This window comes from Castor canadensis, chromosome X, assembly GCF_047511655.1.
Source record: "Castor canadensis chromosome X, mCasCan1.hap1v2, whole genome shotgun sequence".
Taxonomy (NCBI): domain Eukaryota; kingdom Metazoa; phylum Chordata; class Mammalia; order Rodentia; family Castoridae; genus Castor; species Castor canadensis.
The window spans coordinates 102,899,802-103,038,055 of NC_133405.1; the positions used below are offsets into that span (position 1 = coordinate 102,899,802).

The 138,254-nt window shown below is 41.6% G+C and overlaps 1 protein-coding gene and 1 non-coding gene across 2 annotated transcripts; both read left to right on the forward strand.

Annotated features, from left to right (window-relative positions):
• Positions 1-6,715: 6,715 nt before the first annotated feature.
• On the forward strand, positions 6,716-119,830 carry Maob (monoamine oxidase B). The gene is made up of 15 exons (XM_074062794.1): positions 6,716-6,968; positions 51,111-51,205; positions 52,974-53,111; positions 84,356-84,460; positions 85,540-85,631; positions 91,490-91,631; positions 97,195-97,344; positions 98,365-98,524; positions 103,891-103,987; positions 105,837-105,890; positions 108,427-108,484; positions 112,450-112,547; positions 116,994-117,105; positions 117,674-117,736; positions 118,854-119,830. Exons 1-15 carry the CDS (start codon positions 6,923-6,925, stop codon positions 119,004-119,006), a joined length of 1,563 nt encoding a protein of 520 aa, XP_073918895.1. The 5' UTR covers positions 6,716-6,922; the 3' UTR covers positions 119,007-119,830.
• On the forward strand, positions 28,032-28,104 carry Trnaa-agc (transfer RNA alanine (anticodon AGC)). The gene has a single exon. It is a non-coding gene; the product is annotated as a tRNA-Ala (tRNA).
• Positions 119,831-138,254: the final 18,424 nt, after the last annotated feature.

The window sequence follows — 138,254 nt, forward strand, 5'->3', positions numbered from 1 at the left end:
ATATACACAAAGGGATACTGTTCAGCCATGATGATGAAATCCTGTCATTTGAAATGACATGGATGAGACTGGGAGGCATTATGTTACATGAAAAAAGTCAGATAAAGAAAAATTAAGCACTGCATGATCTCATTTATATATGGAATCTAAAAAAGTCGAATTCACAGAAGCTGGGAGTAGAATGACAGTTGTCAGAGGATCTAAATCTTAGCATCTAAGGCACCGTACAGTGTCTGTAGTTCTTTATACTGCATTGTTTCCTGGAAATTTGATAAGAATTGATCTGTGTTCTCAGTGTGCATGTACACTCACTCACTCACACACACTCACTCACTCAAATGGAACTATGTGCTGATTAATGTGTTGCTTTATTTGTGATAATCACATCACAATATTTATGCGTATCAAATCATCTCACTGAATTCCTTGACTATATACATTTGTCAATTTGCCTGCATTAAGATGGAAGAATTAAAATAAAAATGAAAATATATTTTACTTCTGATAAGAACAGCACCTTGTGTCCCTTTTATTTCTGCTTTTCTTTTTCAGTCTTTCTGGATATTTTATGATAAAACTGTCTTTATTTTCAGACTTTTTGCGGAAAACCCAGATAAATCAGTAGAAAAACTTACAAGATTTTAATAAAGTAACAGATTATAAAATATAAATACACCAAAATTAAAATCTTCCTCCAATTCTAATGCTAAAAGATAAACAGTATTATAGTCACAGATATAATGAAATAAAATGCCTCATTCACAGTAGAAAAAAAGTAGATAGTGAGACTATCCGGATAAAAGTTAACAAGGTATCCCCCAAACCATATCTCTGGAGTGTGCATCAGACCCCAAGTTAAAGGTTTAGTCATAAGATTGCTCTCATTCCAGGGGCCAACTGCAAGTCCTGGGCCACCTGTACTTCTGTTTTTTGTTTTGTTTTCTTTTCTTCTTCTTCTTCTTCTTCATTTTTTTTTTTTTTGGTAGTACAGGGCTTTAGACTCAGGGTGTCACCCTTGCTAGGTAAGTTACTCTACCACTTGAACCACACCTCCAGCCTTTATTTTTTATTTTTGCTTCTTTAGTTTATTTTTCAGATAGTCTCACTTTTGCCCAGCAGTGGCCTCAGACTGTAATCCTCCCACCTATGCCTCCTATGTAGCTGAAATGACAGGTATGCACCACCACGCACAGCTTATTTGTTGTAATGAAGTCTCGCTAACTTTTTTCCAGAGCTGACCTCAGACCACAATCCTCCTACCTATACCTCCTTAGAAACTGGGATTATAGACCTGTGCCACCTCATCCAACTCCACTGGTACTTCTGATCAACCAGCTATAAATTTTGAGTTCCCACAATCTCCTCCTCAGGTTCAATAGTTTGCTGGAATGACTCATACAACTCAGGAAGTCACTTTGTACACACACATTTCCACTTGGTTATAAAGAATATGGATAAGGCTGGCAGAGTGGTGTAAGTGGCAGAGCACCTGCCTAGCAAGTGTGAGGCCCTGAGTTCAAACCCCAGTGCCACACACACACACACACACACACAGAAGAATATGGATGAACTGCCAGATGAAGGGGTACATACGGCAAAATCTGGAAGGGTCCTGAGTGCAGGACTTTCTGTTCTTATGCAGTTGGGGTACCACTCTCACAGCACATGGATGTGTTCACCAACTCCAAAATCCTCTAACCCCGTTGTGTAGGGCTCTTTTCTGGCAGTTTCCCTATGTAGACTTGGTTGTCTAATGTTGATTAATTCAGTCTTCAGTCCTTTTCCCCTCTCTGGAGGTTGGGGGATGGGGCTGAAATTTCTAAGCTTCTAATCAGGCTTGGTCTTGCTGGTAACCAGCCTTCCCATGCAGGAACATGTCTTCCAGGAAAGAGCTATTTTTCTTCTCTGATTGCCAAGGTCACCAGACTTGATTGCAATCATTATGTGGCTACATAAACACAACAAAGGATTGATCACACATTAGTGAATGCACACTGTGAAGTTAGAATTATATAAAGCAGAAATTCATTGGAAATAACTATAATTAGCATATAGCAATCAACAATTAGCATACAGTAGGGCTTTACTACTAATTTTCCATTTTCTTTTTATGCAAAGAATTGATGAAAGCCCTTATCCCGATGTTTTTGGGCAATATCTGTTCTTATTTTCTCTTCTCCTCGAGCTGAGCATATTTGCTTTTGTTTTTGTTTTTGCAGGAACCCAAGGCCTTGTATGTGCTACTCAGTGGGCTCTACCACTGAGCTATAATCCCAGTCCTGAATGAGTTGCTATTTGCCCTTCCTCTGGGTGTCCCTTACAGTTCTTACAGTCCACATCATCTGTTCTGATAGGTCTGTCATTATGTAAGTCCTCATTTATGATTTGTAGAAATAAGTTTAGTATTGACATCAGTCATTGTTAAAAAAAGATTGAATATAGATCAATCGGCACTTATAACACAAATAAACTCTTGTTTTACTCAACATTTATGATGTCTAGGATGTCCTCTGTCTTTCTGAAGCCTTGTAGCTCAGTGTCTTTGCCTGACTCCATACATCATGGGACCCACCCTTCGGCGTTGGGTCCCTGTGTTCCCTGTCCTGCCAGTGCTATGATGATGAGGTCATAGAGAAAAGAGCTATACTTGTTTCAATAGGCCAGTTTAATGCATCCACAAAGCTTTTGGGCTGCTAAGGCAGTCACGAACACCCATCTGCCATCTGGCTTGTTCCCTGCTAACTGCCCTTTGATGCAGTTCCTGATAAGTCATCTGGCCCTGGCGTGAGTCTTTCCTTTGGCATCTGAAGCCAGCCTGTGGACTCTTGAGTTGGATCTAGATTCTGTAGCCCAACTTCCTGTAAACGACCTTGCGTTGAGTTGAAGGGTACCCTGTTGCCTTCTTATTGCCCCTGAGAAGATTTGAACACTCTCAGATTAGGATCCAAGTTGATGATGGTGTACTTCACCAGGCAGAACCAGGGGTCTTATAACATTTTCAATTGAACATTATTAAAGAGCTATCTTGGCTGAACACTCGACCCTTTCATCATTTTATCCCTCAATGTATGTTTAAAAAAAGATTTACAGAGTAGTTGGGGAAAATAAACTGGTAGATTCTAAAGAATCTAATTTTAAAACAAATTTTCTGTTCCCTGTCAAGCTTTCAGCGTTCAGCAAAAAGGCAAAATGCACAACTGAGATAATATCTGGTGAACTTTTTATTGAAACCTCCTGTAGCATCAAGAGACTCAATGAAATATCCATTAATGAAAAGCTGGCCAGCAAGAAAGAAGTAATAAGGATGTTTTATCTCTTTGGCAGTCTTCTAATGAAAAAAAGTGAAAGCAAAGCATGTTCATTTTAATTGATGAAAGAAACATGGATTTTGTGAATCTGAAAAGACAAGTAAGCCCTGCTACGGGCAACCAGCACTCCTCTGCACATCTTGGTTGGAGGTGTCGAGCATCACTTGGATGGAATCTAAATTAGGCTCCTGGTAGTTATCCGTTCTTATATTTAGTTTTCCTAGGATTAGCATCATTTTTATTTATAATGGCATATTTCTAATGGGCAGAATGCCTGACACAGAGTTGGTGTTCAATAAATTATCCTTGAATGGATAAATAAAAGATAATGCATTATCCCTTCCTGCAGGGATTTATTATCTAGCTGGGAACAGAAGATAGAAATACAAAAACCAATGAAGCTTCCTGTCATTTTATTCATTGTTAACCACTCACTGTTATCTTATTATTCACTATTCACTTTGTGGTGTTTGTAAGCAGTCTTAAAAGATTGTCAAAGATGGTCTGTTTGTTTTTTTTTTTTCTGCTGATGGCCATTTCTTCCAATGAGGCTGGAGCCTTGGGCTGACCTCTCAATTTAGCATGTGCTGTTCACTGCTTGGAATGCCCATCTTCCCATCTTCCTCAGTAGTTAATGACCCCTAGCCATCCCAGTAGAAATGCCATTTCCTCCTGGAGGTCCTCAATGATTGCCTGGGCTAGATTAGCTGGCCCTGCTATATGTTTCTGAGCAACACTTGAAATTATACTTGTGACCACTCTGCCTCAATGTCTTTCCAGATGGAGTGTGAGCCCCAGAAGGGCAGGGGAAGCCTGCGTCTTGCTCTTCTCTTTCCCAGGGCTCAACATAGCAAGTATTCAATAAATGATGGCATACTAAACGGACACTATATTTGTCTACTTTCTGTTGTTATCACAAAATACTCGGGTCTGGGTAATTTATAAGGGAAAGAGGTGCCAGGTTCACTTTATAACAATCCGCTCTTGCTATATAACTAACACTTTAGGAAACTACATTAATCCCTTCAATGAGGATGGAACACCCATGACCTAAGGTCTTCAAGGTCAAACCATATCTCAATGCCAGCACTTTGAGGAATTAAGCTTCAGCATGCATTTTGGTGGGGACAAGCCATAGCAGACACCTTTCATCAGGAGGACCTTGAGATTGGTAAGGGGTTCTGGAACATGGAGCAGAGTCTAAAACCCATGGGGCGGCAGAAGTCTAGAGTAGTGCTCAAAGAGTGTGGTCCATGGGCCAGCAGCACCGATGTCACCTGGACCTTTTTAGAAAAGTGATTCCTTAGGCTTCACCCCAGACCCGAGGTATGCATGCTCAAATTTAAGAAGCACTCCTTTTCACTTGGTCACGTGATACAGAGGGAGCAGACAGACCTCAGGATTTAGCCTACCCAGGAGACCTAGGGCCCTGAATAGGTCTGCATGACTGACTGCCTGTATGTATGTGGGGAACCAGAAGTGGCTTCAGAGACCCATTCTAGGCTCCTGTTTTCTCTACCATAAAGACCTGAGTTCTAATTCAACCCATTTTTTATCTCATGGAGCACAAGGTAACTGGTTACCTCTATCAGGGGAAAATGCCACCAGTCTGTGAGTTTTCTCTAGATACCAGGGAATTCTGGCCCCTCTCTTGGCCTTGTTGTTGGGTGGACATAGGGAAGGAATAGTCACTCTGCGTGGGACCAAAACTTTATATGCCCAGGCCCCTGGTTGACTCTGCACCACTGCAACAAAGAAAAAGAGATTTCAAGCTTGTCCTACAAGCACCCTTTCCTGTCCCCGCTCCATCTGACACTTACAGGCTAGGTGAGGGGACAGAGTATCCACAGCTAAGGAGCCCACAGCTTCACAGTATTGTGGACAGAGGTGGACCTGGCAGGGCATGGAAAGAAGAGGTCAGCACAGGCATCTGCAGTGGGGTCATGGGATGGGGCTCAGGGTTCAAGCACAAGGTCTGGAAGTTTCTAGAATCTAAGTCACAGCACGATCAAGATTTCTTGATCACAGAAGTGTCCAACCCCTCTCCTAGTATGATGACAGCAGCAGCTCAGGGCACCTGGATAGCAGGTGGTTCAGGGAACAGGGTGGGACCAGGTGGTTTGCTTTAGGTTCTTACTAATTCAGTAATTCACAGGAGGCAGCCCCTTCTGGACTTGCAGCTCCCCCTATCCTGAACAGAAGCATTCACCCAGTCCTCCTTCTTTTTGCTCCTCTCCTCTCCTCTCTTCTCCTCTCCTCTCCTCTCCTTCCTTCCCCTCTCCTCTCCTTCCTTCCCCTCTCCTCTCCTCTCCTCTCTCTCACTGGGGTTTGAACTCAGGACCTTGCACTTGCTAGGCAAACTCTATCACTTGAGCCAAGTTCCCAGCCTCCCAATTATTTCTTGAAAAGCCACCCTATGTTGCTTCCTCTCACTTTTAGTTCTCACAGGTGGCTTTCCTATTATCCTGAGGAAACATGCCCCTGTTTGACCTGGAGCCACCTTTCCTTAAGCATCTCTAACCCTGTTGAATCAGCTTATGTTGGGAAAAGCCAGAGTGCCCACACCCACATCCCAGGGTCACATAAATAACTTGGCATACTGCTTTAGAGTGGGGGTGGGGGGGTGTCTTAACCCCTCCTGCCCCTCCAAGGCCTCTCCAGTGCCAGCCTCCTGGGTGCCAACCTCAACAGCTTCCAGAGTCCACACACTGAGTTGTCTAATGTGCAGGATTTTGTTTTGTTTTGGTTTTGTGCTAGGGATGGAACCCAGGGCCTTGCTCATGCTAAGCAAGCACTCTCCCACTTGTGCTACAGCCCCACAGTTGGCTATTTCCATAGCTTGCAAAGGTGGGGAAATGTGCCTTTAGGTGCTGTGTTTGAGGCCTGCCTCAGTTGACTACACAGAGGAATGGGGAAAGAAGCCCATGTTTGGGAGGAGGAGGAGTGGGCTGGGAATGCCACCCGAGTTCTGCAAAGATAATACTGTGTGGTGGATCAAAGTGAGTCTCAGAAACCTCCTGGCTTTTATGATTACGATTATTTTAAGTGGGCGCATATTAGTTATGCATGCTTATGGGATACTTTGTAAGTTTTGACGCATGACTTTCTTTTTTCTTTCAGGCTTTTTACTAGCTACTTTGTTTTCCTTATCTGTAAAATGGATTATTGTAAACTAGAATATTAATCCTGCGAAAAGTGCTTAGCACCGTGCCTGGCACGTAGAAAACACGCAATAATTGTTATTGTTTGCTCCTCGGAGCTGGAGGAAGACGCCTGGATCTGCCTCTAAGCTCCATAGCAGAGCAGCCAGGCTGATTGGAAAATAGCCTGCAGAAGGCCGTGGGGCGGTGGCCCGGGGGAGGGACTCTGAGGTCCCAGGTCACCTCTCCGCCTGGGCGCCCTCCCCCTGCAGGCCGGGGCGGCAGAGCTGGGCCGAGCTCCACCCGACTTGCGTGTCAGCGGGCGGGGCTGCGCGTCCTGGAGCCCGAGGCCCGCAATATAGCGGCTTAACCCAGGCGTTGGGGACTCGGGGCAGTGAGCAGCGTGCGGGCGCGGGCAGAGGCCCAGAGACCAGAGCAGCCAGCACCGGGGCGGCCTGGAGCGGGACCAGCACCATGAGCTGCAAATGCGATGTGGTCGTGGTGGGGGGCGGCATCTCAGGTCAGTGGCGGCTGCGCGATCTCAGACAGGTGGTTTGAGGGGGCGGGGAGGCCTGCAGGGCGACCTCGGGGCGGAGGCTGGACCTGGAGTCCCCAGACGCTCCGTGCACCCACGGGGATCTAGCGGGCCCCCAGCGCCGCACGCCCAAGCTCCCTGGGGGAAGGATTTGGCGCGCCCGTGGGCTGAAGTCCTGGACTGGAAGCCTGTTGAAGATTTGGGGCCAGACTTTGAACTTCATCCCCCGAAGGCTGCCAGACCTGAGCTTGCTGGAATTTTCGAAGCAAGGGGAAAGGGAGCGAGGAGGCAGGAGAAACATGTTGGGGGGTGTGCTGCAAAGGTCAGCAGTCATCTGTTCCAGTTTGACCTAGACACTCCCCCTGGCTTGGAGCAGGCGGTGCACCACGATTTATTGTAATCTTGGCATTGGGAAACGGCCTTGAACAGGAGGAAAAGATTGGACCCCGGCCGATCGATTGCCAAATACCTCCAGACTCCTCTGATTCTCCATGGGTCCCTGACAGTCATGGGTTCTACCTGGGCCTGCACCGCCTTCCTGGCAAATGCTTCTTTTAGTCTACCTCCCCGGTCCCCCTCCCCCAACCCTAAGAGCAGGGTGGCCACGCTTTAGGCTCTCTGGCCCAGCCCATATTTGGTAAGGATGGGGACAGAGACTGCTCCTTCAGCCACAGGGGCGCCCATAGATACAGCAGGGGCCAGAAACACAGAGGCCAGAAGGAGGGATGGGGTCAGTGGGACCCTCTGAGGAGGGTCAGTCAGTGGGAATAACCGATGCTTCCAGCACAACCAGGGTTCCAGACCCCATGGGTACTTTGGCCCAACTCCCAGTGCCTCTTGATCTTTGGGCAGTAGGGAAAGACACACCTCCAGAATCTGGAGACATGTCACCCGTGACTTGCCCTTCTCCTTATCTCAAATCATCTTTGGGAGCAGGGGCCAGCCTTGCTCCCTGTGAGGTGGGCAGGGCAGAGGTGACCTACTCTCCTGGGCCTGAAGAGGAACCCCAGGCATCAGCTTTTGGGCCCTGCCCCTGGTCCTGAGCTACTGTCTTGCCCCAGCCCTCCTCACCTTTCCTCACCTGTATCTAGCCACCCCGGTGAGCTCACCCATGACAGGCCATCTGCCAGGTGCTGCAGGTACACAGATGCAAAAGCCCAGCATGCCAGGGCTGGTGATTCTGTGCACCCAGGTTTCTTGGAGGGTTTTTGACATTTTCTCTCCCAAAGGAGCTTGGTCTTAAAGGCATACCTACCAAGGTGTTTTCAAAAGTTTTACCAAGTGCCTCTTCATGGTGTCTTACCAGCACCCCATGTTGCGGAAACTGAAGATTCTCTTTCCAGGCCCCTAACATCCCTCTCTTACCTCATGGACTCAGACTTCCTACTTCTCCCATATTATTTTGCCCTTTCGGATTTACACTCCAAACCTTCAGTAATGCTTTGTTTTGCTTGTTTGTTTCAGTGCTGGGGATGGAACCCACAGCAGCACATATGCTAGACAAGTACTCTACTACTGAGCTTCACCCCAGCCCTTACACTCCAAACCTTCAAACTCACTCAAATTCTTTATGATGGATTCGCACAGGAGGGTCAGATAAAGGCCTAGCAATTTTTCTAAGCAGCAGTAATCCTCAGTATTCACCCCCAAACTCTGATAAAAAAAGAGACCCATGAGTAGACCTGTCTTTTCTCAGGAGCTTTATGGAATAGACATTGTTCTAAGAACCAAAAAGGCAGCGTTTCAAGGCCCACCCTTACTCAATTATTTTATCTGCTACATGGGGTAGCATTACTTAGTCATAGCTAGATTACAGGGGCAGTGTGAGGGGCAAGAGAAACTGCGTGCACTAGCCTTGCAAAATCGAAAATGTGGCACAATGGGACTGGGGTGCTTGCCTAGTATGTGTGTTGGGTTCCATTCCCAACACTGCAAAGGAAAAAGAAAAAGCAAATGTGTGTAAATGCTATTTAGGCTGGGGATATAACTCAGTGGTAGAGTGCTGGGTTTGATCCCTAACAGTGCAAAAAAAAAATACAATAAAATATGGCACAAGGCCCCATAAAAGTTTTACTCGTTTATCTGAAGGCATAAGGGGAGGCTGCGATAGGGAGTTAAAAATGCATCACATCAAAATGGAAGACTTAGCCAGGTGTGGTGACACACACCTATAATCCCAGCACTCTGGAGGCTGAGGCAGGAGAAAAACAATCAACACCTGCCCCCAACAAACAAAACCACACCAAAAAGGAAGACTTATCACCCCAAGAAGGGAGTTGAAATACCCAAACAAGGACAAGGAGAAATGATTGTTGGTGTTCTCTTGTGTTCTGTTGTGCAGTAGAGTAACCATGGATACCAAAAATGCACTGTACAGTTCAAAAAAGCTAGGAAGACGTAGGAGAGCTAGAAGGAAGGATTTTGAATGGTTTTGCCACAAAGAAATGATGAGTGTTTGAGCAAATAGAAATGCTTAACTGATTTGGATATTGCACAGTGCACACCTGCGTCAGAACATCACATGGCACCCATCAATTTGTATAATTTTGATTTTGGGGGTTTTTTTGGCAATGCTGGAGATGGAACACAGGTTTTCACGGTAGGCAACTGCTCTACCACTTGCCATATCCCATTTTTATGTGTCAATTTAAAATAATTTTTAAAAAGACAATAAAAGGTAAAAGAAGTTGGTGGGTCCTGCAAGAAGGAGTCCATTAATTGATTCATTACACATTCATTTAGTGAACATTTTTCACATCCTGGCCCAAGGGGACATCAATGATGAAGAATCAGGGCCATTGCCTGAGGCAGGAGGGTCTGAACTTTGAGGCCAGCTTGGGCTACATAGCAAGACCCTGTCTCAACTTCTCTCCCCCCTAAAAAATAGTCAATGTGATGAGCTATGGGGAGCCTTACTTGCCACCCCCAAAAGGCTTAGCTCCTGTGGTCAATGAACAACAAACAGTATTGACAATTTTTCACTTATAAAGAAATGTACATGAAATGACTGGGAATATGGAGATGGTATTGGCAAAAAAGAAGGAAGGGAGGAGAAAGGGCAGGTTTTGGGAAAAGACAGGACATCTGGGAGTTGAAAATTCTGGGAAGACACCCAGGAAGAGAAATCTATCAGTTGGAAATACAGGAAAGAAATTGGTGTCACAGATGTGCATGACTCAGAAGTTTTAGTTGAAGCTACTGTGGCAGAAGAAATGGCCAAAGCCAAGAGGTGCAGAGTGTAGAATTTTAGAATCAATGAGTAATTGATTTAATGGCTTATGTTTAAAAGTCTCTGAATCCCACTCTGGTTTTTAAACTTTGTTAATGATTAAACTTGGGACGTTCTGGTAATTCTCTGATAATTTTTAAAGCCGTCAGCAAATTTTAATCACTCCCTTTGGGATAAACAGATACACTGGGAGGACAGCTGGTTAATCTATAACGTTCCTTTTGATGCTTAAAAAATTCCAAGGCAATTGTACAATGCTCTTTACAAATGTGTATGTTATATCAATGAATCCCTACTGAGCTCTCTTCTGTGCAAGGGGCAGAAATTTGGCAGAGGAAAACATCTCCCAAGTGGAGCTGGCCAGCAGCGTGTTGCCTCTGTCGCAAGCCTCAGTGTTTGGTTGGTGAAAACATGGGAATTATCTTTTGCTACTCTGGAGTGGACCTTGCTCAATCACCAAAATAGAAGCTAAAGAAGGGCAACTCAAAGCAGAAATGAGAAAGGTTTTGCTAGGCTGGGGAGAGGAGATTTGGCCATCCAAGAGTGGCAGGCTCTTGTTTGAGATCCTTGGAAGAGCCTGAACCAGCCTTCGAAATTGCAACCAGTGCCTGGCAGGCAATCTGTGTGGCCAGGAGAGTGAGCCCAGGTGCCTACTGGTGGGACTGGTCTGGGCAGGGAGGGTCAGAGGCAGGGAATCCTGAGTTGAGGGAGGGATGCTGTGGGCAGATGTGGTCCAGGTGCTAATGGCCAGACTTCCTCCTCCCGCTTGGTGAAGCAAAATGGAGAAATTCTCTGGGCTCCTTTAACTCACTTGAATGTTATTAAAGAAAAAATGATTGTATATGATATGTTTGGAAATTTGTATATCCCAGCCAAGGAGAGAACAGAGGTAAATCAGCAAATAGGTTTTAGTGTCAAACAGACTTACTGTGAACCCCTTTTCCTACAATTACCCACCAGGTAACCCGAGAAGTTACAGAATCTGTTCTTCACTTGCCTCAACTCTCTATCTTTTTTTAAGCTAGAAGTGAAACTTAATAATTAATAAAAATGTACAAAATTATTCAAATTAGAAATGCTTAGAATGTATACCATGAAATCAGTACTTCTCAGTGAGCAGGAAAAGTTAAAATGAAAAGTAAGAGAAAAGAGCCATTAAAGAACACATTGAATCTCTTGTCCTCTCCTCCCCCCACTTCGCTCCCCTCCCCATTCCTCTCTCTTCCTTCCTTCTTATCTCCATCCCACCCCCTCCCTCTCTCTCCTTTCTTTCTTTTTTCCTTTCTTTGTGGTACTGGGGTTTAAACTCAGGGTTTCATGCTTGCTGGTCAGATTATCTATCTTACTCAAACCACACCTGTACCCCTTTTCACTTTAGTTATTTTTTGAATAGGGTCTCTCATTTTTTGCCCAGGGAGGCCTAGGCTGCAATCCTCCTATTTACACCTCATGTGTAGCTGGGATGACAGGTGTGAACCACCACACCTAGCTTTTTGTTGTTGTTGAGATGGGGTGGGTCTCAGTAAGTTTTTGCTGGACTGGCTTTGAACTGTGATCTTCCTGACATCTGTCTTCTGAGTAGCTGGAATTATAGAGGTGAGCCATCTTGTTTTAAAATATAATTTTGTGGTGCCGGGAATGGAGCCCAGGACTTTACATGTGCTAGGCAAGTGCTCTACCACTGAACTATAGCCCCAACCCTTAATGCATCTTTACAATGGGACTCAGAATGCCTACCTGGCCAGCCTGTTTTGAGGGTTAGAAAGAAGGCATGTGAAGGACGATAAACGGTGATCACTATGGCTTTGACTTGGATTTGCTTTACTCTACCTTTTGGAAAATAAATCCTTATTTGTTTTCTAGGGATTTTCTTTTTTTAAAAAACAATTTTAGCATGTAATTATTACCAGATAGGTTTCTCTTCACTGTGCTATAAAAATTATTAACAGTCTGTACAGTGATGATAAGGATTTTGAAAACAACTTCATTTCTATATGAAATTATCATTTTAGAGCTGGGATTGTGGTTCAAGTAGTAGAGTACCTGCCTAGCAAAACCAAAGCTCTAAGTTCAAACCCCAGTACCACAAACATTATTATTTTAATTGTAGAAATGTATGGGGTACCCTGTAACAATTTGATACATGCATGCAGTGTGTAATGATCAAATCAGGGTAGTTAATATTTCCATCTCCTTAAAATTTTGATTAACATGTAAAATTAGCATATTTATAGGGTACAGAGTACTATTCCAATACATGTAGACAATATGTACTGATTAAGTCACGGAAATGTACATTTCCACCTCATTATCATTACTTTGTGTTTGCAGCCTTCAAGTTTCTCTCTTCTAATTACTCATAAAATATATAGTAGGTTATAAATCAACTTTCATAGCCAAGTGTGGTGTTACACATCTGTAATCTCAGTATGTGGGAAGTGGAGGTAAGAGGATCACAAGTTCAAGGCCTACTTGGACTATATAGAGAGACCCTGTCTAAAAAACAAAGGCTGGGGATATAGCTCAGTGGTAGACCATTGCCTAATATGCAAGACCCAGAGTCTATCCCCAATAATGCAAAAATAAATGAATAAAACAACTTTCATTAGTGAAAAAAAACTGCACCCAACTTATCTGACATCTTTATTATTTTTATTTTTAATTGATATAGAAGAATGACACCTGTTTAAGGAGGGTGCAGGTGGCTCACGCCTGTAATCCTAGCTACTCGGGAGGCAGAGATCAAGAGGATCATGGTTGGAAACCAACCTCTGCAAATAGTTCGTGAGACTCTATCTTGAAAATACCCATCACAAAACAGGGCTGGTGGAGTGGGTCAAGTAGTGGAGTGCCTGCCTAGCATGTGTGAGGCCCTGAGTCCAAACCCCAGTACCACCACCAAAAAAAAAAAAGTTACCTTTTTAAGGAGTACAGTGTAATAATTTGATACACATATGCAATATATAATCAAATCAGAGTAATTAACATTTCCCTTTTCTTAAAACACATATTTTTTGGAGGCGTTGAACACCTCTCATTGTTTTTTGTAAAATACACAATAAATTATTGTAATCTATAGCCACCATAGTGCATGGTAGAACATTACAGCTCACTCCTCCTGCCTGACTGAATTTCATACCCATTATCTGACCTCCTTCTGTCCATCTGCCACTTCCCTCCCCAGTCTCTAGTGAGGGGATCAGGATCACCCCAGGCCCTGGGGCTCATTAGTCCCCTCACTAAGAGACATTTTGGAAGCCCTAGATCTATACTTCAGTGTCAACCTTGCCTGGTTGTCATTCCAGTTCCAACCTTGTCATTTCAGCCACCTGGTTCCTGTCATAATTATAATGGAAAATGAACACATTAATAGCAAGTGGTATTATTTGCTTAATAATATTATTTGCTGGTAATAAATAATGGGAAAGACTAGCCTGCTGAGCATCCTGTTAGGAGCTTGACTTTAGGTGGCAGCTCTGCGAGGGTTCAGAAGGATGATACCTTGTTCTTCTGCTTGACTCTCATACCTAGGGCACATTGGTGGGAGAGGCTGGTATGTTGGGCTACGTGGGCAGAGCAAGGTGCCACTAGAGCCACAGTTTCTCCATCCTTGTGTATTCTCAGCAGTCACCAGGGCGGGCTTAAGGTATGAGTGGGCCATGACAGAGACCATAATTCCCTTCTCCACTGACTGAGTGCTGAGGACCAGGCTCCCTCCCCTACAAGGGCAGTGGCAGAGCATAAGGGTTAAGCACAGAGTTCCACCACTAACTAGCCTTGCCACCTTAGGCAAAATGGTTAACGTGCTTCTGCCTTCATTTTCTCATCTGGAAAATAGGGAGGTTTATAGTTTATAATGATATCTATTTCATAAAGTGGTTGGGAAGATTAAAAGAGAAAATATGTGCTAAGTGATTGAAGTCAGGCTTGGCATCTGCAAAGCACACAATAGACGTTGGCTACTTTTGCTAATCAGGCTGGCAAAATGGCCACTTACCCCCTAGTGGGTTGAGGAAGTGGTTTGTGGCAGTGCTTACACACACACTCCATGTGTGCAGGCACCACACACATGCACACACGCGCACATGCACGCACATACACGCACTCACAAACCCAGGGAGTGTTATCCTATGAGATGCTGCTTTCAAGCTCTCTTTCTTGGCTTGTATATGATTTACTAACACAGATGATATAAAGAAATCAGCAGCTGAATTTAAAGAAAAAGCTTAAGCCCTAGTTATTTTAAGATATATCTAAAAGATAAATCTGTCAGCTACTATAAACACAGAACACATTGCTAAAGGAAGACTTGGAACTGATTCAGTGCCCGGCAGATGTTAACGTTAGGACTGCCCCACCGTTACCCATTTAGCCCTCGCTCCCTGTTGGATTTTGCCTACTCCCTGTGGAACTGTCGTTAGAGAAGTGAGTTCCAGTCTTTGAACCTTCCTTTGCGACAACAACTTTGAATTTGCGCTGGAATCATGTCAGCCTCTCATGTCTGCAATGACACATTGAGAAGATATTATTTATGCAACTACTCTGAACGCCATCAAAGTTTGTTTAAAAATACCAAAGGAGCCAAATTTTTCTAATGATTCTTGCATTTTTGACAGTAAATACTCAAGTGACTTCTGGGTCAAATTTATCCCATGAACTTAAAGAGGTAATTTAGTTTCTAACTTGTTTCTCTAGAACGTTTCCACGTTCCATTGACACAGTGAAGTCCATTGATGTTTCCTTGTTAACAGTATTTATTCAGGGCTGGGTGTGGTGGTTCAAACTTGTAATCCCAGCAACTCAGGAGGTGGATATCAAGAGGAACACAGTTCGATGCCACTCTGGGCAAAAAGTTAGGGAGATCCCATCTCCCTGCACATACCTGTGGTCTCGGCTATGTGGGAGGTATAGGCAGGATGATTGTGGTCTAGGTCGGCCTGGGAAAAAACACAAGACCCTATCTGAAAAATAGCTGAAGTAAAAACAGGCTGGGGGCATGGCTTCAGTGGTAGAGCACCTGCCTAGCAAGCACAAGGCCCTGAGTTCAAAGCCCAGTGCTACTAAAAAGATAGTATTTTTGCAGTCATCAAGAATGACAAATAGTGTACTGTCAACAAATTCCAGTCTGTTAATACATTTCTTTATTCCTGTCAAGAGTCAAACAATAAATGCACATATATTTGACTGATATACATTGAATTAGAACTCCAGTTTTAACAATATATAAGATGAGTGAATACTAAATTACTATAGGTGACGACAGTGTAATGGCAGATGTCAGTTAGCACCCAGGACAAATGGAATATATACAGTTGCATGTGCCCTTGTACAAGAGCTACCACCAACCTCACCTTCACCTTTGTATTTGCTCGCACTGTACTTACAGTCTTGGCAGTGCTCCATACTTATTACTACATCTCATTTACCATACTTAAATAATCTGTTTGACGATCTGTGAACTTTCATCTGATCATAGGCCACTCAAAACCAGGAACTCCATATGATTTATCTCCCTGTGTCTGCTGTTAGCAAAGTACCCATTCCACCCCAGCCCCAAGAAATTGAATTAAACTGATAGAAAGAATCTCTTGACGAGGATCACAGGTCACTTTGGCTCTGGACTGGGAAAGGCAAGCCCCACAGTTGGCAAGAATGGAACTAATCTTGCACCAGCTGGAGGAAGATCATTCAACCTAAGGACTTTGGGGACCTTGCACTTGAGGTCAGATTCTACCTGTTCCCTTAAATGTGTAACTTGGGCAAGTTACCTATTTCTTCAACCTCAAAATCCTTTCTTGTAAAAGGGGGGTGGTCCTGAGGCTAATATCACTGAGGGGATTCAAAACGTGCAAGATCGAATATCCTTCTGGGTCCAAAATATGAGCCAAAATGAGAAACCCTGTTCGGGTGTATTGTGTGTCTGAAGAACCACTGTGTTTAATCTCCCAGTAAAATGCTTTGGGATTTGTGCTGGTTAGACATGCAACATAACCATTTTATAAGGGCTTCAAGTTTGTTACGCTTAACTTATTACCAGGGTGGCTGTGTAAAAGTTGTTTCCTTAAGGGAGGAGCAGGCAGGTAGAAAATTCCTTCCTGATTTTGAACATCCAAGTAACAAACTTCTTCGAGGTTAGTTTTTCTTTTTCTTTAATATAATCATTGGTGTCAGAGGATGAAAGTATCTTTCATCCTCTGCAAGGAAAGGTGGACATGAGAGGCCAAGGGCTAATTCTAGGCCTCACAGCACTTATTTTGAATAAATTTACTGTCCTAGGGGATGAACCCTCAGCCTTAGGAGGAAATGCAATCCAAGCAAATGGTGCAGGGCAGGAGGTAAAAGTCACTAATACTTCCACGTACTGTTTCTACATCCTACTTTTATGCTCACAAACAAGATCCATCTTCAGCCCCACCAGCTCAGTAGAGATATCATAGAAGGCCAAGTCCCCATTAGCCATGCTTCCAAAGTCAGTATGCATCTGTTTACTTAAGCTAAGTCTAGAAAAAGAGTAAGACCAGTCTCTTATCCTCGGGAGAACTAAAATGCAGCTGGAGACACAAGTTAGCATGTACAAGTAATAAGGAGCTGTGAAAAATAGTACATAATTGAGTTCTGAATCAAAGGGGAAGTTAGAAGAAATCACTGAAGATCCTTGGAGTTGAAGAAGTTCTGATCAAGGGTGGAATTTAATAGGTCTCAAAGAACAATCTAAGGTTGTGTGGTTAGAGGAAAAAAGAAAAATGGGCTGGGGGTATAGCTCAGTGGTACAGTGCTTGCCTAGCATGCCTGAGGCCCTGGGTTCCAGCTCAAGCATTGCAAAAATAGCAATAATAAAAAGTAAATTTATGGGCTGAGATTATGGCTCAGTGGTAGAACACTTGCCTTGTTAATGTGTGAGGCCTTGGGTTTGATTCCCCAGCACCATAAAAACAAACAAACCAAATAAAAAGTAAATTTATGCTATAAAGGTAGGGTGGATGGAGCCAGGTGTGGTGGCACAAGCCTGTAATCCCAGCTACTTGGGAAATGGATATGTGGAGGATCATGGTTCCAGGTGAGCCTGGGCAAAAAAGTTCACAAGACCCCATCACCTGGAGTGCACCTGTCATTCCTGGCTACTCAGGGAAGCACAAATAGAAGAATTGCAGTCCAGGCCGGCCCAGACATAAAGCGAGACCCTAGCACAAAAATAACCAAAGCAAAAAGAACTGGCAGTGTGGTTCAAGTGGTAGAGCGCCTGCCTAGGAAGCTCAAGACCCTGAGTTCAAACTCCAGTACCACCAGAAAGGGAAGTTGGGTGGTCATGAGCCTAAAGGCCAAAGAGGCCAAGTAATGGATAGAATTTCAAAATTCCCTCCAAAAGTTTAAATGAGGAGAGACCACTCACATAAGTGAAAGATGAAATCGCTTTCCATTTTGTGATTTATAGCATAAGGAATTGTTTTAGAGAAGTGGGAATACTTTTTAATAACAAGAATTTCAGAAATAATACACATTTGCTATGAAAATCTGCAAATCACAGAAAATAGCATAAAGAAAATGAAAATCATCCATAGTTGAACCCCACAAAAAAACTAACCCCTCTTATATTACCATCTACAATTTCTTTATGCAAACCACTTACTATATTTGCCAGTCATTAGTGTCCCTTTAAAAATAAAGACTATATTATGAATGTTTAGCCATGTCTTAATACTTTTCTCTCATACACTCTTTTTTGTTTGTTTCTTTGTTTTGAGACAGTGTCTCACTGTGTAGCCTAGGCTGACCTTGAACTTGAGATCCTCCTGCCTTAGCTTCCCAAGCACTGGGATCTCCTAGGATCTTGATAACTTCGAAGTATCACTTCATATGATTGTATCATAGCTTTTAAAACCAGTCTCCTGTTGCTGAACATTTTGTTGTTTTTAAATTTCTGATCACTTCCTCAGCCTTTTGACTGAGAAGCGATCATGAACCTTGATTAGTGTGCATAATTCTGATTATTTCTTTAGGGAATTCCTAGAAATAGACATTGGGAATTCTTTCAAAATTGTCACCCCAAGGATGTTTTACCAATTTACCTTATGGTGGAATTTTAATAATGGGCTTCTTAGTCATTTCAAAAGGAAAACAACATTTTCCCTGCCTCTGGCACAGTGCAAAGAAAACCACGATTCTTCACCAGTTCATAGCTATGACTTATTGAAGTTGTAGGTATTAGAAATTATAAGTATCTTCAGTTTTGCAAAATCTCACTGCAAAATTTTCCCTCTACAACCTGCAGGCAACCTGGATTTTGCAGTTACTGCCTTTTACCTACCATTATTTACTGGAACATATATTTTTATAGCACTTTTTAATTTATTAGGTGCCATTTATTCTGTGCTTCTAGAGGTTTGCTATCATTAATTGGATAACTGTTGTGTTTCAATGCAAAAAAGAAAATAGCGTTGTAACCAGCCATTTTCTATGACAAATTATTTTTACCCATCTTGATAAGACATAAAATACACTCTTTGTCCACAGCCTATTGTAACAGCTGATCAAACAGCTGTTTTATGTTCTACATTTTAATTTCCTCTCTAGTTTGCATTCAATTCCTGGGATAGATTTTAGTTTATTTAGGAGAGCTTTAAGATACAGTTGACTGGTTTGAGAATAACCCTTTTATGCTATGCCAGCTAGTCAAAATCAAACAACCCTTGTTAAGTAAGCACTGATGATTAGCACACATAAAAATGTCCACTAAAGAGAGTTGTCCTCATTTCATTGAGCATGTTTTCCATCTTGTTTCTGCAAGGGGAGAAAAATAAGTTTATGCATTTTTTGGTTGATTGACTGGTTGATTCATTCTTTCAATAAACTATTATTAGCTGGATGTGGTGATTCATGATTGTAATCCCCACGTTCTGGATGCCGGGACAGGAGGATCGTGGGTTGGAGGCAAGCCTGGGCTACACAGTGAGACCCTGTCGAAACACTCCCCAACCCCCTACATAATAATACATAAATAAATGAACTCTTATTGAGTACACTATTTACCAAACACTGGATTTGGTGTGAGGTCATACAGATAGGTAATAATGTGCCCACCTTTGAGGGGTACATCCAGCGGAGGGAGGCACACATGTACTGGTGAACACCCTGAGGGGTGGTGGGTACTGAGAACGACACTTTTATCTGGTTTAGAAGAGACAGCGGAGAAGATAACAGCTTCACTTCAAGGGCCTCAGAGGCCATGGAGGATAATTTGGCAACAGGATTTACTGAAGAGATTACCAGCCAATTCAAATATTATTCCTTCAAATATAACTTTTAAAAAACCTGGTGTAGTGGCTCAGGCCTGTAATCCCAGCACTCAGGAGACTGAGGCCTTTTGAGTTTGAGGCTAGCCTGGGCTACATAGTGAGACTGTCTCAAAAAATAAAATAAAAATATAGCTTTAAGTAATTGAAGTTTAAATTAATGCTGTAAGATACATAGGGTGTTGAAATTTCAGGCTTTGCTTCCTGTTGGTCTGAAATTGACAGTGTACTGCATGGCGGACGTAGTAGGTGGCTGGAGCCTGCTGAGGGTATGGGCTTCTGCTGGTTCGCAGCTGAGACCTTCTCTGGAAATTACCCTTGCCTGAAGGGAACCGACTTACCAGAGCGTATGCCTCTTCCTGTAGCCATCTTGCAACCAGTGTGCAGCCATGAAGGCCTGGCCTTGCCTCACTCCAGGATGACCCTGAAGCGTCATCTCAGCTTTGGAGCTCCCTGCAGGATGGCCTGATTTCTCTGTTGTGATTGAGTCACTGTTGAACAGGAGCACCCTCTACTCCTGTTTCCCCTGCTTCATCACACATGTTTAACCTTGGGAAAGCTTTTACAGGCAGATCTCTCTCTGAGGCTGCTTGCCAGAGATACAATCTAGAGAGACAATGACTGCAGAGTGTTTTTGCTGTGCCTGTCACAAAATGTTCTTATCATGAAACTTTAGACAATTGAAGGCAGAAGCCACTGAAGGGTGAGGCCTTTTACATCAAGGACACAAGGAGCCAATAGGGCCCAGGAGGGTGCTTAGCCTCATTAGTTTTGGATAGCCTCTCTTTGATGCTCTTAGAATCCCCAAAACAAGCGTGGAAGGTGGAGGCTGATCACTACCTTGGCCCAAATGTGCTCCAGGGAATCCATTCTTCTCTCACCATTCTGTGGGCTGATTTAGAATAAAGATTCAAGGCCTTTGATCTGTTGATCTGGAACCATTACAAGTAAGGATTTTTTCCTTTATTGGAGAAACTTTTGGTAGTGTAGCCGAGGGAGAAATAATGAAACAGGTAACCCTAATCTGTGAAGACTGGATGAAGAAGCTCAGAGGTCTCTCTTAGACCACCATTTTGGATCCAGCTTAGAATCTTCGTTCCTGGAAAAATAGCACTGTTGGTACATCTCCCTATTTCTTCCCCTGAGCCTGCCTCCATTTTATGCAGTTTCCTATAGGTTTTCTGACAGGGAGTTGAAGATACTGGAAGTGACTATAAAAATTGCTATAGAATCCCAGATGGACAAAGGAGAAAGTAAGGTTGTGAGGATGCTAGCTGATTGGCATGTTCCAATACAGTGGCTAATAGATTGGGAGGTCTTTGCCTGGTTGAGGGATATTTATATTTGGAGGACTTGAGCAAATGAGCTACAAGGATAGATGATTATGGTTGTGAGAGAATGTACCGTTAAGATTTTGACAGGTAGCCTTTTGAGTATACTTCTTGAAAATGACCATGGCAGTCTTTTTCTGTGCTAGTGCTAGGGATGGAACTGAGGGCCTTGCGAATGATAAACACCTGTTCTGCCACTGTGCTACACCCTCAGCTCACATCCATAACATTTTGGATCATCAGGCCTTGAGATAATAATCCTCTGAGTGATTCAACCAAATGACTTAAGAGCTAGAAAAAAAACAATGTCTTAAAAAAAAACTAAATGAGCTGTTGGTTTTATAGTTGGGCAAAGGAGATAACTATCGAGGTCTAAGTTTGGAGACAATGGATAGGCCTCTCTGGTAGCTTGAGAAAATCAGGAATCATACACCTTGGGGCTGGGATATTCTAAATACTGGTGTGTATTAAAATTGTACCCCTTAATTAGTGACTTGTGTAAGTGATGGACAGCAGGATGGGGAGGGGCACCAAAACAAGGTACTTAGAGTCCAGCGGTGTGAAGTAGCTGGGAGAGACGAACTTTACCTACTGGCTCATTTTCTGGAACATGATTAGGAAAATATATAGAAGAAGGTAGGGACTGTATAATTCAGCATTATTTAAAGTCCATTGGGAACACATGGAACTAGTCCATAGCAAACTGAAAGAGAGATTGAGAGAGAGAGAGAGAGAGAGAGAGAGAGAGAGAGAGAGAGATGGAGGGGGTTGTCCTAGCCTTCCCATGCCCCACCAAACCAAACTTCATGGAGCTAAACTGTTAGTATTACACTGTCTATCACTTTGAGGATTCTGGTGAAGATTGAAAATGAAAAGACACATTATTTATGGATGTGTGTATAGAAGGAAATTATGGGATAGTTTTTAATCCAGTTATTCAGTCTGTTGTATTTACTATCTACCTGAATCTTGGCTGGCAGCATTTTCTATTCCTATCTTTCACTAGCCTTCCATTTAGAAAACATGAGCTGCATGCCTTCTGTGGGCTAGTTGCTGGGGATGAACAATCAGAAAACAGTTCTAGTTTAACATGTGTGCATGCACACATGAAGCGATGTGACATTACATTTCCTGTGCTTGTTTATCCTTGGCTCAATCAAAATAATGTCCTTTTCAAATAAAAGCCTCTTGGTACCATGAAAGAGCTTGCCTTTGGATAAAGTCAGAATAGGAGCTAAGATCTGCTTGGTTCAGGTTTTCAAGTACTCTGTCTTCGGCTAGCTTCTTAAAAATTTTACTCATGGGTGATGTGATATTTCTAGCTTTGGGAGAAGTAAGTAGACTGTCACACATGCCTTTTATGTTAATCAGAAATATGGCTGCACACAGGAACGGGCAATATCTGAGGGGAAATCACTTGGTCCTAGTTAATAAAAGGCAGACTGTCCAAAAGGCACTGCCTGTGTTCTGCTGCTCTTCCCTCATTTTTTCCTCTCTGATTTCATGGAGAATGTGTCCCAGGGGGAAATGAGTTGTCTGCAGATAAATCAGTCTGCCAGTCCACAATATTAAGCTTTAGGTGGACTGGTTTGAGATGACAGGAAGGTAGAGCAGGCATTTTGTGTGTAGAAGAAAAGTCATTGGGGGATGTGCTTTATTTTAGTTCTGGATTTCAGTTTGTGGACTATGAGAAGATTATAAAAGTGAGAAAGCGATTTTTCCTCCTATTGATCTCTTTTAAAGGTATATTTCACTGGACGACTGTCTTTCCAATCTGACTTCCTTCCCCAAATATCAATTCCCCTGAAAAGACTTTGTAGGTTTAAAGATTGTTCAAGAACAAATTAAAAACCTATCTTTAAAATTGAAATGCATTAATGAAGTTTAAATTTCCAGTGAATATAGATGTGTGTTAAGATGTTTAAATACTTTTTCTTAGAAAACAGAGATTTGAAGAAAAAAAGCATTAGCACTTAGAATTTAAACCAGTCTTCACATTAATGCATTCTATACAGAATTTTTAGCAGAGTTTTCACAGTGGACAGAGACCTCAGTGAGACTGAAAAGTGATGTCTGCAGGTAACTTTATAAAAGAGAGCTTGTTCCATCTTTCTGCTAATATAATTGCAGCTATGTGTGAAGAATAAACAATGCATGTGCAAACAACAATATCCATATATATATATATATATATATATATTTCATAGTCTTTGTAATCATCTCAGAAAGAGGTGGAATGTGGAAACAAGATTGGGAACTTCTATCTATCTCACACTGTTGTCTACCTGAATATTGTTTTCTCTATGCCATCTGAGGCTTGTGTACAGTGCAGTATGGGAGTGTTTGAACCCTAGAAGCTGGTATTTAACTAAGACTTTTTTTTTGTCAAAATCATTCCCATTGTTCAAGAAAAGATTTTCCAGCAGCTCATGCTGTGTACTCGTTGGCACTGGAAACATCACGGCTCCTTGTCGCTCCCATGATACCAATTTCCTGCTTCCCTCTGAAATCTCTAGCTGCTCCCTCCCTCAATCTCCTTTGCCCACTCCTACTTGCTTAGCTTACAGTGTTTCCTGTTTTGGAAATGGAACCACCCTCAGGCCAGTTTGCAAGCCAAGAGCGTTGACATTGTAGCACACATTGTAGGGGTCCTGCAGCTCCCCTAGGTTCTCATTCCCATACACGTGAACTTAAGCCTTGTGTCTGCTGCAGGTCTTTCCTTATGACTTTCTCTACCCACTGGAGGTCCTCTTAGCCATACCTGTGGCAGCCAGCAGCGGGGGTGGGCCTAATGCCCCCAGGGGCAGCCATCAGCCTACGACTGACATGATTTAATGGTGTCCTTACCTCTTACATAAAATAACTGAGGTGTGTGCCAGTCTCTGAGATGTCCCCACAGTTGCCCACAGTGGCAATCTGCTCAACACTGCTTCCTTTATTGGCTGTCTTCCTTCGTCTCGACTCTCCAGCTCTACCATGGCTTCTTGAGATCACCTCCCAAATAAACTAGTTGTATCCAAATCCTTATCTCAGGGTCTGCTTTGGAAGCAACTCAAACCAAGACCTAATTATTCTAGAAACATTCTTCTTGTCTTCTCTTATTATTTCTAAAGTTCAAATTTCAAAATATACCTCAAACCTGTCCACCTCCCTGTCCCTGTGCCTTTTTTGGATCTGGGGATCCTCACGTGGACCGCTGTGAATCCCAGAATCTGCTCATTTATGCCCCGTCACCTTTCTCCAGTCTGTCTATTTTTTATTTTTTGACCTACTGGGGTTTGAACTCAGGGCCTCACACCTGCTAGGCAGGCACTCTACCACTTGAGCCACTCCACCAGCCCCGATCCATTTTTCATTGTGATAAAATAAATGTAGCATAAAACTTACAATTTTAGCCATTTCTAAAAGCACGATTCAGAGGCTTAAGTGTATTCACATTGATGTTCACCATCACCACCATCAATCTCCAGAACTTTTTCATCTTCCCAGCTAACCTTGGACTCTGACCCTATTTCTCCCCTACAGCCACCATGCTACTTTCTGCCTCTATAATTTTGACTGTACTAGGTCTATATATGAGTGGAATTGTACAGTATTTGTCTTTTGTGTCTGGCTTACTTCACTTAACATAATGTCTTCAAGGTTCCAATCCATTCTTTCATTAAAATAAACAATGGGCTTTTAATGGTAAAACACAAGTAATTACTGTACTGACCTTTGCACACCCCCTCACCCAGGTAAGCCATGTTATCCTAAGTGATTAAGCCTGGGATGGAGCCTTCCACACTTCTCCTAGAAGGATAATTTTTCTGAAGTATAAATCTTTTGAGGTTATGTCTCTGCTTCAAACTCTTACCCCAGAATGAAATCAGAAATTATGATTGTGGCCCAGATATACTGCCTCAGAATCCTTGTCTCCTCTTGATTTCTTCCTTTGGTTCTGCAGCCACACTGGTCACTTTCAAGTTCTCTGGCTTTGGTACTTGGTTTTCTCCCACATGGAATCTCTTCCTAGCTCTCTTCCCTATCAACTCTGACTCAGGTGACTTTTGATCATCCTTCTGAATTTATTTTAAGACTCACTTTTTTGAGTTTCCTTATCTGACAAACGCAGGCAAACTACATTGTACCCCTCAATTCTACCTTCCTATGGCATCTTGTTCCCCATCTTTTCTGCCCTCCCCTACTATAATATCCAGGAGAGCAGACACTATGTCTGCCTTCTTCACCATCTGCACAGTACCCGTAGGTTCATGATAAGTGTTGATTGGTTCACTGAATTTTTTTTTTTCTGGTGGAGCTGAGTATTGAACCCAAGGCCTTACATATGCTAGTCAAGCACTCTATCACTGAGCTACATCCCCAGTCCTTTTGAATCTCTTTTTTAGAAAAGCTGTTGAGTAATAGGAGTGTGGGAGGGCGGGGGGAATAGAGAAAGAGAGAATAATAGAGGGGTTATTCTGATTAAAGTATGATATATTCGTGTGTGAAATACCATAACGAAATCACTCTGAAAAATGAATATACACTTTAAAAAAAGGACAGGAATGTAAAACAGGTTCTGTTTGGTGGTGGGTACTAGTGCGAAGAGAGAGGGTGAAGATGGCTGATGCACTTTATATGTTTGTATGAGACTAGAGCAATGAAATTGGTTATAATTGTTTTAAGAAGTGGGGGGAGGAATGAAAGAGAATGATGGAAGGGAGGAAACTAACCAAAGTACATTGTAAGCACATATGGAAATGACACAACAAATCCTCCTGTACAACTAGACTATGCTAATAAAAATGCTAAAAAAAGGAAAGAGAAACAAATTTAGAACTTTGAGTTTTGAATTGCATTTAGAACATTCTGGGTTATTACTCTTTTCTGAGTTACTTTAATGTAGTTCGAAAAGTGTCTTTTAGTCACAGTTGTTTTGAAACTACCTAATTGGCCAGGAAGATTGTATTTATAATGAAGGGACGGCCCTCATTTTCCCTGAATCTTTTTGTCCCATTTTTTTTATGTCCATGTTCTCAACAGTAATTTGATGGCAGCTATGGCTCTAATCCACCACAATACAGGCCACAGTCTCTTATCTGCATTTCTCAAACTCCCAGAGCTTTGAAAATTGCAAGTATTTTCTGGAGTTTCCAGTAAAATTTGACTAGAACTGATGTACCTAGTTTATGACTAGGCATATTTTACTGCAGACATAAGAATGCAAGCCGTTCTTATGTGGTTGTCTCAGTTCTCACTAAGGCTGTTATATAATGTGCACAAATGTGCCGTACTGTGTCTCTCAAATCTGCAAAAATTCACAGTTGTGAAATGCATTTGGTCCCAAGGGTTGTGGATCAGGGGAGTCATTTAAAATATATACTAGGACAGCTGGTGGAGGTGTTTCACTTCTAATCTTAGCTATTTGGGAGGCTGAGATAGGGAAGATCACAGTTCCAGGTCAGCCCCAGGGGAGACCCCATCTCAACCAGTAGCTGGGCGTGGTGGCTCACACTTGTCATCCCAGGCTGCTGCAGGAGGCTGAGATTGGGAGAATTGTAGTGCCAGGCCAGCCTGAGTAAAAAAGTTCTTGAGACCCCATCTCAGTGGAAAAAAGATCTGTATGGTAGTACATATCTGTCATGCCAGCAAGAAGCATAAAACAGAAGGATCGTGGTCCAGGCCAGCCTGGGCAAAAAGAGAGAACCAATCTCCTTAATAACAAAACCAAAAAGGGCTAGAGGCATGGCTTAGGTGTTAGAGCTCATGCTTAGCAAGCATGAAGCCTTGAGTTCAAACCCCAGTACTGCCAAAAATATTAATAATAAAATATAAACTAGGAGGTAGAACCATTACAACAATGGCAACACAGAAAATTTCCATCACTTCAGAATGCCCCTCATGCCTTTTTAGGACTGCCTTCCTGATTGAAAGACACACACACACACACACACACACACAGTAGGAGGATGACATATCTTAGAAAATATAAAAACCTCAGACAAAACAATCAGGTAACATTATGTCCATCATAAGGTTTTGCTGGTTGGTTGGTTTTTGCTAACATATAAGGTTCATTGTTTTCAGAAAGAATCTGAGTATTCCCACCAAACTTCAGCAAAAATTAAATATGTGAGAGTTCCAACAAAGTTTCCTGATTTTATGCTTTTTTTTTTTTTTGGTGGGACTGGGGTTTGAAACCAGGGCTTCACGTGTACAAAGCAGACACTCTATGATTTTGTGCTTTTGACTTTTTGATAGTGGCATGTCTGTGGCATACACGTTTCTTTCCCTCTGAGTAAGATCATCATTCAAACTAAACCCCAGAGAACACAAAGGGCTCCCTACTCACTAACAGGGCTAATTCTGGAACCTTCAATGGGCTTCCAGTCCCTATTCTCCTCTCCTAATCCGTTGATGGTGTTTCCATGGAGACACTCCATTTGTCCATTCCCCATGCTGCACTGGGAGCTGCTCCTTCTCCACTAGTAGGGCTGAGCCCCCAGAGAGAGGCAGTGGCTCCAAAGACCCCTGCTCCATAGGTCACCACATTTCTACAGTCTGGTCTATATACTCAGTCTTTTGAAAGTCCATTGCAGTTTGTATAATGATTTGGGGAAATTCAGTGTTAGTTTTCAACACAAGTCAACCAAATCGAATTCCAAATCTGTCCCCATGTGTTGACTAAACAGAGAACATGAAATATTCCTTTTCCAAATCTGTCCCCATGTGTTGACTAAACAGAGAACATGAAATATTCCTTTAATGACTTGACCACTTATCATTTCAGGTCTTTGTAATAGGGCAAGGTAGGAATTTAATGTTTGAGGAGAATGAGAAACAGGTATCTTGGTTTGGGTTCTCCTACAAGCAGATCCTGAGACAAAGATTTGAGTGCAAGTCATTTATTTGGGAGGTGGGGCCCAGCTGGCACTAGTAGGGCCACTAGAGCAGAAGAGAGGTGAGCAGGCAAGGAAGCAAATGAATCAAGGGTGAATCCAGGCTTGAATAAAGCCTGGAGCTCAGTCCTGTGGGGGAACTGATGAAGACATTGTAGGATCCTCCTCAGTACCCCCACTGAGGTGTGTGCAGGGAAAGGGAGGCTGTGGGATTTAATAGGCTCAGAGGAGTCTGTGGTCAGGTAAAATGCCCTTGCTCACTGAGTCTCAGGAGTTCCAGGAAGCAATGGTTGCCTATAAAACCGAATGAGAGGGCTGGTGGTGTAACTCAAGTGGTAGAGTGCCTACCTAGCAAGCAGGAGGCCCTGAGTTCAAACCCCAGTGCCACCAAAGGAAAAAGAAATGTGAACGAGGAAAGAATATGGATGGGAGATCAACAATGCCTGCTACATCTTTCATTAACATTTCCAAAGGACCGGGTGTGGTATTGCATGCCTGTAATCCTAGCACTTGAGAGGCCAAGCCAAGAAGATGATGAGTTCAAGGCCAACCTGAGCTACATAGAGACTCTGTCTCAAAAACCCCCAAACCAAAACAGAATAAGACAAAAAACCCAAACCAAAACAAAACTACCTTCAAATAACTTGAAGAAGTAATGATATCAATAATAATTTTATTGAGTTCTAAATTTTTATCTTTTTAAGACTTTTAAAATAATAGCTTTATGGAGATATCATTCACATCCAACCCACTCATTTAAAGTGTCCAATTAATTTGTTTTTAATATATTCACAAGACTGTGTGATTATCACTCTAATGTAATTTTTAACATTTTTGTCCCTGCCCCCCCACAAAAGAAGCCCTGTGCTCATTAGGAATCATTCCTTGAACCCCACCCCTGGCAGCCACTAATTTACTTCCTGTCTCTATAGATTTGCCTATGCCGGACATTGCATATAAATGGAATCACCACTGTGTGGTCTTCTATCCCTGGCTTCCTTTTTAAGGCCAAATAATATTCCATTGTATAGATAAACCATATTTGTCTATTTATTAGTTGATAGACATTAGGTGTTTCCACTTTGGGGCTATAATGAATACTGCTACCATAAACATTTGTAGACAAGTTTTTATGTGTACTTGTTTTCATTTCCCTTGGGTGTCTATACCTGGGGTGGGGAATTGCTAGGTCATATGGTAACTTTATGTTTAAGTTTTGTTTTGTTGTTGTAGTTCAGGCTGGCCTTGAACTCTTGATCCTCCTGCTTTAGCCTCCTGGGTACTGGGATTACTCTGTTTAAGCTTTTGAATAACATATTCTTAAGATTAAAATATATGGTCTGCAATGTTTTACTGGAAATATCAGAAAAGTCATTTTTCTGTTTTGTCTTCTGGAAAGAGGGTAGAGGTCCCTGTCTTACTGAGCTGTCTGCTTTTCTCCTGTTTGCTTTTTCTAGATGGTTGGGGCTAGAAGAGATTCATTGGAGAAAACTCTTAACCAGCTTTGCTTCTTCAGGCAAGATACTGCCCTAAGACTGACCCAGTTATGACCTTACTTAGGTGTCCAAAGGCTAAGTAGAGACATGGCACCCATAAACCATGCAGAACCACACCACTTCCATCCTTTAAGAGCTGACTCAGCCATCTTGAGTGTTGGCCTAATAATCAAACCTAAGCCTCTTCTTTGTAGCTAAGCCCAAATTCCAAATAAGACCTCATATTGGCAGGGAGAAACCAATTCATCACAGCGCTGTTTGTCCATCTATTGTTTGAAGTGATCGTTTTGCCGAATTATGCCCTGACTATAGACATACCTAGGAAGCAGTGTGAAACAAGATGTTTCCAGAATGACATGGAAACTGAGTGGAAATTCAGACAAACTTCAGTTTTCCATTCATAAATGACACTGGGGAGACCAATGAGGGGAAAACACAGTAATAACTAAAGATGATTATTCTTAACAACGGGTATGTGATAAGTGATATTGTATAGATGTAACAGATAATATATGCATGTGGCTAATGTGTATATATATTTATGTTTACAAAATAAACAAAACACCCCAACATTCTCGTGAAAACCCAGATTAAAGAAAACCTGCATGTATATTTAAATGGACGCACGTATGTACAATGTGTATATTTACATGAATATATATTTTTAGATATTATGTTTAACATATAATAAGTATTTTCCTTAGTCACAGCTGTCATGTGAATGCTGTGGCATTTTTGTTACACCCTGAGCCTGGAGTTACAGATGAGGACGCCAAGTTCAATCCCTTAATTGGTGAACAATAATTACATTGTATTCATCAGTTTAAAAAGCACAATATAAACAGTGTTACTGAATTCCAAAGTTTACAGTAATCTAATAAAGATGTATTGGTGGTGTTAAAGAAAAAGTAATTATGGGAAACAGCCCCCTTGCCTTGAAAAAATAATGGGCACCCTTCTCTCCATTCCCGCTCTGATCATTAGGTTGTAATTGAAGTAAATTTCATAAAATATCAAGAAGTCGAATGTGTTTTTATTTAATTTTATATACAGTTGACCTTTGGGAAAGCATTTCTATCAATCTACTCGCATCCATTTTTTTCTGAAATAGGAAGGTGATATAAAGGAAGATAGAATTTGATTTATAGAGAAAATTTGTAATTATGTGACTCTAACTGCTTAAATTTAGGTCTCTAAAAACATAAATATATGAAGAAAAGTTGATTATTTAGATGGATAATACAGGAAATAGTGCAGTAAATGAAATTGTTCACGCGAATCATGATTAGAGAGGGTTTGGGGGACTAATTCTGGATAATTTGTGTTTGTGTGTGTGTGTGTGTGTGCGCGTGTGTCGTGGTGCTGGGGATGGAACCCAGGGCCCAGTGTATGCTCAGTAAGCTCACTAAGTTCTCTACTAGTAAGCTTACACCTCCAGCCACTGGATGAATTATTTTTACAAGTTCATTTTAAACTCCAACCATTCAAAGACAGCCACCATTAACATTTGGTTATATTTTCTTCCAACCTCGATTAATAAATTTGTTTGTCTCTGTGTGTGTGTGTGAACATGTTACATGTTTGTATTTGTAGTTTTATTATGGACACAATTTTATATCTTTTCACCTGATAGTATAGTACAAACATTTTCCATATTATTACAGTATTTATGAACATAATTTAAGTGACATCCAAGAAGACATAGCACAGCTTACTTAACTAGTGGCGGACTATAGGATGTTATGTGTTATGCATGTGTGTTTTTATTATAAATGACTGCACTAAAGATATTTAGTAATAATTACTTTTTCTGTATTTGGCATTATTTCCTTAAAGTTGAATCATAAAGTCCTAATTTCCAATTTAAAAATTTGAGGACAAACACTGCCAAATTGTGTTTTCCAAGAGTTTTCCTAATTCCTCCTCCAGGAAGCTTTGTGTCATCACACTGCTGGGAGGTTTCTTATCATCTGTTTTCTCAGTCTTTCTCAAATTGAGAGCTAAAGTGATACTCTCAAACAGAGAGGTGGATCTGGTAGTTTTTCCTTTTAGTTATTAGCAAAGTCAAATATTTTTCTAGTGTCTATGAATAATTCAATTATATTTTCTGAGAGAATTATTCTTTATTTTTTCTTGACTTGCAGTTTGAATACAGGATAGAATCTATTCTTCATTTTGAATAAACCAGTATTGATTTATGTTTGTTTCTGAACAGATAGGCAACTAATACTAAAAACACTTTAGCCAAGCAGTTGAATTGCTCTGTCTGCCCTTGAGAGCCCGTATGTCTTTCCAGAAAATGTACTGTTTTCTGTGAGCCTCCTAACCACTGTGTGTTCAGATTTCACATCCAGGTGTGTGGCCACAGCTACAGGTGATTCCTGATACTGCAATTAAAATGGCCTAATCCAATAAGTAGGCTTCCTTGAACATGTTTACTATGTAGTATTATTCTGTGTAAAATTTGTTTTGTGATTCTACTACTTTCACAAACCTTCAGGGGAACTCAGTGGTTTTGAACCTCAACTTTAGGACTTGGATGTGGTTCAGCGATACAGCAGTTCTCTAGCATTCTCGTGGCACTGGGTTCCATCCCAGCACTGCAAAAACAATGACAACAACAACAAAAACAGGACAAAATAAAACCTCACATTTACTAAGATGACTCCCAAAGCTCTATATATTTTCAAACAAGCCAACAAACGTGAAAATCAACAAATATTTATTGGCTTTGAATTTAAGTCAGTTAAGAGAGGCAAAGGAACTGGGAAAGTACAGGCTGCAGATGGACATGGTAAGACACAGCTGGGAACATGCATAGGGATCCCACAAAGACACAACACAGAGTAGAGGAGCTCCAGAAACAAAGGCTCATGGAGTCAAACACAGACCCAGAGGAACAAAGAGGCAAAACATAACATCACAGCATAACTTTCTGGATTTAGAATTTTGCCACTCAAGACCTTCAAAATGTTGTATTTTTGCAGCTGTGGGTGTGAGTGGTAGCATTGCCATTTTCCATTGGCAAAAGACTTGCTCCTTTGTCTAGAAGGGTTTCTTGGATCTGGATTACACCTCCCTTCAGTGGGGTGGAATTGGCCTCTCCCATGAGAGGTGGCTTCACCTTTCAACTTGGAGTGCTGACTGATATGACAGCTTGGGGCTAGGTGCAAAGCTTGGGAGTACAGAATTTGTTTAAAGTATCTAAACACACACGTGCAAACACATATACAGGCTTGTACAGATCTGACATTTCAGATGAAATATAATATCAAAACACACTTAGTATATAAGAAATTTCTGTATGTAGCTAGAACACCATAGACCAAGTATCTTTATTTTCACCAATCTAACACTACACACATAGACTTTTCACATGCCTCAGAGGAATTAATAACTCATAAAAACTCTAAAATTTTGAGTGCTCAAAAGACTTTCAGCAGAGGGAGTGTTTTAATTTTTCTGACAAGTGTCCCAAATGATATTATGGATTAAAGGGAACTCTTCAGACTTTAGACAGTAGGCAAACAAGTTGCAGAATTGATGTGCTGTTGATATTTGAGGGCCTGCTTTGAGTCCTTGTCTAGGTAGAAGACTACATTTCTGCATTGGTACTTTAAATTTTTTCCTTGAAATTTTTTTTGTATTAAATCTGTAATTAGGAAGACATTGGAGAAGAAAATTTGGGATTGAAAAACTTGAAAGATACCTGTGATGCTACATTTAATGTCACCTTGACATAAATTGGTTTTGTGGTATGTTAGATTTTGAGTCAAAATGCATCCTGATGGGCCCACCAGAGTAAGTTCTGTGCAAAATGAGCTGCTCTTCATCTTCTCAATGAATCAACAAGATACTTACTTGCCTACAAAGTACTGCTGGTGGTGAGTAACCCACGAAAAATACAATAGAGTGGGGTGATGGAGCAGAGTCCTCCTTAGAGGTGAGATGTGAGCTGAAATCTGTAGTGGCAAACACATAATTTCAGGGGGAGAGTGTTACAGCAGGTTGGAATAATTATTCCAAAGCCCTAAAATGGGAGCAAACTTTGCATGCTCAAGCAACAGAGAGAAAATCAATGTGACTGGTGTGGAATGGAAAGAAAAGTGGGCAAGAGTAAGGTCACAGGGGGTCCTGTACATTAAGTAATGGACTGGGATCTTCCATTTGCAATGTGAATCATTGGAAGATTTAAAATAGGGAAGTGACCTGAGTTGGACTTTGTTTTAAAAGATACTTTATGCAGTGTAAATTGAAATCGTAGAGAGGCAAAAGTGAAAGAAGTTGTGAGACTATTGAAATGGCCCCCCAAAAGCAATGATTTCATCTTGGACCAAGGCGGTAATAGTAGAGGCACTAAGAAATGGTTGTATTCAAGTAGAATTGACTCCATTGTATATCTGTTGGAGGGCATAGTGGTCAGGAAAATAAATAACTGGATTTTGGCCTGAACAACTGGGCGAACTGTGGTACCATACTGAGATGGGAAAACCCAGAAAGGAATTGTTTTGGGAAGAGGGGACTCAAGAGCTGTGTTTGGGACATGTTAAGTGTGAGATAATTATTACATAGCTGAAAGCACAAATAAGTTGGCAGTTTATAAATCAAATGTGAAGCTTTAAGGCCATGACTTTGTATTAAATCACCTGGGAATTTAAGAAAAAGAACAAAAATGTCCAAGAACTGAGTCCTGGGGCTCAGAGGTTGGTAAGAAGAGATGGGTCCAGCCAAATAGTTCGAGAAGGTGTAAATTAGAGAGGAAGAAGCCTGAGAAAGTGAGTGACTCAGAAACAAAGTGAAGATCGTAGGTCAAGAAGGAGGGTGTGATGAAAAGCTGCCATCAGAGAACAAGGAATTTAAGGACAAAGATTAATCCAAGACTGGATTTGGCAACATGAAAATCATGATGTCCTTGACAGCGCTGATTCAGTGGAATGGAGGAGCACATGTAGATTATTCTTTGGAGAAGTGCTGCAAAGGAAAGCAAAAGGAAGGGGTTGTATCTGAAAGGAGATGTTGGGCCACAGTGAGCTTTTCTTGGAGATGGGAGAACAGGTCAGAGGCTGATGGTCATGATCCAGGAGAGGATAAATTGACATGATTAGAGGATCAAAACCCAGAGGAGAATAGGATCCAAAGAGAATGAGGGAGGATTGGCTTCCTTAAAGAAAGGTCACTTCGCTTAAGTCACACAAGGGAAAGCAGCACATACAGGCACAGGTGTACAAGTGGGCTTATTGTGGAAAGATAAATGAATAGTTCTTTCATCTTCTTCACAAAAGGCAAGGCTGGTATCGTTAGTCTATTTTGTGTTGCCACAACAAAATACCTGAGTCCGCATATTTTGTAAAGTAAAGAAATTTATTTGGCTCAAGATTCTGGTGGTTGGTACCAGCATCCTAGTAAGGCCCCCCACCTGGCTGTAACACAACATGGCAAAAAAATAGAAAAGGAATATGCAGAAGGGGATCACATGACAAGAGAGGAAGCAAGAGACTAAGAAAGAGCCAGACTTGCTCTTTGTAGCAACTTGCCCTTACAGACATGAATCAACTCCTGCCAAACCCAACTTATTCCCTGAGGATAGTATTTATCCCTTCATGGGGGGCAGAGCCCATGAAGGTGGTCCCACCTCAACATCACCACACTGGGGACCAAGCTTCCTACACATGACCCTTTGGGGACATACCATATACAAACCATAGATAGCACACAGTCATCAGCAGGAATGGGGCAGACTGGAGTCTTGTAAAAAGTTTAAACAGAACATATATGAAACAGCCATTTTGGACAGTAGGAAATTACACACCAGGGTTCAAAAATATTATTCATTTAATTGCAGGAAGTTATCTGTCAAATACAGTGGTCTTAATTTCAGAAAAATGATGTTACATTATTCTTTCTAATGAAAATTAAGCCAAAGATACTGTCTAGATTGCTCTATGTCCATGATTAAAATGTTATCAACACAGAAAAATGGCCTTACCTCTTGCCTGATATGGTTGATGGACGTTCATCCAATCTGTGATATGAGTTATTAATTTGTTTTACGATAGATTAGAAAGAGGGTGGGTTAAGAGTTAGTTATGTGTGTGTTGCAGAAATATTAAAACCTAGGAGATTATACCAATATTGTAAGACTTGGTCTTTAGATAAATCATCTATATTGAATCAAAGGATGATGACAGATGTGGTATAAAAAGCCCTAAATTGGCAATAAGCATTTGTAGGGAGATGAAAGTGGAGAAGAAGAAGAATCATTAATTCCCAAACACAGTCTGTTCATCACCATATGATAATAACAGATCCATATTTGTAAATATTTTTGCATACATAGTCTTTGCATTAACCTTTCCTAGAAGGTATAGTCCCCCCCTCAACCTTTTCCTACAGTCATTGATCAAACCTGGGCCTTGTACATGCTAGGCAAGTGCTCTACCACTGAGCTACATCCTCGGCTCTTGGTTTTTTGAGACAGGGTCTTGCTATGTAGCTCGGCTTGTGGTGGGGGGGTGTGTCTTGAATTGACTTTGTAGCCCAGATTGGCCTCAAACTGAACTCGTGATGCTCCTGCCTCTATCTACCAAGAGCTAGGATTATAAATGTACCCTGCCTCACCAGCCTATAGTCCCTGTTTATAAACTGGAATTAGAGCAAGCAAAGAAATTACTTGTCCAAGATTTCACAGTGCCTGAGACAGGGTGGATTTGGAACCTAATTGTTCTCACTTCAAAGACAAATATTTTCTAAGGTATTGGACTCATTTACTCATTAGACAGATATTTATTGGGCATTTCCCATGCAATAGGTAGATTTAAAGAGGGGAATAAATTTGATCACCTAGTCAATGGCAGACTCAGAATCTGAAAGATGTCTAATTTTTTGTTGATTTTTGAGACAGGGTCTCACTGTGTATCCCAAGTTGGCCTCATCTCACTATGTAGCCCAGCCTGATCTCAAACTCACAATCCTCCTGCCTTAGTCGGACATGCTCCATCACACCTGGCTGAGATGTCAAATCTTAAAATACAGTAAACTTTCCTTTCTGAAGTTGCATAAAGTCAATTCAACTTAATTAATTATAGCAATTGAATTGGCAAGGATCTGGGCTAACCACTCAGCATTATATCTAGAGAGTCTTAACTAAAAGCACCTAGATTTGTTTTTAATTTGGGGTGACTGAGCAGATATCCTAATGAAGGCGGAACATGACTCTCAGCTACAGACACTCTGGCAATGGTTTGCCCCGATAGTTATAGCTATTTCGTTTTTCTTTGAATGTTTGCAGTAGTGTTAATTTTTGTGTGCCAGCTCCTCTGCTGATATTGACTCTGACAACTGAGTTTAGGACCGCTCACTGAGATCTAGAATTATCCTTTTAAAAAAGCATACTGTTCTCTAAAAAGGGCCAAACCTAATAAAAGCATAAGTAATTTCATCTGAGTTCCATTTGAGGCCTTGTCTTCACAAACATTGCCAGCTTATTTTGGCTTTCTGTTAAGTCTTTTATCAAATCACCACTGGGTTTTGGCCAGACATGGAAAGATTTCAACCTATCCCCAGTCTGTTGGTGTGAAATAACAGGAAAAGCCTCTTTCCAAAAATAATTTGACTGAAAAGTTTCAAATTGTGGAGCTCCCAAAAAGATTTTTGTGGATTTATCTGCCTTGGCTTGCCTTCTCCTGGGCCCTGGTGGTCTCCTCCTTCTTATTATGGGTGAACCAATAAGAGGTAAAGTATTCATTGCTGTGGAAACTCCAAACTGGGACTCCTGATATACTCTGGGAGCTGGTTAAGCCAAGCTGTCTAGAGGAGGTGACACCTGAGCTGTATTTTAGGGGTAAAGTGGAATTAGGTGAAATCTCAGCAGAACAGAACCTTGGAAACACTTGGAACAATGCGGGGCCTGGAAAGAACCAAGGAAGAGATTGTTCAATATTGCCAGAGTGTAGAGTGGGGAGTAAGAGAAAGAGGTAAGAGCCAAGTCATGCATTATGGGTGCGATGGGTTAAGGGACCAGGAAGACTCAAGGATGAAACCCAGGATTTAGACTTGAGCTTCTGGGCAGATACTGGGTCCAAGTAATAAGCCAAGAGGTGAGGGTGAATGGGGGGGGAAACCCAAGAAAATGGGTAGGATTTAGTCATTCACTGGTTTCAGGGTGGTCAATGAGCCTTACCTTGGAAGTATGTGGAAAACAAGAAATTTCCTCAGTCGTTTACAAAGAGCTCTACTTGGGAACAGGCAGAGCCCCATCTTTGAAGCCATGCAGGGAGCTGACTTGAATCAGTAAGGGGTCAAGAAAATACTGTCTCCTACTGAAACCACATCTCCAATAATGAGATAAGGCCCAGATGGCAGCTTAGAGCAAAAATCCAAAACCAGTGGTGGCCTGTAGGTCAGGTCTCTTACAAATTGGGTCTGGCTCTCCAGTGTCTTCAAATTTGATCTTGGTGCTTTTGTTCAGGACACACTCTTTAGCTCTCCACAGCCCATGTTTGTGGCTTTTATTTTACTCCTGCCAACTTCACACCTTTCCTGCTCTGCCCAGCTCCTCCAGGCTTGAGAATTTCAAACCCTGACTTTGAATGAAAAATAAAGGAGAGATCTTGCCAGAGCTTCAATATCTATGACCCTGGGACAAGCCCAGGCAACGCCATTTCCATGGGCTGACACTTAGGAGGTGGTGTACAGAGCAGCTGAAATGGGGAAGGAAATTCTTTGCAGCCAGATCTACAGGTATCTTCCTTTCTCAGAGAGGCAGGGGCCAGGGTGAGACATACTGCATCCCTTCTAGAAAGTGCTTGGAAATGGTCCAAGAATGGTAATGTTAGGGCTGGGAATGTGGCTCAAGTGGTAGAGTGTTTGCATAGCATGGGCAAGGCCCTGGATTCAATCTCCGGTACAACAAAAAGAAAAAAAAAGTAAACTTGGGGAAAAAAAAAGTAAACTCCATCCACTGCTTTCTGTTTTAAAAGAGAAAAAAATTTGAAGTTTTAGTAAAATGGAACACGTAAGTGAAAATAGTTACAGGCATAATGCAAAAATTGCTATTGGGCAGGTGTGTTGCTCACAGTTTCAGCATGCGCATGCGTGCGTGTGTTTTCTGCATGCCCGTGCGCACACATGCACACACTAATATGCTAGACAATGAACATGGGTCTGTGACCCTATGTGGATCAAGGTCTACACACTGTTAGGGTGGGACTATATAATCGTAACAAGAGTCTTTCAACTTAGATTTTAAAAAGAAGAGCCTGCTTTCATGTGATTGTTGAGGCAGCGTTTTAATGTAAGCACTGATTTGTAGCTCTACTTCCTTTGACTGAAAGTGGTTGTTAAAGCCTTGAAGGACATCTTGTCTCATGATTCTTAATGGCCTATTCCCAGTCAAGTTCACACTTTTGACAGGTTTCCAACCCCAAAGACCCAGAGCCCCAGAGCTGGGATGATAGAGCTTGTTGGGTCAAAGTGTGTCCCAGCTTTTCTGTACCACTGAGAAAAGAGACAAGTCCCTGAAGCCAGAGCATTTCTTGATGAGTTGGATAGTTACACAAATGTCATTGGCAATCCTTTAATTTCAGAGTAGTTTATTTTTTAAATTAGCATATATTAATTGTATGAAAGGGTTTCATTGCTATATTTCCATACATTTATATAATGTGTTTTGATCAGATTTACTCCTGTATTCCTCTTTTATCCCCTTCCCCCTTTTAGACAATTTTAGTAGGTTTCATCATTCTATTTTCATGCATATCTATAAAGTACTTTGATCATATTCATCTCCCCTTCATCTTCTCCTCTTGTTCTTCCCTTCCTCCCTCCCTCCTACCACAGAATACAGTTTAATGAGAGACTTAAATATCAGATATTCTAAAAATACTATGGAATTTGTATCAAATACAGAATTTGTATAATCTTGGTCACAGCTAATTTCTTTTTCTTCTTCTTTTCTTTTTGGTGGTACTGGGAATTGAACTCAGGGCCTCATGCTTGTGGCAAGCACTCTACCACTTGAGCCACTCCCCCAGTCCTTTTTCTTTTACTTTGTTTTTCAGATAGTCTCTCACCTTTGCTCAGGCTGGCCTTGAACTGCCATCCTCCTACCTCTGCCTCCCCAGTAGCTGGGATTGTAGACAGGTGCTACCAAACCAACTCTATGGCTAATTTCTGAATGCACATCTCAGAAAGCTTTAGTCTTAAATTCTAGATTGTTCACATACCCTCATTATTATTTATTGCTCTGCATTGAATGGTAAAAGATGCCCCCTTATTCTGCTGCTTACACTTCCAAAGTTGCAGCTCTGATCCTGAAGCTTTGTTACTAGAGTCACTCAGCTGCTTATGTAACATCTGCTTAGGCCGATGCCCAGTGTCCCAAGTCCAATAGGTCACCTGAAACAGTACTGTTAGGAACTCCCCCTCTGCTTCCTCTGCCCTCTACAGACACCCCAGCACTCCTGATAATCTAAGAAATGCCAGCGTAGCCTCACTAACTAGTACTCTCATCACCCAAAAGAGTCAGTTGACAGTGAAGTTAGCTTAATTTGGAAAGTAAGATTTCCCATGTGTTTTAGTTTTTTAGGGCTACTATAACAAAGTAACACAAATGGGGTGGCTTAATCCAACAGAAATGTTTTGTCTCACAGTTCTGGAGGTCAAAAGTTTAAAATCAAGGGTTTTAAACTTGGCAGGGTTGGCTTCTTCTGAAAGTTGTGAGGAGAATTTGTTTCTTGTCCCTCTCTTAACTTCTGGTGGTTTGTTGACAATATTTGGCAAACCTTAGCTTGTACAGGTATCACTCTAATGTCTGCCTCATCTTCACATGGCGTTCTACCTGTGTGCATGTGTCTGTGTTCAAGTTTCCCCTTCTTTATCAGGATACCAGTCAGATTAGATTATGGTCTATCCCAATGACCTCAATTTAACTTGATAATTTCTGTAAAGACTGCCTCCAAACAAGGTCACTTTGGAGGTGCTGGAGGATTTGGGCTTCAGCGTGTGAATGGGGGTGGGGGAACACAACTCAACCCACTGTTTACTCATCCAGTTGGCCCTCAGCTAACTCATGGCTCCTCAGAGGTGACAGCCCATGTTCTTTTCCTCCAGGTTCCAGTAGAAGGCACTGCCCCAGGTCTTCCAGAGTCCTGGGTACTCTCCCCTCTTTGGCTGGCCTTGGCCTGGACAATTTTGCTGTATCCATGGCCTGGAAGAAGGAGGGAACCTTTCTATTCCTTTCCTTATGGGATACTGTGTTTTTCCTTCTCATTGCATCATTTCTCACTTCTCTATAGCTCAGTTATGCCAAGTATGCTTCTGGCTTTCCCAGGAAACTCCCTTTCCAAATATAGACATGTGTCACTTAACAATGGGAACATATTCTAGAAAGTGTGCTGTTAGGCAATTTAGTCATTGTGTTATAGAACTCAAGTCCTGAAGCTTGCCGTACACACAGAAGTCCAATGCCCAAGAGACAAGTGTTGGGGATAAAGAAAGTAAACTTTACTGAGGGTGCAAGCAACCTGGAAGGAGGCAAATCACCACCTTCTGCTTTGTGAGGAAGTGGGGAATGTTTATATGAGGATTAGGTTAGCTATATGCCAGGAACTTGAGCTAGCCAGTCTGGCCCCGACTAAAGGTAGTGAACTCCTTGTGATGGCTTTTTTGCTGTTGTTGTTCTTTAGGGAGGGACATTCCTGTTTCAGGTCAGTTTTGTGGTCTTGGAACCAGCTTAGCAAAACAAGCAAAAACACAGACAGGGAAAGTGAAGGCTATAATCTAAGAATGATGAAGGGAACAGGAATAGAGCAAGATGGAGTCAGTGATGGCAACTGCCCATTACCAATGCGTGAACACCATAGTGTTCTTAACACAGACTAAGCCAACTACAGTGTCACCAGGCAATGTAATCTTAGGGGACTGTCATCATACATGTGGTCTACTGTTGACGAAGTGATATTATGCACAGTGTGACTGTACCTTGTACTCACCCTCTTCCCTGCCCTTGTGTTGCCTCTCCTGTGAGGCTTTGTTATTTCCTAGAGGCAAGCTATGGGTTCTAAATCATACTTCTTGATAATACACAACCTAAGGGCAATGGTGGCGTTAACAATGTTTGAATTGTTGGGAGGAAAGGAAGAGGATGTTTTTCCTAATGTTGGGGATGGAACCCAGGGCTAATAAAAATGTCAAAAAAATTTTAAACCCTCTTCCTGGAAGCTGGGCACTGGTGGCTCACATCTGTAATCCTAGCTACTTGGGAGGCTGAGATTGGGAGGATTAAGCTTTGAAACCAGCCTGGGCAAATAGTTCACAAGACCCCATCTCTGAAAATGAACTGGAGGCATGGCTCACACAGTAGAGTGCCTGCTTTGCAAGTACAAAGCCCTGAGTTCAAACCCCAGTCCCACCAAAAAACAAATAAATAAATAAAGCCAAAACCAAAACCAACAACAAAAGAAAAACCTCTTTCCCAGGCTGGAGGCTATAGTTCAGTGGTAGACTGCTTACCAAGCATGCATCCCCACTTTGTTAGAGTAATTTCATTGTTCTATTTTCATACACATATACAAAGTACATCCACCAAATTCGCCCTCCTTCACCCTTTCCATTTACCTTCCTTCTTCTCACTGATACTCACCCCCACACAGGACCCATTCTTCATGTTTTAAGTGTATATTGATTTTTCAAGGGGGTTTCACCTTGGTATTTCACACATGAATATATCATACTTTAATCAGGTTAATCCCCTCAATTTTATTTATTTATATTATCGTATTATTGTTGTGCTGGGAGTACATTGGGACATTTATAAAAGTTCTTACAATAGATCATAGTGGAATTCTCCCCCTCCATCATTCTCCTTTATCCCCTCTCTCCCCCCATTCCTGGACTAGTTTCAACAGGTGTCATTTTTTCGTTTCATACATGAATACATAATATTTCCACTATTTTCACCTTCCTTCACCCTTTCCTTGTATCCTCCCCCCTCCCACTGGTACCAACCCCCAGACACAGTCTTTTTTACCTTCCTGTTCCTTGTTTTTGAAAAAAGACATTTTTGTTTGTATAAGATAGCTATACGGGGGGGTTTCATTATGACATGTATATATATATATATATAATATATATATATATAATAACCTAAATTGGTTCATCTCCTCTATTTTTCTCCTTTCTACCTTAGTCCCCTTCTTATGATGATTTCAACAGGTTTAAAAATTCTATGTTCATTTTTGCACAGAAAGTACATCAACCATATCACCTTCTTAACTTCCTTTTTTTAATCCCCCTCTCTTGTTAGTGACCCCTCCTCTTAGTGTAACCTGTTTTTCATAATATTGCTTGTATTTGTATTGGGCCTATATTCCACATATGAGAGAAAATATATGCCCTTTGGCTTTCTGAACCTGGTTAACTTCACTTAAGATGATATTTTCCAGTTCTATCATTTACCTGCAAGTGACAAAAGTCTCATTCTCAGGAAGAGGGTTTAGAGAGGAAGGTTATTCTCCAACAAACCCACCACTAGTCTTAGCCACATTTCCCAGATTAAAGGATTTAGGTGTGCTTCCCAAAATGTGTAAGGAGAAATTTCTGCCCCTGAGAAAAATCACTTTTATTCCCTGCCCCCCAATAAGTTATAAAGGCTAAGAAAGTATATAAATCGTACGTATAGTATCTCCTGATGGAGTTCTGTAGCCCATTAATTTAAATCTCTGACAAGTCTAGGTGAATAGAAAGTAGTCTAACTTTCCCCCAGAATTTCCTTGCTATGAAATTTTTCGAAGAATTGCACAGTGAACACCACATCCTACTGTTAATGTTTTGCAAAGCCTACGTTTGATCCCTTCCTTCTAGAATTCCTAATCTATCACCTCATGTTTGGTGAAGAGATGTTTTAATGGAGAAGTCGACCTCTGGTCAGTTGAAACAACCAACTCTTTCAGAGTGAGGTGTGGGGAGAGGGTAAGTGTTAGCTACCATAGGCTACTCTGTAGTTTCATATTCTGTCTTAAAGGTGCTCATAATTCTAAAAATTGTACTGTGATCTATAGGAAGGCTAAAGTGGCTGTGAGATATTTCATCCTCACATCATTGCCAAGGAAACAATCTTCCATACTTAAAAGTCATTTTGGAGACTGGGGATATGGCTCAGTGATAGAGCACTTGCCTAACATGCATGAGTCCCTGGGTTCCATCCTCAGGATAACAATAAAAGAAGGAGAAGGAGATGAAGAAGAAAGAGATGAAAGAGAAAAAGAAAAAAAGAACAGGTTTTTTTTTTTTTTTTTTTTTTTGGGACACAGGTAGCCCAAGCTGGCCTCAAATTCACAATTTCCTGCCTCTGTCTCCCAAATACTGGGATTATAAACATATACCACTATGCCCTGTCTAAAAATACCCCAGTTTTTTAAAAAAACATTTTAATGAGGTTCATCATGACATTTTCACAGATGTTTATAACCTATTTTGATCATATTGACCCTCATTACCCTCTCTTGCCCCCCCCTCCCCTCCCGCTGGTCCCTTTCCTTTTCTCAAATAGTTCCCTCCTTCTACTTTCATATCTTTAAAAAAATCTAGCTTCCATACATGAGAGAAAACATGAAATCCTTGTCTTTCTATATCTGCCGTATATGACGATCTTGTTTCATCTGTTTTCCTGCAAATGATATTTCATTCTTTTTTTCTTAGATAACTAAAACTACATTTTCTTTATTCATTCATCTTGTTGAAGGACACCGGGTACTGTGAAAAATGCTGCAGAGCCCATGGGTCCGCAGGTGTCTCCACTGTATGCTGACTTCCAATCCTTCAGTATATACCTAGGAGCAGAAAAAGGCAGTTTTCTTAAAAAGAATGTGTTTCTTTAATCACACATTTCATCTAATTCCCAAGAGGATCTGAGGCAGGAGAATGAAGTTATAGAACAGTTTTAAAGATGAAAAATACAGCACACATGGTTGAGAAAAACAAAGCTGTAATTTCTACGTTTGCTTTGTTTGTGGGAGACCATGTTGAGGTAAAGTGAAAACAAATTTTGTCTACCATGGTTATGATACACATAAGATATTTGACTCCTTTCAAACAACAAAAGGCAAAGACAAAAGCTCGGGCATGAAGCAAGACTCATTATGATTGCTGACATTTTAGAAAAATGCAGTCATTTGCATATAAGGCATGATGAAGAAACAGTTTTTATGGTTTTAGACATATTCTGCAAGGCCTCGGAAGGCAATCTCAGTCTAGTATCTCAAAGCAGCTCCATCTGGAGAAGGGTTTCCATGGCAACATACCAAAGCGCAATGTTTTTTATCTTTTTCAGGAACATAAATCATCCCACAGCCTGAGGCTACGGTAAAGGTCTCCTTTATTTTACAAGCTATTGCCATTTGGTTTTCTGTTATATATTTTGTCTTAGAGAAAACAGAGCAAAGACTATCATGATTGCACGAAGGTTTAGAGTCAATCTTTTTTGTGGGGGGAGACACAAAACGTGAATAATGAAATTCAAGACTCTGTTTCTGAGTGATCAGAATGATGGCACACATCAGTTTGTGTGGTCTATGTCATGTGTGGTTTCAATTTTTCCCCAAATTGTGATGCATGTGTGAGTCAGTAGGAACTTAAGCAAGTTTTGCCAAACTCTACTCTCCTTTTTTTTTTGAGGCACGGTCTTGCTGTGTAGCCCAAGCTGGTCTCAAACTCGTGATCCTCCTGCCTCAACCTCCCAAGTGCTGAGATTTACAGGTGCACACCTGACTCAAAGCTCTTCTTAACTTGTTGGAGTCTGCTAGAGATTCATTCAGATCTCCCACTAAGGGTAGCATCCCAGGGCTTTGACATTGACAGGCTCCAGGTGATTTTTAACAAGATTATTAACTTCCGAGAAAGTTAATAAAGAAAAATTATTCTGGTTTGAATTACAATTCTGCCTGCTTCAAGAACTCATTTTAACAACATAAGCCTTTGTATGTTATAGGAAGTGATGTGGCAATGGAAAACACACAGACATAGAAACAGAGCTAGGTTTCAGATGGAGCTCTGCCACCACTCCTATGTAACTGAGCAAGCCTTGGAATCTCTGAGCCTCCATGTCGCAGTCTGAGAAATGAGTGTGCTTAGATAGATACTGTTGTAGCCATTAATTTGTTTATCAAAAAGTAATCAGTATCATCTTTGCTGAAGGGAATTAAGTACAACCATCTAAGTGCCAACTGTGTCCTCACATGGAGGAGGGAAGAATAGATAATTAACATCTTACCACTCAGGAGATAGGTGTTCTGAGTTTCAGGGGTACCCAGCTGATGCAGTGAAGGGGGGGTTGCAATCCAGCCCCACCCTGACTACCAAGTCTTTGGTTCCCCCTATGGGCTGCATTCACCTCAAGACAAGATGACTTTGGAAGTTCACCTGCCAGGAACATATGCTTTTTGGTCATTTACACAAAGGTGCTAGCAGTGACCCTGATGCTTACAAGGTGCTTGATGTTAAAGGGAAGGTTTCTGGTGTTTCGCTGTCTTTTGTTTGTTTTGACAGCTCTGGGGCTTGAAATCAGGGCCTCATGCTTGAGCCACACACCTAGCCCTTTGTTTCTGATTTTTTTTGTTGTTGTTGCTATTGTTTTTGTTTGCTTTAGTTTGTTTATCAGATAGCATCTCCTGTCTTTTGCCCTGGTCAGCCTTGGACCATGATCCTCCTACCTCCACCTCCAGAGTGCCTGGGATTATGGGTGTACACCACCACACTAGGCCCCTGGTGAGTGTTTCACTGTTCATCGGTGAAATTGGCTGGGCACCTGTGACTCATACTTGTAATTCTAGCTACTTGGGAGGCCAAGATCAGAAGGATCATGGTTCAAGGCCAGACTAGGCAAATAGTTCTCGAGATTCCATCTTCAAAATAACCAGAGCAAAGTGGACTGGAAGTGTGGCTCAAGTGAAAGAGTGCCTGATTTACAAGCATGAAGCCCTGAGTTCAAACTCCAGTCCCTCCCCCCACATTCTGTGAAATTGTTAATGGGTTTCACACAGAGATGGTATGCTTTTCATCGGGACTCAGATTGCCTGGATTTGACACTGGCTCTGCCTCTTGTTAGCTGTGTGACCTTGGGCGCATTGCTTGGCCTCTCCATGTTTTGCTTTCTACATCTGCTCTTCTTGTAGAATTGTTGGGAGGATAAACAAGTTCTTATATGTAAAATAGTTAAAAGAGAAGCTGGCACACAGGTGATGCTCAAAATGTTAGCTGTTTCAGTGCTGGCTTAACCTAATGAGGGTCTCTTTGCTTTTCTATGCTAAAAAGTTCAGCAATTAACATCTGAAATCTATCTACAAATACCACTTTTCTTCAGTGAATTATACTTTTAGTTGAGGATATTTTTCTTCTTACTCAAGACCTTTTTTGTGTGTATTTGTGTTAAATAACTTTGGAAACATCAAAGAATTCCAGTTCTTTGATCAGAAGTTCACATGGTCGTTTCTAGAATTTCCTCAGAAAACCATTGCTTTGTCAGAAACAACACAGGTGATGACGACTGTTTACATACTGTTGGCTTTTATAGGTCCTGAGGGAATGCCTCTATCTTTTACCAGGGTTACAAGATTAGAGATGCATTTGAGGTACTGTGAGTTTCATTGTCAATTTTGGTTACAAGGATTCGCCTCCCCCCCTCCCCCCGTTTTGGTAACTTTAAATTGGGAAAACAGAATCCTTACGTAGTATTGAAATACTGATGTTTCGTAATGTTTTCAAGACAGTTACCTTTACGTTTTAAAGTGTTTACATTTTTTGTTAAATATCACATTTTGATAGGAAGGGCAAGAAAGAGATTAAACAAAGAATGAGGCAGGTCACGATTCTGATTTTACCCTCTTCTCTGTATCCTATGGGGCCCCTTCTATGTCTAACTGACCACTTTCTATGATGCTGCATGCCACTGATTTCTAGGTCTTTAAAATAGTTTGGGTGTCTAATAATTTTTAGTGTTATCACTTTGATGAAGCCTTTTCTAAATAAACTACTAATGAAAGGAGATGAACTATTTTGTTGCTTATTTTTGTCTTTTGAGATGGTCTCACTATGTAGCCCAGGCTGACTTGGAGCTCACCATCCTCCTGCCTCAGCCTCACCAGCACTGGGATTACCACGCCTGATGAGATGCAGTATTTTTATAATTTCATGGCATTAGATATTAGTCAACTATTATTTGTGTGCTGTGCTGTGATTATTCATGCAAGCACCTTTCAGGGGTATGTAAGGACTGCTTGTGGAAGTGCTGAATAATTCTTTGTTTGTGAAATGTGAATCGATCCTTAATATTAAAAATCGAGTTTCATTAGCTCTTTGCAAGTACAAAATGACTGTAAGCTTGTCCCTAAATTTGCAAAAGTCAAATATTTGTTTAAGAGAAACATTGCTTTTAAAAGATTCTTATATTTGGATACAGAGCTGAATGTTGCAAGGATAATATATGGAGCGATTATATTTTTAATTTTACTTTTCGGCCCAAGGGCTTTGGCTAAGCGTTCAGGTTTGGGGTTGAACTCTGACTCTGCCATTACTAATTTTCTAACCTACAGCAAGTCTCTGACTGTTTTTAAGCCACCATTCTCTTTAAAATGAGATAAAAATACTTTTCAGTCCTGGTGAGGATCAGGCAGCATTTGGAAAGCATTGTGCACACCCCCAAGTAAGTGCTCCATGCTTTACTGTGGTGCCTGTCACTCTCGTGGCTATTGTCACTAAAACAAACAAAAAACCCACCTGCTATTGCATTATGTTGGTAAGCCACTGTGTATTTAAATGGTGCCTCTCACATTGCCTAGTGTTTTTTAGGGCAAATGTTTCTATTACTCGATGAAGTTTTTTTACAATAGGATTTATTAGACTTCTCAGAGGCTGTATCACCTCTCATATGTTTGTTTCTGTGACATAATTGTGTAAATCGCTCCCAAAACCCAACATTGAAAGAGGCTCTTTGGCAACAAGCCTTCTGTAAGCCGGGAGGCTCTAGAGCATTAATTGTTTGCTTACTCTTTGAGCAGTCAAACTCTTAACCCCATGGCTGACAGATCTCTGGACAGCAACCTCTTCTTAGCCCTCTTTATCATCTCCTGACCAAACTCCAATTGCTCGCTTTCTTAGGAACCCCAAATTCCTTCTTCCAAAAATGCAGTGACTTCCCTAAGCTGTCAATATCTGGACCAATTATTTTCAAATCAATTTTTTAAAAGCACCCCCTCCCCAGCCATGAACACTGATGAGATAAATTGCGAGGTATTTCCAACAACATACCTTCATGTTGCACTGTTTAAAGATATTTTTGGAATATTCTTCTTATAATTTTTTAAAGCATGTGGGCAGACAGAAGTCTATTTGGTGGGTTCATAAGTCCCTGTCTTGTTTTAATAATGATTTGGGCTTGCCATCAGATACTATTGGGCAACTGCATTCACCCTTTGCGGCACCAATATGGACTGTCTATGAGGGATGTTGCATTTACTTCTCCATCCTTTTGTTCAAGCCTCAGCTTGCTCCTGGGGTTTATCTGAACTTGCTGATAACAGCTGTTACTATGGTTGCATGTTATTTCATTTGTTGAACTGATGCCTGATAAGAGAGATGTCATTGAATTGTCTGCAATTCTGAATTTAAATAGAAGAGATTTATTCTCCCCCGCCCCCCCCCCAACGGAGGTAAAATTAGGAAACTGAAGTTAAAAATGCAAGCCCTGTATTCCTAAATCTGGGTTGTGCCATGCTTGTGTGGGCAATGCTGTGGACACTGTGTGTGGGTGTGGACCTTGGGACCATTATTCTGCCACCATCCAGAAGCCTTGGAGCTGCCTCTGGGGACCGGGATGGGAAGATGCATTAATTCAAATAATGAAATGTCACATCCACCTCTCTGATAAATGGGTTTCCTCTTTTAAGATCACCGCCAGATGGTGACCGAAGCCTTGGCTCATTATGGTTTTTCATGGGGGCCTCATATTTCATGTTCCACAGATTCATATTAACCCGCAAGATTCAAGTGCATCTTCAAGTCACAAGTAAAGGAAAACTATTTGTTGAAATGTAATTTCTCCCTGTAGCAAATGTTAGGAGATGCAGTCAATGAGAATGGGGCTGGTAGGGTGTCTCAAATGGTAGAATGGCTGCCTAGCAAGAGGGAGGTCCTGAGTTCAATTTCCAATACCACCAGAAAAACAGATGAGGACAACCATGAGGCCCCAAGGAAGACTCTGCAGTGTAATATTGCAAACACACATGGCTGGTGACTGTGGACACTTATTTGTGCTTTAGTTTCTTCAGTCATAAAGTGAGACTATCAATGGTAACTTATCTCATTTGATTTTTGTAAGAGTTCATTGAATTAATATATATACATTTTTGTTGGTGATGGTGTTTTGCAGTGCTGGAGATGGAACCCATGCGAGGCAAGTGCTTTATGTCTGAGCTATAGCCCCCCCTCCCATCCCAAATTAATATAGGAAAACACAGAGTGACTTAAATGTAGTGAACAAGATGTGTTAGCTATTTTTATAGGAGTCTTTTATTTTTGCATAAGTGGGGTCTAAAAGTCACAGAATTCCTATTTTTGAAAGACAACATAGATACTGTTTTATTTATCCATGAAGCAAACAGATTCTTGGCATTTTTGTGATTTTGTTTGGTCCCATAAAGCAAATTACCTTACAGTAATTGGAACTAAGCAAATTCAATTTATCTTAAGAGCCCCAGAGTTGTATTCTCAGAGGCAACTCTTGCTAAATCCTGTAAGAGTGGTTTTATTTTATATTTTGCAGTGCTGAGGATGAAATCTAGAGCCTCACATATGCTGGGCAAGTGTCCCACCATTGAACTACACTGCCAACCCAAGAGTAGTTTTAACGATGCAGAATTTTAAGAGCCCTAAGACCAAATACTACATCTAGGATATGTTAGTAACAAAGACTACACACACACAGTAGATGATAAGCCCTTTACTTTGTGAAACTTACTTGACTCTAAAATGAGTACAGTTTCTTGAATGTAAATTTACCTCAATAAAGCTGTTATTTATTGTTGTTGTTTGGTTGGTTTTTGAGATAGGGTCTCACTGTGTAGCTCAGGCTGGACTGAAACTTACTATGTAGCCCAGACTGGTCTCAAACTGGAGATCCTTCTGCCTCAGCCTCCTCGGTGCTGAGATTACAGGCCTGTACCACTACCCTTGGCCTTGGTTGTGAGTTTTTTTGTTAATAAAGCTAAATTCATTGTGGTGCGAATGTTATAGGTATTCAGTAAGTATTTTATGCTAATGAATAATTAAATGAGTAGAATCATTTCATTCTTCAGCAGTGGGGCACATCAGGGAATTAGGAGGCATAAGAGGTCAATTTTTATGTCCTGGGTTTTAAAACTTTATGGCCACTTCCAAAAGTCCAATGTTAACAGTAAATCCCTGGTCCCCACACATGCTTTGAAGGCCCCAAGTTTAGTGGTTTTTCAGAGTAACCCTGGGGGGCAGGAATGAAGTCAGTGGCTAGCCTCGGACCTGTGTCAGCAGCACCACATACACTTCTCTTGATTGTGGCCTTGTGTTTTCACTTATGTTGTCAGACCTATAATTTTGTTGTTAAAATAGACATTTTGATATAGTGGCTGAGGATGTTTTTAAGACTTGAGGAATTGGCCCCAAACTGAAATCCCCTTTGTTCTTTCTAGAAATATCAGTTGGTTTCCCAGACTTGGACTCTGGGCTTCTGCTGAGACACCTTACCCACCTGTCAGATGAGTGGAGCACTGGGCCATGTGTGAGCTAACAAGAACGTTCTCATTGGCCATTAGCGTGAGGGAGTGTCTGCAGTGCCTGTCACGCATTTGATTCTGATGGCTTGTTATATGTCCCCAGGTATGGCAGCAGCTAAACTTCTGCATGACTCTGGCCTGAATGTGGTGGTTCTAGAAGCCCGGGACCGCGTGGGAGGCCGGACTTACACCCTTAGGGTAAGACACTGAGTTTGGGGAGGGAAAAAGTGGGACTGATGCTGAGTTTTGTTTTCCCTAAAAGTCTTTAATTTCATTAGACTCCTCAGAGAGGATGAAAATTACTCTGAAATTAAAATCGTAAATTAAATCTAAAATTAAATATTAAATATAAAAATCGGAAATCTTTCCTCTATTTCTCTCTTTCTGGAATATTTTTTATTTTTGGTGCTGAAGATGGAGCTCAGGGCTTTGCACGTGCTAAGCACCTGCTCTGCTAGTCAGCTATGTCCCTAGCCACAGCCTTTCATGTAATTTGCCTCCCTTTCAACTCTTTCTCTCTCTCTTTTTTGTCTTCTCACTTCATCTTTATTTGGTACCATAGAGTTAGGACCATGGAGAAGGAAATGGGCAGTGTGTGTGTGAGTGTGTGAAGTAGGAAGAAAAATATCACAAGTCTATGTATTTTCCACCTTTGACTTTGAGATTTCTCTAGCACCAACCCAATCATTTCAACCACAGAAGCTAAGCTTTGTTTCTGGGGGTGGTGTGGAGTCTTGATTTCATTTATTTATTTTTAATTTATAGTTGACAAATCATAATTATGTTACATTTATGGAGTACAATGTAATATGTATATAATGTGGGATGATTAAACCAAGCTAATGAACTTGGCTGTCACCTCTCTGGACATTTTTTGAGATAGCACACTTGAAGTTTAGTTAATTCTTTTGAAATGTACAGCACACTATTATTGATCTAGTCACCCTGCTGTGCAATAGACCTCTAGACTTATTCCTCCTGTGTAGCTGAAACTTTGTATACTTTGACTAACAACTCTCCATCCCCTCAAATCCCTGCTCTCCTCACCCCTTCAGCCTCTGGTAACCATCATTCTACTGTCTACTTTTATGAGTTCCACATTTTTTAGATTCCACAAATAAGTCAGATCAGAGAGTATTTGTCTTTCTGTGTCTGTGTCTGATGTATTTCACTTAGCATGATATCCTCCAGGTACATCCATTGTCCCAAATGACAGAATGTCCTTCTTTTTAATGGGTGGATTGTATTCCACTGTGTATATATTCCACATTTTCTTTGTCCACACAAAATTGGGTTCTTTTTAAGGAAGTTGACTGGGGAGCAAGACAATAAGGAAGCAAATAAACAAAAACAAAAGAGGAAAGCCATTTCTGTGTCCCTACTAATAGGCACATGGTTCTGCCTGGGCATGGTCAGAGATCAGGAACTTTTCTACTCATTTCTTGTTCAAAGGTTGCCTCTTTTGAACCATATAGAAAATAAACATAGAAGCAATTTCAAAGGTTCAATTTATGACCAAACAGCCCCTAGTGCTAGCATTCAAATGTCTCAACAAAGTACATAAGAGGTGGTCTTTTCCTGTCATGCTTTTCTCTAGAATTGGGTCCTTCAAAAGTACTAAGGTCCCTGGAGTATTAAGTAAGGAGATTTATCAACAATTCCCAGTTTGTAAATTCAAGGCACTAAAAAACAAACGATTTTTGTGGTATATTGTGAATAATGGAGTTTGGAAGTCTCTTACCTATTCACTGTTCAATTTTACCTTAAGTTAAAGACTGATTTAATAACATGAAGTCATGTGATTAAGAACACACAGTAGAGTTGAGAAAAGAATCCACGTTTCCATGGATACACCTCAAAATGTATCTATAATATGTGAAATGTCAATTTGCTTATTTGGGGATTTAAAAATTTTAGGAATGATTTCAGAAATAATTATTTTTCTTTTTTCCCCCTGGGTCAACAGAACCAAAAGGTTAAATATGTGGACCTTGGAGGATCTTATGTTGGGCCAACCCAGAATCGTATCTTAAGATTGGCCAAGGAGCTGGGATTGGAGACGTACAAAGTGAATGAGGTTGAGCGTCTGATCCACCACGTAAAGGTAAGCGTTGGCCAGACACTGAAGGGTTCCAGCCACTCAGAGAATTTATTCATTATCGTCAAAGGAGAATTAGATGTTACTTCCAGACCTACACAGGAAGGTTATCGATGAAGTGGTATTGTTCATTTAGTAAAATGTTTAGCCAATTCAAAACAGAAAAACATCTGTCATTTATTTATTAAACATCTCTATTTAAACACCAGTGGCACCTTCATGTTCTATAAAAATCTGTGTACAGTTTTATAAATGCTGCCCTAGACTTTATATTGTAAAAACTATGTGTAATATGACTTGTGGAATATTTTAAAATGTTATCATCATATCGTCTTTGTGAGTTAGTTATTCTTCTCTGTACATTGAGGTAAACGTGGCTCAAGTCTCAAATCTCATCTTTTGAAGATTTGGTTTCTGAGAATGTACTGAGGCTCTCATTCCCATTTCACTTGTGACACAGGGTTCCTGCCTCCATGACACATATGTTCATTCATAGTTCAAGGCTTGTGACTCTTTTTTTCCCTTTTCTCTCTGCCAATCTGGGTTCAAACTTCTTTCATCTTGATTTTCCTCAGACCTCCCAAGGTTTGTGCAACAGAAGGCTTTTGAACTGCAGAAACACTAGCAGCTTGGAACTGAATGTTGGACATCCTAATGACCCCTTAGACCAAAGCAGTCTGGTCATATTTCTCCGTGACTTCCAGTCTTCCATCATGTTGCTGGTCCTCACATCTCTTGCATCTCCCTGTTCCTCAGTTTCCTTAGAATCCTCACTTTGGTCTAAAAAGTCACTGATGTTCTCTGACAATTGGAGAGTCACCTATTCCAGACTTCACCAGAGTCCCACAGAAAAACTGGCAGATGTGTTTGTGTGTGTGTGTGTGTGTGTGTGTGTGTGTGTGTGTGTGTGTTGTGTGTGGTTTGTTTGTTTGTTTGTTTATTTGAGCTTTCTCTCTCTGTAACCCAGGCTGGCCTGGAACTCCCTATGCAATCCAGACTGGCCTTGAACTTGTGATTCTCCTGCCTTAGCCTCCCAAGTGCTGAGATTGCAGGTGTGCACCACCATGCCCAGCTCTGGGAGAGGTTTTGAAAATGTATTTCTCTCTTTCCTCTCTTTTCCTCACTTTCCCCCATAGGTGGAAGTAAGCAGTATAGAGACATCTTCCTCACAGGTTGATGTCCCCTTAGAAGCAGGAGAGGAGCTGGGAGTATAGCTGAGTGGTAGAGTGAGTGCTTAGTGTATAAGGCTCTGAGTTCAGACCTCATCACCACCAAACAATAAAACAAAAAAGAGAAAAACTAGCAAAAGTCAGTTTGATTTACATTACAATTTTAATACCCTTCCATTTGTGAGTGATACATACTATCAAGAAGCACAAATAAGTGACTACACAATTATGAATCAGTTACTAAAACAGGAATTAAGCAGCTACTTAATTTGATATAATGTAGGTAAAAGGTTTCCCACAGTTATAAATAAATGTTTTGGCTGACCTTCAGATTTTGTTTTATGAGCCTTTTCTTGCTTCTAGACAAAAAAAGAAACACATGAATTTGAAGCGAGAATACAACATGGTGAGTGTAATTTGTTGAACAATCAGTAGTTCTTAGTAAATATCCTTTGTTGGGTTCTTTGCTTTTTTAAAATGTAGGGCATGTTGACTGATTTTTCAAATGTCCTCCTTCTTCTACCCATTGCTGAAATTGACTTCTGAGTGCCAGGATTTCTTGGATTTCCCCAAACAAAGGAGGTGACCACAGCTTATACTTGCTTTCCTGTCTTTGATGTGTAGTGATTTTTTTTGTCAGTTCAGAGCTATGTCTAGGAGACTATTTTGTTCTGTTACTCTTAGTGCTGCCATTAAATCCCTTGTTTGAGAGACATTACTCACAGTTAGCAATTGTGGAAATGCTGCTCCACAGTGGTGGTAGAGTGTGCGCTGTCTTGGACTATTTCCAATAATTGATGAGCAGTTGGAAAATATAAGTATTTAAGCAGGGTATATTCCAACTGTGCTCTTTCAAAATTTAAAATGAATGTTAGTTACTGCTTTTGAATTTTTACAAAAGTAAAGCATGTCTATTGTAAAAAATATAATTACAGAGTATGGGTAAAGGAAAATAGTTAAGACAAAACCCTTTATAATCTTATCTTGAGAAAAATCACTGTCAATTATTGTCTTGGTTCCTGGATTTTCATATTCCAGGGTTGATATTGTCTGACCTCTGCTGGAGGAAGTAAGAAATATCGGTGTATTTCAAAATACCACTGCATGGATTCATATGTATATATGTTTGATGTGCTAACTTACTCTCTAGTTACTTCTTACTAATGAGAGAAATTGAAACATACTGACTCTCTGAAACAAAGATTTTTGCAATGTTGACAAAGGTGCCATTTTGACCACCCTGTGGTTCTATCTATAAAGAGCTGCATGATAATAAAAAATGATAAATACCTTCTAGCTAAGAAGTCCTCCCCAAACTGAGTACTTTGGCCACATGTTGTTTTTCTTATTTTAACCTATAAAAAGCATCTCAGGTGGCTATGTGTATTTCTGGAGTTATTTACAAGAACTGGCATTCTATCTCCTAGTATATGTCACAGTACACAGTTCAGAAATGTCTCCTCTGTCAGGGATGGTGATGCCTTGAGCATTTGAACATTGCCCTCTATTACATATTTTAATAACTACTGTCTTCAAGTGCAAGCTACAGTTTATGTAAAATGAATAGTTTATCCACACCTTCTTCCGTGCACCTGCATGTATTTCTTTTTTTTTTTTGGTGGTAAGGGGTTTGAACTCAGGACCTCATGCTTTCTAGGCAGGTGCTCTACCACATGAGCCCTGCATGTATTTCTTAATCTCAGTCCTTAGAGTATCAAGTTTGCTGCTTGCCATATTGTCAGATCCTCTGTTCAAATCAACCTTTTGAAAGGATCCATTTTTTTAAATTGTTTCCATGATTGTTAGTCAGAGATAGAGTTTCATTTGCAGCCTTAATAAAGTTAGGCTAAGGAACTTGAACATGCTGGTTGATATTTATTTATTTGTAGTGCTGTGGATGGACTCCAGGGCCTCAAGCATGCTAGGCAAGTGCTCTACCACTGAGATACATCCCTAACCCTTCTGGTTGATATTGAAACTGATGAAATGGAACTACCCAGAAAAGTAGAAGGATGCATCAGCTCAGGAGGATAGGATACCCACATGAAAGGGTGTGTTTCTTCAAGAGAGGATAACTCCCAGAATCATGAGCTCTCTGGCAGTTATAGAAGAAACAGTCTGCCGATAAACAGGGTGTGTTCTTCTTGGCCCCATAGGCATCCATAAACCCCTGGTGTGTTGGAATGAACAGGCCCCAAACCTGTCTGGATTCAATCTGTCAAAATGTTTATATATCTACTGAGTGGCATTCCTTTTTAGTGCTACTGTAGATCTGTTTCATGTTGTTAAAATGTGATTTTCCAAAGTCAACTTTGTGATAAAAGATGTGACACCAAACTAGATTGGGTTTTTAATTATCAGTAGGAAAAGTAATCATTTCAGCACAAATTTATATAATTTGGGTGTTTTCTTCATTTCTAACTTCAGCAGTATAGCCATTAGTACTTAAGAATTACTGAGTATCTATTCAGGTTGTTTTACAAATAGGCATGCTAATTTCTGCTGAAATAGTTTAGAAAGCAGTTGTTTAGATGTCTCGAAAGTTCTCTTTTTTAAGGACTATCTCCTAATTGAAAAGGAAAGCACAAAAAGAAAAACTTAACAGAATCTTGCTATATTTTGGCTTATGCCGCTTCATCTTTCATCGTGTGTGTGTGTGTGTGTGTGTTTTCATGTGCACCTTTGTGGTTGTTTTGTTGTTTCTTTTTTTGTTCTTTTGAATTCCTACTTTGATGAAGTTGGAGAAAATTCTGAGGTTTGGTACAATCTAGGCAATTGGCAAATAAGATTTCTCTTTCTCAGAAGCTTTCATTGGTCTGAAATTTGAAACTAAAGTCCAGTCAAAGTACCCATGAATCAAGGTTGATGTAAGAGGTCAGTCAATTTCAAGATGTTCTATAACTTAAGAGGTCAATTGCATATTGATAATCACTTCCAGACTGCAGCCATCTGAAGAGACTGAGCAAAAAGACCCTCTGGTCTTAGCCTACTTGCTAGTGGACAAAAGCCAAGCTCGTTGCAAAGTCTTTTGTGTTATATGGTCAGCGTCAATGCTATAGAGGCATGCGAGTGAGGCGACATCTCTCAAATACATTGCTTACTTGTCACTGTCGTTACCTGTGATTGGTTAAACAACCCCACAGAAGAGGGAGCATTTGGCAAGGTCCCTCAGTCTCTTGATAACAACTCTAAAATCTAGTTGAAAACATGCTATGTGAAACTCACATAAAGGCAGAGAAGGGAAGCTGTAGACATCTATCTGCAACACCATTTTGATGAATCTGTCTAAACTGTCTAAACAGAATTAGAGTAGAAATAAAATAATCAAATGATAATTGTATTTAGCAAATAGAAAACATCCTGTTGAATGGGACCTTGGCATCTCCTGGAAATCAGTAAGCCAGTGTGCAGTCTTCTCCATACCCTTCTTATCTCCTCTACGCATGTATCCCCAATCCTATTAATCCAGGGAAGCCTGGATCAAAATCCAGAGTGCACTTGCTTTTTTTCATGATGACAGCAGTTACCAGGAACAGGTTAGGTGAACTCTTATATTTCACCAGAAACAGCTGCCCATTTCACATGAACTTTACACATGTCATAGTGCACTTATTGGTTTCGCAAGTCTGCCCTATTTGAAGTAAACATGATAAACCTTCCCTTCCACCCCCAGGCAGACTCCATTTCATTCCTTATTTGTTGGAAACAAGTATGTCTTGCTATCGTGGGAGATTTTTTCAAAGAGAAAATGTGGGGAATAATAATTTCATCTTCTACAAGTAGAACCCATTTGTCTAGTGGTCATTTTGAAGCTCATGCTGTTATTCTGGAAACCAAAGTGCTCATTTGTGTTCTTTAGTGAATACAAGCAGCTCTTCAGCACATAATCATTTGCTGAAAAATGTCTTCGATGGCTGGATTTGGAGCAACATTGCGGGACATGAGATGAATTTATCCTAGGCCTCCAAGGTCTCCATTGGGAACTTGAAAGATCCTTAGATCAGTAAATATATTCTCTGTGTACACACATGTATTTGGATCAACTTAACAGTGACTACAGTTACGGATTGAGCTTTAAATTATGCTGGGGGGGAGGGTAGAGAATGAAGAGAATTCAGTTATGATGGTGAGTTTCACTAAGGGAAATAGGGCTCTAGCTTAATGTTGATGCATATACTATGTGATCGTGGGGTATGGCCAACTGAACCGAAGAAAGTGCATTGAAGAGGATACAGCTCATCAAAAGATGGTGATTAATAAGGGGGCCATGTAAAAAGCTGAAGATCTTGAGTAGCTAGCAGTACCAAGGGATGAGCAAGAAGTCCGAGATGACCTCTGGTGCGTTAGCCAGCATCACCAGGCCCTTCACAGCAGCAGTCTGTGGAAAGGCTTAGGCGTGGATTCCCATGCTGTCCATCACACTGCCTGTATCATCAGGTGAGGACATAAAGATTAAAAAGATTAATTGTAATCGACAGGAAATAATGGGGTAAGAACATAAATTGAGGTCTTTGGGTGCCAAGAACACACCATAAAGATCTTATTGTCTGCTGGATGATAGGAGGGGCTTTCTGATTTCCCTTCTGAACCTCAGCAGCCAGCTCATCTACCTTCCTTTCTGCCACGCTTGTCCTCTCACATATTGGAAAAATCAAGTTCAAGACCCTCTTTTCCTTGAAACTTTCCACAACTGACTACACTTATTCCAATGGCTCCTTCCCAAGCCCTATATCCTCTACACTTTCTTTTATTGTTCTTTTATTTTTTGTCAGTACTGTTTTGTATTGGGTATTTTTTAAATAGGGTCTCTCGAACTGTTTGCTTGGGGCTGGCTTTGAACCATGATCCTCCTGATCTCTACCTCCTAAGTAGCAGGCGTGAGCTGCCAGCACCCAGCTCCTCCACACTTTCTGATTACAATTCGTAAAAACCTGTTTTGAAGTAGAATTAATAGTTTTCTGTTACTTGTATTTCCAAGATTTTATAATTTTATCTGCAGGTATGCATATGTATGTATATATACATCCACGTATACCTCTATATACTTTGGTTATATTTAACATTCTTGAATTCCTATTTTTATACTTTTCATATAGAGAAGGTTTTGAGGTCTTCTTTTTTTAACTGCTGGGACTGGGATTTGAACTCAGGGTTTTGTGCTTGCAAAGCAGGCACTCTAGCACTTGAGCCACACCTTCCAGTCCATTTTGCTCCGGTTATTTTGGAGGTGGGAGCCTCTTGAACTATTTGCCAGAGCTGGCCTCAAACCTCGATCCTCCTGATCTCAGCCTCCCAATAGCTAGGATTACAGTTGTGAACTACCAGCACTAGCTTCATTTCATTTTTTTGAGACAAGATCTTACTAAGAAGCCCAGGCTGGCCTCAAACTTCAGAGGTTCCTGTCTCAGCCTCCCAAGTGCTGACATTACAGACATATGCCCAGCTTCCAGGCAACAGTTTTATTTTTCTACCTTTCAATCCTGTGATACCTATTTTTAGATTTCTTGCAGCTTGTCCATTAAGTCAGTGACACATAATTGAGAACTTGGTCATAGCAGCATTTCATTTCAAACTATTACTGATGACTCAAAGATTCCAGGAATGGATCAGCTTTGGTCAAATTGGTATTAAATATTATAAATATATTATAAATGTTATAAATAGATTTAAATATAAAGAAGTGGAAGAATTACAATTGTAATACAGAATATAAATGTTATAAAAATCTTTATGTGGTAAAAAAGTCATATAATCAGCAAACTCAAAATGTAAGGAAAGAGAGGAGACATATAAGAAGAGTAACAGCTACCTATTTAAATCTTCATAGGATGAAATGAGTCTACACCAAAATTAAACGTATAGTTAATGAAAAATAAAGACTCAAATCTTTTATTGACTATCATGCTCATTTGACTTACTCCTACAGTACTCTTTCAGGAACTAGTATTTCTGGGGTTTGCAAAACACTTATTTGAAGTTAGCACTTTCTTCGGTTCACTTTGGTTTGTGTTTCTTCCTCTAAATTCAAGTACATTTCTGTCATTTAAAATAGCAAATAGGATATGATTTGATTCTCATATTTTAATTTACACTTTCCTCCTTTCCTACTTTCTTCCTTTTTGTTTGCTCCTTCCCCCCACTGTCAATCATCCATTTGTGTATTTTTTTTATCCTTAGCAATCACCCATCCATTTGCATGTATACATCTTTCTGTGTTGCAGATTCTCATAAAGACACCTGGAATTTCCTGCACAAATGGTTTTTTTTTTTTTAACCTCAATGGTGTGATATGAGGTGATTTGTTGCTTTCCTCTTTGTATTTTTTGTATTGCTAGAACTTTTTATAAAGAGTTCCTCTCATGTTTATTTTTAAAAATGTAATTAGACACAGGCTTTGGAGAGCTTGTGATCTATGAGATGAGGTTAGGTCCTGTGTTTCCAGCAGAACTCTGTGCCTCTCACCTGTTCAGGCAGCAGTCTCCCGGGTTACACACCCATTAACAACCAAACTACTTCCAGCCAGGCTTAGGGACTGAGCTTAGATCCTTTCACTTTAGACAGTCTAGATCCCAACACAGCTGCTCTAATACAGAACCTCAAAGACTCCTATCCCGGTATTACTTGACTGCAGAGTTTCCAAATCCCTCTCTTTCTTTCTTTCTCTCTCTCTCTCTCCCTCTGTCTCTCTCCCTCTCTCTTTTTTCATTCTCTCTTTCTCATCTCTCTCTCTCACACACACACAAATATACACACTCACATACCATCATCATCAACGTCATCGACCTATTATGTGATCTTGCCATATCATTTGTACTTTTGTGCCTTGATTTCTCCATCTGAAAATTATTTAGACTAAAACCTGCCTGGTGCATTTGTGGTTGCAAAGAGAAAGGGTGTTAATAGAGGGCACTGATTAACGTTTCACCAACAGTGATATACTGACGATCCTAAGGACAATTTAATAGGAAGGATAGTATGTTTATCCATCTAACTTCCTTTTCAAAACACACTTTTCTAATAGGTTCTGAGGATTTTTATTATCAACTACAATTTTAAATGATAAGACAGCAGGTGGGATAAAGCTTTTCAAATTCTTTCCCACAAGAGAACCAAGCCAATAAACTCATCCTGAAAATATTTTCACAAGCTCCTTAGACGCTGAACTGGGAGGCCCTCCCTGTTAAACTTAGCCTTTGGCTGTAGCTACACTCACATGTCCAGGCAAACAGTCCAAATAGATCCTCGAAAAGAGAAACAGCGTGCCCTTTTCTGGTTGTGGTGTCTTCAACTTTTACTCTGCCTCACTGATTTCTTTAGACCCTTAAATATGGGACAGTGGTTATAATTAGGCCAATTAAGACCCTTCCTTAACTCTTATATGACCAATAAGTGGTCATATAAGTACTCTTATAGAGTCAAATTCAGATAATAATAATTATTATTTTTTGCCATATACATGAAGTCTGGGAAAAATAGCAAAAAAACAGTACTGTACAATGGAAATAATTAAAAATCTTCTAGAGACCATATTAAAAGGTGAAAAGTAACAGGTGAAACTAATTTTGATAGTACATCTTACTGAACCCAGTATATCAAGAAATATCATTTCAACTTGCAATCAACATAAAACCTCATGAATGAGATATTTTACATTCTTGTTTTATTTTAACAGCCCTTTAAAAATCTGGTGTGTAGGTTATAGTACATCCCAATTCAGACTGGTCACATACCAAATGCTGAACAGCTACACGTATACTGGGCAGCACTAGGACTAAAAGGGTAGTGTATCCTGTGGGTTTTTGCAAACATTTCTAATCCATCTTAAATTTTTAAAACACCTGTACAAGGCATGTGCCTATATCTTACAACATAGATCCTATTTTACACCACAAATTAATTTCCCTTATTCTGTAATGATAATTATCTGGCATCACAATGAACTTAGAAGTAAACAAAGAGCAAATTTTTTAAATCTGCCTGTTGCTTCCTAAGGGCAGATCACCTTTGAATCACTGAGAAAACTCTTCTATGCCGAAGGTGACTGATGTTATATCCCTGTGATTTTTTTTTTTGGTGGGACTGAGATTTGAACTCAGGACTTCACACTTGCAAAGCAGTAGCTCTACTGCTTGAGCCACACCTCCAGTCCATTTTGCTCTGGTTATTTTGGAGATGATAGGGTCTCATGAACTATTTGCCTGGGCTGGTCTCAAACCACAATCCTCCCAATCTCAGCCTCCCAAGTAGCTAGTATTTACAGGCATGTGCCACAGGTGCCTGGTTATCCCTGTATTTTCATGCATGAGAAAGTGAGCAAGTTGGAACTCAGTGAAGTTGAAGTTGTTAGGAAAACGAACACAAGTGAATGTGTTGAATACTTCCCCACACCTTGAAGGATGCTGCTCAGTAGATTTACAAGAATAACTTTATGAGGAACATAAATACTTTTCATATAGAGCCATTATTTTAATACATTTATTAATTTGTCCCTGATTGTGTCCAGCTTAGGAAAAATCATAAAACTGGCCCAAAGTGCTATCTATGGTGATTGTCTTATATGTAGTCTGAGAAGTGTCCAACAGGTAAGGGATTGCAGAGGAGCTAGGACTTGTGCAGGAGAACTTTATTTGTGTGTTTCCTCTTTCAACACACATGCTCCATGCAAATTTCTAAGCTAAAGGGCTGCAGAGTGACATGGAGTGCTTTACAGCTGACCTTTACTGTTCTCCCCTTTTTAAAGTTGGCAAATGTTATGAGCAATGGCTATTAACACCTTCTAGTCATGTGCAAACTGGAAAAAAAGTCACAATTCATAATTACCTATAATGTGGGCTCTCAAGTTAAACCAAGCATGCAGGAAAATGGTCACTCTTGGAGAATGAGTTCAAACCTGAGTTTAATAATTATAATAACTGACATCTTTTGAGATTTTAATGTGTACAATGCACATTTCTAAGCATTTTATGCACCTTAGCTCACTAACACTCCAAAGCGCAGTATCCCTCCTTTACAAATGAGGGCATTGAGGGACAAAGCATCTATGTGACTTGATAAGTGACAGACAGCGACCCTGATCCATCCCATTCAAGAGTGCAGGAACTTTGCACCTCAGCTGAGTTGCTGACATACATGGAGATTATAGGTAAGAGTGGGTGAAGACTCAGAGAGATGAGGAAGGTGAAGGTGCTGAGGGCTGAAGTGTGGGTCATACCCCCAACCCTCTTCTTTCTGCTCAAGGTCCATGCTTCCTAATACTGACTTTCCCTGTGTTTTTCTATCACTGATACTTTTTATCCCCATGTGACCTCCTGAGACCAATCTGATCTTCTTGTGGTATCAAGAGTCCATGGAGGCTACAGTTATGGACTATTTGGTTAAATTAAGGACTATTGGGAGACATTTGCTGTGGTTTAGATGTAGTTTGTTCCCCAAGGACTCATGTATCATGATTTGATCCCCCAAATCATGTGATTTATAAAGGTGGGACCTTTAAGAGGAGGGGCCCAGTGGGAGGTTGGTAGGTCATTGGAGGGGGGTTAAGGTAGTTGTCACAGAACTCTGGATGGTTCCCTTGAGGACTGATTGTGATACAAGAGCAAAACTAGCCCCTCCCCCACTCTGTCTGGCTTCCTGTCTCACCCTGTGATCTCTCCCTTGTCACATGTACTCCTGCCATGATGCCAGATGCCATGATGTGATATAGCTGGGGGTGGGAGTCTCACCTGAGCTGAACAAATGTCAGCACCATACTCTTGAACCTCCAAAACGATGAGCTAAATAAACTTCTTTTCTTTATAAAGCACCTTCAGGTATTTTGTTATAGCAACAGAAAACAGACTAATATAACATGAAACCATCTCATTTCACTCTTAATCAGGAATTTAAAAAAGTATTAAAGCTGCTGGTTGTGGTAGACTGCTGGAACTCTGTATCATGAGATAAACATAGGGATGATGGGCATACATGGATCAGGCTCATTTCATGTTTCTGCCTCAAAGTATAAACATGATAAGGCTGGAAGAAGTATTGCTTTCTATGTAACATCATGCTTTGGCAGAAGGGAGAAGATAAAAGAGTGACCTATGCAGAGCAGATATTTGGGCAGTTGAAGAGTGCCATCATGACACCTAATGGCACTCACTGATCCTTTGGATTAGAAAGGATGCAAAACCATCTAAAAACAACAGGGTGTTTCTAAGCTGCTTCTGCTCTTTCTAAGGTCAGGGTAGCTGAACTGCTATTTTGAGGGCCTCATATGTCTCCCTGATTGGTTCCAGGCATCTCTCCCAGAGCCCTGTTGACATCTTGTCTGTGTATCCAGGCTGGAGCTAAAGTTTCTCAACTGCAGAATCCTGGGAGAAAAAGCAGTAAAAATAAGTTAGAAGGAGAGCGAATCAAATTCAATCTTTATCCTGACCTTCAAGTCCCTAAATGTTATGCCCTTCCAACCCATGGCCTGGCTCTATTCCAGCCACTCTAGCTTCTAGTGTGCCAAGTTTATTCCCTCTCCCCTGGCCTTTGCACTTTGAGGCAGATTAAAGATGACTGGCTGCATACTCTTTGGCAGTGCTCCCATGGAGAGAGAGAAGTGGGTTCCATGCCCCCTCCCTTTGAATCCCGGAGGGCTCTGTCACTGCTTTGAGCAGGGGAATATGACAGAAGTGATACTGTTCCAGCTGGGGACATAAGAAAGTGTCAGGTTCCCTTTCTTTCTCAGGGCACCCACTCTTAGAGCCTAGGGTTACATAGACCACGGAAGAAGCCCAAATACCTTGAGACCACCATGTTGGAGAGGCTACATGTAGGTGTTCTGGTCACCCGTCCCAGCTGAATGCAGCCTTCCAGCCCTCCCTACCAAGGTAGTAGACTTGGAAGTGGAGGTAAACTCTATGTCCTGCCCAGTCCAGTCTTCAAAAAACTTCAGCTCCAGCCACTCTCTGTAAGCAACTCAGGCAAGAAGTGGGCCTGCTGAGCCCAGTAAACCACCCACAGAACTATGAGAGAAAATAAGATTGAGCTTTGACACCGTTGAGTTGGGGGTTATTTCTTTACGCAGCAATAGATAACCCAAATACTCCCCTCACTTGGAGTACTCTTTCTTGGGTCTTAACTCAAACACCACCTCCTTGAAGAGGCCTTCCATGGTAACCTTAAGGAGCAACTCCTACCCCTCCACACATACACCTGTTAGTCTTCTTCCTAATTTATCCCTTCCTTGCTTTATTGTTTTTTCATAGCACTTATAAAAGCCTGACATCATACTATACACATAGTTGTTTTTCATTGCCTTCTCATGGTACAATGCAAACTCCAAGAGTGCAGAAATGCATATTTGTTTTTGTTCTGTCCACTGTTGAATCTCTAGCACTTGGATTAGAACATGCCACTTAGTAGCCTTTAGGTAAATGTTTCCTGTATGAATGACTGAAATGTCTTGTCCCTAGGTGAGCCTGTCCTTTTGCAACTACGATTGGGCAGATCTTGATTTGTCATCATTCTTTGGCAAGAAGGAAATATGCTAGCCCAAAGTAATCTGGTCCTACAACACAATAAGTGCCCACCTAGTTTGACGTCAAGAAACTAAGAAGGTCCCCTGTATCAACACTTGCACCACTAGCTCCCACCCAATCCCACAACTAAAGACTGTTTTCTTCGTCTCCAGCCAAGTCACAAATGAGCTGGAGAGACATTGATGAACAAGGCACAACAGATTCTCTGTCCTCACAGAGCTTGTGTTTTAGCTGGAGGAGCAGAGGCATGCAATAAAGAAACAAATAAAACATACAGCAACTTACATACCTAAAAAAGAATTAGAATTAGCTCTGTTTAATTTCGCCCAGTACTTTTTACTTGCAGTAACAGACACAAACTAGAAATACAGTTGAATAGCCAAGTGTGATGGTGTGTGCCTGTAATCCTAGCACTTGGGAAGTAGAGTTAGGAGGATCATGAATTCAAGGCCAGTCTGGACTCCATAGTGAGACCCTGTCTCATAAAATGAAAAAGGAAAATAAAGAAATACAGATGTAGCTCAGTGGTAGAGCATTTACCTAGCGTGTGTGAGGCACTTGGTTCCATCCCTAGCATGCAAAAAAAGGTGCCAAATTAAATTTTATTTTTTCTGAAAAATTTTTTAAAGTTCTACTTCTTTTTTGGATACTATACATTTTATTTTTCCCTCTTAATCTTAATTTTTTACTATCAGCATATTATAATAGCATATATATAGATGTACTGGGAATACTTTGTAACATTTTCATAAGTGCTTACAATATATCTTAACTAGGTACCCCTTCCGTCTTTCTCCTTTATCCCTGCTCCTCCCACCTTTTAGAACAATTTAATTAATTAATTAATTAACTTAATACTCTCAATTCTAATGGGGGTTTGGTTGATATTCAAGTATATTTTAGAGTTAGAATTCCATTAACTACTAAGTTGCTGAATTATGTAAAAAGGTTTGGCTTTTAAATTCTGTTACTTTTCCCACGGCAAGATTTAATAATTTCTACTAAGGGTTTAAACTTTTTTTTTTCAGAGGCACTGGGGCTTGAACTCAGGGCTTTACACTTGTAAAGCAGGAGCTCTACTACTTGAGTCATACCTCCAGTCCATTTTGTTCTGGTTATTTTGGAGTTGACGTCTCTCAAACTATTTACCTGGACTGGCCTCAAACAGTGATCCTCCTGGTCTCAGTCTCCCAAATAGCTAGGATTATAGGTGGTAGAGCCATCAGTGTCTGGTGGGTTTAAACTTTTTAACCAGATCTGCTAACTCCTATGTACTTGTATAAAATGTTAATGTTTTAATGCTATGTGTAATAGACCATTTGCTCAGCCATATTTGAAAAATTATATATATATCAAATTATATATATATAGTAATATATATATATAGTATCAGAAAGTGCTGAGCTATGAAGCTACAGAGAATGGAGAATGAGGGGGTAGGTAAGAAGGTGGGATCCCTCAAGTCGAGTCGTCAGGGAGGGCCTCACTGAGGAGGTGACGTAGCAACAAAAACCTCAGGGAGGTGAGAGGGCCAAAAGTGGCTATTGGGAGGAGAATGTTCCAGTCAGAGGGGATGTATGGCACATTCAGAAGCCTGGAGGCTGGCATATGACTTTATGGAGGCCCCGGTGTGGCCCTAGACCCGTGTGGGAGAAGTGGAATAGACAAGGGAGAGTTGCAAGAGAGAAGTGGTGGCTTGCTGATAAACCACCCTCCAAACACCAACAGCAACAACAACACTCATCTGTTGAGTTTGCATGGTGGTGGAAGTATTCCATGGTCAATGTCATGCTACCGATTTGTTACTGAGCAGAGCTGGGAAAGCAATGGTTCTTGTGACCCAGTATGCACGGGCTCCCCCACCTTGCTGGGAGGCCCCAGAGGTCGCAGAGCTAGATGGCGTCAATCCTAGCAGACATATCCAGTTGTCCCTGGGTACGCATGGGGATTGGTTCCACCTACCCCGCCCCCCAACCAAATACCAACATAGTATTTGCATAGACCGTACGCACAGCCTCCTGTATACTTTAAATCATCTCTTGATGACTTATGATACCTAATACAAGGTCAGTGCTAGGCAAATAGTTGTGCTGTAGAGTTTAGGGAATCAAGGCAAGAAAAAGGTGTGTCCGTATTCCATACAGATGTGATGTTTTAAAGCCATATTTTGGCTTTGTGGTTGTTTGAATCCATGGATGGGGGCTCACAGATACGGGGGCTGACTGTAAGAATGTTGGCTTGATCTCCGGGTAATGTGGGAAGCCAGGGGAAGGTCTGCAGTAGAGAAGCAACACGATCTGACTCTTGTTTTAAAAGTAATATTCTGGGCCAGGCATGTCTTTTGCCTTAATTATTTTTTTAGGAAGGCTCTCCAGTCTTTGACCTAGGCTCACTCAGGACAGCAATTCTCCTACCTCTGCCTCCCACATAGCTGAGTCCACAGGGACCTGGCACCCCCCCCCCAACTTGTTGGTTGAGCTAGGATCTCACACACTTTTTGCCTGGCTGACCTCTAACTGCAATCTTCCCAATCTCCACCTACTGAGTAGCTGGGATTACAGGTGTGAACTACCACACCTGGTCCTGCACTTTCTTTTGACAAGATACAAAAGAACACACACCCTTTCTTGGGAAGATCTGTGCTCTTTCTTCATTTGGGCATTTAGCCAAGGACTCGCTGAAATTACAAGTGCCCTGTATTATCACAGTTTATGAGAATATAAGGCTCATTCAGTCCCAGAGTTCCTCACACAAGTGAAATTCAACACATGTTAAAAAGCTTTCAGATATGGTCACAATTAGTTGTATTGCTTCACCTCATCCATTGGTGATAGGAATATTCTAAAACCCCTGCTCCATTCTCCAGCTCGCTCTGAAGTGATTCAAACCGATGTTTGTACATGTGGCACTGTGGCCAGAAGTCATTCGATAGTTTTAAAGAAGAACACCCTGCATTTCTCGTTATCATGGTCATTGTTGAAACCTCCTTTTGATCAGCAGGAATTAGTTACACCCTGTGTGGGGCCAGCTTTGGAATTTAAAGCCATCATACAGGACTAGAGGTGTGGCTCAAGCTGTAGAGTGCCTACTTTGTGTGCACCTGCTTTGCAAGTGTGAAGCCCTGAGTTCAAAACCTAAATAAATAAAGCCACCATGCAAGACAATAAATTGAAATGATGCATAAGAATGGTATTGGGGGTATTTTCAGGGCTGTCTAAATTAAAAGATTAATTTTGAGTGGGTCTAAATGATACAGATGACAGAAAGAAAAGATTAGTATAGTGACAGACTTTCTGAGCACAAATACATCGGCTTGAAGATGGGAAAAGTGAGATAGTTGAAAATATCAAGGAGAAAGGGACAAATGTATATAAATTTGACAGAAGCCATAAATTATACGTAGTAAAGAGTGTCTCTCTTAGCCATGCAAGAAATGAACTTGGTATCTATAGTCTTTAACAAATATTTTCTAGCAGCTCCAAGATATGTAAGCTAATCCTATCAGAGTTCCACATAGCGTTGAAAAACTTACTGTGTCATGGATATTTTCTTGGGCAAGTTCAAAGCTATGACAAGTGCTTCTGTATAATGCAGAAACTGAGATCATAGGCTGAGAACCCAGAGGGCCTGAATTTGAATTTCAAACCCACTACTTATTGGCTATGTGTTTTGAGGCAAGTTTCTTAATCTCTCTGGGCCTCTGTTTCCTATTCTAAAAAAATGAAGACAACACCTTCATGGGGTTGTTAAGAGAGATAAACGAATTAAGCATATAAAATCCTTAGAAGGATTTTGCTACACAGCAAGAGTTCAGAAACTGTTAGCCATGATGATAGTGATGGTGATGGTGGTGACAGTGATGATGGTGCTGGTGACGATCATAGTTATGATCCTTGCTTTTCTAGTTTAGAAGGCCTTGTGCTAAAGCCTTAGTCCTGAGCTTGGCACTATTGGGAGGTGGCTGTGTAATAGACAATTTTCATTGCTGTAACAAAGTACCTGAGAAAACCAACTTAAAGAAGGGAAGGGTTATTCTGGCTCACGGTTCAGAGGTTTCAGTCCCTGGTCGGTTGGGTCCACTGCTTTTAGGCTGTGATGAGGCAGAACACGATATACCCTTCCACAGCACATCCCACTGACCTAACCTGTGCTGGCGTGTATTCACAGTACAGCTAACCTGCACTGACTGCAATCGGAGGCTGGCTTTGGAAGTGGGAGAGAAATTCACCAGAGAGAATAAATTTCATGCTTGGAAAAATTCAAGGATATGGGTTTCCATCTCATAAGAATCTTTCTAGAAAGAAAGATTAGAGAGAGAGACTGTGGAATCACAATATAACCCGTCAGACTCCTGGGTTTCAATAAATTCACAGTGGGCCCCGGACATGTAATTTCATGCTTTTTAGAAGCTTCAGTGTGTTGAGTGGGACTGTTAGTCCCTACCTCTTCGTGTTGCCATGAAAATTAAATATGACAATACATGAGATCGCCGTATCAACACCAAGTACTTTTATCATTGTAATTCTGTCTGAGGTAGTAGAGAAACCCTTTAGGAAGAATTTTTTTGTACTTCTTGGGTACAAAATTTCCAGGCTTTGATAATCACATGTCCTCAGACTTCAAAATGATAGTCTGGTAACTGAAAGCTAATGACCAATGTCTGTTTTGAGAAAAACCATTTGTGACGCCCACTTTTCCTTCCCCCGCACCCCACCTCTTTCTCCCCTTCCCTCCCTCCTTTTTTGAAATTGTACTAGGCTTGTACCCAGTTGCAGAGAGTTTTCCATCTTCTCATTACTCTATATATTTCAGGGACATCAAAAGCATTCAGATAATACCTTTGAAGGACCAGGGGCGCACCTGTCATCCGGCACCTGTGGCCCCATTGAGGCTGCAGCTGGGCTAGGACAGTGGCACAGTTGTCCTGGATTAACTGAGCTGCTCCTAGAGGCTGGAGCTGAGGGTCCAGTCCTGGAGCTTGGGAAAGGGCTTGCTAGATGATGTGTCTGGATGAGCACTGTCCCTGACCCTGGGGCTAGGTGAGCACTTGGCAATGGTGTTTTCTGGTGGCAAATCCCAGCACACTTAGTGATGCTGTGAGGACAGGGAGCTCAGAGTTTTCTGCTACAAAGTCATCTGTCAGTTCACATGGTAGATTTGCCCTAGAGGGTCGTGGGAGCCTCAAGGTGTGTGTGGAAAGCGGTTTTGTGATATTTGCTAAAATCATAATAATGACGTACATCCTCCTAAGGACTTTGTATAATATTAACCCATTTCATCCTTGCCACAGCCCTGGAGGTGAGTGTTGTTATCTACATGTTACAGAATCATCTGGAAAATGGAAGTGAGCAGAGATATAACTTATCTGAGGTCACGGAGTTAGACTTAGTTTGTTTCCTGAGCCAGAGCCCCATACTCTAAATGACAGTTGGTGACATGTTTTGTGGGAAGGCCAGGGTGGTGATTTTGGTCAATATTTATGCATTCACCACATTCAAGGCACAATGTTAAGAGATGAATATGCACCATCTCACTGATTCCCTCAGTAACTGCATGGTATTTGTTCTATCCACCTTGTGTACAGAGACCCAGGCAACTTGTGCTGTGCCTGAGTTCATGGTTACCTACTGGGAGTTGACTTTGACCTCTAACAGCATGTATATGTAGACCAAAATGGATCTTTTAAAAATTTTTATTTTTTGCTTTGCTGGAGATTGAACTCAGGGCCTTACACTTAAGCCATGCCTCCAGTCCTTTTGCTTTTAGTTTGTTTTCAGATAATCTAACACTTTTGCCCAGACTGGCCTTAGACTGTGATCCTCCTACCTCTTACTCCTGAGTAGCTGGGATTATAGGTATGTACCACCATGCCCAGCCATGGCTATTTTAACAATTATTTTATTGATATTTTTGCCTGGGAAGAACCACATTAGGTTTATTAATTAACTAGGATATGAAAGTTGTGTAAACTACCTTCTGTGTAAATTATTCATGGGAGAGTTTATGAAGTGTTATAAGGGGACTAAATATTATTTTCTCTCTAAGAATTACACTTATATAAATGTAGCTAGCTGAGCATGTTAAAAACACATGAAAAAATGATTTCAGTGTTTAAACTTGTTTGGCATTGGACGATTATGTGGATTTGTACTCCAAGGTCCCTTCCTAAGTAACTTAAAATGTGTAACAGGAGTTGTGTTTTAGGTTGTTGGAACCATTTTTTAAGATGACAAATTACAGACTTTCTCAATTTCCCTCATTCACTCTGTTCGCCTATCTGAGTATGTTTGTAACAGTGCTTGCTGTATTTCCCATTTCCTTTATCAAGTCTGGGGGGGATCATGGAGAAGAAGAAGACTGGACCCCCCCTAAAAAAAAAGAAAACACCCTTATTCTCAAATGAGGTCCCGTTGGGCCTGGTTCCAGAACTTTCTTATGAGCTCTGGGCCACTCCAGTGCCCTGGGATGGAGATTCCTCAGATATTGCTGTGGTCTCCTGTGCCCTTGGCAATGAATGGCAGCACAGGAGATGGAGAGAGTGGGCGGGAGCCTTGTCAGGGAGGCCTCTGGAATCAACAGCTGTGGATGGTGGGGGAAAGAGGCAGGAGTGGGCAGCTGAAGTCAGACTGTGAGGGAGCTGCAGTGGCAGCTTCAGCCAACCCTGCAAGGATGTCTGAAGATGGGAAGATACGTCAGAGCTTTCCTGAGTGGGCCGAGAGGGCAAGGCCTTTGTACTGTCATGTCACTCTGTCACTGGAAGTGAGCTGTCCAGCGGATGCAGCATGACCTTGGGCAAAGTGGCCTTTCTGCTGCTGGGGAAGTCTCTCAGATCACCAGCTGGGGGGCTAAGTGACGGGTTTATGGGCCAGCTCACCCCAGCATCTCTCACGCTGCCATTTGGGAAGCATGCTTGGTAGCAGTTCCAGGCCAAATTTCTTTCCTTGGGGCTTTTATAGACCTTGCCACCTGGCTGGCAGAATGGCTCAGGACTTAAAAGAATAGGTGTGTCTGGAGTGAGATAGATGTAGTCGGGGTCCTGCTGTCTGCATCCTTCATGGCTCCAAAGACTAGGTGCCAGCAAGGGGCCGTGCAATACGTAGATAGCCATGTAGCCAGGTGAAGCCATGTAGCCACCCATGTGCCCGTGTTATAATTATGGTGCCATAATTTCTGTTTCTGTGGACTTGCCTCCCCAACTAGCCTTTGGAGGCCCTGGAGCCTGGGGCTGTGTCTCATTTCATCCTTAGGTCTTCATAGCATTGCCTGGTGCCTGCCTTATAGTTGTCATCCAGACGTTTTTACTTGATGCAAGAAGAAATAGTACACGTGTCGGTTGCACTTGAAAGTATGGCGCCTACAGGTCTCTTCTGGGCTGATCAGTAACACAGTTTGGACTCTTTTCATCATTTATCCAAATGCACTGCTAGTACTTTTTTTTTTTTTGAAACTTTGCAGGGCTCAGAATGGGATGCAGGGCTGTGCACATCTTCCACCACTGAGCTACACCCCAGTTCTGTGTTATTTTTCACTTACCATAGTTATCCTTTACTTTTGTCTCTCTGCCTGAGATTCTTTAATTTATTTAATTAATTAATTTTTTTGTGGAACTGGGATCTGAACTCAGGGCTTCGCACTTGCAAAGCAGGTGCTCTATCACTTGAGCCACACCTCCAGTTCTTTTTGCTCTGCTTATTTTGGAGATGAGGGTTTGCAAACTCTTTACCCATTCTGGCCTCGAATCATGATCCTCCTGATCTCAACCTCCCAAGTAGCGAGGATTACAGGCGTGAGCCATCAATGCCCAACTTGCCTAGAATTCTTAAAGTCTCAATTACACGTAAACAGCCAGAGTGGTGTGGTGATGAGGTGGACCTATTGGTGCCTGCTGTTGCCAGTGCACCAAGGCCCTTTCAGATCTTAGATGTCCCCAGTATGAACTGGGAAACTAGCTTGACTTTAAGCAGACTTGAATTTGAATCTCACTCAATAGCTCTGTGACCCTGAGAAAGTTGCTAATCCAAAAACTTTATTTATCTGTAAGATGGATTAGCACACAAACATTCAAAGCAGCATTATTCACGATAGCCAAAGAGTAGAAATAACCTGTTAGTCAATTCTCTGTTGCTGTGACAAAATACCTGAGATAACCAACTTATAAGGAAGAATGGCTTCTTTTGGCTCATGGTTTTAGAGGTTTCAGCTCATGGTGACTTGGTCCTATTGCTTAGGGCCTTTGAGGGGCATAGTGGGAGCGTGTGGCAGAGAAGGCTGCTTACCTCATGACAGCCAGGGAGCAAAAGAGAAAGGAAGGGACAGGGGTCCCAATCTTTCCTTCAAGGGTACTCCCTCAATGACTTAACTTCCTTCCACTTGCCACTACCTCTTAAAGGTTCCACTACCTCCCAGTAGTGTCATGGACTGGGGACCAATCCTTTAACACATGGGTCTTTGGGGACATTTCAGATCCAAACTAACACAACCCAAATGTGTGCCCATTAACTGATGAATGGATAAACAAAATACATTGCACTCATGGCGTGAAATATTATTCAGCCCTAAAAAGGAATAAAGTTCTGATACATACTACAACATGGATGAACCCTGAAGACATTATCCTAAGTGAAATAAATCAGACACAGAAGGACAGATATTGTATGTTTCTGCTTATATGAGCATCATTACTATTTGCTATGAGTCTCTTCTGGTCTTGAAACATGGTTTTAGATGAACACAGTATCAGATATTTATTTATTATTATTTATTCCTCAAATATTTATTGAACTAGTACTGTTCTAGGTACTGGGAATAAGCCAATAAAAAGGACAAAATTTCTACTTTTGTGGTAATTTTATTCCAGAAGGGGAAGCCACTAGACATGTATATGAACAAATATGTAACATAGTCTCAGTTGCTGTGAAGAATAATAAAGATTGATAGAAAAAGCACTTGGAGAATGACTTGAATGAAAGTAACAATTGAGTGGCTCAACTGAGGAAGTAGCAGGAAGTAACATTTGAATAGCGGTTTGAATGAAATGAGGGAGTAGCCAGGTGAATATTTGGCAGAGATGTGTTCCTGAAAGAGGGAATGATCGGTGCAAAGGCCCTGAGGCAGGGATAAGCTTCACGTGTCTAAAGAATAGCAAAGAGGTTATGAACAAAGGGAGCAGGTGGTAGGTGTGGTAAGGGGAGTATGTCAGCCTTGTTGATGATGGTAAGGGCTTTGGATTTACTCTAATCATGATGGAAATCTAGTAGAGGAATTTGGTCAGAGAGTGACATGTTCTGAATTATATCTAACCTACCTCTGTGATAACCCATTCTGTGACCTAATCATACCTTTAAAGGTGCCCCTCTTCATATAATTATGACAGTAGTTCAATTTCAGCTTCAAAGGTGACATTATGGGAGTCTCTAGGGACCAATGGTGGAAGCAGAGAGAGAATTTAAGAAGTTAATGTACTGATGACAATCAGAGCTTAAGAGTGGCTTAGGCTTGCTATGGTGGTCACACCTGTAATCCCAGCCACTCTAAGGGTGGCAATCAGGAGGATCACAGTTCAAAGCCAGCCTAAGCAAAGAGTTTGCCAGACCCCATCTCAACCAATAGGTGGGTCTGATGCCGTGCGCCTGTCATCCCAGCTACACAGGGATAGGAGGATCACAGTCCAGATTGACCCAGGCATAAACACAAAACCCTATTTGAAAAACTAACTAAAGCAAAAAGGTCTGTGGGGTGTGACTCAAGTTATAGAGCGCCTGCCTGGCAAGCATGAGGCCCTGAGTTCAAATTCCAGTACCACCAAAAAAAAGTGTGTCTTACACCAGAGAGTTCATAGTCAAGTTGGTGAGTAGTTGGATTCTAGATGTATTTGACATGTCAAACTGACTATGCAGGAGATTGGCGAGGAAGAGAGGAGTCAAAGGTGAGTTTTGGTTTAAGATTTCAGGCAATCTGTGGTTTTATCGATGAACGAATTATTATTGTCTGGCAGTTAGAGTGATGGTCAGGGGGTTGGGTTAGAGTAAGGAATAGAACAAATCAGTGAAATTCACCAGATTCCCCATTCTATTCAGAGAAATAGCAGAAAAGATTATACCGGAAGGAAGATACAGTGCAGCGGAAGTTCCCAGGTTCACATTGACAGCCATTGGGGACACACGGGAGGCTCCTGAAATGCATCCATTCAAGGAATGAGTGTCTTCTGCTGGGAACACCAAACACAGGTTCAGCCCTTTCTGGATTCTGAGAACTCTGGGTCTCTTTCCTCAGGGTGGCCTCACCCACTGCCAGCCTAACACTGGACGTCTGCAATGCCTGTGTCACAGACAACTGTCACCACTCCAAATCCAATGTGGTGGAATCCAGAGATGTGTTGCGTGGTTGGAGTTTTTTGTTCGCTTATGGTACTGGGTTTGAACTCAGGGCCTTGTGTTTGCCAGGCACATGCTCTACCACTTGAGCCACTCCCCCAGCCCAAGTTTGATACGTGTTTCCAAAGTGAACACCATGAAACAGAACATTTGCAGTCCCCAGAGGCCTCCTCGTGCTCCTGTAAGGACATTATCCTGTATTCAAGGACACCTACCATGCTGACTTCTATCACCATAGGTCAATCTTCCCTGGTTTACAACTGTATGTAAATGGAGCCATGCAAGATGGAGTCTTTCCATCTGCTTTCCTTGTGAACTTCATCCATGCTTTCAGGGCAGGTGTAGATGGCTTGTCATTGGGAATATTTGGAGCTTTGATAGGTACTGCCAAACAGTTGTCCAAAGTGGTTCTAGTACATCACATTCCTGTTAGCGGGGAAGGAGAGTTCTGGTTGCTTCTTAACCTCACCATCACTTGGCATTGTCATCAGATTTTCTCAACTTCAAATTCCTGAACTCTGAGGAGGGCCCGTGGGGAAGCTGCAGGTACCCGCTCCTGGTGTTATATACAAGATCACCTGTGTGTGTTCATTCTCCTGGGGAGAGTCTACGGCTTTCAACTAATTTTCAGAAGGCCCTTTGTCCCAGAGAAAGGCAAGAACCATTGCTTCTAGTTTTCGGCTTTCTTTCTTTTTCTTTGCTTTTGTTTTGTGGTGCTGGAGATGAAACCCAGGGTGTTGCACATTCTAGACAAGCACTCCACCACCAAGACACTCCACAAGCCCTTGACTTTCTTATAATCTCTAATATTGTGGCAGGACAGTCTTTTATTCGAGCCACGATTTCTCCTCGAAAAACTAATGTGGCTGGGTAGCAGTCTGGTGTTGTTGAAAAGCACACTGTTCCAGGTCAGAGCATTCTGGAAGTGTGCTAGTGCTGGTGCAGGCTGGGTAGAACATTGGGGGTGTTCAGAAATTGCATGCTCTAAATAACGGGATGGTATTTCTTGAGATGTTTCAGATACCTGTGCATTTGATCAAATAAACACTTATGTGCCTACAAATTTAAAGAGCAAAACAGTTGGCACAGGGAAATGGATTGTAGTCATGAGAGTTATTTTGCTTTGGAAGCAGCCTCTTGACATTGATGATGTCCTGATGGTTGACATGTGGCAAAGGATTAGGGGTTCCTTCTGAACACTTCTTCTCTGAGCCCAAAATACGGACTGATTTGGGATACACAGGCCTGACTCCATTGGCACATGTATTTACAACAGCTTACAAAGGTCAAGAGGACAAATGACATTGATGAGTTACAATTTTCAGTTTTCTAGTTCAAGATTAATTTTTTTTTGTGGTACTGGGGGCTTGAACTCAGGGCCTTCACCTTGAGCCACTCTACCAGCCCTATTTTTGTGAAGGGTTTTTTGAGACAGGATCTCGTGGAACTATTTGCCCAGGCTGGCTTTGAACCACGATCCTCCTGATCTCTGCCTCCTGAGTAGCTAGGATTACAGGCGTGAGCCACCAGCACTCGGCGAGATTTTTCTGATGGTGCTGGGGATGGGAGCCACACATGCTAGGCAAGCACTTTACCACTGAGCTCCACCCCCAGCCACAGGAAATTAATTTTGTGTTTGGAAAGTAGTCACACACCTGCCTCAGACTCTGAAGAATTCCTCTTTTTCAGAATTCCTGTTTGTCTAGTCATCCTTCTGTCTGTCCATCTATTCATCCATCTATCCACCCACCCAACCCTCCCATGCTTGTCAAGTACCAATCGAATATATAACACTCAAGCATTATGGGAGGATGTGAATGATTGACTCCTTTCCTGAAGTAGCTGGAAAGAGAAAAGATGCCCACGTGGAACACTCAGAGAACATTTGCAAGTACAGGCACCTATGGCAGGGACTCAAAATGGAGGAGACTTTCTGTGCAGAACACTAGTGGGGGTGAGGTGAAGTTTAGAAGGCTTCTTCTTTTGTGGCACTGGAGTTTGAACTTGGGGTCTCATGCTTGCTAGGCAGGCGTTTTACCACTTGATCCATGTCCCTAGCCCTTTTCTGCTTTAGCTGGTTTTCAGGTTGGGTCTTACACTTTTACCCAGGGCTGGCTGAGGACTGTGATTCCCTTACCTCTGTCTTTCAAGTAGCTGGAATGCACCAACTTGGAAGGCGTCTTGATGAAATGAGTCTTGAGCTGGGCACAGCAAGCTGTTTGCACCTTGTGCTGATGGAGACTGGAAGGTAAAGGGTGTTCGAGGGAAAACGCCATGATGAGACAGTGGTGAGCGTGACTCTGCTAAGATCAGGGAAGCTGCTTGACTGAGCATGAAGTAGCTGGCCACCTTCTTTTTGGCAGTCACTTTATTCAAGCCACCTTGAGAATCAGACTCAGGAGCCTGGATTTCTTCCAGAGAGAAAAGGGACCACAAGGCTTATAGTCCACTCATCCTCCCATCTCAGGACCCTTGGTAAGGCTCTACCTGCAGCACTTTCCTCAATGTAGTCACGTGGTTCCCTCCCTCACCTCTTTCATCTCTTCATTCAAATGTCACCTTCTCACTGAGGCCTTCCCTGACTGCCTCATTAAAAATCGAAACCAATCCCAGGCTGCCAGCACTTCCTGTTTGTTTTCCTTGCTCTTTTTGTGTTCTTAATACTTTCGCCTTCTAATCTACTACTTGACTTTCTTATTGATTTCATTTAGCATCTATCTTGTTAGTTTCTTTTGTTACACCTCCTAGAATGTAAGCTCCCACGAAATAGAGGCTTTTGTCTGCAGCACTTGGAACAGTGCCAGGAACATGGAAGGTGCTCAAGAAGTATTTGTTGAATGAATGAAGGAATGGATATAGTGAGGATGGGCTGGACTGGGCCTTGCTTGGAAAAAGAAAAGATAGCTATAGAAATGGTCTGGCTGGTCATTAAACCTACCAATCATTGGCTTCTATTTGCTTTGTAAGAATCTAAAATCAGGCCGGGCACAATGGCTCATGCCTGTAATCTCAGCTACTTGGGAGATGATGATCATGGTTCAAGGCCAGCCCAATGGAAAAAGTTAATGAGACCCTACATCAAAAACAAGTCAGGCATGATGGTCCACACATGTAATCCCAGCTATGCGGGAGACATAGATAGGAGGATTGTGGTCCAAGGCTGGCCCAGGCAAAAAGTGCAAGACCTTATCCAAAAAGTAACTAAAGCAAAAAAAAGGTTAGGGGTATGGCTCAAATGGCAGAGTGCCTGCCCAGCAAGTGAGGGGCCCTGATTTCAAACCCCCAGTATTTCCAAAGAAAGAAAGAAATGTGAATGAGGGCCACAAAAGTAGCACATCACAGAAGAAGAAAAATTTTTTCCCAAGTAGAATGTGCAGGATGTCCCCTCTCTCATCCCATGGGAAAGATTGCAGTTCTTTTCTCTCAAATTAAAAATGCAGATCAAAAGTAAATCTTGGGCTTTCAAATGAGTTTATAACCCTAGTATGATAGCTGTAAAAGCAACTGAGTCATAGAAGGGGCAGATGGCCTACCCTGGGTCCCCATGGCCAGGAGGGTAAGGTTCTTAGGAACATCACAGGAGACGTCCTGAGAGAAAAGGTGATTCCTCAGGAAGTGGGTTTAAGAATTAGACCACCTGTTCCTACTGGCAGGGACTGGACCCCACATCAAGAACAGATGGTGAAGGGCTTCTCAAATGTGACAGAAATTGGGACTTGAGGTCTTGGCCTGCAGAACAAAGGTCAGGAGAAGAGCAGGACATGTGACACATTGACCTGGACATTATTTACCCCCATGTCACCAAGCCAGCCTATTTCTGTTAAGTGAAGATTCCAGAAAGACAGAGTTCTGATGTTTTTACTGAGCCTGGTGAGTCTCTACAGGCTTCACGATAAGACCACACAAGGATCAATTTGGTTGCTGGTGTTCAAAGGCTGCTTTAAAAAGCCAAACATAAGTCTTCATGCCAGGAATTCAGACTCTAGGAATCTATCCAAAGGAGATTAATAAAAAAATGTGGGCATGGATTTATGAGCAAGAAGAGATTATATAAATGACAATTCATTTATCACCATCAAAAAACCATCAGCAACACCCATCTAGTGTGTGCATCCTGTGTGCTGTGTGTCATCTCAGTTCATTCCCATGCCTCATGTGACAAAGATGTGGCAATTCTGATTGTAAAGAGAAGAGAGCAAGGGCTGGGGTGTGGCTCAGTGGTAGAGCACTTGCCCACATGTGGAAATCCCTGCGTTCTATCCCCAGCAACGTGAAACACACAAATAAAAATAAATAAGGGAACTGAAGCTTACAATTTGCCTAGCACCAAACTGCCATCACATTTCATAGCCAATTCCACTGTGTTCTGTTGTCCTCTTGAAGCTATCTTGCATCTCTTCTCAAACTTTTATATTCTTTGTTTTATTTATTTTTATTTTATTTATTATTATGTTTTTTTGTGGACTGAGGTTTGAACTCAGGGCTTTGCATTTACAAAGCAGGTGCTCTACTGCTTGAGCTATGCCTCTGGTCCTGTTTTATTTTTTTGAGACAGTGTCTTCCTATGTAGTCCAGGCTGGCCTCAAACTTAATCCTCCTGCCTCAGTCTCCTGAGTACTAGGATTGCAGGTATGCCCTACCATGCCCAGCTTTCAAACTTTCAATGATTCCTGACAACTGCCAGACATTCCCAGTTGTTTTCTCTCTCTCTCTCTCTCTCTCTCTCTCTCTCATACGCGCGCGCATACACACACACACACACACACACACACATGCACACTGGAGCACACACACTTTTTTATTGTTTTATTATTCATATGTGCATACAAGGCTTGGGTCATTTCTCTCCCCTGCCCCCACCCCCTCCCTTACCTCCAACTCTGACCCCTCCCTCTCCCCCCCACCCCCTCAATACCCAGGCAGAAACTATTTTGCCCTTATCTCTAATTTTGTTGTAGAGAGAGTATAAGCAATAATAGGAAGGAACAAGTGTTCCTGGTTGAGATAAGGATAGCTATACAGGGCATTGACTCACATTGATTTCCTGTGCGTGTGTGTTACCTTCTAGGTTAATTCTTTTTGATCTAACCTTTTCTCTAGTTCCTGGTCCCCTTCTCCTATTGGCCTCAGTTGCTTTTAAGGTATCTGCTTTAGCTTCTCTGCGTTAAGGGCAACAAATGCTAGCTAGTTTTTTAGGTGTCTTACCTATCCTCACCCCTCCCTTGTGTGCTCTCGCTTTTATCATGTGCTCATAGTCCAATCCCATTGATCTAATTAATGTCCACATATGAGGGAGAACATACAATTTTTGGTCTTTTGGGCCAGGCTAACCTCACTCAGAATGATGTTCTCCAATTCCATCCATTTACCAGCGAATGATAACATTTCGTTCTTCTTCATGGCTGCATAAAATTCCATTGTGTATAGATACCACATTTTCTTAATCCATTCGTCAGTGCTGGGGCATCTTGACTGTTTCCATAACTTGGCTATTGTGAATAGTGCCGCAATAAACATGGGTGTGCAGGTGCCTCTGGAGTAACCTGTGTCACAGTCTTTTGGGTATATCCCCAAGAGTGGTATTGCTGGATCAAAAGCTTTTTAAGTAGCCTCCAAATTTTTTTCCAGAGTGGTTGTACTAGTCTACATTCCCACCAACAGTGTAAGAGGGTTCCTTTTTCCCCGCATCCTCGCCAACACCTGTTGTTGGTGGTGTTGCTGATGATGGCTATTCTAACAGGGGTGAGGTGGAATCTTAGTGTGGTTTTAATTTGCATTTCCTTTATGGCTAGAGATGGTGAGCATTTTTTCATGTGTTTTCTGGCCATTTGAATTTCTTCTTTTGAGAAAGTTCTGTTTAGTTCACTTGCCCATTTCTTTATTGGCTCATTAGGCACACACACTTTTGACCCAAGCAGCTACTATAACTTAAATTGAACTTCAAGTAACTTCCACTGGTGAGCTGTGAGGTCCCTAACTAGTCCTTTAAAATTTATGCTTTCTTTTCCTTACCTATGAGAGAAAGAAAGAACTTCTAGTGGGCTGCCTCACAGGACTATTTTGAGGGTAAAACAAAAATGCTGAATGCAATTGGACTTTGTACCTTAGACGCATCCTGAGCTGGGGATTTATTCTCATGTCTTTTCATGATTTCTTCAGAAGGCCAGGCCTCCTTGGACAGCGTTCAAAACAGTAACAATCACTGGACTGTTTCTACCAAGGCCAAATCGGAGGGCCAAGCCTGTTGTGGTGCCCTTGGTTGTGTAATCTTATAAACTTAGACATTTCCTCCCTATCCTGCTTATTCCCTAAACAGCTGAGATTTTTAATACATCTAACAATAGCTCTTTCCTGTGTTTATCAGAAGCTGCCTCTACTTCCATAAAAGCATACTTGCTTTGGTGAATCTAGCTAAGCTAAGCCATTACCTGTTTGGGCCGTGAATAAATTAGGATGTAGAAGGTCATGTGTTTTCTTCTTCTTCATGGGGCTCTTTGCTTACTGTTTGCTTTCCATTTACAACAGAGCCCTGTATGGTGGTCACTCTCACTCCGGTTTTTGTTTTAGAGTTCTCAACATACCCCTTCTCTAAGAGCATTCCTGAATTAGGAGGGCTTTGGCAGCTGGTCTCTGCCACTTTCACGTTGCTGGAATCTTGTCGTTTGGGCAGCCTCGGCTGTGAAAGAGAATCCCCGGACTTCAGCTAGCATATTTCAACTTGTCCACTGAGCTGGGATCTCAAATATAGTTTGGAAAGCTCCCCCACTCCTGCCCCACAATACCACCTTTACATTGCTTCCACGTGGCACATACTATATAAAGATGCTGTCCCGGGAAAAGGAGGAAAGGGTGGTGAAAAAGTGCCCATCTCACAAAGTTGGGCGGGGCTCTGCCTGAAGGCCATGGTTTGCAGAAGACTGGGCCCTCTCCCAAAACTTGCCTTTTCCCTTCTCCCAGGCCAAAGCCCACAAGTCAGACTGGAATTCTCCGTTTCTGAAACAATCCTCTTTGTGTTGCCAGGAGTTTAGCAGAAAAAGATTGGACTTCCCAGGAGAAGAGGGAATTCTGTAAGCAGGATGTCTTTGGACTTGGACTATAGCTGTTCTCTGAGTCTCCGGCCTACTGTGCAGACTTTGAGCTTGCCAACCCCTCATCACATGAGCTAGTTCCTTAAACTCTCCTCTTTCTCTCTCTTTCTCTCTCTCTCTCTCTCTCTCTCTCTCTCTCTCTCTCTCAATCTCTCTCTCTCTCTCCCCCTGTGACTCTCACAGCCTCGTTGGAGGGAACCAACCCATAGAAGTAATACAAGAATAAACATGAAGTCTCTTCTCATTTTGCAACTCTAGTTTCTCTCCTACAAAATCAATACAAAATGAATCTTTGTAGAGTGACTCAGTCACTGTAAGATTTTGGTTGACTGAGAAACTTTAAATATTCTGTTTCAGTTGAAAGAATCGGTCAGAATGCATAGCCTGATTTCTTCCTCAGGTTTTTAAATGGACCCAAAGTGAGTTTTGTGTGTGTCCCTTAACTACAAGTTAAGCTTCCCAGACATGATTTGTGTTCTGTCTTATTTTTAATCCTTTGCCTAGATGTGTTCCTCTCTCTCTGTGTCAAGGAGTTCCTGTGGGAGAGCCACATAGTATCAACATGTCTGGACAAGAGGCTGGAGTTGTCTCATCGCTCTGCTTTGATTTTACTGATCTCTGAGAATCCCTACATTGACCTACGTACGCCCTTTCACTCCTTGAGAGAGTTTCCTGGGCCCTGTTTTGTAGCTTTTCCTACTGATGGTTGCATTTATGCAATTGGTTTTTCATCCACTTCTAACTTGTGTTACATTTATAGTAATTTTCTAATTGTCTACACTCACAGGGACTCATGTTTAATAAGATATTTACAAATATTGTTGGGGAATGAGAACCCATTTGTCCTGGTGTTTAAATTTTACATAGGAAGGATTGCAATTTCAGAGCTTCCTGTGCTTCCTGTGGCACCAAACATGTAGTCAACAGAGGATTTTGCTGGAAATCTCTACCCTAAATAGGATTCTATGAACACAAGAGGCAAAAGACTTAAGTGTATGTCACATGTTGATAACTAACATGATTTTGCTTACAGACCTTTACCAATTTGCAGATTTAACTACATTTACATTGTTCTCAATGTTTTCTTTTAAATACGTCTGTGTCTCACAGGGAAAGTCATACCCCTTCAGGGGCCCATTACCACCTGTGTGGAATCCCATCACCTACTTAGATCATAACAACCTGTGGAGGACAATGGATGACATGGGGCAAGAGGTAAAGCTTCCTAAAACTTCTTTGACTACATTTGTAGTTTTCATAATAAGTTTAGTCGCTAAAGGGAAGAAGGTGAGTGTTTCACCCATTCCCTGGGCCTAGCATATTGTTGAGCACTTGGTAACAATCAGGGAACATCTGTGACATGAATGAATGAACTTGTTTCTGAGCTCTAAAAGAATGAGATGTCAAACAGACTTCTGTTTATGTACCACTGATGAGCAGGCAGAAAATTACAGACCATTCAGCCTTCCTGGGATGATGTTTCTACTTTAGAAAATCCTCAGCACAGCAAAGTGAGATGTCTGAGTTTCCACCGCTCCATCATGTCCTAACCTGCAGCTCATAAGTAAATACATGCAAAACTTAACTGGAAATTTCGATTGCGACATGATTTGGTGCAGCTGTCTTATCCTTGTTAAAGGGTTGAATTTGTAAATATTCACTGTCACTTTCTGTGGTTTCAGTTACCTGAATATGGTCTCTATTTCTGGAATTTTAAGTTAATGCTTTCTAACTGTAGTTCATAACTTTTATTGCAGTATATTGTCTAATTAGTCTATTTCACTATTATCAATCTCTTGCTGTGCCTACTTTATAAATTAAACTTTATCATAGGTATGTATGTATAGGAAACACAATATATATATATAGGGTTTGTTACAATGTGCAGTTTCAGGAATCCACTGGGGACTTGGAACATATCCCCCATGGATTAGAGGAGATCACTAACCATCCATATTTGGAGATAGCTCAGTTACAACATCCCTCCAGTTATTTTGCAGGAAGGTTATTGTAAATTAAATATGGATTGCATGCTAGACATCTATGACATGAAAGCTACACAAACAGCATTGTCTATGCAGTGAAAGAAACTAGTGGAGGAATTTGGAAAACTTCTATTTTTCTCCTTTTTTGGCAGTAGGACTCGAACTCTGAGCTTCAAGCTTGCTAGGCAAATGCTCTACCACTTAAGCCACTCTCCCAGCTAAATTAAGAGTTTTTAATCCTGTTTGAATAATTACTTAAAATGGAAAATTACCTTTGTCTTTCTTCTCCAAATCTTCATCTAAATGTAGATTCCCAGTGATGCCCCATGGAAGGCACCCCTTGCAGAAGAGTGGGACCACATGACCATGAAGGAGTTGCTGAACAAGATCTGCTGGACTGAGTAAGACTCGCCATTAGGCGAAGGCATTTCCTGTGACCATGCTTCTGGTTTACTTAGCAGTATTTGCTAAGTAGTTGTGTTGTATCTAGAACCATGACACCAGCGAAGTGGAATGCTGAAACTATCCTATCCTATCCTAAAAAGAATCATAAAAAGAATTATAGGGCTGGTGGAATTATAGGGCTGGTGGAATGGCTCAAGCAGTTAGAGTGCCTGGCTAACAAGTGTGAGGCCCTGAGTTCAAACCCTAGTGCTGCCAAAAAAAATGAATATGTAAATAAATAAAACACATCCTAAAGAGAGTTATACATCTCACTTACTTCTTTGGAATAGTTTTGCATCACAAAGGCAGAATTATTCCCTAAAGTTCTCAGAACTGTTCAGAATGTGCCACGCCCTTTCCTTAGAATAGCTTAAGGATCATCAGCATAAAGATCTCACTTATAAGTTGGTTTTTATTTTTTCTTTTTGTGAGACTGCAGTTTGAACTCAGGGCTTTGCACTTGCAAAGCAGGCACTCTACCCCTTGAGCCACTCCTCTAGTCCTTATTGAGTTGTTGATGGAGGAACATTTTTGCATTCCGCACTGATGGTCATGTGTGGAGATGATTAGCTTATGCATTTGAAACGCCTTCCGTAATGTAGTGCAACTCTTCAAGAATATAAAGAGTAACATGCAGGTAATTCACTGCCATAAGGGAAATAGTGCATGTGGACCCACTGGTCCCCTTTAGTGAAAAGCGTGGAGTGATAGCATGTTCCAAGTAACATGTTAAATTCTTGTTGGCAGCACTGGGAGCTATACACAAGTTGTGCAGGCTTTTTAGACAGATGACATGAAGAGGTCTCACTGCTCTTGGACAGGAGGGAAAGTGGAAAGGATTGTGGGGGGTGTTCTACTTCAAGCATAGGGTGAGCATGTGGTCAACAAAGCAAGAGAAGTGGAAGCCAAGTTCAAGGAGACTGTCCTTTCACGCTAGACAACATTAGTTGAAACATATTTGGCTCTGGGGTTGATCTCTTCATCCAGGTGTTGAGGAGGAAGCTGGGACACTGATGACAACTAAAAGTCCCAACAAACTTCTAGGGACTACCTGAGTCTAAATTGTGGGAATAATCAAAAGTCATATAATTGACATAGTTCTTGTTATAGTAATTCATCTTCTTCGAATTTAGCTTAAAGGAGAGTGAAAAGAATTGAAAGAGTGAGAGGTACATACAGGGAAGGAGAGAGAGTGAGAGAGTTCATTTCAAAACATCATTTTTGAAAGAGAAAATGTAAAGGGCGAATATAATAGCAGAAGATTGGCTAAATTAAATAAGGGACATCCAAAAAGTAGAATATTCTAGAGTGTATTAAAATTATGTTGTAACTGCGCATGATAGCTCAGACCTGTAATTCTAGCTACTTGAAAAGCAGAGAGAGATCTGAAGGACTGGGCAAAAAGTTCATGAAATTCCATCTCAACCAATGGCTATGCCCAGTGATGCACACTTATCATTCCAGCTTCACAGGGAAGCACAAATAAGAGGAATCATGGTCCAGGCCAGTATGGGCATAAATCAAGAGTCTAAATCAAAAATAACCAATGTGGAAAGTGCTGGAGGAGAGGCTCAAGTGGTAGAGCATCTGCCTAGCAAGTGAAGGCCCTGAACTCAACCCCCAATACCACCAAAAAATAAAATAAAAATGTATTGTAGAAGAATCTTTAATAGCTTGAAAAGTCATAACATTAAAAACAGAAAAACGGGCCATCATAATATATGTACAGTGGGATATATGACCTCAGTTCTAAAAATAAAACTGTTTATATATGCACTCAAAAGCAAGTGGTGTTCCACTGCAGAATATTCCATGGAAAAGCAAATACTGTAATGTATTTATCCATTAAAGTTCTGTTGAACATTTGGTTACTTCCACTGTTTCATTATTACTATGAAATGATACTCTGTCTTCAGCCTTTGAAAGCAATCAATTCTGGAATAATCAATCACCTTATGCCACTAAATCAATGCCTATTATTAGTTATATCCTTTTAAGCACTTTTCTAATGATATTTGACACTTCTTATGAGAATATAGTTTGCAAGATAGCTTATTTTATTGTAATAAAATTGCAGTATTTATTTTTAAATTCTATACTTCCTATTTTCAAAATGTAGTGAGCATATAATTATCTGCATTTGTTTTAGAACTTCTGTTATGGGAAGGTTTTAATAAATTCAGCTTGATCTTGTCTCCCCAGACAGCTCTTAAGTTCCTTGAAGATAGGACCAATTACATTTCTTTGGATCTTACAGACCTGAGATTTTCTATTGTAGTCATTGGCATAGTCCTTCACTTAGTGAATGCTATTGGCTGTTTACAGTGCAAAAAAAAAAGCATTTGGGGATGTTAGCAGTACATAAACACAAGGCAATTTTCTAATTCTTCTTAAGCAAGATAAGCATGAGATCATTCACTGGTTTTAAAGGAAATAATTCCCAGAATAGCCAACCTATTGTGGTTCAAATTAAAGCACAATTATACATTTGAAGGCTAACCTTGATCATCTGTCAGTTGTTGTTATTTATAAAGTGTTCTTCAGAAACACAAATTATATTTACAATGATCACAGCTATGTGATCGTTTTTAGAAAACCTGTGCTTAGAAAAAATGCATCAAAATGAGACTAGGTATTATCTTCTGGGGAACAGAAATATGGAAGCTACTCATTCGCTCATATTTTTATCTTATGAATTTTCCAAACTTTACCTAATGTGTATATATTTTTCATGTAGAAAAAATGTTATAACATTTATCTTTTTAAAAGTCAACAGATCAAAAAATACAAAAAATAGTCTTACACTAGCTTTCTTGACCTTCCGTCCCTCAAATATTGTTCAGCTCCTTTTCTTATTGAAGCTCCCAGAGTAAATCAAATAAAGCATTAGGAGTGGACCGGCCCTCTCAAGACAGTTACAGTCTTCCCCCTCCCCCATCCACCTTGTCCACACTTTGGCTTCCTGTAGTTTCAAATACCCATGGCCAACCTCCATCTGAGATTATTTTTCTAGACTCTTGAGAGAGAGAGCTAATCCCAGTACTGTGGAAGCTGAGGCAGGAGGATTTCAAGTTTGAAGGCAACTTGGGCCACATGGCGAGACTCTATCTCAGAGAGAGAGAGAGAAAGAGAGAGAGAGACTACGTTTACATAACTTTTATGATAGTGTATTATTATAGTTATTCAATGTTATTAATTATTGTTATTAATCTCTTACTGTGCCTAATTTATCAATTAAATTTTATTACAGTTACGTAAAGGAAAAATAATGTATACAGGGTTTAGTACTATCCAAGGTTTATGCATCGAGTGGGAGTCTTACAATGTATCCCCTGTGGATAAGGGGGCCTCTACATTTTTAGATCTCCCTTCATGTCAAAAACAGTATTATTTATTTCCCACCAAATTGGCAACATTAACAATTAGTATGTCAGCAACATTTTTATGTTTTATATTAGCTGTGTGGCGAGGCCCACAGCAAGTTTTAGTTACCTGTTACTTCCTTATCCTATGCCTGTGAATACACCTATAAAATAAGGAACAAAAGAAATAGAATGTCAGGAAATAGCAAGGAATATTTTCACTTGGAAATAATATTTTAAACCAATGTCTGAATCTTTGCTTAAGATAGATACCAGATTGCCTCTGCAACTAAATCTAGGTCACTTCAATGTATTTAGGACACTGTTTTGCAGGCTATCATGATGGGAACTGTCACAAAGGTGCTGTCAGGTCATTATGGCTACAGACACTGTCAATAACTGGTATATGGATTAGGCATGATTCTACAAACTTTCAGCATCAGCGTACACTAGACGGGGGAGGTGCCTCTCGGTGAATATTTGCACTTCCAAGGTTGTCAGATGACTGATTATAAAACATTTTGAGGTATTAAAAGCATGAATTTTGAGTCAGTAATGTTCTGGTTTGAAGTTGTACCATGTACTGAATTATACAGCTACACATTACTAAATTCTCAGAGACTCAGTTTTTTGGTTTACAAACAGGGGGAAAATAGTGGGTTTTTTTTAAGATTGTTATGACAATTGAACAAGATAATAAGTTTAAAGACCATGGAGTGCAGAAAGAGTTTGATAGCTGGAAGATGGTATTTATTCCACCTGCTGTCAGCATTACCAGGTGAAAAATCCTTCCTCGGGTGTAACTAGATTAACAATATGCAAAGTTTACACAAAAGTCAAAAGAGAGCTTGGTCCTTCTTAATGAGATCCAAGAGTGCGCATTACTATGGTGGATTTTAGGGAGTGCTACATATGTCTGGGTCCTTGGAATTGCATGAGATTGTTCATTTTCTGGCATGCTTCTTGATAGTATATACCCTCTATTTCCCTGCCACGACACCAAGCAAAAGTTCACCCATCTGTATTTTTTTGAATTCATCACCTTTCTCCTCATCCATCCTTTGAACTTGTCTTCTGTTAGGCACTAAAATAATTGAAATGCACAACTGTGACTAATTTTGTGTTTGGTACAGCACCTAGAGTATTCTTTGTACATGTGTTGATAATGCTTATACTTGGGAGTTTGAGGTTGGGAGGATCCAGGTTCCAGGCCAGCCCAGGCAAAAAAAGTTCACAAGACCTCATCTCACCCTTAAAAAAGTTGCAGCTGGTGGCACACGCCTATCATTCCCAGTGGGAAGCATAAAATAGGAAGATCACAGTTCAGGTTGACCTGGGCAAAAAGCAAGACCCTACCTTCAAAATAACCAAAGCAAAAAGGGCTGGAGGCTTGGCTCAAATGGTAGAGTACCTGCCTAGGAAGTGCAAAGCCCTGAGTTCAAACTTTAGTACCACAAAAAATGTGTGATATTTCTCCCCACTTGTTCAACAAGTAATTACTAAGTGCTTACTATATGCCAGGCCCCTATTTTGTTAAAGGGACACTGCAGTGAGCAAGAAAGATAAGGTTCCTGTTCTCATAGACTGATATTCTAACATGACAGACAGCAAAAATAGTAAGTTAATTTCAGACATTGAAGACAGTTCTAAATATACTATACAATGGAAAATGACAGCGAATGCCATAGTGGTAGGACTAAGATTGCCTCTTTCTGGAAAAACATTAGAGTAAGTGGCAGAGGGTACAGGATGAGAAGGAAAAGGCAGTTATGACCACATTCCTTAGGGCTTTGGAGGCCATGGTAAAAGATCTGAAACTTAGTCTGATTTTGGTGGGATGCCAGTGGAGGGTTTGGAGCAAGAGAATGATAGTCACTTGATATTCATTTGAGAACAAGCACTCTGGTGCAGAGGGAGGTAAGAGTGTCTGGTTTCTAGTGTGGCCAATAGATATCAGGTGAGGATGAGTGGAAGCAGAGAGACCAATCTGATAAGAAGTGATGCTAAATTGATGGCAATGAAGGTGGTTGTTGTGAGAGATGACTAGACTTTTTATGGATTGGGGGAGGAAGGAGGAGTGATGGAGAGAGAGAAATTAAACTTGCTTTCTAGTGTGTTGGCTTTTGGCACTTAGTGAATAATGGCGCCACTTACCAAGATGAATGAAGATCATTGGAAGAATGGTAGGTGTCTGGGAACAAATCATGACAGCACAGAATATGGAACGAAAGTCAATTCTGAAGAAGGTGTTTTGTTTAAGGGGCACTACAATTTCATATTCCCCAAATCTCCCTTGTTATGTTTTATAATATTGGATTCTAGTGACATTTTCCTGCCACTTGCCCAATTACTCTAAACATAGCCAAGAAAATGTATTGTTTGAATAATTTCTAGATAATTAAGAAGATGCCCTTCTGCATTTTCCAATTTTGCTCTCCTTTGTTCCTGTGCAGCTCTGCAAAGCAGCTTGGCACTCTTTTTGTGAACCTGTGTGTTACTGCAGAGACCCATGAAGTCTCCGCTCTCTGGTTCCTGTGGTACGTGAAGCAGTGTGGTGGCACCACCAGAATCATCTCAACAACCAATGGAGGGCAGGTACCCATTCATTCCCCCACATCCCAACAGAAAACCACCAATACCAGGATGAAAACTTGCATCAACCTTCAATCAGGAACTGCCAAAGCTCAGCAGACTTGTGAATTTTGGTGATTTACCCTGGCAGCTCAAAGTGGCTTTCAGAAGGGACAGTCAGGTATCCAGTGTGAGAGCCTAGCAATCAGTGTACTTTTAAGATCAGGCTTGTCTCTCTTTATGGCCTTTTGCCATTTTTCCATTTAAATATACATTGGATTATTGTTTGGTAAGATTGTAGGAGACCATCTGATGAACATAGCTTGAGCACTTCTTGGAAAGTTTGAAAAGGAAAATTAGACATGCATTTTCAATTTTGAACACACACACCATGGGCTGGAGATGTAGCTCAGTGGTAGAGTGAGTGCCTGCCTAGCATGTACCAGGCCCTGGATTCCATCCCTAGCACTGACAAAATTAAAAGAGGAACATTAAAAAAAATACACACAGCACACATGAAATTCATTCAGTGCTTGTTCCCTGAACCCCAGCATTCCACAAGGTACTGCGCCAGGCACAGAAGGAAGTAGATTTGAGTTCTTAGATAACCTCTTTGGCATCTTGTTCTTTTCTTCCCTCCCCCACCTCCCCTTCCCCTTCTCTTCCTCCTGTCCTCTTCCTCTTCCTCCTCCTTCTTTTTCTTCTTCTTCCTGAACCAATTTAAAATAGTCTTTTAAGAAATTACCTCTCAAACATACACTAAAGGACTTAAAAGCACATATAGACTCCAACACAATGGTAGTGGGAGACTTTAATATCCCTCTATCACCAATATATAGGCCACCCAAACAAAAAAATCAACAAAGAAATCCTAGAACTAAATGACACCATAGATCAAATGGACCTAACTGATGTCTACAGAATGTTTCATCCAACAACAGTACAATATACATTCTTCTCAACAGCTCATGGAACTTTCTCCAAAATGGATCATATCTTAGGGCACAAAGCAAGCCTCAGCAAATATAAGAAAATAGAAATTATACTGTGCATACTATCTGACCACAATGCAGTAAAACTAGAACGCAACAACAAAAACAACAGCAGAAAATATGCAAATAATTGGAGGTTGAATAACACATTCCTCAACGATCAGTGGGTCATAGAAGAAAGAAGAGAGGAAATCAAAAGATTCCTGGAACTTAATGAAAATAAAAACACAACCTATCAGAACCTATGGGACACAGCAAAGACAGTCCTAAGAGGAAAGTTTATAGCCATGAGTGCATATATTAAAAGGACAGAAAGATCTAAAAAAAAAAAAAACAACCTAATGCTATATTTCAAACTCCTAGAAAAACAAGGAGAAGCAGAACCCAAAATAAGTATATGGAAATAAATAATAAAAATAAGGGCTGAAATTAATGAAATAGAGGCCAAAAAATCCATACAATCAATGAAATAAAAAGCTGGTTCTCTGAAAAAATAAACAAGATTGACAAGCCCCTGGCAAATCAGACTAAAATGAGGAGGGAAAAGACCCAAATTAGTAAGATCAGAAATGAAAAAGGGGAGAGAACAACAAATACCACAGAAATCCAGGGAATCATGAGACTACTTTGTAAACATATATTCCAATAAATTGGAAAATCTTGAAGAAATGGACAAATTTCTAGATACTTAAGACCATCCAAAACTTAACCAAGAGGATATTAATCACCTAAACAGATTTATAACATGTAATGAAATTGAAGCAGCAACAGTCTCCCAAAACAGAAAAGTCCAGGACCTGACTGATTCTCAGCTGAATTCTACCAGACCTTCAAAGAAGAACTAATACCAACTCTCCTTAAACTTTTCCATGAACTAGAAAGGGAAGGAACACTGAGGAACATAACTCATTCTATGAAGTCAGTATTAAACTCATCCCCAAACCAGACAAAGGCACATCCAAAAAGGAGAACTATAGGCCAATCTCCTTATTGAACATCGAAGCAAAAATCCTCAATAAAATAATGGCAAGCCAAATCCAACAACATATCAGAAAAATCATTTACCACAACCAAGTCGGCTTTATCCCAGGGATGCAGGGGTGGTTCAACATATGTAAGTCAATAAATGTAAAACAGCACATTAATAGAAGCAAAGACAAAAACCATTTGATCATCTCAATAAATGCAGGAAAAGCCTTTGATAAGATTCAACACCACTTCATGATAAAAGCTCTAAGAAAACTAGGAATAGAAGGACTGTACCTCAACATTATTAAGGCTATATATGACAAAACTATAGCCAACATCATACTTAATGGAGAAAAACTGAAACCATTTCACCTAAAATCAGGAAGGAGACAAGGATGCTCACTATCCCCACTCCTATACAACATAGTCCTGGAATTCCTAGCCAGAAAAATAGGCAAGAAGAAGAAATAAAAGTAATACAAATAGGTAAACAAATAATCAAAGTATCTCTATTTGCAGGTGACATGAACCTATACCTTAAAAACCCAAAAAAACTCCACCCCAAAACTCCTAGACACCATAAGCAGCTTCAGCAATGTAGCAGGATACAAAATTAACTTACAAAAATCAGTAGCCTTTCTATACACCAACAATGAACAAATTGAGAAAGAATATAGGAAAACAATTCCATTTACAATAGCCTCAAAAAAACATCAAATACCTAGTAATAAACTTAACAAAGGATGTAAGTGACTCTACAAGGAGAACTACAAACCACTGAAGAAAGAGATCGAAGAAGACTATAGAATGTGGAAAGATCTCCAATGCTCATGGATTGGCAGCATCAACATAGTAAAAATGGCTATACTACCAAAAGCCACCTACATGCTCAATGCAATTTCCATCAAAATCCTAATGACATTCATTACAGAGATTGAAAAATCAACCCTAAAGTTTGTTTAGAAACATAAAAGACCATGAATAGCCAAGGCAATACTGAACAAAAAGAGCTTTGCTGGAGGTATCACAATACCCAACTTCAAACTATACTACAAAGCCACAGCAATAAAAACAGCATGGTACTGGCATAGAAACAGACATGAAGACCCGGATATGAATCCATTCAGCTATGCCCACCTTATTTTTGATAAAAGCACCAAAAACATACAATGGAGAAAAGACAGCCTCTTCAACAAATGTTGCTTGGAAAAGTGGTTATCTGCCTGCAGAAAACTGAAGCTAGATCCCTGCCTGTCACCCTGTACTAGTATCAACTCAAAGTGGATTAAGGACTTTAATATCAGAACTGAAACCTTGCAGTTAGTACAAGAAAGAGCAGGGAATACGCTGAAAGCAATAGATATAGGCAAGGACTTCCTCAGTAGAACTCTAGCAGGCCATCAGCTAAGAGAAAGGATGGACAAATGGGACTACATGAAATTAAAAGGCTTCTGCACAACAAAGGAAATGGTCTCTAAATTGAAGAGACCACCCACAGAGTGAGAGAAAATATTTGCTAGCTATACATCAGACAAAGGACTGATAACCAGAATATACAGGGAGCTCAAAAAACTAAACTCCCTCAAAATCAAGAAGTGGGCAACTGAACTGAACTTCAAAGGAAGAAGTCCAAATGGGCAAAAACACATGAAAAAATGCTCACCATCTCTAGCCACAAAAGAAATGCAAATCAAAACCACACTAAGATTCCACCTTACCCCTGTTAGAATAGCCATCATCAAAAACACTACCAACAACAGGTGTTGGCGAGGATGTGGGGAAAAAGGAATCCTCATACACTGCTGGTGGGAATGCGAGCTATTACAACCACTCTGGAAAACAATATGGAGGCTTCTTAAAAAATTAAACCTAGATCTGCCATCTGATCCAGCAATCCCACTCCTGGGGATATGCCTAAAGGAATGCGACTCAGGTTACTCCAGAGGCACCTGCACACTCATGTTTATTGCAGCACTATTCACAATAGCCAAGTTATGGAAACAGCCATGATGCCCCACTACTGACGAATGGATTAAGAAAATGTGGTATTTATACACAATGGAATTTTACTTAGCCACAAAAAAGAATGAAATTTTGTCATTCGCAAGTAAATGGATGGAACTGGAGAACATCATCCTAAGCGAAGTTAGCCAGGCTCAGAAGGCCAAAAGCACATGTTCTCCCTTGTATGTGGACTTTAGAACTAAAACAAATGCAGTAATATTATTGGACATGGGTCACACACTAAGGGAAGAGCGTGTACAGGAGGTCTAGGGAAAGGGAAGGAAACCTAAAACTTGAATGTGGTTGATGTGTTCACTGTAGAGGAGTGACTATAGTAATCTTAAACTGGCAGATGTCACTGTGGGAAGGGGACCAGGAAGTAGTGAAGAGGTCTGGTAGAGATGAACCAATGTGGGTTGCAATACACAAGTGCATGGAAGCAATGCTAGGAATCTCTCTGAATAGCTATCTTTATCCTAAACTAACAAAAATGGTATGTCTTTCTTATTATCTCTTATGTTTTCTCTTCAATAAAATCAGAGAACAACAAGGCAGAACAGGTTCTGCCCAGAAGTGGGGGATGGGAGGGGGTGGGAGAGTGGAGGGAGGTGGTCCAAACAATGTATACACATGTAAGTAAATGTAAAAACAATAAAGTAAAAGAAAGAAAAAACAAGAGAAGAAATTATGTCTTGGGAGGCTGAGATTGGGAGGTCATGGTCAAAGCCAGCCCAGGCAAAAAGTTTGTGAGACTCCATCTCAGCAGTAAAAAGCTGGGATCAGTGGCATGCACCTATCATCCCAGCAACAGCAGGAAGCATAAAATCAGAGGACTGTGGTCCAGGCCAGCCTGAGCAAAAAACAAAACAAAACAAAAACTAGGACCCTAGCTCCAAAATAACCAAGGCAAAAAGGGCTGAAGGTATGGCTCAAGCAGTAGAGTGCCTGCCTAACAAGTTCAAGTCTCTGAGTTCAAACCCCAGTACCACCAAAACAATGAACTGATCTGAAAATTGAGCAAGAGCAGGCAGTCAGCTCAACAGCACGCATAGCCAAGAAGAATATTGGGAAGCTTCGGAAACAGAGCTGGGGCAGGCAGGTGCACTAAGTTGTAATGACCTCGGTGGCCACAGCAGCAGCAGGCACCTGACCCTGGATGAGGTGGGCAACCTGCAACAAGGAGGCGCTGGCCTGAGGAGAGGGGGTTTAGTGCAGAGGTGGGGAGGTTCTGAGCCTGAGTCCCAGGGACAAGGTTAGGCATATTCAGGCAAGTGGTAACCAAACCCCAGGCAGTGTTTCACTAGGCCCAGCAGCCCAACAAAAGAATGCAGATGGGACACAGAACAGGGGTTATGACCAGTCAAGTGGGAGATGGGGTCATTGTGAGGATGTCCAGTGGAGGCTGGAGCCTGGGAATCTACAAGGGCATAACCTTTAAGGTGACTTACACAATCTATAATTTTGTCCCTAGTTAGAAAACAATGGTGAAAGAGAAAATTCCTGATAGAAAATGAAATCTTACACATCTCAGAGCAAAGGCAAGCCAGGAAAACTAGCCACTTAGTGATCAACACCCTCTTCTGTGTTTCCCACCCTTGTCTTGAGTCCTTTTCTCTTTCTAGGAGAGGAAGTTTGTAGGTGGATCTGGTCAGGTGAGTGAGCGGATAATGGACCTCCTCGGGGACCGGGTGAAGCTAGAGAGACCTGTGATCCACATTGACCAGACCGGAGACAATGTCATCGTGGAGACACTAAACCATGAGCTGTACGAGGTAAAGTGAGACCCTTAAACTGCAGGACAGAGACTAGAGTGCCATAGATAATGAAAGCTCATGTAAAGCCAAGAGTATTCCAGACCTTACAGTCCCTTTGCCAAAGCCACCTTCATCTGAAAGAAAGGAAAAAAGCGCCAGGATATGTGGGGGAAGGGAGATTTACAATAAGATATTTTACCAACCCTTTGTATTAGAATCTTGCATAACTAGAAAACCAAAGAAAATATTTATTTGATAAATATCAGGTACTTCCTCCATGCCTGGCATTATTCTAACACGGCAGGGAACAAAACAGATGCAATTATGTGTCTTTCCAAGGCTTGCATTAAAGGAGAAAGGCCATAATCAAATGTACAGCTAAAATCTCAAGTGTGTCAGATAATGATAAGTAATTTGGAAGAGATCAAGCTGGGAAGGAACAGAGTGTCACAGAGCAGGGTGAGGATGGACCGTGCAAGTTTAAATAAGGTCACTGCTGAAGGCCTTATTGAGAAGGTGATACTTGAGCCCAGAGCTGAAGGAGATGACAGGCTGAGCCATGTGGCTCTCAGGGGGAAGAGCATTTCAGGTACACAGAACGGCAAGTGCTAAGGCCCTGAGGTCAGAGGAGCATGCCTGATAGGATTAAGGTGATCAAAAGGTCAGAGCTAAGAGGACTGCAGGGAAGAGGAAGAGAAATGATACTAGAGGTAACAGGGTTAATTTCATGCATGACCTTGGAGGTGACTGTGAGGAACTTGGCTTTGACTTTAAGCATGATGGGAGATTTCAAACCAGGGAACAGTAAGGGCTGCTGTAGGTTTTAGTGGAATCATTCTGGCTTTGCGGTTATCTGACTGAAAGGGAACCATGGGGGAATGAGTGAGATGGGAGAGATAGATGGAGAGAGAGAAAGAGAGAGAGAGACAGACAGACAGAGAGAGACAGACAGACAGAGAGAGAGAGAAAGACAGAGAGAGAATCAAAACAGAAAAAACAGTAGACCAATGACATTTAACCACGTTGCTTTCCTCCAAGGCTAAATATGTGATCAGCGCGATTCCTCCTGTTCTGGGCATGAAGATTCACTTCAATCCCCCTCTGCCAATGATGAGAAATCAGCTGATCACTCGTGTCCCTTTGGGTTCAGTCATAAAGTGCATGGTTTATTATAAAGAACCCTTCTGGAAGAAAAAGGGTGAGTACTTTCCTTGTTACAAAAACCTTCAAGACAAGGTCTGAGAAATTTGGTGTCAAGACAAATATTTGCATGTACCTATTTTCATTGGAATACTGGATGCAAAATATTAGTCCAGGTTCTGAGTACAATTCTTTCAATAAAGTGTATTTGGGGGGCCAGGAATGATGGTACATGCCTATAATCCCAGCTACTTGGGAAGCAGAGGTAGGAGGATTAGGATTCAAAGCCAGCTGGGGCAAAGTTAGTGTGAGACTCTACCTGAAAATGAACTAAAAGCAAAAGGGCATGGCTCAAGTGGTAGAGAGCTTGCCTACCATGTACAAGGTCCTGGGTTCCATCCCCAGCACAAAAAAAAAATGGTGAGAATTCTGGAAACTTCCAGGCCACCTCTGACAGTATCAAGATTCTAGTATATTAAATGAAATTTCTTCATTTGTATACAGTTATCAGGTGCACTGCAATGCTAGGTCCAACAGCGTATTGGGAAACAAGGATGGAAATGTTCCAAATCCACTCTGTCAGTCCACTAGACTCTGGCCACATGTGGGTGCCCAATGCTCGAAATATAGCTAGGGACACTGAGGAACCAGAGTTTTCAATTTTATTTCATTGCTTTAAGTGTGAATGTGGATAGGCACATGGGTCTGGTAGCTATTGCATGGGACAGCACAATACTAGGGTCATTTCTTATTATTTTCATCATATCTGCTTATCTCCAAGTGGAGACCAAGAAAGAAGTCCCTAAGGCTGAAGGCAAAGGGCAGGATGGGTTGAAATGAGGAGTGAGACTGTAGAAAGGGGACACTTGACCAGAGACAAATGGGGACGGTGTGACATGGTATTCTGAGGGCAGTATTTCCTGCATACAGTCAGCTCCCTGTGTCTGCAGGCTCTATATCTGCAGATTCAACCAGTCATGGATCAAGAATAGTCAGAAAAAATTGCATCTGGCCCAGTGCGGTGGCTCATGCTTGTAATCCCAGCTACCAAGAGGCAGAAATCAGGACAATTACAGCTGGAGGCCAGCCTGGACAAAAAAAAAGCTAGTGAGACCTCAACTCATCAAATAAGTGGGACATGGTGATTGTATGCCTGTAATCCAAGCTATACAGGAGACTATAAGTAGGAGGATTGTGGTTGGAGGCTGGCCCCTGGCAAAAACTTGAGAACTTTCCTGAAAATAACTAAGACAAAAAAGGTCTGGGGGCCATGACTGAAGTGGTAGAGTGCCAGCCTAATAAGCACAATGCCCTGAGTTCAAACCCCAGCAGTGCCAAAAAAAAGAATTACATCTGTATTGAACATATGCAGACCTTTTTCTTGTTATCATTTCCTTAACAATTGGTATAGCAGCTATTTAAAGAGCGTTTGCATCACATTCGGTATTGTTAGTAATCTGGAGATGATTTAAAGTACGTGGGAGAACATGTGAAGGTTCTGTGCAGACACTACACCACTTCCTATAAAGGACTTGTGCATCCACAAGTCCTGAACCAGTCCCCCACAGACACCACGGACAGACACCCATAGTAACCCTTTTCAGCCACAGCACAGGCTCCTCATTCCCACTCCTGCAGACAGGCATGGCCAGCACTGACACTGACTGCTGCGTCAGCTAAGCGTGTATTTTACCCTTTGTCAGTGCTGCCCTGAGGAGCCATGAGTTTGCACTCAGGGTCTCGTGCTTGCTAAGCAAGCACTCTACCTCTTGAGCTATGCCCCCATCCCTGTTTTGCTTTAGATTATTTTTCAATAGGGTCTTGCTCTTGCCCACCGCTGGCATCAGACCATGATCCTCTGCTCTGCCTCCTGCATAGCTGGGATTACAGACACTAGCCACTATGCCTAGCCTGTCTCTTCTTTTAAGGAGAATCTCTAACTTTCCATTTTGTGTAAGCAAGCCTTCACCTTCTGTGTGCTATGTACCAGGCAAGAAGTAAGCCCTAGTGTCAAAAAGAAAACTCAAGTTCTCCACTATCCGGATAAGGCCACATCTGACTTGGTCCTTGTTGGTAATGAGCACACAAAATGGTAATGACTAATCCTTTAAAAAATGACTGTAGACTTTGGCCCCAGCAAAGTATTTGAGATTTCTTTTGAGTCATTGTAAGCTGAGTGTGCCTGATTCAAATACTCAGAATCCTAAATACTCCAACACCTGCAACTTTTTGAGCTCTTACCTAAAGCTACAAGTGGAAAATTCCATACCATGAAGCTTTGTTTCATGCATAAAATTATTTAAAATATTGTATTAAATTATCCTCAAGCTATATGTATATGCATATGAAATATTAATGATTTTCATGTTTAACTTGGGTTACATCCCAAAGACATCTCAATAAGTATATGCAAACATTCCAAAAATCCCCCAAGTCCAAAATCCTTAACACTTCCGGTTGCTAGCATTTCAGATAAGGAATACTCAAGCCATACTTAATTACAGTGTCTTTGACAGTGACATTGGCAGTCTGATGCAAGGCCAGTACCCTGTCCTAATTCAAATTTCATTATGGAATCTTTCATATATGTATATGTGTGTGTGCACATGCATGTGTGTGTGTGCATTTTTGATGGGACTGGGGTTTGAACTCAGGGCTTCCCTCCCTCCCCTCCTTCCTCCATCTCTCCCTCCTTCCTTCTTTTCTTTCATTTTTTTGTGCTGAGCAGGTGTTCTACCACTGAGCTACATACACCCCCAGCCCTACATAGGGCCTTCCTATCCCCTTGATCTTTGTCACTGGGATCCAGATATTTTTGCAGCTGTACACATTAAAAAATTAAATAAATATTTATTTAGTCCTAAGTTATATGCACATACTTTTGAAAATATGTATTGTTATACCTATGAAACACACCAAGTAGACTTTTTGAAAAGCTCAGAATTTCTAGCATTTTCTTCCACTATCTAGATGTACAGTCTAGGTATATACACCCTGCTTGGACAGCATAGACTTATATTATCTAGTCCTCTGACCATACTGTGCTGTTCCAATCATTATAGCCTCATGGTATGTTTTGGCAGCTAGTGCCATTCTCTCATCATATTATTTTTCTTAGTAAACTTCAAGTATTCTTCCAGGCAAACATTGTGACTGTTTCACCAGGCCACCTTCCTCTCAAGAAGCTTTTATCATTATTTTACTCTGAATCTCCCTCTTCCTCACCTCTCACGGCTGGGACATCTCCATTCTCTCTGAGGATGTTACTCAGTGCTTGCTGGGAACTTTCTCCTACTCCCTGAATCGTTGGCTGTTTTTTTTTCCTGAGAGTCTTCTGGTTGGTTGGTTTGTAGTTCATTTGTTCCTGCCTTTGTATTTGCTTTTCCCCTTAAAAGACCTGAAATGTCTAGATGTCCTTGCCTGTCCCTTTTAAAGAGTGAGCCCCCACAAAGAGATGGAACACTGTGTGCAGGGGCAGGGCTTCTGAGCTTCCTCCCTGCAAGTGACAGAAATTCCACTGATGCTGCCTGCCTGGTTCCCCCTGGCGTGAACATGGCTTTTCTCTCTTCTCCTTGTTCCCTCACTTCCTCCAAGTGCACCCACCTGGCTCAGAGGCCAGCCTTGCTCTGGGAAGGAAGGGTCCAAAGAGCCCTCCACCCAGACAGCAGTGCCTCCACCCTGGTCCTCCTGGTGTCCTGTCAGCTGATCCCTCCAAGATCCATATGCACCTGCTCTTCTCTCCCAGGAACTCCTGTCCTGTCTGTCCCCTCTCTTTCTTGCCTGCTTCTAACAGGTCTCTTGTATTTTTAAGTCTTCTTGAGTTCTTGGGTGGACTTTGAACATTCCTTCTTCCACACTCAGTCTTTCTCAATGCCTTTTCCTATCCCAGCCCACATGGTGGGGAAAGATGTGGGAAGAGAGAGGGAAGAAAGTGCAGTTTCAAAGGCCTCCAGGGTGTCCGCTCACATATGCATGCATGCACACAGATTAGGGAGGTGTGTGGCCCCAAAGTTTTCTCTGTTCATTCTTCTCATTTTGAAGGAGTATTTTGGTTTTTCTATACAACATTTGCTCCATAGCCGTCCATCATAATTTTGTTTCAACAACCTCAGATTTGTAAGAAAATGATGGAGCAAAAGGAGGAGTACAGTGCAGTATGGTATTATTATAACATTTCAGACTCAGACCTGAAATTTTCACTACCATCTTTTGTTGAAACTGCACTGACAGGCATTCCCAGTATCCACAGGGGATTGGTTCCTGGACCCCCATATGGATAGCAAAATCCTCAGATGCTAACACCCTTTATATAAAATGGTGTATCCTTTGCCTAGAGCCTACGCACCTCCTCCCACGTGCTTCATATCAGCTCTAGATTACTTATAATGCCCAGTGCAATCTAAATGCTAAGGAAATAGTTGCTGGACTGTATTCTTTAGGGAATCATGACAAGCAAATAGTCTGGTCGTATTCAGTACACATACAATGTTTTTCTCAAATATTTTCAAGCCATAGTTGGTTTGAATCCACAGAGGTAGAACATACAGGAGGCCAACTATATTTTGTTCAAGGGAGAATAAGGGAAGCCTTTTTTATCCAGAATGAGCTGAAATTGTTTTCCAAGTTGTTCTTGAGGGGGAAAGGGGTCTTTAGAGGTCATGTTGGAAATGAGGACTTGGCACTGTACGGATTTTAGTTTTCCATGCTCTCTCTGCCCTGCTTCTGGACAGTCAAGAACTACTTCAAATAGAATAAGTGGCATTCTTCCTCTTGCTCCATCATTTTCTTGTGAATCTGAGGTTATTTTAACAAAATTATGATGGACAGCTCTGGAGCAAATGTATAGAAAAACCAAAAGCATTCCTTCAGAATGAATAGATGGCAATGTGCATCTGTAGTTCCAGCTACTCAGGAGGCTGAAGCAAGAGAGTCACTTGAGCCCAGGAGTTCAGAGCCAGCCCCGGCAACATAGCAAGACCCCATCTCAAAAACTAAAACTAAAACTAAAATAAAATGAAAATAGTACATGGCTTCTCATAAAAGTGTGACCATCCAGCCCCTTCCATCTTACAGAATGGACTGGTATTTCCCTTGTACAACCTTTATTTTATTCTGATTCCCACTGAAAGAAGAAATAGGGGACACAAGGATTTACAGCAAGGAAAACAGGTTTCACGAAATGGTGACCTGGATGAATCCCAAATACCACCTTATTCTACTTTTTGCAGAGAAGGGCGTATGATTTGATTTTTTTCACAAAATATTGGCTACTCAGCCTTCCTGTTTCCATCGGTTTGGTTTGCCATCAAATATTTAGAATATGATATGCTGTGGCAAGCCTCTCAAGTTCAAACATATGAGCTTCATTGGAAGGGCAGTTTGATAGGATGATAAACATGTTCTTCCCTTTTGGTCTTCTCCAAGATTTCTGTGGCACCATGATGATTGAAGGAGAGGATGCTCCAATTGCCTACACATTGGATGATACCAAACCGGATGGCAGCTATGCCGCCATAATGGGGTAAGGCACAAGTGTGAGATTTTGGCTCAATTTGGTGTTGACAAGATGATCAAATACTATTAATAAATTCATCCCAAATTTGGTGAAATGATTTTCACTTATAATGCTGTTCACCAAATCCAGCAAAAGAAAAATTCTTTTTTTTAAATTTGTTTATTTTTTTGTTCATTTATTCACATGTGCATACATTGTTTGGGTCATTTCTTCACCCTGCCCTCCTCCCCCCTCACTTCCAGGTAGAACCTGTTCTGCCCTTATCACTGATTTTGTTGAAGAAAAGATATAAACATAATAAGGAAGACATAGCATTTTTGCTAGTTGAGTTAGGGATAGCTATACAGAGAGATTCCTACTATTGCTTTCATGTACCCATGTGTTACGACCCATGTTGATTCATCTCTAATTGATCTTTACATTGGTTCCTGATCCCCTTCTCATGATTACCTGTCGTTTTAAGGTTTCTGTATTAGTTCCTCTGGAGTGGGGACATCAAACGTTTTCAGGTTTTGGGTTTTCTACCTATTCCTATATCTCCCATATGTGCTCTCCCCTTTTCCAAAAGAAAAATTCTTGTTGCTTCTTTTTGTCTGTCTTCCAAGGTATAACTATCTACAAAGTAGATATTGTACCAAGAAGTACAATGCCATAACATTTTAAAATTTGTTATATTAATTTTCTGTTTGATATTTAATACAGGGATAGGTATATTTTTATGAACTGTCTTTTGCTAAAGCATGACAATAGGCCTTATTGGGACGTTCTACTAAGAGGACTTTTTGTGGAGGCTGTGTGGCCATCCATGTTGTCTAACTCTGTTTTGTGTTGCTGTAACAAGAGCACCGATGACTGAGTAATTTATAAAGAAAAGAGGTTTATTGTAACTCACAGTTCTGGAAGTCCAAGAGTGTAGCACCAGCATCTATTTAGCTTCTGGGGAGGGCCTTGTGCCACTTCATGCATGGCAGAAGGAAATGGGAATGTGCCAAGAGAGGAAGCCAACATGCTCTACAACAACCCACTCTAGCAAGAACTAAGCCATTGCCATGGCAACTGTACACATCCTTTCACGAGGGCTGATCCCTCACCACCCCAGATGCCTCTTAAAGGCCCCATTACCCCTCAATACCATCACTTTGGGAGTGAAGTTTTATCATAAGTTTTGGTGGGGGCGAATCATATCCAAACTATAGAAAATATTATTTATGTGGGAGACTGAGATTTTCTGAGTCCCATTAGAGAGGAGCCAAGGCCAGTTCTACCCTTAGCTTGCCAGGAAAGATCATTACAGATGGAGGGTGTCTTGGAGGCCAGTACTTTTTCCAAAGAGGAGTTAAAATTAAAATTGCCCCTAGAACACGTATATGTTTATCTCCGAGAAAGCCAAGGTGAGAACAGGAAACTCAAAGCCAACTGTTAAGTAGAAAGCAATCCTAGGGAAGGAAATGAGGCAGAGTCTAGAAGGTTGAAGCTAGGGGGACACTGTCACGGAGAAAGACCCCAAAGAGCAAGTCTGGTCGGAATTGGAAGGGCTGGTGTGCAGCCTTCAGTGGGCATTTGAGGCCAGGGCTCCTTCTTTATTGGCCACCAGCCAGATTAGGAGGAAGTGGATCTGTCATCATGTTATCCTAGACAGAATTTATGGTCAGTCATCTACTTTTGTCCCTTGACTCCCAAAGCCAGGAGGTGCTTTCAGCATCAGGAATGCAACATATAAATAGTAAAACTGAACATAAAATAAACTAGTGTCTAGATTGTTTCTACTGGTTGACTTTTAACATTATGTAGCTATAGAAGTGAATTCAGGATGAAAAGAATTCATTTTTCTTCTTCTCTTATTTGTATGTTACAGATTTATCCTTGCTCACAAAGCCAGAAAATTGGCACGTCTTACCAAAGAAGAGAGGTAACAAAAAGTGTTCCTCCTTCCCTGCCAACCTCCTTCCTTTTCTGCCTCCTTCCTTGCCTTCCAAGTTTGCTTAACTTTTAACTTACAGAATGCCTGATGATATGTGTATTGCCAATGATACGTGTCTCTCGTGTTGGTGCTAAGGGCTGTTGATAAAGGCAAAGTGCTGATAACGTAAGAGCCAAGTATTCAGGTTATTATTTATTGAGTTTATTGCACACAAGACACCGTGCTAGGAAGGAACTATGGAGACCATGAAGACGAATATAACCCAGGGGCTGACCAGTTACTCATGGAGGAGATAACCAGATAGACAAACAGCACATGGACACTGCATAACAGTTACAGATTGTGGGTCCGGGGGAGCCCATCTCTCTGGGGGGTGGCAATTTCTTCCCGTGATTCTGTATTCCCGCAGCTAAGAGCCCTAAGTGACAACATGGTGCCTTTTTTCCCCTTCCATCAGCACGCTCCTCTGTGACCAATGCCACCTCTGCATGTGGCCCAGAGTTAGGGCGGTCTGCCTGGGTCACACGCCTAAATAAAAATGTCCAACTGGAATACAATTCGGGAAGGTTAGGAAGTGTACTCTGGTTGGTTCATTCCTGGATCTCCAGTGCCTGGCACAAATAGATTTTTCATGTTACACTGTACTAAACTTGTATCTTTGTAAGTACTGACATCTACCCATTGCTTCTAAATGATCTATCATGCCCACAAAAGACTTTTCTATTCCAAGATAATTTTGTTTTTTAATTACCTATTTTCCACTACCTTTCTGGACTCATTTATTACATGAAAATCTTTGCTCCTTCTGAAATATATTTTGGAGTGAGAAGTAATGTAGGTGTTTCAACTTTCAGCCACTTGTCCAATTGCCATTTTTCTGAGTAATCTTTCCTTTCCCCCACGGGTTTATGAATTCTAAATACCCTTATGTATTTACATATTTCTGAGTTTAATTTTACTTCTTTACTCTGGCCATTCCTCTGCTTGTGCCTAGCTATTTCATTGAGAGCAAGAAAGAGAGAGAGAGAGAGAAAATAGAGGAAGAAGGAAGAAAGAAATTAGGCATTTTTATACACTTTTGTGTGTAAAAAGAATTCCTGGATTTAAAATAATAATACTGTTAAAAGTTACTGACCTACCTCTAGGTTATGTTCTATCTCTCCTTTAGAATTACTGTTCTATAAAAAGCACTCTTGAAATAGCAAAGCATATTTATAGAAATAACATTGTCTTATCTTGAGTATTTAATTGACAAATTGTATCTGTTGGCTTACTCCTAATTCCTCCAGTAAACTTAAGAGCTTTGATTTATTGCACATTTATTTATTACATACCAGTTGTTGGGCTGGAAATTTCATATTGGTGTTTCTCACAATTGAGAATCACCTGGAAGGTTCATGAAAACACAGATGGCTTCACTCCCCATTCTGAGTGAGGAGGTCTGGGGTGGGACGTGAGCGTTGACATTCCTCCCAAGTCCTGCACTCATGCTCATGCTGCAACTCTGGGAACGAGAGTTTTGAATAGTTAATGAGCAAGTCATGTGTGGCATGGTATGGTGGTACACTTCTATAATCCCAGCTACTAGGGAGGCAGTGGTAGGACCGTGGTCTGAGGCCGGCCCCAGACAAAAGCATGAGACCCTATCTGAAAAATAACCAAAACTAAAAAGGCTGGGAGTATGGCTCAAGTGGTAGAGCACCTGCCTAGCAAGTGCAAGGTCCTGACTTCAAATCCCAGCACTGCCAGAGCAAAAGGCATGGAAGATTGTTGGTTAAAGTAAAGCTCTGCAACCTGCCTGAGATCTCACAGTGTGTAAGGGACAGAAGCAAAAGTTACAACTTTTCCTGTTCCCTCCCTTTCCACTGTGCCCACTGCCTCATAGCAGGGCAGGGGGACAAAGATGAGATGACAAGGGCCATGCCTTCATCCTCCTGGCAAATCCGGGGCTTAGCAGACGGACAGACACTTAAGAGGTCCACAATCTGTTTTCTCAAATGAATGAAGAAACTGCCCCATGCCCCGCAGTGGTGCAGGCAGCGCATCACTTACTCTCTTAGACGTTTATCAGCAAGGGCTGGCAGCATGGCTCAAGTGGTAGAGCACCTGCCCAGTGAGCATGAGGACCTGAGTTCAAACCCTAGCACTGCCAAAAAAATCATCAACAATACCACCTGATTCATATTTGTGACCTCATAGGTTTAAGACATTTTTTCTTTTAAAAAATTAAAATGGGCCAGGGATATAGCTTAGTGGTAGAGTTCTTGCCTAGTGTGTATGAGGCTCTGGGTTCCATCCCCAACACCGCAAAAAGAAAATTAAAATGAAATGTCAAAGTGGGGGCAGTCACTCTGCCACTTGAGCCATGCTGTGAGTCCCCCCTTTTTTTCGATAAGCATTTTTTGGCTGGCACTGGGATTTTGAACTCAGGGCCTCATACTTGTTCCACAGAGTCATTTTTCCCTTTCCTTCCTTCCTTTCTTCACCTTCACTTTTCTCATTAATTTCTTCTTCTGTTCCATAGGCTGAAGAAACTCTGTGAGCTCTACGCAAAGGTTCTGGGCTGCCAGGAAGCTCTGCAGGTAAGGCTGTCTCCTGGCCCTTCCCCAAGGTGGGGGAGCCTCACTGTGTTCTGAGGGCATGGGCAGCAGGCTGGCTGACTTAGAAGTGGGCCAGAGAGTATGGGCCCTGTTTGTACTGGTGGCGTGTCAGGAACCCTGTGACATGCTACGGTTTAGTTGGTACTACACCTGTCCCTGAATTCACATCTTTGCCTGCAGCAGGACATTGTGCTACTCTCCCCCCAGCTCTGTCAGGGGGTAAAAGAAGGGGTGCTTCTACTACCCATGGGGAGCTCCGAGATCCTGGGAGCCTGGATGGGAATGAAAGAAGACCTTTCTTTTTCTCTGGGGGTCTTATAAGAAGACCATGATCTCATTCCTGTGCACAAACGCACCCTTACTCCAGCCCGCTGTCTTGCAGGTGAAAGCAGGCCAACCTGTTCCCCCCTTGCATGACCCCTTTCCTGCCTTGTTTTAGGGACTGAAGAAAGACAGGCTGATGGACCCAGTCCTGTCACCTGGGTTTCCTAGATACCTTTCGAAGTAGCCTGACCAGATGATGATCTTCAAATTAACTCAGTAGAACTCCAAGGCCATTAGAGGTGGGATGGGGGTGGGCAGGGTAGGGAGGTGGTGTGGTAGGCAAGCATGCCAGCACTTCTTTCTTGGGACATTTGATGACTGTCAGAGGCCCCAAAGGGCTCATAAGCAGTAGCTACCACCACCTCCCTCACCAATATCTAAAATGACGGATTGGTGTTCTTATAAAAGTCACCAGAGTGCTGGGTTGTTAATTTTTTGCCTGGGTTATGTCAGCTTTTGAAAGTGGTTACAGAATCCGGGTATCCAGGAGCCATCTGAAGACAATGGAGAGCAAGGTACAAAGGAGCGGCTAAAAGGGGAGGCCCGTCTCCACGGGCTGGGCGAGCACCTCCTTACTTCGCGTAGACCTCCAACCCTTAGTGCTTACGTTGTTCCACTTAGGAGGGGCTGGCTTTCTCCTGGCCAAGTTGTTGTGACTTTTGAACTTGTCATTTTTTATCTTTTTTTTTCAGTAGTGGGGTTTGAACTCAGGGCTTCATGAGTTGCTAGGCAGGCACTCTACCTCTTAAGCACTACCACTTGGCTATTTTCAAGATAGGGTCTCACTTTTGTTGCCGGAGCTAAACTCAAACCTCGAGCCTCCTGATTTCTGCTTCCCGACTAGCTAGGATTACAGGCGTGAGCCACTGGTGCCGGGCTGATCATTATTTTAAAGCAAGATTTTTCATACCCCCGTTGGGGGCATTCTGTACTTGATGTCAGTGAGACACATGCTCTTGAGGAGTTTTGCAATTCTTTCTCAGGAAATGAACAAGAACAATTAATTGAATGATTTAGAGAGAAACAATGTCAGTGAGGAATACACTTTTATTTTTTGCTTTCATATACCATTTAGCAAGTTTAATTACAGGCTTAGCCTCTAGGCTCCAGGATAGTAAGTGAAGTAGCAAAACTAAAAATATATACAACACTAAAAAAGTCATTTAACAGCTGTTAAAAATCATTTAATTTGTTTCTTAAAAATGCTGTTTGAGGGCTGGGCATGGTGGTGCACATCTGTAATCCGAGCTACTTAGGAGGTAGAAATCAGGAGGATCGAGGTTTGAGTTCAGGTCAAGCAACAGACCCTATCTGAAAAACAAACTAAAACAAAAAATGGTAGAGTGCCTGCTAGGCAAACACAAGGCCCTGCGTTCAAATCCCAGTACCACCCCTCAAAAAATGCTGTTCTGGATATTTTACCCAGCGTCTTTGAAGTCACACTCTGAGACACTTTCAGTCTATAGCAATTTGTAACTGAAGTTTCTCCTACAACTTGAGTGAGGAAAGCAGTTGTTCTCATAGTTCTAAAAAAGGTGAGCATGTTTGTATTTGGGAAAGCGTCTTTTTCTAGAAGCATGTGGATGGTTAGCTCCCCGCTGGTAAACATGAGCCGCTCCTGCCCCTGCATTCCTCTGATGCAGAGGAAGCCCCTTATTTGCCCTTGCCTTGGTGTCTGCTTTGTGGAAGGGTGAAAGGGAAAGTGCCGTGTCTCTTCTGATTGGCTGCAAAGAGCCCAAGAAGGATGCTCAGGTGGTGGCTTTAGTGCTCAGATGCTGGGACATGCAGGGACACCACAAGTGACCTGCAGCCACTTAAACCCATCAGGCAGGGCCTCGTGCTTTGTAAATAGGATGCTTTATGAATGGCTATCCAAAGTCAATTATGTGATTGCAGAAAATTTTTAAACAAAACATTTTTCAAAATGTATTATTTTGGCAATACTAGGATTTGAACTTAGGGCCTCGTGCTTCCTAGGGAGGCACTATACAACCTGAGTCACACCTTCAACCCTTTTTGCTTTTAGTTATTCTTCAGATGGATCTTGTGTTTTTGCTGGGGTCAGCCTTGGGACCACAATCCTCCTATCTATGCTTCCCACTTAGCTGGGATTACAGGTGTGTTCCACCACACCTGGATTGTTGGTTGAGATGGAATCTCACTAGCTTTTTGCCTGGGCTGGCCTCAAACCATGATCCTCCCAAACTCTGCCTCCCAAAGAGCTGAGATTATAGGTGTGAACCACCATGCTTGGCCTTTAAAATATATTTTTTTCAAAATCTATTTTTAATCAAGCATTCTTCTATTAAAACTTGCTGTGTTGATATTATCTTGATAAAGTTCCTGTTTAGTTGTGTGTGTATGTGTGTGTGTGTGTGTGTGTGTGTGTGTTACTAGGAATCAAACCTAGGCATGACCTTTACCACTCATCCACAACCCCAACCTCTGTTTTTGTAAAGTGTTCAAACTTTACAAAACCACAGCTAAAGTATTGCCTATTCATGGCAAAACTCTATTTTGCAGATCAAATATTTGTTTACAAGTACCACCATCAATAGAAGTGCTTACATGCCACGGAAACCTTAGTTTAGCTATCTAACTTTCCTTAACAAAGCTTGCCTCCACCAAAAACATGAATCTGGTCATCCTTTTGCTTCAACAGACATGTTTTTCTGGTTTTTCCTGTCCAACCACTCTAGTAAATATAAGTTTTAAGTTATTTTAAAAGCTCGGCTAGCAGAGTAGCTCAAGTATGAGGTCCTGAGTTCAAACCTTAGTCTCCTCCCCCACCCAAAAAAAACCCTTTTCTCAAAACCATTAGCACTAAAACTTCTTAATAAGTAAGATCAAGGTAAAGATGGAAATAGACTATCACAGTCTATAAACACAACTTAAGACATACATGACCAGGTGTGGTGGTGCACATCTGTAATCCCAGCACTCAGGAGGCCGAGGCAAGAAGATTGAGAGTTCAAGGCCAACCTTGGCTGCGTAGTGCATTCCAGGCTAGTACAGGTTACATGGCGTGACACTGCCTCAGATAAAAATAGTCAAAACATTCTTGAACCAAATGAGAAGACTTTCCAAAGTCTTAATTTCCTAGGTTATTACCAAGGACATTTTACCTGCCCAAAGACATAACTTCAAAAGCCTAAGAATAATGAGGCTCTATTTCACAAGCAGCCAGCTCCTCCGTATTTGCGGGCTGTGCATCTGTGGATTCCACCAAGCGCAGGAGGAAAATATGTGGAAACCATTGTCTCCGCACTGAGCGTGGGTGGCCTTTTGCCTTTACTGGACGAGCAGTCGACCACAGTCACCATTTGCATAGCATTAACCTCGAGCTAGGCCCTCGAGATGACCCAGAGAAGATTTCAAGGGAAATGGATGAGACAGTTGCATAGGTTCGATGCCAATACATGCCATTTTGTGTAAGGGACCTGAGCGTCTGGGGCCTTTGGTATGTGGGTGGCTGGGTGGGGGTCCTGGAACCGTCCCCCGCAGATTCTGAGGACGACTGCAGTGGCTTCTCTGATATAAAGTCCGTGGGGTCTGTAAGCTTTGTTGTACAGTAGCTGCCTTCCTCTGCCCTTCCTGCAAGCTTTTGCTTGTCTGCCTTGCAGCCGGTGCATTATGAAGAGAAGAACTGGTGTGAGGAGCAGTACTCGGGGGGCTGCTACACGACCTACTTCCCCCCTGGGATCATGACTCAATATGGAAGGTAAAGTAAAAGTATGCCAAGCTGGAACTGACCCCCCCATACCAGAATTCAAACTCATCAGATCCGCATCACTCTTCTCCCGTTTCCTGTAAATACCAAAAAGAAAAAAACAACCAGGAAGAAGAGCCCCAATTTCCTTTCTATGCTGTGAATCCGGGAAGAAAGCCATTATAACTCCTCACTGTGGTGCCACATTTCACTCTTCATTCCTCTGTAGGAGTGAACCCAGTCGTTATAACTGAAGAAGGTCGCTGAAGAAGAAGAGCAATGCAGGGCTGGCAGTGTTGCTCAAGTGGTAGAGCACCTGCTCAGCAAGTGTGAGGCCCTGAGTTCAAACCCCAGTACCACCACCACCACCACCACCAAAAAAAAAAAAAAAAAGAGCAATGTAGAAGTCAAAGGGTTCACTTATATGGTGTCCTTACATTGAGTTTAGAGCTCTGAAAAGCACCTCAAATGCACCCCTGTGACTGCCCTTTTAAAACAAAATGAATCCTAGACTGAGCATGAAGGTCCTCCCACTCTGACTCTACCAATAACCCAATTCGTTATTCAGAACCACACTTCCCTTAGCACATGGATGAGAACGCACAAGATGGTGTACAGTGGGCAGTAGTCACTATGTTGATGAGAGCATGAGTTATTTTTGAACAATTTTATTAAGCTATACTTCACATACCACACAATCCACCCATTCAAAGTGCACAGTTCAGTGGCTTTTAGCACTCAGCATTGTGCATCCAAGGCTGTCAATGATTTGGAGTTCATTGGATTTGATGGCAATAACAAGGTATGAATTAATGATGTAGCAGTAATTATTCTGTCCATCACAGTAATACCAAACAAAGCAACTGTCGAGTGCCAAGAGCTCAATTTAAACAAAATGGGAGCTGTAAACCAGTAAGTGAAAGACTGTTGAGACCACACCATGAACAGAGGGCGTGAGTAAGTGGGCGTGGCTGATCAATCTCTCCATGAAAACCAGTTGAAGAAGGATTTAAACCCCTCATCAGAAGATGCATAATGGCTTTAATTAGCACTTTCCTTATCTTCCTGCAGATGGCAAAGTATCATCCCAAGAGAACATTCTAGGGCTGGATAAGTTACTAGGTCCTTAAGTTATTTTCAAATATGCTGATTGTAGAATAAGTCAATAATTGCTTCAGTCAGCATGGTGTGGCTAAGTGCCAACCATTTGCCAACCACGAGCTGGAAACTTTAATATCAATTCACACTCCCAATATCACATTCCCTGCTGAGGGGCTAACACTCCAATGTTAGGAATTTTTCTTCTGGATACAGTGAAAAACTGACTATAATGATTCTGCAGGAAGATACATAAGCTGTGAGAAATGTTACGTGGAACTTTCTTTTATGACATCCTCTATCTTCTATCCTTTGTGAATATATACTTTCTGCTCACTCACCTGCAAAAGAAGGAGCAGGGATTTTCTTATGTAGCTCTTGGACATTTTTTTCCCCCTAAAGGAAGACTATTTCCAAATGACCCAGCAGTTCTAATACTTTACATTGGTTCTTGTGCTCTTGATTTTTGCAATTTCATATGCTTAGTGTTAGCACGTTTAGTTCTCCAAGTCTTAGTTTTCCTCTAATCTTTGTTTAAATGCAGTATTCGGGATTGAGCATAGGCGCTTCCTTGCATATGCTGGGCAAGTGCTCTACCACTTGAGCCATGCCCCCAGACCTTTCGTTTGTGTTTTTGTTTTTGAGATAGAACCTCATTAGCCTTCCCCAGGCTGGACTCAAACTCGTGATCCTCCTGCCTCTGCCTTTCGATTAGCTGGGATTATAAGAGTCTACCACCACACCCAGGCAGTTTTCTTCTAATCTTTAACTCTAGGGTTTAGCCAGGCTTCCCAGTGGTCTCCAACTGGACCGTTCTCTCTTTACAAAGTGAACACGTGGTGAAATGCAGCATAGTTTAATGAGCAAAGAGAAGGCAAATCTACCTTCTCTTGCAGGAAACTCTTCCTGAATACCCTCAGGCTCTTGATAATTCCATGTACTGTTATCAGCTTAATAATGTTCTATAATATCTTCTCTTGTACCCCCCTGCCTTTTTTTTTTGATGGTTGAAATAAAGGCAGGAGAAGAAAAATCTACCCATTCAAGCCAGCCTGTTCAGGTTTCTAAGAGGTCCAGCAATGTGGAGTGTGGTGCTAGTTGGCTTTTTGTTGCTACAGTCAAATACTTGACCGAAACAACTTCTGGGAAGAAAGAATTATTTTGCTCATGGTTTCAGAGGTTTCAGGGTGGGAAGGGCATGGTGGAGTACCTCACCTCATGGCAAACAGGAAGCAGAGGGGAGCAGTAACAGGATATAGCCCCTGAGGACATGCACCCCCAGTGACCTACTTCCTTCTATCAGGCCCCACCTTCCACAGTTCCACCACCTTCCAACAGTCCTGTTCAGATTTTGAATCCATCGATGGATCAAACCATTCATTAAGCCAGAGTCCTCATGATGGAATTGTCTCTGGAAATGTTCTCACAGATTCTCTCAGAGATGAACTTTATAATCTCCTGGGCACTTCTCAATCCAATCAAGATTAACCATCACCGTTAAGATGGAGCAGGGGTGGTCTCTGGACAGCCCTTATCTGGAGTAATGGGAACCTGAGAGAGGGTAAATAACAGCTGGTTGATGGTAATTCACTTACGGTATTTTTGTAAGGGAGACACCAAACTGCCCCTTCTGTAGGCTAAGTGCTGTGATACTTTGATCTCTTTGCATAGCACGTGGGCACTCTTTGTTAACTAGTGATGATGCCACACCAAGATATTTACAATAAAAACAGAGACTTTGACTTCTGTCTCTATTTAGAACTAGTTCAAATCCTGGTTCTGCTATTCTCTGGAAGCATGGCTCTTGGCTCTTGGTGAGTCTCTGCACATTTCTCATAGCCTCAGTTCCCTCTTATGTAACGAGATCATGATAATGGTAGTCACGTCCTAAAGTTCTTGGAAGATCTGAGAAAACAATGCATTGGGGAGAGGAAGCACAACCAGGTGGCTAAGACTGTAGGTTCCAGGGTCAGATTATTTGGTATCAAATACCAGCTCTGCCACTTCCTATCTGTGAACTAGAGAATATGACTTTGTCTTTGTCACTGGTTAGGTTCCAGGAAGCAGACTCTGAAATGATTAGTAAACAAGATATATGTTAGACTGTGTCCTTAAAATTAATACCTATGGAAGAGAGAGGAAAGAGCAAGAAAAAGCAAAGGGCAAAGGGAGAATTTCAGTGGTGATACAGCCTCAGTGAAGGCCCTGGCTGACCCCATGGAGAGCTCTGGAACCAGAATGGCTCTTCAGAGTGAATCTAAGTTGGAGCTCAGAGCACAGGTCTTTATGGGCCCATGACTGGTCACTGACTGCAGCTGCTGGGAGGAAGCATGACTTAAGGTGAGATAGTTTTCTTCAGTGGAGGCAGCCCCCAAAGAAGGCCAGCATCAGCAGCACACCCAGCCAGCTGGGAACAAGTCCTTCATTCTTGAAGGGGTCTGGGTGGTGTGTCACAATGTCCACCACAGCTACCTCCATATTATCCTGAGCAAACTGTAGATGTTGAAGTTTTGCTGAGGATTCATACACTTTTAAGAGTATTTGGCACCTAACATATGTGAACTGTTATAATTTGATACAGTAATCCTAGTAGAGGTAATGAGTGATAACTATCACTCATTTTTTTTTAAAAAGTGCTCCTGATGGGAAGCCAGGCGTGTTGGCACACACCAGTAATCCAGCACTTGGAAGGATGAGGCAGGAGGATTGTGAGTTCAAAGCCATCCTGGTCTATATAAAGAGACCCTGCTTCAAAACATGTGTTACTGATAGAATCAGTCTTAGAAATCATTACAGCATCCGTTTTATGAGACGGGAAAACTGGAGCTCAGTGAGAAGTGATTTGCCAAGTTCATTGGTGAAATAAGCAGGCAGGGAATTAGGGCTTGTGTCACCTTGTCCAGAGCTGGTGAGCCATGCAGGGAACCATATGTGACTGAGTTCCTATAGTCCCTGCTTACTAAAGCAAATATATATTATTTGTCCATCCATGTCAGTTCCTTTACCCATGAGCTCTTGGTGCAGGAGTGGACTTTGACTTTTTTTCCCATTTTGTCTGTGACAAAGATAATGCAAGAGCTAGACATGGTGGGTTACATCTATAATCCCACCACTTGAGAGGTGGAGGCAGAAGGATCACAAGTTTGAAGCCAGTCTGAGCCACACAGCAAAACCCTATCTCCAGAAAAAGAAAAAAAATCACGCAAAGCTGGAGGAACCTAAGGAACATTATCCCACCATTGCCAGTGTTCCCACTGAAGTTTTGAACCTGAGGAAACCAACCAGCCTTGGCCCTCATGCAAAAGTTCATCTCTGGATGTGTGAGGACAACCACTTTCACCTCTTTGCTTGTGTTCCCAGGGTTCTACGCCAGCCAGTAGGCAGGATTTTCTTCGCGGGCACTGAGACAGCCGCGCATTGGAGTGGTTACATGGAGGGGGCTGTGGAGGCTGGGGAGAGAGCAGCTAGAGAGGTAGGTTACAAAGTCATGGGCTGTGTAGAAGGAGGCAACTCATGGACTTGACAAGCTGATCAAACATTTCTGAGATTCTGGTGGCAACTTCCCAGTAGCTCCCATCTGAAGGCTAAGGAACCACCAATATGACATTATAATGGCAATTATAGGTGAAGGGAGCACCTTAACCTAACAGTTATAATGAAATATCTAACATGGCACCCAATGTAAAAAGAGTCCATGGAGATAATTTGAGAGAGAAGGTAGGTCTGATATTACAGAATCAGGCATGTTTATATTAGGATTCAGAATTCATTGTTATCACTCTCGTCCATTCCTCTGATCTCATTCCTATTAAGGCATGTTCACAACTACTAAAATTTATGGTGACATTAATGGTCAGAACCTCTGATACCATAGACTGAAGACCTTTTGGAGCCTTTTAAAGGTCGAGTGGACTGCTCTGGCCTTTACTTTGGTGTTTTTGATGGATATCCCAAGAGACATTCACTTAGTCCTCTGTTTAAAGAGTAGATTAGAAGATATTACCCATTTTGCTATTCACTAAGGTGCTCTTTCATTTCAGATCCTGCATGCCATAGGGAAGATCCCAGAAGATGAAATCTGGGCACCAGAACCAGAGTCTGTGGTAGGCGACATTTTGTGAATTTAGATGTCTTTTTCCTAAAACAATTATGTATATATCTACTTGTCTATATCTACATTCCTGTGCCTAAGTGAGTCAACCCATGAATACGCTCATGGGTAGTATGAGTAGGGCAGGGGTGAGACATTTAGATGAATTTTGATAAATTTATAACTGCCACATCCAATGCCTATTATTAAGAAAAAAATAAGATTTTTGATAGGGAGGAGATAGTTCTCAGAGAGTTCAAGGCATACTAAGCACTCAATAGGGTCTGAGGGTATAGCTCAGTGGTAGAGTGCTTTCTTTGAATGTGTGAGGTCCTGAGTTCCATCCTCAGCACCCTCCACATACAAATCCCCCCCAAACCTAAAAATTCAGCAAATGTCTGTTGAATAAATATCTCACCTGATAAATTGCAATAGGAAGTAGGAAAATTAAAAAGAAGTACACTGTCTCCTGTCCAGAGGCTAAGGGATGGAACAAAACAGAGCACATTTAGATGAAAAAGCCAATATACTTATCATTTTTGCAATAAAATTCAGGGAGATTTTCCTAGCTGAAAGGAACAATGCATAGAGAATAGACAGAATGAAAACATGTTATAGAGGACAGCTATTTCTCTATCCATTTAAGTGTGAAGTCAAAGAGAATAGCCTTGACACTCCAAAGTCCTTCTCCTAGTGCTTCTGCTAGCAATGACACTATGGGCTGTTGGAGGAGGGGCATCCATTCATTCCCTCAACAAATATTTATGGCACACGTGTTCTACATGCACCATGTCACTAGCAGCACTTTCATGGAGGTCACTGTTGGGTGGGGAAGATGGATAATAACTGCAAAGAAGTACAAATCTGATAGAAAAGACACACTGAGGAAAATGTGAAAAGAAGGAGCCTTCTCAGGCTGGGAGCTACAGAAAGGATCCCTATGGAAGTGACAAAAGTTATGTAAAGGGCCCAGTGTAGAAGAGGGATGAGCAGTTTCACAGAAGGAATATCATGTTTAATGGTCTAGAGGTGGGGAAGAGTGGGTCACTCTTGGAGAACTGGAAGAAATACAGACTTTCCAGAATGACACGCACAAGCGCTGTATTGACACAAACCTTCTCTTAACCCAGGATGTCCCTGCACTGCCCATCACCACCACCTTCCTGGAGAGACACTTGCCCTCCGTGCCAGGCTTGCTGAAGCTGATTGGATTGACCACCATCTTTTCAGCAACAGCTCTTGGCTTCCTTGCCTACAAAAAGGAGCTACTCGTGCGTGTCTAAAGAGAGGCCATCTGTAAACATGCCTTATTCTTGTTCTCCTTGGGATATGGGCTTGGGGAAGGGGTCGCAATAAAATCGTCGAAGACATAAAGAATGCAGAGTGAGGTGAGAAGCCTGAGGGTAAGTCAGACCACAGGAAACACAGCATCACTTTCTCCTTTTTGATCCCTGGTTAGCATCCTTGCTTAGCACTCTGTCCCACCCATTCCAACGTCACAGCTCTCAGAATCTTTCAGTAGTTAAATAGGTTTGTTTAAGGTCCTTGTCCTACAATATACCTTGCCCGTGCACCCACAACTGTTTTCTCCTTCTGTGGCTTTGTGCTTGTTCTTCCTCCTACCTGTAATATCCTTACCTTTCCATTCTCTCTGCATTTGTCCTTAAAATCCTATAGTGTTATAACCAGAAGACGTTAGACAACATATGATTCATAGCTTTTAGTTCAGAGTTAGGTGAGCAAACTGAAATCAGCAGAAGTGGAACTCAGGGTCCACAACAAACCACTGGTGTTTGGGTGACTAGAAACGGGTTCAATGTTTTTAACCACCTCCCTAGATGTATTTCCCAATTGCCTTCCTCCATCCCTGCCATAGTCCCTCATGGTGTCCCTGTGCGGGTTCACTCTGTACTAAGTTGTCTTGTGCCACGCAAATGCTACTCAGTATAAATCCTTAAGTATTGCTGTCTTGAGCAGTGTCTGAAGCTGAATTTAATTTTTTTGAGAGTAGGAATCTTGTCTTTTTCTTTCTTGTGTATCCTCCATTAGGTCTCCATACAAAGGTCAATACACACTTGGGTAATTAAAACTAAGCTGATTGACTGGATGTCTGCTGTCTTTTCTTTTTGGGCAATGACTTTCAAGGTTTTGACAGACCAAATCAAGAGCTAGTATTAGGCATATAATTGTGGTTTTGAAAGAGCATTTAGTCAAAATAGTCTCAGAGCCTGGATGATGTGTACATTAGATTGTGTGATCCATCATGGGTAGTCCATGTGTGAACACTGAGTTAATGATTTATAATGATATGGTAAGGATGCTAAAAGACACCACTCTTTGCTTTCACCCCCGACCAAAACCTGTCAAAATAATAGACATGTTAAATAAGAAAGATGCTTAAACTATTAAGATAATTATAATACCTTGATTGACCTTTCATATTTCTTATCAGTGCAAAGCTTTCTACTAGGTACACTCATTAACTTAAAACTATAGCTTCACAGTCCATTAAATCCTATTTGAACTACTTTTTAAATGAGATCATCATTTCAAAGCACTCATACTTCTCGACTCCCAAGGTCAGTTTTTATCAGAATGTATTTTAAATCCATAAAAGACCATTTTTCATGCGCTCCTTAGAAATGAAGCCAATTAGTCTTTGCATAAGTGAAATTTAAGAAATCCCCCAGGATTAATCAATAATAATAGAGTTTCTGATTTTATAATAACATTCACATGCATAAATTTATAGGAATTTTAGAAACTAAATGAGGAAATTAAAGAACCTGCTAAGACTAACCATTTTGGTTTTTCTAAATCTATTTTAAAATGTCATATTGGGGCTAGGAATGTAGCTCAGAGGCAGAACACTTGCCTAGCATGGCAAGGCTGGGTTCTATCTTCAGCACAAAACAAAACAAAACAGCAAAAACAACAACAACTAACAATAGAAAAGTAAGAAGCTTGGGCTCTAAGTCAAGCTCAGAGATTTGATTATTCTCCAGTGCTTATTGGACATCCAAATTACTACATTAAGACTGTGGTTTGTATGTGTACTTTGTATGTTTGCTTGTTTGTTGGTTAGTTGGTTAACATATTAGGGTTTGAACTCAGGGCCTCATGCTTGCTAGGCAGGCATTTTACCACCTGAGCCACTCCACCAGCCCTAGAGACTGTGGTTTGTGATTTAAAAAAACCATAGAATCAGAGTCAGGTATAGCAGCCTGCACCTGTAATTCCAGTTTCTCCAGAGATGGAGGTGGGAGGATTTTAGTCTGAAGCCAGCTGGGACAAATGCACAAGATCCCTAAATGAAAAACTAAAGTAAAAGGACTGAGGGGATGTAGATCAAGAGGCCCTGAGTTCATACCCTAGTACCACCAGAAGAAGAAGGAGGAGTGGAAGGAGGAAGGGGAGGAGGAGGAGGGTAAGGAGCAGGGGGAGGAGGAGGAGAAGAAGAAGAAGAAGAAACAACCACTACCATAGGATTACTTTTAACTTAAGAGTGATTAGTAGAGTCACAGACCTACCAGGGTTTGCAAACACAAGAAAGGGAGAAACTTTTCTTACCAAGCAGACTGAAATGAACAATGGAAGATTAAAAAAATAAAGTCATGATTGCTTTACATCTCATTCATCCCACTGATGTTATTGCCATCTATTCTTGAGAGCAGAGGCTGCGTACTATTGGTCATTGCATCCTTTGTATCTCCCATGGTGCTTGAGCTATCAGAGTGTTTCAAATAAATAAATAAATAGATTCCCATCTTTACATTTTCATTCTAGACTGACAATTCTGTTGTACCCACTCAGGGAAAAAGAATGCCTATGTGCTCTCTTTTGCAGAGAGCAAATGACCATTTTTCTCTCACCCTCATTTTAAGATGATCAAAGATCTTCTTGATGATATTTTACTTGAAGTAGCACTAATGGTTGGATCCAGTTACTGTCTTGGGTAGATTGATGGGTCTGAAGCTGTGATTCTCAACTGGGCACAGACATCAAAATGACTGGGGTGCTTTGGAAAGATCCATATGCCTAAACACCTGGGGAGTTTAGTAGAGCAGGTTGACCTACCTGGAGTGAGTGTCTTCACAGGCCTTCTCCATAAAGGTTCTAGCCGAAGACTGAGAATCACTGATTTGAAGATATAGAAAGGCTTGGAGATGTGGCATTGAGCCTTTCTGCCTCCATCCTCCTTCAGCTTCCCAGCTATATTGGGGCTGAAAGAAGATGCATAGAAAATGACTTGGAGTGAAAGAAAACAGTTCTGCTCTCTGAAAGTTAACATTGAACACATTTCCTGCATCTTAGGAAGTACTTGATGAAGGAAACGATATCTTTTTTTGTGTGTGTGGTACTAGGGAGTGAACTCAGGACCTCCTGCTTGCTAAAGAAGCAGGTCTATTATGTGAGCCACATCCTCAGTCCTTTTGCTTTTAGCTTGGTTTTTCAGATAGGGTCCTGTGCTTTTGCCCAGCATGGCTTTGGACTGTGATCCTCCCTACATCTGCCTCCATAGTAGGTGTGATTACAGGTGTGAGCTACCTCACCAGACCCAAGAAACAATATCATGATTGAAAGGCCTTGGCCCCCCACAAAAAACCCACAGCCTTTTATTTATTTATTTATTTATTTTTGGTGGTACTGGTGTTTGAAGGCAGGGCTTCACATTTGCTAGGCAGGCACTCTGCCATTTGAGCCACTCTGCCAGCCCAAGCACAACCTTTAACAAGGGATTTTGTGCAGGTTGTTCACTCTGAGAAGTGATCCCAGGGAGCAGGTGTCAGAGCCAGCAGTGGGGCTGTGCCTGTGTGATTTGGTATCTGGCCTTGTGAGAAAGCTCCAAGGAACTGAAACAAAGGTCTCAGGACCAGACCTTGCCTGTGTGATTTGGTATCTGGCCTTGTGAGAAAGTTCCAAGGAACTGAGGCAAAGGCCTCAGGACTAGATGTCCAGAAAAACAACAGTGCTCAAGGTTCCCAGATGGCTTCGTGTCCTTCAGATGTAAATAAGAAAGTTATGCTGACTCTGTGCTTCTCCTGCCTTTCTGTTCCTGTTTTAAAGGAGACATAACAAAGAGTTAGTTTTAACTGTGCTTCTTTGTGCTAATGTAACCTTGACAGGTAATACTTGGCATGCTTTTTCTGACCAAATGCTCTCTGTGTAAAAACAGCTTATAAAAAGCAGAAGTGATCTTCAATAAAGTGGCTATTGAGCACAACTCGATAGTCCTCCCATCTTTTCTGGCTCCAGTCACCCAGGTCCAGCCAATAAATGGCAACAAGCAGGAGTGGAACTGAAAAGAATGAATGAAAGAAAGAGGGATTGCTGCTCCAAGATTGTGTCGTTGAGACCTGGTCACTGCTGTAGGCTTCTGGGGTCCCTTTAAAGAGCTGCATAGAATGCACCTAGAAATAGAACACCTGAGGGACCCAAGAGGGAAGTATTGATGCCCCATTGGTCAAAGTGTTCCCAGGTGTGTGTATTAACTTTCTTGAATCTCCAGGTTTGCCCATGTGCAAGAATGGCCACTGATGAAGGGGCTGCTGTCAGCTTGCACATCTGGTTGTTGCAGCAATGGCTGGTGTGAAAAGATGGACTGAGAGGATGTAGGGGTTCCCAACAGCTGTCATATATAGGGGCCAATAAGCAACTTCAAAGATTTCTGTTGAGAGAAGCACATGATGGTTTTCTTTTTTCTTTCTTTGTCCAAGGGTGAAAGAGGTTGAATCTTAGGAAAACAATCTGTTTACATGACAGTCTCATGGGTATTTTAGTTAAAAGGAAAACATTCCAACTTGCACATCTGAGGTAAATCCCAAGTGGGATAGATCCCATCTATTGGTTGGGTCTCATGCTAGTGAAATGTCTATAAAACATTGAATACTTACTATGCCTGTGGCCCCCTTTCTGAAAATGGTCAGGAGCAGATCTTTGCAGAAAGACTACCTGCTCTTTTCATCCTGCTGCCCTACCCACTGCCACTGAATGGGTTCCAGTTGATTCTTTAGTCCAAGCATGCTATAGATGGCCAGTGGTCCATGAGTTAGTTGTCCTACCTCAAAACATTTCTGTGACAGTGTTGAAGACAGAACAGAGAAGGGAGCAGGTTAAGTCACAGGAACAGGGGCATGATATCCAAATCTGAAGGGGTGACAATAAAGTGGCTGCTGTGCCACTTGACCTACTGAGACATCATGACAGCAATGGCCAGTGCTCCAGGACATCCTGAGATTTGACTGGACCACAGTGGGGATGCTCTTCCCTTCCCCTCACTGCTCTTGCAGTTTCTACAGAAGCATTGTACCTACTTAACAGAGGCATCTTGTTGCCTCTGCTAACATTCACATGCCCTCTTACCTGTTTCCTTTCAGGCTTCTACTCTGCTTGTCCTGATTACCCAGTCCACTATCATATCTTCTCTGTTAGTATCCTAGACATCTATCCTTTTGCTTCCTTTTTAGCCTCAGCTGTAATTATGAAAGAGAGGTTCTATGTGAAAGAAGGATATTTTCCTCACTCACACCTCACTCTCATTTCAATAATGGAGCAAATCTGTAAACAAATAGAATAATCTAGAAAGTACTGCATGCCAGGGGAACAAATGGACAACTTGGTGAAATACAGCATTGAGTTTTAGTTGTTATTTGTTTGTTTCCTATTAATGTAAGTGCTGACAAGGACTCATTCAAGTTGAAAATTCTCCTGGTGATTAATGACATTTCAGTCTAGAGGACACTAGAAGCCAAGCCCCTGCATTGGAAATGTGTGATCTAATCAGGTCCTGCACTTACCCTGAACTGCTGCTTTCTGATGCAATGACTCTTGTCATCTCTATGGAGCCTATATAATGAGTCACTGACAAGCCATATATCACTCTAGCGGAATGACATTTCTGCTTCTGGTCCTCAGCCCTGATCTCTTTGACCTCTTCTTTCACCTTTCTTTACCTCACTAATCCCTAGCCATTGCTTCCTTAAGCCTTCTGACTCATTTATTTTCCTTGAAAACCTATTTCTGTGCCAGGCAAAATGCTGAGTGTCATCGAGCCATTGCTCTTGACTTTAACACATCTGCTTGTCTTGCCTCTAGGCCATTTCACTGCATTATATTTTCTTTCCTTTAATTTGCTGTCAAAATATTTTCAAATACCAGAATCAAACCCTGGGTTATAGAAAATCCAACAGAAAGTCCTGGAGTTGTGGGGGAGAGGCATGGGGAGAAGATTACCAGGTGTTTCAGAAGAGAGTGATGGCAGCTGAGAGTGGTGGAGAGGCTAAGGAAGGAGAATCTCTAGTTCAAGGCCAGCTTGGGCTCAAAATCAAACAAAAGAAGTAAGTGAGAGCTGGCTTGCTGTAAGCCCCTCACCCCACCACCCATTCCTGTTCTCTGGCCTTGGGTTGTGCTTCATCTGATCTTCTCCTATGCCCACTGCTGACAAATGCTTAGGCCCTTAATTCACTACACAAGGCTGACTTTGGAGAAACATAACTCGTTCTGAAGCACAAGGCTCCCTGGGGCTATTGGTCCTTTGCACTATGCATCTCAACATTTTGAAAGCACTCCAAGGACAACATTGTCTTCAAATTAACATCTTCTAAAAGCCACCAAATGTTCAAACCAAGATAAAAATGATGGGTCCCTAAGTAATAGAGACCTTGCATGGCCCCTGAGCCCCCTTCCTTTTAGGTGCCTGAGGCTTCAGGCACTGCTAAAGCAAAGGACAATATAGGTTATAAAACCTACCATGGAAAGGAGCAGTATAGGACCAGGGTTCACAGAGGGGACTTACATTAGAAATGGCTATCTGTTTTTGAGCCACGAAGTAAGACAGAATGTTGAATATAAGACATACTCAATATCACTCTTTTACCTCCTTCCTAAAAATCTTAACTCTGTGCTTCTGGGGAAGTAGGCTGGGCACATCCTCAGTCCCAAGAGGTGGGTACCAGTTAGCCTAAGGCTATCATGATGGGCTTGCTTCCTGTGTCAAGGCCTTATTTGTTACACAACTCTGACCAATGTCCAGAAGGACCTGTCTCCTCAGCAGATGGGCTGGAGCATTATTTACCTTAAAAGCAGACAAATAAAATGAAAAAGTCTCATTTCATCCTTCCTCTGGATGCTTCAAGTGTCTGGGTGTGACGCTTGTAATTGCTGCAGTCAACTTTCCTGCCAAGGACACTGTCCTTACACAGAAAAGTTCATAGCTAAAAACATCACAAAGAAACTGAACTCCATTCATGATGTACCCTGCCTACCTTGTCTCAGGAAGTCTGATCATCTGAGAAATAAATTTGACAATTTTGAATACAGGTTTTCTGTTACTTACAGTTCAAAGCATCCTAAAAGATCTGCTTCACGCGACAAAATTTTCAGATCTCCTTATAAGGATGTCTTTGGATAATAACCATATTCATTATTAATTACACAGAACCACATTGCAAAGTTTTGATCAACCACAGACCATTTATATGATGGTGGTCCCATAAGATTGTATGGCCTAGTGATATCATATCCATCTTAATTTCTGTAAGTACACTCCATGATGCTTGTACAATGATGAAATCACTTAATGATGCATTTCTCAGAATGTATCCCATAAGCAAATCATGACTGTATTATAACAGCCACTGCCTTATATTAAATATATATTAGTCACAAGATGCTGATATCACTGCCATCACCTTTGTTTTACAGCAGAATCAGAGTCTCAGAGACATTATGAGACAAAGATCTCATAATAAGAAAGAGGAGGAGACAGGCTTCAAAGCTAAGTAGGAGTCACTCTGACCCTGTGAGTGTTCTCACTGGGTCTACTTTCTGGGTCAGCCTTATGAGATCACTTACCCAGAATGAGTAGGATATGACCTTTCTGAATTATTGCTACCTCCAAAGCTTAGATATTTGATTTTCAAAAGAAATTTTATTGCTTGTACTCCTGAATCTAGCCCCAACATCTTCTGGATATTTTCTTTTGCCTATTCCATTACATGGATTAAAGAATGATAGCAATTCAAGAACAACTCAATATATATATACTGAACATTCTAGCCCAGATATTTTTTTAGACCTAGAAAAAACAGGTGTAGGATATAGTTGTAAACAAAGCTGAAAAACTCCATTCCCTTATAGAACTTAAGTTCTAATGAGTAGATAGTACACAAATAAATATATTGTATAATATAGACTGCCAGACCTCAGAGAGAAGCATTATCAAGAAAAAGTAAGCAAGGCTAGGGGATAGATATTGACGTGGTAGTAAGGGATGGCTACACTAGTTGGGTGGTCAGGTTAGACCTTACTAAGAATGTGACTTTTACTAAAAAGAGACCTAAATGAAGTAAGAAAACAAACCATTTTGCTATTTGGGGAAAAAGCATTCAAGGCAAAAGGAACAGAAAGTACAAGGCCCAGATGTGAGAATATGATTGGAGTACTAAAGGACCAGCCCAATGGCTAGTGTGGTAGGAGCAACAGTAACAGAAAACTAGTGGTAGGAAATAAGTGTGACAAGCTAGACAGGGGCCAGATCATGTAGGAAGTCTTTGGCCCAGCAAAGGTTTTGGCTTTTAAGTGTGAAGACAATTCATCAGAGGGTTTCTTGTAGGGAGGTAGACAGTCTGGCAAATGTTTAAGAATTACTCTGTAGTGGATACTGTAGTGCACTGCCCAAATCCCCTCTTTGGAAATGGTGCAATCATTCTCCCAGCTGCTGGAAGTTGGGAGGCTAACAGTTCATAAATGTGTCCCCTTCTGAGGGCTGAAGAAAGCCCTTTGGCTCAGAGGTATTTCCTGTCTTAGGGGTAGCCCACATTCACATCCAATGACTGGACAATGATAGGGTACAAAGCACCATTCAGCTCCAGAGCTAGAGCTCCTCATGAATCAACTGAAGCCCTTATTATAATTGTTTCAGAGTTCAACTTCACCCTCTGCCCAGCTTTGCTGCCCTCACTCCTTCACAAGTGTTGATCCCCAGGAAACCCTCCAATTAACTTTCTGCATGCAGATCTCCATGTGAGTCCACTTCTGGGGAAGTCCAATCTGGGATATACCATGTGGAGAGCAGACTGTTGTGTGGTAAGAGAAAGCAGGAGACTAGTTAGATGGTGAAGGCAGTTAGTTGACCAGTAGCCTAAAGATATCCATTGGATATTCATGGACATCCAAGTGGAGATGTCTGATATCTTGGCCATATGTGTTGGAGTTCAGAAAAGAGGTTGGGGCTGGTAATATAATGTGGGGAGTCATGGGATCATGTGTCAATAGTGAAAGGTCTGAAGATAAGCCTGAGAATCTGAAACATTAAATGTGAGATGTTCAATGTATATAGCTGGTGCTCCATATCTGTGGGTTCCATATCCACAGATCAAAAGTATTTCAGAAAATGATATCTGCATTTAACATGTACACAAGTTTTCCTTGTTATTATTCCCTAAACAATACCGTGCAACAACTATTTATTTAGTATGTACATTGAATCCAGTATTATAAGTCATCTAGAGACGATGTAAAGTACATGGGAACATGTGCATGGGTTCTATGCATATATGACACCATTTTATATAAGGAACTTGGGCATCTGGGAATTTGATCTCCACAAAGGTCCTGGAACCAATTCCCTGTGGATACCAGGGAAAACTGTGTTTGCTCAATTGCAAACAACTCTAACCCTCAAAAGTAACACAAATCGAAGAACTAGCACAACTTGTATACCTAGACTATGGTGATTTGACTAAAACCGTTTATTATAATTGCCATTATTACAGTGTTTTGGTGAATATACTAACCTGATGTTAAGAAGTAATTTTTAAAAAAATCTTTTAAAAACATTTCTGTTTTATATTTCTGGTGATTGGACACCTGCTTAAACAATCTGCTGCTGTATTTATGTATTTGCTTATTGTCTGCTACTTCCCAGAGGACTTGAGACAACATCCAGCAATACATGTAAATATGAAGTTAACCAAACAAAACAAAAGGAGGTATTGAGTGAGAGGTAAGTGAAAGAGGAGGAAGCAGATGCGTATGTGGGTACAAGGAAGGCCAATTGCTATCTAGATAGGGAACCCAAGGAACTCCGGTCCCAGCAGGAGGCTCCAAACCCAGCAGCTACCCCCAGATTCTGCTCCTTGTGTGGGAGGGTTTCTCCTGCCTGAGTCTTGTTTTCCTCTGCCAAGCCCCCAAGATGTCCTGGGCCTATTTGCCTGGAACCTAGCTTAGGATGCCTGGGCCCTGGTGCCAAGCCCACCTTCCTCCTGGGGAACATTCCTTAACCACAGAGGCTGTTTTCCTTTGCTCACCCTGGCCACCCTACCATGTTGCCTTTGATCCAGGAGAAGGCATTGTATCATGCATGGGTCCCTTCTCCCTGGCTCAGAGGGACTGGCTGTGCAGAGCCACTGCTTTCCTGGACACTGATCCACAGATGTTGTCGACCATGTTTGAAAGCACCTACCTGATGCCAAATACCCCCTGCCATATTACTCTATTAGATCTACTCTCTTTACCTAACCAGAAATTTCTATCATGGATTCATGTAGGGGAGAAGTCAGGGGCACCCTTCCTGGACATGCCCTTGGAGTGAGCTGGGTTGAGACTAGATTTCTTTTATCCTCTGTGCTTGTTAATTTTAATTTGTTAATTTTGTATTTTAGCCAGATGCTCATCTTCCTTAGAGACTGGGCATGTCATAAATGATCGAATGAAATAAATAATGAATGAATGTTTCTCTCTTGGATTCCAATTTAAATCCAAGAAGCCATGGTGAGATCTGAGGACTGGTCCTGTCAATTATTTCTTCCAGACTGACCTCCGGTAACTAATTGGCTCATTTAAATTCCTTCTTTTGAGGGCTTGTTACAATGGAAGTAAAATAATTAAGGAGCAGCAAACTTGAATTTGTGGTTAGATATGTTTGAAACTATGTCATTACCATTATGATACTGGGTACCATATGAAATTGTGGTCATGGGAAATGACAGTGGCTTTTAATTTTTCTCCTGTAAGTGATGCTTCATAGAAAGACCTGAATATTAATGGTGGTCCTTGATACCCGCTTATGTCTCTGAGCAGCCCAGGGCTGCAGCTACCCAAGACCTGTCCCTCTGCCTAGAGGACTGACAGACTTCAGATCTCCACACATATGTAATCCACCGGTGGTGGGGCCTATCATTTGGGGAAGATATTAATAATCACTTCAACAAATACATAATTTCAAATCTTTTTTTATTTGAGACAAGGTCTTGCTATGTAGCCCAGGCTGACCTAGAAGTCACTATGTAGCCCAAGCTGGCCTTGAACTCATGATTCCTTCAATCGCAGTTTCCCAATTGTTGGGATTACAGGTGTGTGCCACTGTGCCCACCACAATTGCAAATCTTCATGGGGGGAAAGTAAAAGCAGTGGCAGGAGATCATGATGGAGAATTAATTGCGGGGGAAGGGTGGTAAGGAATGCACCTCTGAGGAAGTGATATTTCATCAGTGCTGTGAGGGATTTAGTCAAGGGAAGAATGGAGAAAAGAACTTTCCAGAGAGAGGAAATGGAAATAGAAAAGACTAGTATGTCTGAGGATTTATGAGAAGACATAGCTGACTGGAAGTTTCTAAGGAGAGGGGAGTGGCTTCAGGCAAGTGTATGTAGCAAGTGGGGATAGTGTGTCATATCCAAAGGGCAATGAGTAGCTACTGAAGGGATTTAAGCCTGGAGTGACAGGATCAGATTTAAATTTTTAAAAAAGCATATGTGCTACTTACATAGTACAGTAAAAGGGGAACCAGTGTTTAGGGGCAAGAGATGACTCAGAGAGATGGTAGTAGAGGAGAGAAGTAAATCAAGAAGAGCCATAGTCCACACAAACTGTACTTTTTGTGTGGATAACACTTACTGTTACTAATAGCTTTACTTGTATTATGCTATTGAATGCTCACAGCAACCAAACAGCTCCATTTATCACCAGAGCAATGTGTACTCGATATCAAGATCGAAACCCAGGCTTAGCTGGCTCTAGAATCCTAGCTCTTAATATTTATGCTCTCCTACAAAGTACAGTGACAACACAAAATCTGTTTCTAAAGAAAATGCTTGGGGCTAATAAACCAGAACGTGCATTTAGGAATAATAATCATTCCCAGTTGTGTGTTAAATGTGAGAAGCTGAAACCAACATGCTTTCCTGTGTGATTGTAGTCATCGTAACTGGAGTGAGGTGATAACTCACTGTGGTTTTGATTTGCATCTCCCTAATGATTAGTGATGGTGAGTGTTTCTATCACATATCTGTTGGCCACTTGGATGTCTTCTTTTGAGAAATGTCTATTGTCCATTTTTAACCAGATTTTTTGTTTATTGCTGCTGAGCTGAGTTCCGTATACATTCTGGATATTAACTCCTTGTCAGATTTATAGTTTGCAATTATTTTTGTCCATTCTCCAGGATGCCTCTTCATTCTGTTGGTTATTTCCTTTGCTGTGCAGCTTTTTAGTTTTTAGTTTTTAGTTTGGTGCAGCTCCATTTGTCTATTTTTGCATTTGTTTCCTAAGCTTTTGGGGTCCTATCCAAAACATCCTTGCTTGCTCCAATGTCTTGAACTGCTTGCCTGTTTTCTTCTGGTAGTCTTTAATCCACTTAGAGTTCATTTTTATATGTTGTGAGAGATGGGAGTCTAGATTCATGCTTCTGCTTGTGGTTATCCAGTTTTCCCAATGCCATTTATTGAATAAAATGACCCAGAAATCCTGCTGGGAAATGAAGTAATCATGTCAAAGAGGCAGAGCTGTCTGCACTCCCATGTTTATCACATCACTATTCCCAATAGCCAAGAAATAGAAACAATCTTAAGTGTCCATCAACTGCTGAATGGCTAAAGAAAATGTGGTGCATATTTATTGTGATGGTTAATCTTGTTTTGTAAACTTGATTGGATTAAGAAACACCTAGGAGATCAATAAAGAACCCCTGGGGTGTCTATGAGGGTATTTCCAGAGATGGGAGCCAATCAATGGATGAATGGATAAAAAAATGTAGTATGTATATACAATGGAGTTTTACTTAGCTGTAAAGAACAATGAAATTGTCACTTTCTGGAAATTAGCTAGAACTGGAGATCATCATGTTAAGTGAAATAAACCAGTCCAGAAAGACAAGTATCACATATTTTCTTTCATTTGTGGAAGTTAAGGGAAAACAAAACAAAACAAGATTATGAAAGTAAAAGGGGAACTAAAAAGGAGGTTGAGAGGAAAGGGAAAAAGAAAAGGGAGGAATCATACAGAATAATAGAGGGTGTGAAGATGATGAAAGTATGCATGTACTTTGCATGTGTGGAAATGTCATGATGAAGCTCTTTATAAGGAACAATTTAATACACAGCAATAAAAATGCCTGACTTCTATCAGGGATTTGGACATATTGATGCAAAATCTGACTAACACATACATAATGGAATACTATGCAGTCTAGAAAGGATAAATCTTGTTGTTTTTGATAGCATGGATGGAACGGCAGATGATTATGTTAAGTGATACAAGCCAGGCAAAAAAAAAAGACAAATATTGGATTTTCTCAGTTATATGTGGAATCTGAAAAAGTTGATCTTATAGAAGTTGAGAGGAGAATAGTGGTTACCAGAGGCTGGGAGGAGTAGAGGGAAGAGAGGGATGAGAAAAGATTGATAAATGGGTATTAAGGTATAGTAAGATAGAAGTAAGAAGTTCCCGTATTCTATTACACAGTAGGATGACTATAGGTAATGAAAATGTTCTGTATATTTTTTAAAACCTCAAAAAAAGATTTTGTATGTTTTTACCACAAAGAAGTGCTAATATGTTTATACCGACTTGACCATTTCACAGTGTATATATGTGTAATCAAAACATCACATGGTACCCCTTACATATGTAAAATTTTTATGTGTTAATTAGAAAAAACAAAACCATATTTTCCCTGTCCATGAACTAAGCAAGAGGGGATCTAGTCAAGATCACCTGGCTACTTGTCCCAGGAAATAGTTGCTCCTGGAATACAAAGCTATGAACCAACAAAAATAGATGATTTATCATAACTAACATTACCCAAGACTCGCTTCAAGACCCTCACCTTTCTCTGCCTACCAGCCCATAGCTACTGGTTGACAAATTCTGTCAATTACAACCAGCTTTCTGCCCTACTAGACCTGCCTTAAAAACAACCCAGCCCAAGTTGAAAACCCTAATTTCTCTACTTCAAGACCCTATTAAGAATGGCAATGCAATGTTCTCCATTGCTGTGATGTGTCTGAGAAACTTTACTTTCTTGGAATGTTTTCTGGTGATCTTTTGGGAGGTCAGTGGTTGGCAGGTGCCAGATAATATCCTGTTGTTTTGGGGCTCTGCCACCTATCAGGTTCCCATGACAGCACAGTATTTAGTTATGTACCGAGTCTGAAAGAAATTCAGTTACTGAGATTAGAATGTAAACATTTCTCTCCTCTGCTTTATTAAAGGTGCAAAATGAGCCTGGTTTTGTGCTTATCAAGAGGATCAGGGTTTCTCAGGCTCAGGGTTTCCATTCTTTCTACATATAGAAGACAAAACTGGGAAATGGCTATCGTTAGGCTGTGTGTGGTGTGGAGGAGGGCAGACATTGGCAGGAGTAGGCAGAGCCCATAAAGTTTTAAATCATTTAAAATTCAATGCACAGCTCCACGTTTGGTTGTCTGGAACAGCAAGAATTTGAGGAGAGGTCAATGCTGGTGTTGAACTCTTAGTTTCCACTAACACCAAGATCCACATAGTAGTCTGAATAACGATCCTGCCAAACATGTCCACATCCAAATCCTGGAATGGGTGAATATGTTATCATATATGGCACAGTTTGCCATATAAGGTTAAGTATCCTAAGATGGGCAGATGATCCTGCTAGGCCCAATGTAATCACCAGGATCCCTTGTAAGAGGGAAGTAGGAGTGTCAAGGTGAAGAGGGATGATGCATCTATGAACGCAAGAAATTAGAATGCTGGAGCCATAAGCCAAGGAATGTCAGCAGCCTCTAGAAGGTGGAAGAAGCAAGAAATAGATTCTCTCCCGGAGCCTCCAGAAGGAACTATCCCTGCTGACGCCTCGATCGTGGCTCTATAAGACTTACTTTGGACTTTAGATCGCCAGAAGCATAAGATAATAAGCTTGTGTTGTTTTAAGTCACTAAGTTTATGGTAATTTTTTGCAGGGGCAATAGGACACCGATAAAGTCCATTAAAAAAGTAGCATTTTTTACCATAGCAAAAGTAGACAGGCTGCTTGTGATAGAAGCTGAATTGCCCTCACTTCCTCCATTTGGCCTATGTGAATTGGCACCATCCCCCAGGGATCTTGCCTCTGGGTGCCCACTTTGACCTGCTGTGCACAGCCTCAATACCAGGCCCATCTAACACCAGCCATCTAGAAGCTTCGTATGGGTGTCTCAGTGTTTGCTGGTTGATGTGATATGATGGCCACATGATCTCTCTCTCCCACACACTCCTGGCCACACTTAGAAAGCTTGACTTCCTTCCCTCCTCGCTTTCTGCTCCTCTAAGCTGCCAGGGCAGCTTTGGAAAACCCTGTGTTCTCCCCAGTCTCCCTTTTCCTGCTTTCACTCCTGCCTTTTCTGTTCTCAGCTCCCGTCCATTTTTCTCTTTGCCCACCACCCAGCAGCTCTAACCATAAAATCTTCCTGGGAGAGCAGAGCAGAGGAAAAGCTGTGAATATTAAGTATTCACATTTTGAATTCATTTACAACTGAAAAAAAAGTAAGCAATCTCAGGCAAAGGTGTTTAGAAGAAATTCTGGGTGAGGTGACATCCCTTGGCCAAGGACAGCTGTATTAAATACATGAGGATTTCCTCTGGAAAGAAAGCCGCACTTGGCCAGAAGATGGCGGTCTTTTAAAACAAATTTATTCAGCCCCCTAGCCCAGGAGACTGCGAGATAGGGACTTAGAGATGATAAAAAGCTGCAAGGGCAGAGAGGGGCGTTGCAGACCCAGAAGGAACAGTAAGATGGGTGGAGTGAAGTATGGTCCATAGGACAAATGGAAGTTAACATTCAGTACTTACTGTTGGAGCTTGTCATGTTAGCGGTGCCATCTCTCTCTCTTTTTTCTTCCTCTCTCTGTCTTATGCAGGATCCTTACTGACTTGCCACACACAGTAATGCTTATGGAGGCTTGGGGCCATATCCTAACAACCTCCTCTTAAATCTCACTTGTCCTGCATTTGTAGTAGCTTATGCTTTTCTGTAATAGCACTGACCAGAGCCCCAACTGATGTAATGCTTGGTGAGACTGCGCTCCATGAAGTAGGTTCCATTTGTCTTGTTCACTGCTGAGTCACAGCATGGTGTCTACCTAACACATAGTAGGTGTTCAGTGAGTATGTGTTGAATGAGTATAAGAAATCCAAGGTGGTAATTGCTTACAAAAAGTGCTTTCTGGCTAGGTATAGTAGTTTATACCTATAGTCACACCTTACTCAGGAGGTGGAGATTGGGAAGATCTTGGTTTGAAGCCAGTCTGGACAAAAAGTCAAGGAGACCCCATCTCAACCAATAAGCCAAGCATGGTGGTATGTGCTTCAGTCCCAGCTATGCAGGACACATTGGTAGGAAGATCAAGGTCCAAGGCCGACCCTAGGCAAAAGTGTGAGAACCTATCTGAAAAATAACTAAAGCAAAAAGGGCTGGGGGTGTGACTCAACTGGTGGAGTATCTGCCTAGCAAGCAAGAGGCCCTGAGGTTTTCTATTTTTCAAGTGCTGTCTGCTTCCATTCTAAAAGGTCAGTGGAGAATACCTACGTAAGTCCTTACTGCATTGTTGCACTTTTACCACAAACTCTATAAGGTAGGTATTCTGAGTTACAGAGTGGCCATTTAGGAGCATATACACAGCAAATGACACAAGGTTTGGGGTGCCTATTCACTTTGGAGGTATCAACTCATCTAAATTCTCATTAGTGTGCTCCTCTGTGACCTTTAAGCACCCCTCCTTCTTCTCTTCCCTTGTTTCCACTAGCATGTATTGCTCCACTCCCCAAGCATACACCCACATCACTTCACTCCACCCCATTTCATCCATTGATCTCATGGTTTGTGGCAATCACCTGAGGCTCATTAAATAGGACAACATGATTCCCACTGAAGTGTGGCTGTGAAGGAGTGTAAATTAAATAATAGACTACGAATTGATACATGTGCATTAAAGGAGGTCTTGCTAAATTCCCTCAAGCCAATGCTTTTATGCAAGGCCTCCAAAGCTACTGTCAGAAACGGGGCTCCAGCTTAAGACAGTCAGTTCACAACAACTGTCACTTTGAAACTTTTCTTGCCTTCAAACTCTGCAGAGAATGGTCTTGGTCAAAAAAGGGAACAAAGCCCTGAGCACTGATAGAGGAAAGGGAACTGTTGCTACTACATATTACCTTTTATTTTCATCCTCTTCACTGTCTCTGCCACCTTCACTGTTTTGCATTTTTACCACTTCTTTGGTGTAAAACAAATAGCATAGTTTGAAAATGCTAACCCATTCAGTGTTGATTATCCTGTTTACAGAATTATTAGATCATAGCAAAGAACAGATGAAATGTTGGCAGACGAATGGTGATTTCTATCGCACTGAAAGGATGTGTTTTTTTCCAATAAAGTCTGGCACTGCTGTCATCAATCATGATAAAGATGCAGCAGGAGATATGGGCTAGGGGAAGGGTTATTTCTTGAAGGCTGATCTAAGAGGGCTTTTTTTGATGTGTTTGCCTGTTTTTTCCCCCTTCCAACCCAGGCCTCTCTCATCCACTGCAGGTAGTTTTACAAAATGGTTGCTGGTGTTATTGTTCATTTCTCAGAAAATTAAAGGCATCTATAAAGAATTTGTCATTTGAGAGGATCCAAAATGGCGACTGGAACACAACCGCACACTGCGTGAGCTCTGGGAATCAGGGACTTTGCTGAGATGCTGGAGACACACTTGGCTGAGGTAAAGCACCAGGGAGAGCTGAAACGTCCTCTCCACGCCACAATACACTGAAAGAACAGGCAGGTGCTGCAGGCCCACTGGACCACCGCCTGCCACAGGAGGGTTCCAGCACCACCAGACAATGGCTCCAAACCTGCCTAGGAGAAACAGACAAACAGGACTGGATGCTAAAGGAGTAACACCAGAACTACTAAGACTGAAATTATACTGTTCCTGAACCTTGGATTTTTTTTCTTTCTTTTTTCTTTAAGTGTTTGTTTGTCTTGTTTGCTGTTTGATTGTCCGCCATCTCTCCCTGTTGATTTCTTTGGTTCTCCATTGTTTTTCTCTTTCTCAGGCTCCAGAAGACCAAAAATCACGTTCTCCCTCATATGTGGACTTTAGATCTAGGGCAAATACAGCAATGTGGTTGGACGTGGGTCACATGACAAGGGGAGAACACATATGGGAGATATGGAGATAGGTAGAAAACCCAAAACATGAAAGCATTTGATATCCCCTGCAGAGGAACTAATACAGAAACCTTAAAGTAACAGAGGTCAACATGAGAAGGGGATCAGGAACCAGTGTAAAGATCAGTTAGAGATGAATCGACCTGGGTTGTAACACATTTGTACGTGGAAGCAATGCTAGGAATCTCTCTGTATAGCTAGCCTTAACTCAACTAGCAAAAATGCTTTGTCTTTCTTATTATGCTTATGTCTTCTCTTCAACAAAATTAGAGAAAAGGGCAGAACAGGTTCTGTCTGGAAGTGAGGGGGGAGGGGGGGAGAGGGTGGGGGAGGGGGGAGGGGGGGAGAAATGACCCAAACAATGTATGCACATGTGAATAAATGAATAAAAAACAAAAAGAATTTGTCATTCGACTGATACAAAACTAAACTTTTTATCAGGGACTTGAGGACAATTTGGACATGTAAGCCAAACCTTCAGATGTGTTTTGACTGGCCAGCAATCATTTAAAGAATTTGAATATAAATGCTCTTCAGAGGGGCACATAGGTCAGCCATCATCCTAAAGACACTGGCTTTCGGACTCCTGTTTTTAAGTGCTTATTTTCCCCTTTGATCTTTCTGTTAGTAAGATGTAGTGGGCTTCCTTTATCAAGATAGAAATTGAAACATTTTCAGGATTCCTTCTAATCCTCATTGTTTTCCCATATGAAGAATAGTGCTGAAGTACAATCTCCTAATAGAAGTCCTCTTATCTAACAGGGACAAGTTCACAGAGATAGCTCCATTCTGTCTATGCAACCAAAGTTCAAGCCCTCGATTTCTTATACATGACAATGCAACTTTCCATTTTCTGGGGGGCTAAAGTAGATACTGTAGTGCCTTACCCTGGATCCCCCAGCTGCTGGGAATACAGGCTTATCTCAGTTCACAGCTGCAGTTCCTCATTTCGAATTGTCCCTGGGCCTGTCTCACCCAAAGGTCACACTCCCTCCCAGAGTGTGGCTGATGAAGGGACACAGAGCCCAGATCTCTTTGCCTCCATGGGGCACAATTCTGAAGGGCTTTCCCAGCTCCCCATTAGGCTAT

Coding starts and splice junctions, on each gene's coding strand:
- Maob (XM_074062794.1), top strand. CDS start 6,923: ATGAGCTGCAAATGCGATGTGGTCGTGGTGGGGGGCGGCATCTCAG. Junction 97,345..98,364: donor TAAACCATGAGCTGTACGAG/GTAAAGTGAGAC, acceptor CTTTCCTCCAAG/GCTAAATATGTGATCAGCGC. Junction 98,525..103,890: donor ACCCTTCTGGAAGAAAAAGG/GTGAGTACTTTC, acceptor GTCTTCTCCAAG/ATTTCTGTGGCACCATGATG.